The sequence below is a fragment of the Capricornis sumatraensis genome, chromosome 9 (genome assembly GCF_032405125.1).
Source record: "Capricornis sumatraensis isolate serow.1 chromosome 9, serow.2, whole genome shotgun sequence".
Classification (NCBI taxonomy): Eukaryota; Metazoa; Chordata; class Mammalia; order Artiodactyla; family Bovidae; genus Capricornis; species Capricornis sumatraensis.
In genome coordinates this window covers 60,183,292-60,306,207 of record NC_091077.1, presented here as the reverse complement: position 1 = coordinate 60,306,207, position 122,916 = coordinate 60,183,292, and the positions used below count along the sequence as shown (strand labels likewise).

The 122,916-nt window shown below is 45.1% G+C and overlaps 1 protein-coding gene across 1 annotated transcript; it reads right to left on the bottom strand.

The window, feature by feature from the left end:
• Nucleotides 1-18,961: 18,961 nt before the first annotated feature.
• ABLIM3 (actin binding LIM protein family member 3) lies at nucleotides 18,962-106,556 on the bottom strand. The gene is made up of 22 exons (XM_068981118.1): nucleotides 106,391-106,556; nucleotides 91,492-91,675; nucleotides 88,943-89,055; nucleotides 81,890-82,016; nucleotides 77,993-78,086; nucleotides 69,110-69,197; nucleotides 52,703-52,761; nucleotides 50,319-50,390; nucleotides 44,437-44,592; nucleotides 42,902-42,931; nucleotides 42,286-42,415; nucleotides 41,528-41,626; nucleotides 40,149-40,196; nucleotides 38,954-39,088; nucleotides 37,438-37,502; nucleotides 30,518-30,665; nucleotides 29,343-29,372; nucleotides 28,704-28,762; nucleotides 26,919-26,979; nucleotides 26,253-26,260; nucleotides 25,682-25,762; nucleotides 18,962-21,065 (listed from the first exon to the last, which is right to left on the bottom strand). Exons 1-22 carry the CDS (start codon nucleotides 106,554-106,556, stop codon nucleotides 20,952-20,954), a joined length of 2,067 nt encoding a protein of 688 aa, XP_068837219.1. The 3' UTR covers nucleotides 18,962-20,951.
• Nucleotides 106,557-122,916: the final 16,360 nt, after the last annotated feature.

Genomic DNA, 122,916 nt, shown 5'->3' with positions numbered 1-122,916 from the left:
CTTTTCACAAGTCCTTGCGCCCCTCTGTGGAGGGGCTACTGGAGGACCCACATGCCGGTTCACGCTTCCTTTCATGCCCGTGCCCGCGCGCATCCCACCCCTGCCCAGACCAAGGCACTGTTGAGCTCTGCTTGCATTCCGCCAGTGAAGAGAAGCTTACTACCGCACTTCTAGCCGGGTCCATTTTCAGATTGTACAAACTGTTAGAATGTGTTTTTCAACAGTGGAGTAAAAAACCTCTGCCTGCTGCCGCCACCCATTTCGTGTCTTTGGGTTTATCTTCTTCATTAAACATGTCTTTCCTGGGCACCTTCTAGAGCCAGACAGTGGACCAGACACTATGCCAATAATGGTGTAAAAGAGGAGTGAAATAATAAAGATCTTTTAAAAATCACCTAGGAAAAGGAGAGAAAGGATTGCTAAAAGGTGGGCAGTGCCTTGGGACACATTAAACTTTTGAGGTTCCCAGTGTACTGAATCTTGAAGAATGCCAACATGGAGTGTTAAAAATTGTGGAAATGAACACCTTTTTGGGCATACAAGTGCAATGCGATGTTAAGTGTGCTCTTCCTTAAATAATTACAGGATGTAGAGAAATATTGCTATGACCACCAGCAGCGGTGTGGTCAGGAATGGGATTTAAGTTTAAAGGTGTTTGAAGAATGTCACCGTCTTTCATCCTGTTAGTGTGTCTCTGTGAAAGTAGGTCCAAACTGATTATAGACATATGAAATGTCTAAGACCCTTTATAAAGTGAAGTCAAGGCTTAATTCTTCTTCTAAACACTTCTCCTCCTCAAGATAGGACAGATCACAGTTTGAAGTTTTGGCTAGGCCACTCTTTTACGTAGAACATTCTAGCATTGGGACCATCTTGTGCGAAGGCTCAAGGAAGGACCTGGGAAAGAGCATCCTGTCTTTTCCTGGACTGGGAATATTTCCTCCATTGCTTTGATAGGCAAGTTGAAATTAGTTAGCCCTTGCTTCACCAAATTGCACCAGTAGTTTGTTTAATATATGTGGGTGTGAGCCCAGAGGAAATATGGTGTAGTGGAAAAACAATGGAATTGAAGCCTGAAAACTTGTGTTTGAGCTCTTGCTCTGCTACTTAAGAAATGTTTAACTTTAAGCCTATGAAGCTTGCTTGCTCATCTGTGCTATGGGAAAACTCATACTGACCTTGCAAGGTTTCGGGGAGGGCAAATGACATGATGGTACATACCCACTTTGTAAACCATAAATAGCTATAAAAATGTGAGCCATTATTATTTTCCAAGTTCCTCTTTGTTCCTGCCCACTTTTCCAGTTTGAAAAGGTCAGTTTAAATTCTAAAGCAGACAACCAACAATTTATAAGTGAATTAACTTCTAAAAGTTCACTGTTTTAGTTCTGAAACACTTGAAAACAAGGCTATAAATTGTAGTTAAGTTCCCAGTCTAGCTCATTTACTACTTTAAAAAACACAATATTTCATTTGAAGTAAATTTTAAAAATGTATAAAATGCAACTATTGCAGGAACAGATGGAGGGCTTAGAACTTTTAGAAGCTTTAAGAAACTTTTAGACTCTGGAAGTTTATCAGAGAATTGGAACAGGAAAATAAAAGCTAAAGGGAATTTATATGCACCTATGAAATGGTATATAGAATGAGATTAACTGAGCTAGGAAAGATGTAAAATGGGAAATGTGGGCTAGGAAAGATGTAAAAATGGAGTCTAGGAAAAATGTAAAAATGGGAAAACATTGTGCAGTTTTCCTAAGGATTAACAGTAAAGAAGTAGCTGTGAAGATGTAGGGGTTCTGGTTTAATAATTACCCACAGTGCCCACTAGGTGGCACTGTTGACTAAATTGACTACAGCTTGGTTGCTGTTGGGGAACTGAATGAAGTGGGTGAGAAGGCTGTTGGTGGCTTTAGAACAAGGAATAACTACATATTTTTTCTGTACTTTTCCTTTACATAGGCCCATAGACACCATTAAAAACTACCCCTACTTTTGATTAGTCTACTTAGGAATATTTGTTGCATTCTGTGTCAATTTCTTTTGGGAGAACTACTTCCCTGTGGCTCAGATGGTAAAGCGTCTGCCTGCAATGTGGGAGACCCAGGTTCGATCCCTGGGTCGGGAAGATCCCCAGGAGAAGAAAATGGCAACCCACTCCAGTACTCTTGCCTGGAAAATTCCATGGACGGAGGAGCCTGGTGGGCTATAGTCCATGGGGTCGCAAAGAGTTGGACACGACTGAGCGACTTCACTTTCAGTGCTAAGTAGAAATGATCCCCATCCTTTATGAGTTTCCAATCTAGTAGAGGAGGTATATGTGTATAAAATAATTTAATTAAAAATTATTATGTGATAAGTACCAGAGAAAATATAAAGCGCTCTCAGAATTCAGTAAGATGAAGCAGGAATTTCTTACTGATCGTGGAGACAATAGTGGACGATAGACACTTGGGTGAGCCTGTAATGAGGAGATAACATTACAGACAGATCAAACAGGGAGAGCAAAGACATAGAGATAGAAAACGGCAGGATGTGTCTGCAAAGCAGTTTGGCTTGGCCAGATTATAGGGTATCGGGTGGGCGGTACTGGAATGGGGATGGAGGTTGTGGGTGCCTTTGCCTGGTTTTCTCCTCCCCTTCCCCCTTCCCTGTGTGAATGCAATTCTCTGGAAAGGATTTTTAGGATCTGCCTCATATATTCCCGTTTCATATTTGCTGTAGTAAGTATTCCAGGTTTGCCTGGTGCTTGTCTAAAGAAGTCTGTGTGAAGAGTTCTAGCTCTGTTAAAAGATATCAAATTTGGTCCCACTGAACAATTCCAGGAAAAAAGCTTTCAGCTCCCACATGCTCTTAGTCTTGTGAAAACAACTGATACTCCCCATTCTCATTCTTAGCTTATCAGGTGGAACTGGGAAGCCCAAGGAAAGAAAAATTTAGAGGCTAAATGTTCTTTGTCCCAGTGAGAGAAACGTACTTTAGCCTTTTAATCTGTCACTTTGCCCCAGGTCTGCTTCCATCACGGCTACCAAAGCGACCAGTCCATGGTTCTAGTCAGATCCCCCTTAAAAGTATTTGATGGCTTTCCTTTGCTGTCAGTGCAGAGTTCAGATTCCGCATTATAGTATCTGGGGTACGTTCCTCTCTAAGCTCCAGCTGGCCATTCCACAGAGTAGTGATCTCAGGAGACCCTGGGAAAAGTAAAAAAACCCATCAGTTGGGGTTCAGATTTGGATTCTCGAACTGACTCTGTTACTGTGTTACTCTCAGTTCTTCCATTGGGTCATCAGTGTTTAAATTCCTACTTCTCTCTTTACCTCTTCTTGGCCCTCTAGACTGCAAGCACTATGCTAGTGGGTGTTGTGTCTTACTTGTTGCTAGATCCCTACAGCCTAGCAGTGTCTGGAATGTTGGGTGTCAGTGAATAAATGCTCTAGGACTCAGGAGGTTTCCATTAATGCCGGTGTCTTGGGGGGTGATCTCCTTTATCCTCTGAGATTGTTTATTTATTCATAGAGGAAAATGAGATAGCAGTGACGTGTTCTGGGAGCATTGCCTCTCTGCTTCCCTTCCTAGTGCCTGCCACTGTGGACATGCAGCCCAATCCATGGGGCTTCTCATTGGCTCAGGGCCCCACTCCCAAACTCATTTGTGCAGGGTGAGCCCCAGAGCCCCTTGCTTGAGTGTCTGCCCAGTGCTGGTCGCTGGATGAAAACCTCTCTTGTTCCACTCAGCACAATGTCACCATTATAGCCCCTATCCAGGGAAATGACACATGGCTGTTGGTCCACCCTGGGCCCCAGAAAGCAGATAGAGGTCTGAGTGGTGGCTACTGGGGAAGGAGAGTTTCATGGCTGGATGAAAACCTCTTCTTTTGTTGCACTTTCTAGTTTTTGTTCCAAGGCGCCAGGCTCCTACCTGCACCCAGGCCACAGGTTCGGTGTCAGCTGTCACAGAGCCCAGAGCACAGTTGTGTCTGCAGGAAAAGGGGCGTTTGTTCTTATGCCCCAGTGCTGCACATCCCCACCCCTAGGATCCTTCAGGAAAAGAGCACCCTTGGCTCCTTAAGTGAGGCTCACAGGCAGAAGTACCCTCAGGACCAGTCAGGGGAGGTGTGTATGTGAGCTGCCCACCTGGAAAAGCAGAGCACTCTTGTTCCATCTGAATGCCAGGAGCCAGCAACTCAGTGCAGTGTGGCCAGGGGAACATGGGCCTGGAGTGGCCAGCTCTTCAGACTTTTCAGGAAAACCCAGGAATCCAGATTTCAGCTTTTGATTTTAAAATATTGGTAAACAAGTCCAGCTGTTTTAAAACATTGCAGGGGCCAACTAAAATACCCCTGTGGGCTTAAAACTGGCATACAGGAACCCTGAGAAAAACTGTGGGCCTATGAAGACTTCTAGAGAGTCTGTCCAGCTGGGTGCCTCTACCTGGGGGCCAAGGTGATGTCCATCTTTTAACCCTGCAGCAGGGACTAATTCTCATTTGAAAGAGTGCACTGCCTTTCTCCTCTTCATCTCTAGCATGCAGGCTGATGCCAGGGTGCAGAGTGCAAAGTGAATTTCTTAACCCTGGAACTAGAAGAACTTTAGAGCTGAGAGGAGCCCAGGACTTTAGCCAGGCTGGTCCCTTTGTTTGTCCAATGAGGACTGAAGCCAAAAGGGGAAGAAAGCTTGCCTGGAATCACAAAAGATCTCAGAGGCAGAACTGGGGAGTGGTGCCAAGGGCTCTAGACTTCTGTGACATACAGCTGTGAAACCTTGAATGAATTATGTATTAAGGGCTCAGTTTCCTCATCTGTAAAATGAGGATGAAAGTAGTACCCAGAGGATTAAGTGAAGTTTGTAAAGTGCTTAGTGTAAAAGTACAAGTTATTGTAATCAGGGTGCATTTCCTCTGGAAACATTGTCAGATGCTTATGGAAATATTAAGGAACACTGAATTCTCAGCCGCACATCCAGGCTGCCCTCTGCAGGGTCTATGTAAGCCAGACCATTGGAAATGGGGTAAATTCTGCCAGCTTCCTCCTTCCCTGTGGGGACACACCTGATACCCTTGGATACGAAGACTATGGCGCTTTCAGCTCCTGTTACCCACAGAGTCTGAGAAGGGGTAGCAATTTGTAGTTATGTTTTTTAAAATTAAATAGTGCCGTTACTTCGTCAGAAGGACAAACTGTTTTCTCCTGATCCAGGTAGGCAAGACCTGAGTCTTGGGCGCATTTCTTTTGTATGACAATAAAGTCTTTATCCAAAGGAGGGCTTTGGGAGCAAATAGGCCTTTGGTCCAGGTCCTACAAGCACGTTTCATGACTGACTGAGGCACGTTTTGACTCCTCACAAGTGCTTCCTTAGTGAGTCACATGGCCTATCTCTTGCTCCTGCAGGAGCCGATATATGCACTACTGAAACTGGGATCGCGTAATTTCCCTAACCCAGCAAAGCTGATGTGATTAATTCACTCTGGGAGCCAGTGTGTTTGTCACAACTCCTTTGATGGCAAGTGATATAATAACAACTCAAACCAGCTAAAACCAGAAAAGGAATTAATAAATTATTAACTCAAAAGGTAACTCAGGATTTGAAAGGTGAAGCTGGATTTAAGATAAGCTCAGATTCAGGAACACAAAGCAGTTGCTACTTTCTTTCCATCTCCTCACTTCACCCTCCTCTGTTCAGTTTTCGTCTTCACGTGGTGCCTCAGTCTGTGGCAAAGAAGGCCCCAAGGCTTGAGGTCTGCACACCTTTACTGCTGGTAGGAATTCAGGTAAGGGTAAAGCACCTGACCTAAGAGTAAGGGAGATGCTGAGAAACCGCCCCTCACCCCTTGCAGCCAGGTACTGTGCCTGAAGCACATCATTCAGTCCTTACCGTCTAATGAAATAAGTGCTGTTACTCCTGTTTTGAAAGTCTCATTTCATGTGGTGTATTAGTTTGCTATTGTTGTCGTAACAAAATACCACAGACTGGGTGGCTTAAACAATGGAAATGTATTTTCTTCTGGTTCTGGAGGCTGGAAGTCCCCAAGCCAGGTGTCAGCAGTTACTCTCCTCTGAGGCTTCTCGCCTTGGCTTGCAGGTGGTGACCCTCCTGCTGCCTCATCACATGGTCTTTCCTCTGTGCACCTACATTCCTGGCATCTCTCCCTATGGCCTAATCTTCTCTTCTTATAAGGACACCAGTCAGATTGGAATAGGGCCCATCCTCCTGCCTCATTTTGACTTATCACCTCTTTCAAGGCTCTGACTCAAATACAGCCATATTCTAGGGAACTGGGGGTTAGGGCTTCAACATATAAATTTTCGGGGGATACATTTGAGCCCATAACCCTCCAGGTAAATGGGGAGGCTGAGGTTTGTACTCAGGGAGGCTGAGTCTAGCCGCGGTGCTGTCATGCTTCTGCCACAGCTCACAGTGGTGCCCAAGCAGGCAAGTCTTCACAACCCAGCGCAGCAGAGATGGATGGATCCAGTGAAAACCGTAGCAAACAGGAAGTCCTTGGACATGATGTCCTGGGAACAGGCTTGTGGAATACGTGAGTTTTGGCTCCCTGAGGTGGGGTGGGGTTAACTCGGCCCTGCTTGATTGTCAGAGTACTTGTGTTTTCTTTTCTCTGAAGCATCTTCAGATTTTTTTTCCTTTGGTTTTCTAAAGAACAGTCATCATGAAGAGACTGAGGGAATACATGTCTTTCCTCTGCTCTCACTTATGTTGAAGGGAACAATAATTGGCAAAGTGGAATTCAGGCTTGTGGTGAATATGTAAGGTAGGTTTAGATGTGACTCAGGCCAACATCGGAGAAGGCAATGACACCCCACTCCAGTACTCTTGCCTGGAAAATCCCATGGACCGAGGAGCCTGGTGGGCTGCAGTCCATGGGGTCGCTAAGAGTCGAACACGACTGAGTGACTTCACTTTCACCTTTCACTTTCATGCATTGGAGAAGGAAATGGCAACCCACTCCAGTATTCTTGCCTGGAGAATCCCAGGGACGGGGGAGCCTGGCGGGCTGCCGTCAATGGGGTCGCACAGAGTCGGACATGACTGAAGCGACTTAGTAGCAGCAGCAGCAGGCCAACATATTTGGAGAGTTATGAATTGATCTGAATTTGTATTAAAAGCATAAAGTTGGTCTTTATTTGATACTGATAAATAGAAAAGTCAGGAATAAATCAATTGAAAGAAAAGTATCACATAAATAGCATTAAGTAAATATTAATAAATGATGAAAATTGTGGAGGTGGTGTTTGAGTGACTGAAATTTGGGAAACACTAGGACAGCTTCCCCCAAGGAGGAAACACTTTTGGACATGGGCATAGATGTCACCTTAATTTTTTGACCTGATTCATCCGTACATTTGGCCCTCACTTACCTCAAGGACTAACCATGGGCGCGACTGCAAGCCTTTGGTTTTTCTGCCTGTGCTCCTGTGCCAAAAATCACACTGGAGGCCAGGTGAAGAGGCATGTAGATGCTTGGGTGATAGAGGCCAGCCCTAGTCGTCACGGCTTCTGGATTTTATTTATTTAGTCTTGCTTTAGGGCTTCTGAATAGCTTGGCAGTGGCTCGCAGCTCTGTACGTAAAAGCAGATGTTTATCACTGTGTGATCAAGAGTTTTAGCAACTTGACATCTGATGTGGAATGAAGTATTTAAAATTTAATTACACATGGGGCATTAACAGAATTGGCATAACTTTGGAAACTCACTTCATAATTGCTGTGAATTTTAGCAGTACTTTGTTGCCCTTGAATTCCAAGCCCTTCTTCTCCACATTTGGCTCCGTTCAGTGGCCAGCTGCAGCAGCTGACACCGTCCACAGCCGGTCCTCAGGTTTCCGCACCAGGTGCCTCGTGAGGACGAACAGCTCTGGGTGCAGGAGAGCTGGCAGCTTGTCCTGTTCTGCTCAATGCTCAGTGGGTCTGTTTCTGTGGCTGCAAAATGCAGCCATTGCCTTGTCTTTAAGCTCTAACCTTCTGTGATTTCTGTGGCCCCTAGTTTTGAGTTCTGCTTTATTAATGTAAGGTTGCCCTCCAGTGTCCAGAGAAGTCATGTGCACAGGGAAAGGGCTCCCTTCTAGAACTTCAGGAAGTCAGACACAAAATGTTGCCATCCCTGTCCAAAATAGAAAGATGGTTTAAAGCAGCACTTCTCAAACTTCGCTATGTGTGTGAAGCACCCGGCAGTCCGGCGGTCTAATTAAAATATGGGTTTGGATTGAGTAGGTTGGGAGTGGAGCCTGAGATTCTGCACTTGACACAAGCTCCCTGGTGGCCCCACTGGTGTTGGTTGGGGACCACACTTTGAGCAGCTAGACTTAGAACATTTCTCCCTGCTTCTGGTAGGTGCAGCCACAGTGCAAGCCAGACGATCTTCACGTAGCCTGCGTGACTGAGAGGTGTCCTTCCAGGCCCGTTGCATGTTCTGGTCTCTGCCTGCCCTCCAGCTTCCCTTTCTTTGCGTCTCTCCGTTGTATTTTGGTTCTAGATACATCAAGCTCTTAGTCACCTCAGTGCCTTTACATGCCCTGCTCTCTGTGCCTAAAATGCTCCCATCCCCGCTTTTCCCTTGGGCACTTCGTTGTCATCCCTCAGTCAGAGCATGAAGTGAGTTCCTTTCTGCTCCTATTTTCTGGTGCCCTGTTTGTGTCTCCGTGGCAGTTAACCTCATGTGCCATCTCTTTTTCTGTTCACTTGTTTACAGTCTTGTTTCCTCTTTAAGACGAGCTACAGGAGCGCTCACACCTGATTTGCACACAGTTGTGTCCTTAGTGCTCCTGCCTCACAGCAGATGCTCCATAAATAAATACTTTCTGAGTGTGTGTGTAGCCAGGGGGCAAGGAAACATTCTTGAGTTTCCTTTTATACATTTTAGCCACCTGTCTCAAGGGGCTGTGATGGGGGTGATACTTAGAGGAATCATAGAATGAGAAGTCAGGAAAGGAGCTCCTTTTAAGCCACATTTCATCATCATAGATGTCTAAATGTGAAAAAAAGTTTATATCTTAGAATGGATGAAATAAAGTAAGTCTAACGTTAATTTCTTACTTATGTCACAAAACAAACTTCATAGAACTTCTTGTAATGTGCATTGCGATTCTCTGAGGGGAGAGTGACTGTGGTTGAAGCCCTGTGATCGCTTAACCCAGAGGCCATTCCCCGTCTGCCCTGTCTTTCTTCTTTACCAGAGGGCATCAGCCTCCCACTATTGAGTCTGAAATGCAAAAAACAGATACCAGCTGTTTTTGCTACAAGAGCATGGGCCTGTCTTGTAGGTCTGCCAGCAGAACCTGCAGAGAAGCCTACTGAGGACTTCTGGGAAGGTTTGTCTGCTTAAAAGAGACACACAGAGGGAAATTTCTGTCCTGTTTCTCAGTGTGATTGTGGCAGGACATGATGCCTGGCACCACAGCAGCCTCTTCTAAACCTGAGGAATCACACCTGAGGATGATGGAGTGGAGCAATACCAAGAATCTGGGCTCCCAGCAGTATCACTGAGCTGCTGAATTGACTAGCCCTGCACCTGGGACCTCTTTCTAGTTGGCAAGGTAATGTGTTCTCATTGTTAAAGCCACTTTTAAGAAGGTACTTAAAAAAAATACGTATTTATTTATTTAGCTGCATCAGTTCTTAGTTGCGGCATGCAGGATCTTCATTGTATCGTGGGGGGGGGATCTTTCATTGTGGTGCACAGATTCTCTAGTTCTGGGGTGTGGGCTTTCGAGCATGTGGGTTCAGTGCTTGCGGCACTCAGGCTTAGTTGCTCTGAGGCATATGGGATCTTACTTCCCCAATCAGGGATCAAACCTGCATCCCCTGCATTGCAGGGTGGATTCTTAACCACTGGACCATCAGGGACGTCCCTAAGAAGGTACTCTTGCAACTGAAAGCATCCTACCTGATAAGAGTGGTTGACCTGATTTCTTCAGTCAGAGAGGTAGGAATTGGCTCCTGGCACCACCACAGTTATTATGCATCCTCTTTAAAGCTGCTTCCTCCTCTACGAGATGCAGGTAAGAATAATGATACCTCTTGGGTTGTTAACAGAGGCTTAAATGAGATGATGGGTGGAAAGACCTTAGCATAGAACTTGGCACATTTCATCAGCTATACTCCAGTACAAAGTAAAAAGTTTAGTAATAAAAAAGAACTTGGCACACTCTTGGTACTTATTAATGAGGAACTATTACTATGATTATTTTTAAATTGAAGTATAGTTGGTTTACAATATTGTGTTTGGGGTGTATAGCAAAGTTATTCAATTATATATAATATATTATTTTTTATTCAGATTATTTTTCATTATTGGTTATGACAAGGTATTAAAGTTGTTCCCTGTGTCATACAGTAAATCTTTGTTCCTTATCTATTTTATATATAAAATATGTGTCTATTAATCCCAAACTACTAATTTATTTTTCCCCCCAACTCCCTTTCCCTTTTGATAAGCTTGGGTGTTTTTTAAAATTATATTTGTGAGTCTGTTTCTGTTTTATAAATAGATTCATTTGTATTATTTTTTTATATTTCATAATAAGTGATATAATATTTGTCTTTGAGTTACTTCACATGTTGTGATATTCTCTAGGTCCCTCTGTGTTGCTACAGTGGGCAACATTTCATTCTTTTTTGTGACCGAGTAATATTCCATTGTGTTTATGTACCACATCTGTTTTATCCATTCCTCTGCCTGTGGACATTTTGGTTGCCTCGTGTCTCTAACTATTGTAAATGGTGCTGCAGTGAACATTGGGTGCATGTGCTTTTTTTGAATTATGGTTTTCTCTGGATATATGCCCAGGAGTGGGATTGCAGGATCATATGGTAATTCTACATTTAGTTTTTAAGGAACCTCCATACTGTTCTCTATAGTGACTGTGCCAAGTAATACTTGCAGCAACAGTGTAAGAGGGTTCCCTCTTCTCCATGCCCTCTCCAGTGTTTATTACTTATAGATTTTCTGATGATGGCCATTCTGACTGGGGTTAGGTGATACCTCATTGTAGTTTTGACTTGAATTTCTCTACTAATTAGTGATGTTGAACATCTTTTCATGTGTCTCTTGGCCATCTGTCTTTCTTCTTTGGAGAAATGCCTGTTTAGATCTTCTGCCCATTTTTTTGATTGGGTTGTTTTTATGCTGTTAAAGCCTCTTGAGCTGTTTGTAAATTCTGGAGACTAATCCCTTGTTGGTCACACTATTTGCAAATATTTTCTCCCATTCTGTGAGTTGTCTTTTTGTTTTGTTTATGGTTTCCTTTGCTCTGCAAAAGCTTTTGAGTTTAATTAGGTCCCACTTGTTTTTGTTTTTATTTCTATTAGTCTTGGAGATGGATTGAAAAAGATAGTGCTGCAATTTTTGCCAGTGAGTATTTGCCTATGTTTTCCTCTAAGAGTTTTTTGCTGTCCAGTGTTACATTTAGGTCTTCAGTGTACTTTGAGTTTATTTTTTCTGTATGATACTGAAGAGCTTTGTGATTTTTTTTTCCCCCATGGGGCTGTCCAGTTTTCCCAGCACCACTTGTTGAAGAGACTGTCTTTCCTCCATTGTATAGTCTTGCTTCCTTTGTTGTAGATTAATTGACCAGGTATGCATGGTTTATTTTTGGACTTTCTGTCCTGTTCCATTCATTTATATTTCTGTGGGGGTGTTTTGGTACCAGTACCATACTGTTTTGGTTACTATAGCTTTGTAGTATAGTCTGAAGTCCAGGAACCTAATTCCTCCAGCTCTATTTTCCTTTCTCAAGATTGGCTATTCAGGGTCTTTGTGTCTCCAGATAAATTAAAAATTTTTCTAGTTTTGTAAAAAATGCCATTGGTAATTTGATATGGATGACATTGAATCTGAGATTGCCTTGGGTAGTACAGTCATTTTGAAAATATTGATTCTTCCAATCTAAGAGCATGGTGTATCTTTCCATCTGTTTGTGTCCTCTTTGATTTCTGTCATCAGTGTCTTATAGTACAAAGGTCTTTCATTTCCTTAGGTAGATTTATTTCTAGGTATTCTTTTTGAAGTGGTGATAAATGGGATTGTTTCCTTAATTTCTTTCTCATTTTTCATTGCTAGTGTTTCGAAGTGTAACAGATTTCTGTGTATTAATTTTGTAACCTGCAGTTGTACCAAACTCATTGATGAGCTCTTGTAGTTTTCTGGTAACACCATTGGAATTTTCTATGCATAGTATGCCATGTACAAACAGTGACAATTTAACCTCTTTTGCAATTTGAAGTCCTTTTAATTTTTTTCTTCGCTGAATGCTGTGGCTAGGACTTCCAAAACTATGTTGAATAAAAGTGGTAAGAGTGGACATCCTTGTCTTGTTCCTGATCTTAGAGGAAATGCTTACAGCTTTTTGCTGTTGAGTATGATGTTAACTTGGAGAAGGAAATGGCAACCCACTCCAGTGTTCTCGCCTGGAGAATCCCAGGGACGGGGGAGCCTGGTGGGCTGCCGTCGATGGGGTTGCATAGTCGGACACAACTGAAGTGACTTAGCAGCAGCAGCATGATGTTAACTGTAGGTTGTTGTATATGACATATATGTCATATATGTTGTTGTTTATTTGCAAAGTCACATGGAACTCTTTGTGACCCCATGGACTACAGCACTCCAGGCTTCCCTATGCTTTACTGTCTCCCAGAGTTTGCTCCAACTCATGTCCATTGAGTCGGTGATGCCATCCAACCATCTCATCCTCTGTCACCCCCTTCTCCTGCCCTCAATCTTTCCCAGCATCAGGGTCTTTTCCAGTGCATTGGCTCTTCACATCAGGTGACCAAAGTATTGGAGTTTCAGCTTCAGCATCAGTCCTTCCGATGAATATTCAGGGTTGATTTCCATTCCATTTCTATGGTTCCTGTCTAAGGGAGTCTCAAGAGTTTTTCTCCAGCACCACAGTTCAAAAGCATCAATTTTTTGGCACTCACCCTTCTTTATGGTCCACCTCTTATATCTGTACATGACTACTGCAAAAACCATAGGTTGGACTATACAGACTTGGGATCTAACCATAGCTTTGCCCTTATTGGCAGTGATGTCTCTGCTTTTTAATATGCTGTCTAGGTTTATCATAGCTTTTCTTCAAAGGGTCAAGCGTCTTTTAATTTCATGGCTGCAGTCACCATCTGCAGTGATTTTGGAGCCCAAGAAAATAAAATCTCCCACTTTTTCGATTGCTTGCCCATCTATTTGCCATGAAGTGATGGGACGGGATGCCATAATCTTAGTTTTTTGAATGTCGAGTTTTAAACCAGCTTTTCACTCTCCTCTTTCACCTTCATCAAGATGCTCTTTAGTTCCTCTGTGCTTTCCTGCCATTAGGGTGGTATCGTCTACATATCTGAGGTTATTGATATTTCTTCCAGCAATCTTGATTCCAGCTTGTGATTATGTTGTGTTATGTTCCCTCTAAGTCTACTTTCTGGAGAGTTCCTATTATATGTTAAAGGGTTTTTCTGCATCTATTGAGATGATATGATTATTCTTCAAAATTTTTTGAAGTGTATCACACTGATTGATTTGTAGATTGAAAAATCCTTGCATCCCTCGGAGAAATCCCACTGGATCATGGTGTAGGATCCTTTTAATGTATTGTTGGATTTGGCTTGCTATTATTTTGTTGAGGATTTTTGCACCTATGTTCATCAGTGATATTGGCCAGTGATTTTCTTTTTTCATGGTATCTTTGTCTTATTCATTGCTTTTAGCTTAGTGTTTATCTTGGCAATTCAGTTGTCTGGTTTTGATTGGTTCCTCTTTATAGTTTCTAGTTCCTTGTTACAGTAATGTGCATTTCTGTTGATAATCTTTCTTAATTCCTTTAGCATTTTTATTGCCTCCTTCTTGAACTTGGCATCTAGTTGACTGGAGAGGTCTGTTTTATTGTTCTTTCAAGTGATTTTTCCTCTTCTTTTTGTTTGTTTTTGATTAATTAATTTATTTTAATTAGAGGATAATTACTTTGCAATACAGTAATGGCCTCTGCCATACATCAGCATGAATTGGCCATAGGCATCCATGTGACCCCTCCCTCCTGAACCCTCCTCCCACCCTCCTGCCCACCCCATCCCTCCGGGTTGTCGTAGAGCACTGGTTTCGGGTTCCCTGCATCATACATCAAACTCCCACTGGCTATCTGTTTTACATATGGTAATGTATATGTTTTAATGCTATTCTCTCAAATCATCCCACCCCTTTCTTTCTCCCACTGTGTCCAAAAGTCTGTTCTTTGTGTCTCCTTTGCTGCCCTGCACGTAGGATCTTTGGTACTATCTTTGTAGATTCCCTAATATATGTGTTAATATATGATATTTGTCTTTCTCTTTCTGACTTACTTCACTCTGTATAATAGGCTCTAGGTTCATCTACCTCATTAGAACTGACTCAAATCTGTTATAGTTGAGTTGTATTCCATTATGTATATGCACCACGACTTCCTTACTCATTCATCTGCTGGTGGACATCTATGTTGCTTCCATGTCCTGCCAAGTCGCTTCAGTTGTGTCCAACTCTGTGCAACCCCATGGATGGCAGCCCACCAGGCTCCTCCAGCCCTGGGATTCTCCAGGCAAGAATACTGGAGTGGGTTGCCATATGTCCTAGCTATTGTAAATAGTACTGCAGTGAACACTGAAGTACATGTGTCTTTTTCAGTTATGGTTTCCTCAGTGCATATGCCCAGTAGTAGGATTGCTGGGTCATTATGGGAGTTTTATTCTTAGTTTTTAAAGAAATCTCTATACTGTTCTCCATAGTGGTTGTATCAGTTTGCATTCCCACCATCAGTGTAAGAGAGTTCCCTTTCCTAAGCATTTGTTGTTTGTAGACTTTTTGATGATAGCCATTCCAACTGGTGTGAGATGATACCTCATTGTAATTTTGATTTGCATTTCTCTAATAATGAGCAATGTTGAGCATCTTTTCATGTGTTTATTAGCCATCTGTATGTCTTCTTTGGATAAATACCTGTGGAAGTCTTCTGCCCATTTTTTGATTGGGTTGTTTGTTTTTCTGGAATTGAGCTTCATGAGTTGCTTGTATATTTTGGAGATTAATTCTTTGTCAGTTGCTTCACTTGCTGTTATTTTCTCTCATTCTAAGGGTTGTCTTTTTAGCTTGCTTATAGTTTCCTTCATTGTGCAAGAGCTTTTAAATTTATATTATTTTAAATAGGTTCCACTTGTTTATTTTTGTTTTTATTTCCATTCGTGAAGGATCTTGCTGTGATTTATGTCAGTGTTCTGCATATGTTTTCCTCTAAGAGTTCTACAGTTTCTGGTCTTACATTTAGGTCTCTAATCCATTTTGAGTTTATTTTTGTGTGTGGTGTTAGAAGTGTTTTAATTTCATTCTTTTATATGTGGTTAACCAGTTTTCCCAGCACCACTAATTGAAAAGATTGTCTTTTCTCCACTGTATATTTTTGCCTCCTTTGTCAAAGATAAATCTTTGTCAAAAATTTGACCTTGGTCAAATCCACAGGTGTGTGGATTTATCTCCAGACTTTCTATATTGTTCCATTAGGCTGTATTTCTGTTTTTGTGCTGGTGTTAATGACTGTAACTTGGTAGTATAGTCTGAAGTCAGGCAGGTTGATTCCTCTAGTTCCATTCTTCTTTCTCAAGATTGCTTTGGCTATTTGTGGTCTTTTGTGTTTCCATACAAATTGTGAAATTATTTGTTCTAGTTCTGTAAAAAATACTGTTGGTAGTTTGATAGGGATTGCATTGAATGTATAGATTGTTTTGGGTAGTATAGTCATTTTTACCATATTAATTCTTCTAATCCAAGAACATGGTGGATCATTTCATCTCTGTGTTGTCTTTGATTTCTTTCATCAGTGTCTTATAGTTGTCTGCATACAGGTCTTTTGTTTCTTTAGGTACATTTATTCCTAACATGACTGAAGTGAATTAGCAGCAGCGGCAGCATTCCTAAGTATTTTATTCTTTTTGTTGCAATGATGAATGGGATTGATTCCTTAATTTCTTTCTGATTTTTCATTGTTAGTATATAGGAAAGCAAGAGATTTCTGTGTATTACTTTTATATTCTGGGACTTTACTGTATTCATTGATTAGCTCTAGTAATTTTCTAGTGGGATCTTTAGAGTTTTCTATGTAGAGAATCACATCATCTGCAAACAGTGAGTTATACTTCTTTTCCAATCTGGATTCCTTTAATTTCTTATGATTGCCGTGGCTAGACTTCCTAAACTATGTTGAATAATAGTGGTAAGAGTGGGACCCCCTTGTCGTGTTCCTGATTTTAGAGGAAATGCTTTCAGTTTTTCACCATTGAGGATAATGTTTGCTGTGAGTTTGTTATATATGGCCTTTATTATGTTGAGGTATGTTCCTTCTATGCCTACTTTCTAGAGAGTTTTTATTATAAATGAGTATAGAATTTTGTCAAAGGCTTTTTTTGCTTCTTCTAAGATGATCATATGGTTTTTATCTTTCAGTTTGTTAATATGGTATATCACATTGATTGATTTGCATATATTGAAGAATCCTTGCATCCCTTGGATAAAGCTGACTTGATCATAATATATGATCTTTTTAATGTGTTGGACTCTGCTAGAATTTTGTTAAGGATCTTTGCATCTATGTTCATCAGTGACATTAATCTATAATTTTCTTTTTTTGGTGGCATCTTTGTCTGGTTTTGGTATCAGGGTGTTCTTGGCCTCGTAGAATGAATTAGGGAGTTTTCCTTCATCTGCACTTTTCTGGAAGAGTTTGATCAGGATAGGTGTTAGCTCTTCTCTAAACATTTGGTAGAATTCACCTGTGAAGCCATCTAGCCCTTGGCTTTTGTTGAAGATTTTTGGTTACAGTTTCGATTTTTGTGCTTGTGATTGGTCTGTTCATATTTTCTATTTCTTCTTGGTTCAGTTTTGAAAGGTTATACTTTTCTAAGAATTTGTCCATTTCTTCCAAGTTGTCCATTTTATTGGCATGTAGTTGCTCATAGTAGTCTCTTATGATCCTTTGCATTTCTTTGTTGTGACTTCTTTTTCATTTCTAATTTTATTGATTTGAGTCTTCTTTTTTCTTGCTGGGTCTATCTCTTGCTCTTTTAATTGGGAATAGGTTCTCTTTTTAACTTTACTTAAATTTATCTTTGTGAATTTAGGAAAAACAGTTACCTACTGTGGTCTCAAAGGACTTTTAATGTGGAAGTGTCCTTGTGTAGACTGTGTGAGTCCATCATTTTTGGTACGAATGCCAGCCATGTCTTTTTCGGAGTGGAAATTATTCCTTTGATAGTGGGTGTGATTGGTGGTGTGGTAACTAGAGTGTGCACTGCAAAGTGTGGGGAGTCCTCTGCTTAGTTCTGTGGCTGTCACAGCCCTGTTGGGGGTGGAGTCTGCTCTCCTGTTGTTGAAGTAGAAGCTCTGATGATTGGGTTCAGTAAGGCTGCACTGCCAAAGGATATGAATGCTGAAGCAAGTGACAGAGAATCTCTGCACCACCTGTGCAGGTGTCCTTGGTTTTGCCTAGGAGTAGCCCAAGGCCATGTTCCTTTCTCCGTTGTGGTTTTCTGAGACCTAGTGTTAGGCAGGTACTGGGGGCCAGGGCACTGTGGCTGCGGGAATTGAAGTGGTTGTGCTGCCGCTTAGCACCTGGGCTTTCGAGGTGATAGGACCCTCCCAGGGCTTGTCTACCCCAGATATGACTCCCAGCTGTGGTGTGAGGTATGCAGGACTGGAGTGCTCCCACTGGAAAAGGAACAGCTGCGTTCTCCTCTCCAGGGTCTACTGGGGGGGTCGTGTGATTGAGGTTGTGCCACCTCGTGTGTGCACCAGCACGGTCCGGTGATGATGGACTTGCTCCTGGGCCCACTCCTTGGAACGGGAGCCCTGATAACCGGCTCTGACATCAGCCTTGACCCTGTTGTGTGTGGGCTCACAAAGTCTACACCGCTGGAGCTGCTTTCCTCTGTGAGCATGCTGGCAGTGGGGGGTCTTATGGTGGACTGTGCCCTGTGGCAGACACTGACAGTGGAGGCCCAGGCCACACTGCAGGCAATCTCTGCACAGCTGGACTGAGTCCTCTCCCAGGGGCCATCTGCTCAAGGCCAGGTTTCAGCACCTAGCTGCTGTGCATACTAGCAGCCCTGCCCAGATGGCATATTGGGTTGACAATGTGAGGTCATGGTAGCCATCAAGTGCTGGTCCCTCTTTGCCCCGACTGTTAGCAAACCAGCACACACATGGTCCTTGCAAGCAGAGACCAGGCCCCTTCAGCTCCCTGTTCTGGTGGACTTCCCAGCTGGCAAAGGTGGTTTCCAGGGTGAGAGAACCTTTCCTCTTTCATAACTACCCCCCAGGGGTGCTGGCCCCTTCCTGATGCCTTATTTTTCTTTTTTGTCCTACCTGGTTGTATGGAGATCTTTCTTGCAGCTTTGGTTGTATAAGAGGTCTTCTGCCAGTTTTCAGTCGGGTTCCTTTGAGAACTGTTCAACATTTAGATGTATTTTTGATGCATATGTGAAGGGAAGTGAACTTCATGTTCTACTCTTGATCTCCTCTTGTGTTTGTCAGTAACTGCAACACTGATTCAGATGAAGTCAAGTGTAGAGGTGGGGGATTTCTGGCTTACTGAGGATGAGAACTCTGATACCGTGCTTCCCCATCTCTAGATTTACTACCTTTTGGAAATCGTCAGCTCACGTGGGTCTTACCACCATTATTATTATTATTTTTAATCATAGAAGCCTATTCATAATTGCAACAACCTCTGCCATCCTCTAGGACCCTGCATTCTGCAGGAAACAGTTTGGGTAATGCTTACCTGGTCAGACTTTCTTAGCAAAGGAGAAACCGAGACCAAGAGAGGGCTTCTCTCTGATAGTTTTATTTTGAAAAATGTGCATGGTTCAGCCTCTCCCCATGTCACTCATTTCCACTCACATGAGAAATGACCGAAGGACACGAGTCTGGGTTTAAATTATGTGCATTTATGGGAAACAAAGATATTCAACAACAATAACAAAGCCCTTCAATCTCTCCAAGTTCTTAACCAGCGATAATGAGGCAGTTTCAATGATTGTGTCTGGCTGGGGACTTTTCTAAAAGGGTCAGGACAGTTGAAAGACATTGGCCAAAAAGAGAAGATGCAGAAAGGGTGGACATTTTAAATGAGAGTATATTAGACCTCCCTTCTGGCCCTTCATCCTATCACCCTTTCAGGTTACAGTCTCCTCCCTTCAGTCTCCTTCACCTTCCTGAACTTCGCTTAGATGCAGTCTCTTCCAGAAAGCTGTCCTTGGTCTGCACCAGCTGCATCTGCTTTCTTAGTAACGTCCACACACTTTCTCATGCTGTCTCCTATCACTTTCTGCCTCACATCCGTCATGTTTGAGTACATGCCTTATGACACCCATTTTTAGTAGGCATGCCCCTGAGATTGGGCCCCAGGTTGATGATTCTAGTATTCCCATTGCCCTCCCACATTAAGTGCTCAGTATACAGCAGGTGCTCAGCATCAGCAGGTAGGTGCTCAGTGAGGTTTTGTTGAGTTGAAGTCAGTTCTACATTTGCCACAACACATAACCTCTTGAGAGTCATAACTCATTTCCACTTCTTCATCCTTCCTTCGCAGTCTGACTCAAGCCATCTCCAGGAAGGAACAGACCTCACCATCACCAACTCATGGTTGCAGATTTGGGGAGGGGAGGAGAGATGGTTAAGCTTTCATCCCTGTTCCAGAAGGCAAGGAGGCAGGAAAGGCAGCCACTGGGGAAATCAGGATGACCATGAGTGACGTTGGCCAGTGCTCCATTTGGAATCTCATAAGCAGTCATTCTTCAAAAGTTTCCCCCGTGAAGCGTGGCCACCTTTCCAGTGGGAGCCGAGGACTGGTGGGGGTGTGGCTGGGCTGCTCTACCAACCCAGAGACCAGACAACATAGGCCAGGAAGCTTCCTTTAGGACGTGGTCTGTATTACCTTTGGAGGGGTGTGTTAGAGGTTGTCTGTCTAGTTGTTCGGTTGGAGCCGTGGTGGGAACATTAGCCCTGTGGCAAGTTGTCAGGCACATAGATTGTAGTAAGGCTGAAAAATACAGGCTGCAAAAATGGGCCTCTCCTCCTAAGGGGGAGGGTCCGGAAGTTCTGGGAGCAATGAGGGAGGGTCCCCAGGGGTCCTGCAGCCCTGGCACTAACGGCGTCCTGCTGTCTCCTGCTCCCGGCTCCCACTTTCTCCCTCGGGTTCTTCACGTAGGGGCCAGGCACGGGGCCATGGGAAGTAATGATGCAGAAAAGGGAAGTGCTTTTTCTTTTCCTACCATGAGTCATAGACTTGGACTAGAGAGAGGTGAGGATTAAGGATAGAAGGAGGATTGAAGAGGCGAGGCGAGGCCAAGGCCCTATCCATTTGTTTATTTCTGTAACGAATAGATGTGAAACCCACATTTCTAGCTGCATCACCCCCAGACAGCACTGAGGTCCTAATGGTGGGGGGGAGAAAATTCTTCAGGGCTGTCAAAGGTGTTCAGTGACTTGGGGAGAACGCTGTGGATCCACCTTGAGAAGGGCCCCTCTGGGGCCAGTGAAGTGTGAAAACTGCACAGTCAGCATCCTCCCTGGAGGTTGGGGGAAAGAGCCGAGAAGCAGAGAGAAGAGAGACTCCTTCAGGCACCTCTTTTAGGAAAGAGAGTTGGACCTTGGGGGACTCAAGTCAGGACAGATGTTTCAGTATAAAAAGGCTCCCCAGTAAAAGGATGGGAGTCCCCACAAATTCCTTCCCAAACCCCATTGCACTTAAAAAAGAGAAAGTAAGGAGCATAAAAATATCTTGATGATGTGGGCTTGCCTGACGGTACAGAAAAGCAAGTCTCATGGCAGGCAGTGTGTCCCATTACACAAGAGGATTATACCGAGCTTCAGTATAGAGATTTTACATATATCTTTATATAAATGCATATATATTTATAGAGCCTCTGCCTAGAACAGCCGGGCTTGCTTCTTGAGTTCATTCCTCTTCCAGAGGGCCAGCCGGTCAAACTCGGAGATGGTCATGCCAAAGACCTGGTAGAACTCTTCCTGGGACAGATGGCGCTGGAAGAAGAGGGGAGGAGACAGAGGGAACAACGAGGACATGAGAGGCAGGCAGAGGCAGGAGTGGCTCCTGTACGTTTCCTCTGGTTCTGCTGTGCCTGGCACAGTGCCTGACCCACGGAGGGTGTGTGATGAGTATCATCTGTCGAGTGGATGACTGTGAGTGAGTGTTTCCTGGGAGGGACCTCTGTAGTGGATCTGGCTGGAGAGGCTTTCTCTACCCAAGACTCAGGCGGGACTTCCCTAGTGCCTCTCAGTTGGCCTCCCCTTTCTACATCCCTGCCCCATGCACTGTGTCCAGGAGTGTGTATGCATAATGTTACTGCTGTCTACTTTGGACAGAAAAGGAGGCATGTCCAAGATTTTAGGGTGTATTTCCTCTTAGTAATAAGTTTACCAAAAGAATCTGGAAGGTTTTTCCTTAGGTCAGTGAATGAAAAAAAAAATTCCTCTCCCGATTTCTCCATACCATACTCTTTGTTATATGAAAACAAGTATGCCACATAATGAAACATTGTTCTTGTCTTAATGGATTTTTTAACCCCTTTTTGCCTGTCCTTTCTCCTGTCCCTTCTGAGCAGAGTTGAAAGTTGATACAACTTTGATTTCTAAGCTTTGAGTTAGAAATATATGGCACTTAAAATGTGGCAAAATGTAAACAGTTGGTGAAGGATAAATGGATCCTCATTTTGCTATTCTTGAAACTCTTCTGGAGGTCTGAAATTTTATTTTTCAAATAAAATTTGAGGTCTGACATTTTATTTTTTAAATAAAATTTATGATTTTGTTTAAAGAGAGAATTAGATGGCCTATATCCTGCCTGAAAGCTTACTGCATTCACTTGCTCTTGTTACCAGTTATATTAGCTCATCAGGTATTGAAGGAAATTGAATGAGAATTATGTGTACAGCCACATAACAATTAACCAATTCTCTGGCTTGTTGTCACTGTGAATGAATGTTTTTGCCACATTTCCAACACTTTCTTTAGGTAAAGGTAACTTTGATATTTTTGTTAGATATCGTTGGTTATATATCATACTTTTGTTAGAGATCACTGGTTATATATCTCAGTTGAATTTTTGGGTAATTAGTATTTAACCCTACCACCAGTTACCTATATTGCATTTTTATCATGCTTATATGTACGTTCACCCTTTTCTCCTTTAATTCTTCCGACCACTCTGAAAACCAGGAATTATTTCTACCCAACTGAAAAGTGAGAAAAGCAAAAGTCAGAGAATTAAAATGACTTGCCCAGGAGGGAGGGGAGGCCACTAGGTAGGTAGCAGAACTGAGTCTAGGGCTCCTGACTCCAAATGCAGTGTATGCCCACCACCCTCTTGGTCAGTTTCAAAAATACACAAGAGAGAAAACAGCACAATTCACACCCATGCCCCTCACCCAGATTCAGTGACCATCAGAATCTGCCACATTTTCTTCTTTTTCGTCTCATTAAGTGTCTTAACTCTAGATACTGTCACTTCACTCCTACATACAGCAGTTGGCATCTCCAAGCATACTGGGTATTTATTTTCTTACATAACCACAACAACAGCATGGGCAAGAAAAAAATGACAATTCCACAGAATTACCTAATAGTTGTCCATAATAAAATTCCCCCAATGGTCTCAAAAGTATCTTTTTAGAGCTGGTCTATTTGAATAAGGATTCAGGCAGCACCCACATGTCACATTTGGTTGTTAAACTCCTTCAGACCCCACCAGTCTAGACAGTGTCCTTCTTCTTTTGTTCATGCTATTGACTTGCCCAGATCTGTTTTACTTTCACTGAAGTGCTGAAAATATGTGGATATGAGAACATTCTTTCTCTGCCCCTTCCATAGTAAAGCCTGAGGGGAACTGTAATTTAGTCTAATCTGTTCTTTTTCTGTTGTTGGAGAGTGATGGTTACTATTGATTCTCTAGCTGGCTTTCGCCACTGTGTTAAAAAATCTTTAACACAGTATAAAGGAATTAAGCCGAAACCACTCAAGTAGCCACTGTAGGACACACTGAGGAATCTGAGGCTTTCTTCTCTCTATTGAGGGCCACATGGAGTCTCCTTTCTCCTGAGTTTTCAGAGCATTTAATGGCAGCCTGTCCACTTGACATCCATCACAGACTTTAATGCATAAAGACTGTGTGCACGGGCTTTAGAGCCAGGCAGATAGGAGTGTGTGGCCTTGGACACGGCACTTTCGACATCACTGAGCCTCAGTGTCCTCTCGTGACAGTGGCAGCGTGCCAGTACCTGCCCTCATGGATCCTGTGCGGATGACTGAGATGGTGAGGGCCGTGCTCTCGGCACAGTGACTCCCCGGCACTCTCGTTAGTGCAGGGATCTCTTCACGTGTCTGTCGCACAGTGTGGCCTAGTCTCCATCTCTTTTGATTCATCTCCTCCTCGTCCTCTCTCCTGGGCTCACGTGGCCCCGACCACACTCACCTCCTGCTGTCCTCCAACACACCAAGCTCACTCCTGTGTCAGGGCCTTGGCGGTGGCTGTTTCCCTGGCCCAGAATGTGCTTCCTTTCTATAAAAGCATGGTTTATACTTCAAGTGTTTGCTCAGATGTCATGTTTTCAACAAGCTCTACTCAGACCTCCCTATTTAAGCCTGCAACTCACCCCTCCAGCTCCCAATCCACCTCACTCTGCTCTCCTCTTACCCCTTCCCCTCAGCCCTGTTACCTCCCAACACACTATTATTTCCTTATTATTGTATCATTTCCTTATTATTGTATCATTTACTATATGTCTCCTCACATGAGAACACCAGCTCCAAGGGGGCAGGGGTCCTTGGTTTGTTCACTGATAACACTGCAAGCACCTAGAGCAGTGTCTGGTATATATAATAGGTTTGAAGAAATATTTATTGTGCGAATAAGTATACTTTGAGCTCCCTGAGGACAGAGGGGTCTCCTTCTTCAGTGCCCACCCTGAACTGCTGCTGCAGGGTCTCTAGCCCAGGAGTCTCAGCTCAGGCTACATATCAGACATCCCTGGGAACCTCTGAAGAACACTGATGCCTGAGCTCCTTCCCCACACTGCGATTTAATTGGACTTGGGTGGGACCCTGTACTAGTATTTTTAAAAAGCTCCTCAAGGGATTCTTAGAGAAGGTTGTGTTTTCCTGGGTGTCTAGGAGCAGAGCAGTTGGTCATCCAGGATGAACCACGCTTGTGAACATTTTCATCCCTAAATGCTGGCTCCTCTGAGCTGCTGAGGGAGCTGTCCCCGTCAGCACCGGCAGACACTTACATGGGGAGAATCACCAGCTTCTTGTCCCCGCTACCCCAGCCTGCTAGAGCTGGAAGGACTCACAGAGCCTCCTGGCTGCCCACACCCCCCTCCTATGGCTTCAACCCTCTACTCTGGGCAGATTCCTTAGCTGTCAGGTCAGGGGTGTCCCAAGAAGTGCTGAGCCTCCTCTCTTACAAGCCTGCATTCAATTCCACAGACAACTCCTGACCCTTCTCCTAGTCCAGGCCCTGTGGTAGATGACAGTGTGTCAGACAGAGGAGATGGATGGCTTGATGAGCTGATGCAAAGGAGAAAGGTACTGGGTCTGTGCTCTGGACACAGGGCTGGAGGAGGCTGGAAGAGAAGGTGAGTGACACACCCTGAGGAAAGCTTTGGGGAGGCTCTGGGGCACAGGCGTCACTAGAATGGAGCCCTGAGGAGTGAAGGGGCTGCTGAGATGGAAAGGGTGTTCCAGGGAGAGGCAGGGAGGGAAGGGGCAGGGGGTACTTCTGGAGTCGGTGTAAGCAGGGACTGGAACTCCACGCCCAGTGGACTGGACGGCTCGAGAGCCCAAGGCCATGCTCAGGCCTCTTCTGTTCTATATCGCTCACTGTTGCTCCTCCCTCCTTGTCCACCTGGACCCGCCCGCCCCAAGTCCATCCAGTTCCTCCCTCTCCCTGGAGGCCTGTGTCAGCACAGCCAGCCTTGTGGTCTTCAAGTAACAGCACAGAAGCTCTGGAGAGCTTTCTACTCAGCACACTGCTGGATCCCATGTCAAGGGCTCCGTGCGTACTGCCTCATGTATGTCACTTGGCAACCTGAGGGAAGCATGACAATCACCCCTTCTTACAGAGAAGAAAGCCAAGGTTTGGAGAGGGGCTAGTTTGTCACGTGGCCAAGCTGTCCACCTAGGGATGGTAACATCAGGGTTGGAACCTAGGGAGTCCTGCCCGAGACTTGCTTATATGATGTTTACCCTCTGCAGAGAACTGTCCCCATCCTTTCCCACTGCAGGCACTGGTTTTCTATACAATCCTGTGTAATGCCAGTGCTGTGTTTTATCTTAGCACACAGGCTGCAGGCCCTTGAAAGGCAGGAACCAGATTCAGCTCTCCTCTTACGTCTGCAAAAGTATCAGCCCAGTTTGGAGACACGCTATAGCTGTGCATTACAGATGCTAACTGAATCAAGAGGCTGCACAGAACAGCAAGGAACAGCCTGGGCTAAGGAAACCAGGTAGGAGTCTCTGCTTTTTCAACCAGCTGTGTGACCCCTATGTCATTCATTCTGTCTGTCCCTCCCGAGCTGGGTTAGACCAGTCAATTTCTGCAAGCACTTCAAGCCCAGAGGCTCCTGCTCAGTTTCTGTACCTACCTCTAAGCGTGTCCGGTCCACATCCTTGGGCAGTCGGTTTCTCCCTCTTGTGGTCACCAGTAGCAGCTCATAAGGGTAGATCTGAGGAGAGAGGAGGGGGTGTTTGTAGGCTGGGTGAGGGTGGTGGCTGTGATCCCTCTTCTATCCAGGAAGGGCCAGAGATGATCAAGTCTGGAGGAAGCACTGGTGCATCCTCTTTGGGGTTTCCTGGCAGCCTCAAGGCGCTGTCTCCCAAAGGCAAGGCCCCAGAGTCCTCGGATACTGCCAGGGATGAGCGTGGTGTGGGAGCAGAAGGGTTCCTGCATGTGAATGTCTCATATCTGTGATTGGCAAGCCTCCAGGAAGGTCTCTGAGGCCTGAGGGAACTGTCTGGTTTCAGGAGGCAAGAGATGTAGGGCAGGATTCAGGGAAAGTGCCCAAGGAGGGACCGGAAATGCTAGTCCTGAGAGGACCCTTGGGGTTATTTGTCGATGTTCCCTTCCCTGCATAGACAGTGCTGTCATCTTCCCGCTCGTCCCCAGTGTAGCAACTTGCAGGGTCCCAGAGACCCCCAGGGTCTATGTATCTTTACCTTGTACTCTGCAGAGAGAAAAGAGACACACAAAAAGTAGAAACCATCAGTCTTTGCTTTGCATCCCTACACTGGCTTCTGGTATAGAGACCCTGTCCTTATTGAATTCATCCCAAATCAAGGCTGGTTTGAATACAATGGAGAAAGGGGTTGGGCTGATCCAGGGACAGGTTTTTAGAGATATTTAGAATAGAAATAAGAAGAGCCTGGGGGCCATGAAACACATGGGTGAAGTCCTTCATCTTCCAGGGGGATTCCTCCAGGGTTTGATGTGGACCTGCCTGAGCCTGCTTATTGGAGCCAGATGAGGCTGGTGGAAGAGCATCACAGCGTGACGCTCATGGAATTTTTTCTGGGAACAATGTGTCTGGCTCTGAGTGTTTCCCTCCTCCCGGGGACTGGCAGGGAACTCCAGCTCAGCAGTACTGGGAGAAAAGCAAGCACTCTGTGATGGCTCTGGGAATCCAGATGGGACAAATGGCCTGGAGATCACCCAAGGCCAGGGACCTGAGAGGATGAGGGAGGAGCGGGGGAAAAGGGAGGGAATGGGAAATGAAAGGGAACTCGGGGTCTAGATAGAGCCCAGGGTGGGGCCATAATCGTTTGTCAAATGGGCAGTTGTGAGCGGTGCATTATAACGAAGTCCCAGGAGAGGCCCACACTCACCTCGCATGCCCCAGTTGACGGCGTTCATGCTGTCGTAGTGGAATAGGTCTGCGCTGGGTGTCTGCAGGGGAGATAGAAGCAGGGCTGGCCTGAGGTGGGCTCACCTCTGCCTCACTCAAGTCCTCACCCATCTCCAGAAAGTGCACTGGAGCTGGTGGGACTTGGCGCTGCCTCAGAAGCCTCAGTCTCAAGTTGGGATGATTTAATTTGCTGCCGTGTGCCTAGGCCTGGCACATAGTAGGCACCCGTAAATAGTCATATACTGGTGAACTGCAGCATATACTTTCTCTCATTACTCAAGTATCATTTTTTCTATGAGACCTACCCTGACAACTCTATCTAAAATTATAAGTCGCCCCTTCCTCAGCTTGCCACCCTTCTTGTCCTGCTCAGCTTTCCCCTTTTTTCCCACAGCACTCACTACCCTCTGCTGCTGCTGCTGCTAAGTCGCTTCAGTCGCGTCCGACTGGCGACGTAGTGTGTATAAGGTGGTTTGTATACTACGTGCTACTGCTTGCTTTCTCTTTCTCCCTACAAGAATACAAGCTCCAAGGGGCAGGGGGTTTTGTTTGATTTGGTCACTGGTATTCCAAGCACCCAGAGCAATGCCTGGCATACATCAATGGCTTTCAGTATAAACATCTGTTCACGAACAAATGTCCAGGCCCTGGGCGTGTTGAGGACAGGGTCTGTCTGTCCCCTGCTTGGGAGAGGGGATGGTATTAACACCAGCCATCACTCTCCCATGGAGCTCTATCCCTTTTGTGTGCTTAACCCTAAAATCATCTCTTACACAGTTAAGTCTCCCACTTCTGTCCTTTGCAGTCTCTTCTCTACACAAGGAGGAGCCCATTAGAAATCTGAGTTGGATGGTGCGGCACACTCGCGGAAACCTCCTGAGTCTTTACCAGCGCTGGGCCCTAATGACACCTGTCTGGCTTCATCTCCACGCTCCCTCCATCCCAGCCTCGTGTCCTCTCCACCGAGGGACTCTGACATGGTGCTTGCCTCTATTTGGGTGGCTCTTCCTCATCTTGGACAGGTGAGGTCGTCCTTCCCTGCACTCAGGCCTTTGTTTAAATTCACCGCTCCTCTGACCTTCTCCAAATACACGTGACTGCTGACTTCAAGTCACACATGCACTTACAGGTCACCTGTCTCTCCAGCTAGAATGTGAGCTCCATAGGAGCAGCAAGTATGTTCACCGTAGGACCCCCAGCATCCTGAACAGTGCCGGCCCTCGGTAGGTGTCAGTAATGAATGTCTGTCTTAATGTCCCTTCCCTCCCCCCGTCCCTTGTCTAGTCACAGAGCCTCTCCTTTTGCCAACAAGCCATTTTCATTCCCTTTCAGTCCTTAAACCAACTCAGCTTCCATGAAAGTTTTACGCTGTAGGATATCTAAGAGTTCGGACGGCTCCAGGCCACAGCAGGTGAGTCAGCTGGCCTGAGCTCGAATCCTGGCTCAGCACTTTCTAGGAATGAGAGCTCAAGCAGGTCACTGCACCTGTCTGTACCTCCATTTCTTCATCCACAAAATAGGTTATTAAGAATAGTAACTACCTTGCAGGGTTATAACAAGTGAGTGCTTGTACAGTGCTCAGCGTGGAGTAATTGTGCCATGAACACTAGGGGCTCCCAGCCCTCCCGTGGGGGCTCTTTTGTCAATGCACCTCTAGCCCTAAAGCCTCTGTCTAGGTTTCACCTGTTTGTCATCACCAACGAGCGGATGCAGGAATTGTGAACTGCTTGGGGATAATGTCCTCAGTGCATCCTCTCTTACTTACCCTGTGCAGCCCGTTTCTTCTGTAGGCAGGCAGGGAGGCAGATTTAGAGATGAGGGGATCTGAAAAGGAGCCAAGACAATTACCAGAAGTCCCAAGCCAGGGTTTCCTCTCCCTGAGGTCATCTGGGCAAATGGCCAGGGTTACTCCCCACTTTCATAGGAAGGGGCATGGACAGGGGCTGCCAGCTCCTTCCACTGCTCTCCAGGCTTACAACTGACCATCTCACCCTGGCAGAATTCAAGGCCACCCCGAAGTACCCACTCACAGAGTCCTTTGGCCTTAACTGCTCACATTTACACTCCTATGATGGACCCATGTGTCCTGGCCACAGGGTGGTTCTGAACATAGGCCCTGGGATTGGAGTCGAGCTCAGAACTCAGACAGGCAGGCTCCCACATGGGTGGAAGATGTGTATGCTCGCTCTTTCTCTCTGGGAGCTGTTGGGCACGGCAGCCCTGGTTCCAGAACCAAAGATTAAGGCCCACCATCTGACAAACACACGGGGTGGACTATGTCAGATGAGGACTGTGCTGGAACATCCATGCTGTATACTCTTCACTGCTCAGGGGGCCCTGCAGCTGACTCGGCTCTGGCCCTCACGCAACATGATGGTCTGAAGGTAGCGTGGGCAGAACATACCGCTGTCGGCCAGGTAGTGGGACCGAGGGGCTGCAAGAGAGAGAAGTTGGAGACCAGTTGAATGACAGAAACAGCTCTCATTCCTGGGCCACCCTGGCCGGCGGGGCGGAGGGCGTCTTCAGTGCCTCCTCCCACCGGTCAGCTTCTAACTGCTGCACCTGCAGCAGGTCCTCCCTCCTCAGGCCAGCCCAGAGCAGGCACTGTGTGATATTCGCTGCACACATGCCATTGAATGGAGCTAAATTTTGACCAGCACTGATACAATGCAGAGCCCAGAGCCAGGGGTTGAAAACAGTGCCCCTCAGTGGTCAAACAGGGAGACAGCTCATCAGTTCATCATTAATAGATGCCCAGCTTCAGATTAGTAAACCATGCTTATCTGTAAGATAGGGAAGGACAGTGTCTCCTTTATAGGGTTCTTGTGAAAGATATAGGGCACCATACAGTAAATATCAGCACGGTGTCTGACAGATACAAACCCTCAATAAAACTGGCTTTATCATCATCACTACCACAGTCATCTTCGATCTCACCTGGAATCAGGTGCAGTACATACAGCAAAGAGGGGAAAAAGCTTATGGCCTGAGTCTCTCTGTGTTGGGTCTGACTTTGGGCAAGGGGTCTCTCGTCTATGAAGTGGGTGGTAATAATCCCTCTACATTCTGGGTCTTTGTGAGGACCAGGGCTATAGTGTATCTGCAAATGCCCAGCACACTGGATTATAATTGGTACCTTTGTTTATCCATCAGATATTGAGCTGAGACAGGACTTCCTGGCAGGACTGAATCCCACAGGGCTAAGCAAGAGATGAGGCAGGCAGAGTCGTGTGTGGGTCCAGGAACAGGGAGGAGCCTCTCAGGGCAGAATGCTTGAACCAAGCCTCTGATTGTATACTGCCAGTGATGGAAGGCTCAACTACCTCAACAGTCAGCCCTGTTTATCTTCAGACTATTAGAAGAGTTTTTTCTTTCTTTACATGGCACCTGACTGGAAGTCACAGCTTCAGATTGACCCAAAGAGGCAGAAGTGCCTCCTCAGGTCAGAGCATGGTCTTTAGCCTGTATTCTAGACCCTGGTGAGGCTGTGTAGGAGGTTAGAGTCACTTAGGGAAGAACTGATGGGAAAGAAAGTGCCCCCTCCCACCCCAACCCAGCAGGCTCTGGGGCAGTGCTTACAGCCATTTAGGGACACATCATAGCCAGCTGTGTGCAGGGCCTCCCGGCTGCTGGTGGAGCTCCGGGGCGGGGTCCAGGGGTCTGCATAGGAACTGGACCTGGCCTTCATCTCTTCCTTCAGAATTAGTCTGCCGATTCCACTCTGGAGCTGGGGGTGGGAGAGGAGGAAGATGAAGTTAGAAGGAAACAAAGAACACTGGGCTGAAACAGGCCTGGGGAGGGCTGAGGGACCAGACTCTAGAGTGAACCTCTCACATTTTTTGCCTTCCCCGACGTGTCTCTCTACCTTCGTAGCATCCATGTTTTCTTTAGGGGGACTTCATTTCTCTACTTCATAAGTAGTCCTGTGGTCAGGTCGGGGGGCCCTGGTGGTGGGCACAGAAATAAGGCCTGGCCAACAACAGCATTAACCCTGTCCACAGTGATTGGTTCAGCGATGGACAGATGGCGCTAGCTAGGCCAGGGAGAGCCTTCCTGGGACTCTTGGGAGTTGCTGGCACCCAATTTTTAAAAAACAGACATTTTTTTTTGGGGGGGGGGTGAAAGTCACAAAACATAAAATTAACCATTTTAAAGTGTCCACAGAATACAGTGAGTGGCATTTAGTACATTGCTGAAACTGTGTAGCCACAACCTCCACCTATTTTCACATCATTTTTATCATTTTACCCCCTAAGAAGACCCTCTACTCATTAAATGATCACTCTCTTTTTCCCCCTTTCCTTCTAGGCCTTGATAATCACCAGTCTCGGTTCTGTCTCTGTGGATTTACCCCTTCCGGATATTCCATATACATGGAATCGTACAGTATGTGGGCTTTTGTGTCCGGCTTCTTTCTCTAAGCGTAGTGTTTGCAGGGCTCATATACATTGTCCCATGTATCAGCACTTCATTCTTTTTGTAGCTGATACTCTGTCATATGGATATGCCACATTTTGTTTATTCATTCGCAAGCTCATGAACATTTGGGCTGCTTCCACCTCTTGGTTATTGTGAGTGGTACTGCCATGAACTGCGTGTATGTTACTGAGTACCGGTTTTTAGTTCTTCTGGGTATATACCTAGGAATGGAATTGATGGGTCTGTGAACAAAGAACACCTCCTGCCACATCAATAAACAAAGGATGTTGCAGCCGTCAAACCAACCTCTGCAGCCACCCCCGCCCCCAATGGTGCACCCTGAGGGGATTCAGAGTGGAGTAAAACAGGATACTGGCCCTAGATAGCTAAGGTGCGTGTCAGATGAATCATTTCAGTGAGCCCAGACTCTTGCATCTTACCATACAAAGAAAAGGGCTAAATTCATTAACTTGAGATGTTTGTTTTTCCCTTAATTATAATCTTTTGATGTTTGACTATTTTTTGTCTTGTTTTACAGAAACTCCTTTATCTCCTGGTTCCTCCCTTACCTCTTCAGAACTGTGCCTCAGAGATTTCTGAGAGCTTAGGTCCTTAGTGTCTGCTGAATAAAACATAATTCTCAATTTTTCAGTTGCATATATATATATATTTTTTGTCAACAGTTTTGGCAGCCACAAAGGGACCCAGAGCAGACTTTTCTCCTCTGCCTGAACTCTAAAGGCTCCAGAGCCTAGGTACCAGCAGAGATTCTTGGGCCTGTCTGCCTCCTCAGAGTCCAGATGAATTTGGGTGAATCTCTCCTGTTATTGGGCTTCCCTTGTGGCTCAGCTGCTAAAGAATCCACCTGCAATGCAGGAGACATGGGTTCGATCCCTGGGTTGGGAAGATGCCTTGGAGAATTCCATGAAGTGTATAGTCCATGGGGTCGCAAAGAGTTGGACATGACTGAGTGACTTTCACTTCACTCTTCTATTATTGGCTGATGATCCTAAGTTTTATTCAGTGGTGTTAAACTCCTCACTGGAAGAGAGATAGGTTATCCTTGAAACTTAGTTTCAAGAAGAGGTACCTGGGTTATCTGTCTGAAGACACTGTGAAGACTTTTTGCCCAGTTTAGACACTGAGTGGGTTATCCTCAGTTGAAATACTGAGGAGACTTGGCTCAGTTGTAAGACCCTGAGTAAGGTTGGACAGAGTAATTATATAGACTGGCTTGCCGTTTTTCCTTGAATTGGATGCTTAGAGTTCGTCAAAATAAAAGTGAAGATATCTCAAGAAAGCTTTCAGCTCAGAAGGAACATCACCTCCTGGCTGGCAATGGCTTTCTCAGGAAACCAAGGAACTTGTGGGAGTGATAGAGGCAAGTCTTCACACCGTGCAGTTGTACCTATCAGGGTAACTCACTCTTTTTACTTAGAACTTGCTTTCCATGGACATGCAAAAGAGCTGACCACTCCATACTCCAAGCACCCACAGTGGTCTCAGGCTCCTGAAGGGAGAAACCAAAACATAGGGCTAAAAGGATTCCAGGCTAAAATCTAGAGAAGTTAAGCTCACATCAGCACATTGGCTCATCACGAGCCATCACTAGTGATTTTATTTTGACAAACTGACCTTGGAATGGGGAATAAAGCTTTCAAAAAAAAAAAGAATAAGGATCGACAGGTTGCCAGCCTCTAAGACCCGAGCCAGATTTCTGCATGTATGAAACTTAATATTTACAAGTACTTACTTCATTAGGAACTGAAGGAACTCTTGTCCTGAAAATGACTAAGGCAGGGGGTGGGGGTGGAGAGGGCCTCTTCTATTGAGTACACAGTTAAATTAGAGAAAACCGTCTTGATAGAACATCTTTACGGAATTCTGACCTTAAAGAAACAAAAGCCCTTCTAGGGAGAACCTGCATTTCTGTCCCTGTGTCTTTGAGATGTAAGTATTCTACCTGATTTTCTTAGGCATTTTGTGTATGTGTCATCAGTGTGGGCCATATTCACATTTCTTATTTTTAGAAACTTGCAGGACAAAGACAGTTGCTTTTAATTATCAAAAATGGTCTGCTGGCTAAATGATATTAAGTCTTTTTCACAAAGAGCAAGGCCATAGTAATCTGAGCAAGCAAATTTAACTTATTCCAACTGTTATTTATAAACTAGTAAGTTTATATTGTAATACCTGATTTATAACTAAGTTTTTAAGGTGAAACTAATGTAAATATACATATACATTACACGAGGTGTCTCTATCTCCAGAAACACTGTCAAAATTTAATTTATAAAAGAATTCTATTTAATTAGCTTAAAAGTAAGTGCTTACAAATTAAATACTTTGATGCTTTTGAACTGTGGTGTTGGAGAAGACTCTTGAGAGTCCCTTGGACTGCAAGGAGATCCAACCAGTCCATTCTAAAGGAGATCAGCCCTGGGTGTTCTTTGGAAGGAATGATGCTAAAGCTGAAACTCCAGTACTTTGGCCACCTCATGCAAAGAGTTGACTCATTGGAAAAGACTCTGATGCTGGGAGGGATTGGGGGCAGGAGGAAAAGGGGACGACAGAAGATGAGCTGGCTGGATGGCATCACCAATTTGATGGACGTGAGTTTGAGTGAACTCCGGGAGTTGGTGATGGACAGGGAGGCCTGGGGTGCTGCAATTCATGGGGTCACAAAGAGTTGGACACAACTGAGCAACTGAACTGAACTGAACTGAAACAAAATGAAACTGGCCAGAATGAATTTCACGTTCATCTAGGAAATATTCAATATTAAATTAATACCTGGTATTAAAGCTAACTTAAGCTTGCTGGTTTAATTAAGACAGACATCTCTTTTATCAGGCTTTACTGAAGGTCAGTTAGTTCATGTTATTTCTGTTGCAGCGTTTGTCAGCAAAAAAAATTGGTATAATGATATTTTTGCAAGTTATAAAAATAAAGGTAAATGAGATTAAAGTTTTCAGGTGAACCCTTCAGGAATAATTATGATTTGGTTTTTTAACTGCTTTTGAACTGTGTTATTGGAGAAGACTCTTGAGAATCCCTTGGACTGCAAGGAGATCCAACCAGTCCATCCTAAAGGAAATCATTGGAAGGACTGATGCTGAAGCTGAAACTCCAATATTTTGGCCACCTGATGCAAAGAACTGACTCCTTGGAAAAGACGCTGATGCTGGGAAAGATTGAAGGCAGGAGGTGATGGGGACGACAGAGGATGAGATGATTGGATGGCATCACCAGCTCAATAGACATGAGTTTGAGTAAGCTCTGGGAGTTGGTGATGGACAGGAAGCCTGGCGTGCTGTAGCCCATTGGGTTGCAAAGAGTAGGACACGACTGAGCGACTGAACTGATGATTTGGGTGTATTGATCTAAAATAGTTTCTGCAGATTTTTGGTAACTGAAAACTTCAGAGTTTTTCCTATTAATTTTAAAATTGTTCTTTCATATTGGAGGTGACTTACCAGGCTGTGCTAGTTTCAGGTGTATAGACAAATGATTCAATTATACATGTAAATATATCCATTTTTCAGATTCTTTTTCCATAAAGGTTATTATAGAATATTGAGTTCCCCGTGCTATACAGTAGGTCAAAAGGACAAAACATTTCAAAAACAAATACAAATCACTTACAGAAAAAGAATCTCACACAACCTGTCAAAAGCAGTATTGCAAGAAAACTTTGTTCTCTTAACAGAGAGAGGAACCAAACCCAGTCTTGTGCCAGCCTACTTCTAATAGTAATATGCAGTTACCTGTGTTTGTTTTTGAAATTGTTACTTTGGTGACAACTGGTCAAGTAAGTATTGTTTCACAGTGATCTATGATCCTGTTTGGCCAAGTGTTTTGAAACCTTTGTGATATTTTTGACAAATGTCCCAAATAAGAAATTCTAACTGAAGTTATTTTATCCCTAGCTAACTCTGGGATGCTTCAAAGAAATTCTGAGGCATCTCAGAAATTGGTATTTATTTAGTATGTTATTAATAAATCAGGGGTCTCCATCCTCTGGGCCATGGACTGGTACCTTCTGTCAGATCAGTGGTGGCCAGATTAGACATAAAGTGCATAATAAATGTAATGTACTTTAATCATCCTGAAACCATCCCCCTGGTCCGTGGAAAAATTATCTTCCATAGAACAGTCCCTGGTACCAAAGGTTGGGGACTGCTGTGTTAAATTACTTGAGAAGCACTGTCAAGGTTATATTGTATGGGTAAATATCATTAATATAGATATTCCAAAATGTATATGGAATTCCTGAAAATCTGATACGTCCTACTATAAAGTTATAAGCCATAATTCTAGTTATCTTAAAATGTTCTATATCACAAATATCCAAGTATCTTGTCAGTTATAATATGTCAGATCTTTAACCTTGCCATTTTAAGTCTTGTTGTTTACAGACAATCACTGTTTTACTCTGACACTTCTATAAAATGAAAATCTTAAAAAAGATTCATTAAAAATGACTTTCGATAAGCATAAGTTTCTGATAACTTTTAGATCATACTCCTGAACTGGGTAAGAAATTTAAAAACGAATGGAAAACCTAACAACTTCATCTAGATTAACAGGAATTAATTACATGAGACTGAATGAATTGATAAATATGATTGATAACTTTATGACTTTCTGATGTATACTGATTTTTAATTTCTGTTTTTCAGAAAAACTTTCCTCTTACACTATGACCTACAGCAAGTTGGTAAAGTATACCTTTGTAAACAAAGATGAAACATTTACCTTTGTTTCTCTACCTGATCCTTCCAGAATTTGGCTTTTCCAGCTGGATTCCCTGTGGACTTGATGACTTGTTTTGATCAGGTTACAACTAGTTATACTAATGACTCTCTTAGTTTGTTCTGTCTTGTTGTTTTCAAATTATTTATACTTTGTGCCTCTCTCTGCTGCACTATCAGTTTATTAATGTTACCAGCTGTATTGCTATATTCTGTTTTATAAGATTGTTATCTCTTACATTACCAACATGTAATCAAGCCTCCAACAAATTTAATGTTATCTCAAGGCAGTTGATCATGTCCATAACTCTACATACAATAATTGTAATAGTGCAACTCTAGATATGGGAAGAAGGGGCAAGGGAAAACATCTCCTGGATCATAACAGACTAGCAAGACACATGGCCCAGAGACTTTTAGATTATCAGTAGGGCCTAATCCAAGAAAAATCAGCACATTCAGCGGCCTGTCAACAGAATCTTTGCCTGATCTAGGAATGCACCTTCCTGGCACCAAGGGACAAAATCGGTCATGCAGTGCCTCCAAAATTGGTCACATTTATTACCAAGAGGAAGCGCTGTGAGCAAAGAATGTCACCTGCCATATCAATAAACAAAGGATGTTGCTGCCACCAACCTCTGTGGCTCCTCTCAGTGATATACCCTGAGGGTATTCAGGATGGAGAACAGGATACCGACCTTAGTGCAATTTAGACAGGTGCAAATTAAGGAATGATTTCAGTGAAGCCCAGGCCCTTGCATCTTCCCATACATAGAAAAGGGCTAAATTCATTACCTGGAAATGTCTGTTTTTTCTTTAGTCTAGTCAGCAGCAATCTTCTGATGTTCAACTTCCTGATTTTTTTTTTTTTTTTTGCAAAACCTATATATCCTGGCTCCTCCCTTACCTCTTTGGAACACTATCTCAGAGCTATCTGAGAGGCTGAATCCTGGGCTTAGGTCCTCAGTATATCTGCTGAATAAAACATGATTCTTACCTTTTAGGTGGTGTGTGTGTGTTTTCCGTCAACAGTTCCTGTTGTAATTCTACACGGTAACTTGGTGAGGGCCACAGACTCCCTCAGCAGCCGCACCACCTTCCATTCCCACCAGCGACATATAAGTCACTGGTGCCCACTGACCACCTGACGGCAGGAATAGCCTACAGCTAATCCTACTGGCTGACTTTTCTGTTATGCCAAGTTTTGCATTTCTTTCTTTTTCTTTTTTTTATCATAGTTTGAGTTTGGTTTCTGTCCCTCACAAATGAGAAAACCCTCAGTAACATGCCCCGGCAGCACCCCATTCAGTGGTGTGGCCTGCTCACCTTGTGCATACTGCGGTCGAAGTCGTCCTCCTCTCCTCCGGATGAGAATCTCCTGGCTCGGGGCACTGCCGGGAAAGACAGCTAGGGTCAGCCCCTGCCCTGGGGAGAGGGCGTGGGCGGCAGTACAGCCTTCACAGGGGGTCTCTGCTTGGTGCTACCACTTTCTAGATGGGCGACCCCTCACAAGTGCACTTTGGTGAGCTGCCTTTACCGTGGGCCTCCCTGTACTGAGACACCCAGTGTCCCTTCCCATTCTTAGGCTAGAAAGCACCAGCAAAGCTAACAGCCCAGAGCTAATAAGCCACGATGTTAGGACTCTTGCTGACATTAGCAGGAAAGGTGTTCTCTCTGCCAAGGGCAGGGGGTCAGCCTGGACTCACCAGAGCTCATCCTGGCGTGAGGACAGTCAGCCTGAGGCTGCAGCCACCCAGCCCTGAGGACTGCTCAGGTCCTGGTGGTTCCCACCCACCTCTAGATCCAGCTGTACCCCAGAAACTTCCAGTCACCTGACCCAGGAAATCCTTGTTTCGCCTCAAGCCATTTGGAGATTTTAAAAAATATTGTTTCTCCTTTTTCTGTGATTGAAATAGTCTCATCTAAGAGTCCCCTCTGAACACTATCTCCTGTGGACACTGCCCACTCCTCCACTCTGGGATACAACTGGGCTTGTGTTGTAATTCTTTTCCAAATGGAGAATTCTTTGAAGGTAGGGCAGGGTCCCCTCTGAGCTCCCATGAAACTTTGCTCAGAATGGACATTCATTACTAAAGGTACATGCTGAAGCAAAGTGGCACTTAATGACAGCTCCTTCCCATACTTGAAAGGAACACCATCTGGCGGGCTGGCACCTTGAGGACCATTAAGACCCCCCCACCAGGTGCCTACGAGAATCTTCCAATGCCCACAGTCCTCTCTTTTCCATTTTCCAAACCATTTCCCACCTACAGCCAAAGTGGTCTCTTAGAAACATAAATCTGATCATGCCACCACTTTTAACAACTTCCTACTATTTTGGATAAAGATCAAAATCTTCAAGGCCCTGTGGTATCTGGCCTCTCACCCCCACCCCTGCCCTTCCCTCTCTGAGCTCAAGGTTAAGCTGACAGCCTTTCCTTTGCTCCAGGAGAGCCCAGCCTCTGATCTTGCATCTTTGCAGCTGTGTTTCTACACCCTGTAGGCTGACCTGCTCCTCACCCGTCCTGTGGCAGCCGAGGCTCTGCATTTAAGAAGCTTCTGTCATCTTCCAGGCTGCATGGCACGCCCCTGCCATCAGCTCTCTACCTGCTGTACCTCACCACCCTCTCCAGCTGGGGCCTATGTCTTGTCTACAAGGGCGAGGACCTGCTCTAGGTTGCTTTCCAGTGTCTCCTGAAGGCCCATGACTGCCCTCAGTACATGTTTGCTGAGTAAATGCATTATTGTGTGAAGGAATGGCGACTGTCTGTCCTAGCCCTCTGAGTCCCTGGCGTGGGTGACAGGGCTCTGGTCCTGGCTCCCTTGTGGAGGGGGGTGGTACCTTTGGGGGACCCGTGGTAGGTCCAGTACTCAGACTCCGTCGCGTAGTAGGGGTCTGGCGAGTAGGCTGGACTGTATTTCGAGGCCTGGCTGATGTCTTCACTTGTTTTGCTCTTGGTTGCTGTCGACAAATCACCTGCAAAGGACCCGGAGAAAGAGCTTCATGGAGGCCGACGTCCTAGGAAGAGTGTCCTAGACACACTGTCCCTTTTCACTGGGCTCCAGCCCAGGGGAGGGAAGCCACATCCAGGCAAGGGTCTGGGACGTGGCTGTTCCAAGCACTTGTGAAAGTGCTTGGAAAAGCACTGAGGTCAAGCCTCTCATTTCACAGTTGGGAATCTGAACACCTGGTGGGGAGGGCCTTGCTCAGACCACACAGTGAGTGGGACCGGAACTGGATCAGAATGAACATGTCTCAACAGTGGTTCCCACTCTGAGCACAGGCAGGATCCCACTCCGAGCGCAGGTAGGAGTCATGAATGAAGCGGGTTACAGTGCAGAGTTGTGTAGGCTACAAGCTTAGTATTCCTAATTAAGAAAGTTTAGGGCAGGGGAGGGGTCAGGGTATCTGACTGGTAAATAAATTTGGGTGCAGGTGGTCCACAGGCCATTCTGTAAGAAACACTAAATGGATGAACAAATGAATGAAGGCACCCTCAGCCCCTTCCTCATCCACACCCCGTCTACAGGCCTCCAGGTATGTACTCCCAGGACACGGTGACAGAGAGCAGCTTAGAGCAGTGGTTCCCAAGCTGGGCTGGACATTAGAATCACCTGGAGAAACTTACAAATACACAACTTGGATTAAGTCCGGGGTGGGGCCCAGGAACCTGTATGCATCCCATGGGATTCTCACGGACCGCCAAGTTTGAGGACAAATGCCTGGGAGCGTCACTCTCCCAGGGCCACCTGCATTTGACAAGGGTTACTCTGACCATGGACCTTAGGACACCACCCATCAGGGATAGGTGGGAGTGGGGGGCGGTGAGGTGGTGGGGAAGAACATAGGGGATACAGGCCTTCCTTGCCCTTTTGAAATGACACCCCCCTTCCAAGGTCACCATGAGTGAGCGGCCGACACGGACTGAGTTGCATCCTTGTCAGCGTCCCTCTCAGTGGCCCTGCCGAGCCACCTGCACAGGTTATTAACTGCCCCTCCCCTTGCCTGGCCGAGCCCTCTCCGCCCCTGACCATACCATGCCGCTTGTAGATCGGGGGTTTCCGGTAGATGTTACTTTCTCCAGCTGCCAGACAGACCAGGGAGGGACAGTGGAAAGGAGAGAGAAAGACAGGAGAACAGGATACAGCAGTTGGTCAGTCAGTCCCAGAAGAGAGGTGCTTAGCAACTTCTCCTGAGGCTTTTCCCACCCCTCCCCGTGGACTTCCTCTTCTAAAGCTGAGCCTCCAACTTCATCCCATCTGGTTCCAGGAAAGATGAGGGGAAACGGGGTGGATGGATTCAAACGGGGCTGAGGCAGGGGCTTGGGCTGGAATGGTGGGCATGCAGGTAAAGGCAGGCTTGTGCTCAGCAAGACTCCATGCGGGAAGGTGGCCCCGCCTCCACTCAGCGGCCATGCTTCATTCCGCATGGACGTCCCCAGAATCTTCTCGCCATGGTTCCGCACTCTCGCCACCCCCACCCTCCACCCAAATAAACCAGATGAGAACTTTCTGGGGCAACTGAGAATGGTGTAGAAGAAACGGCAGGACCAACTTCTGGGAAAAAGTGAGTGGGCAGTGAAAACCTGGGCTCAGAGTTGGGAGACCGGGGCCTAGGCCTGGCTCTGCTGAACTTAGGGTAAGACCTTTTCATGGGCCCCCACCCTCTGCCTTCCTCTACCTTCCCATCACCTTCCCTCATGCTCACCACCTCCAGCTGCTCTGGCCTGCTGCAGGCAGTGTTTTAGGGCCTTTGGACTGGCTGTTTCCTCCACCCAGGATGTTTAACCCTGCGATAGCTTTGGCTTCAATGTCACCTCCTCCAAGAAGCCCTTCCTGACTACCTCATCTAGTCCAGCCTCCTCCATCCGTCACTTTACCACAGTGCCCTGTTTTTATTATGTTTAGCATTCATCTCCTGAAATTATACTTTTACTTATTTGTTTACTTATTTATTAGCTCTCTTCCCACATTAGAACTTAAAACACCCCGAAGGCAGGGAGTGGGCTGGTTTGAGCACAGCTGCACCTTCGGGATCCAGAACAGGGCTGGCTGTCTGAAAGGAACAACTCAGCCTCCAGGAAGCTAAGTCCCGGTCCTGAGGTCACGAGCTTATAAGCAGCAGAATTAAGGATCCAGTCCCAAGAGTTCTGGTGCAAAAGCCCATGATGTGGTTACTGCCACGTCCCATCACAGCCCTCAGTCCTTCTAGGCACTTCCCTGGACTGCTTCCTGGTGGTCCTGATCAAAGTTGGTTCTGTCTTGTGGATGGGCTAAGGTTAGTGGGTGTGTTGGAGCTGGAGGCGGGCTAGTGCAGGTGACTGGTTAGGGAGGGTCCCCAGCACGCATTTCTCCTCGGTGCCGGTGACCCCACAGAGCATGCACCCATGCCGGGAATTCCAGGCTGGCAGCCTACCTGGGATGTGAAAGTGCTTGGGAGCCTGGTAAGAGGTTGGAGTGGAGGACCTCACATCTAACTGGCTATGGTATGGAGAGCTCCGGCCACTCTCGGGCCCTGGAGCGCGCAGGCAGTGGTCCCCAGAGAGAACAGAGGCACAGAGAAAACAGGCATTAATGCAGCGGCGGCAGTGACGGCAGCAGCAAGGTGGCGACGGCGGGATGCGGGGGTGCTGTGCTCTCATGCACGTGTCGGCAGAAACAGGCTTGGCCCCGCTGTCCTGCTTCACCCCCAAGTCAGATTTTGTGGGTTGTGAGAACCAACAGCACTGAGCGTCTTTGCCCCTCTTAGCGCCCCACCTGGGCCACTCCCTTAATCACTCTGCCCACTTCATCCCTAACCACTGAATGGCCCTTGGTTGAGCCAGGCCACTCTGGTCCTCTGGTCCTACCCTCTGGATGGGGCAGGACAAACGATGGAGACGCAGGCGTCTTCTCTCAGCCAGGGCAGCTGGGTGGTCTGCCACTTCCCCTGCCCCCAACCCCAGCAGCACACCACCCACCTCCTGCGGCATCTCAGTGCCACGTATCCCTCCTCTTCCCCTGCCAGGGGCATTGGCGGGGACTTGGCGAGGCCTGGGTGCCACAGGCCTCCTGGGAACCATGCTGAGATGGAGATGTCCCATGGAACCCCATGCTGTCTCCACAGCTGGGGACGTAAACCACGGTGCTGTCCCTTGGCTTTTCCTGTCCCTTTGGGGGCTTCCCCTTCCTTACCGGAGCGGTAGTAGTGATGAGGTGAGCGGGAGAAGGTGGGGGACATGCCCTGCCGGCTGTAGGTGGGGGAGTCGATGTATCCTGGGCTGGAGGCCCGTCTCTGCCGGAGGTCCAGGTTCTCATAGATGTCCTGAAGGGGAGGAAGCAGGGCCATGAACAAGACCCACATTCGGGGGGCCTGGAGCCAAGGGTCCGGCAGGCAGCAGGGAGAGTGACGTGACTCTGGGATCCCCGGGGGCTGAAGCACGGTGCTGCCCTCCTGAATACAGACGCCCCCTCCCTGGGTGACGTGTAGCCCAAGAGGCTGCAGTGGCTTCTCAGGGCCTTCGCCTGCTCCCACACACCCTTGAATGCAACCCATAGGTCAAGTCCCAGGGATCCTGACCGAGGATCACAAAAGCGTCAGGGAGGCCATCCCTGGAAGGAAGGTTCTCCCCGCCATCTCTGCCCTTTAAGTCACTGCCACTTCCTCTGGGTCATGCTCTTAACTCTCCCCATCTCTGCTCAGGTTGTGGGAGCACCTTTGGAGGCTGTGCAAGAGCTAAATCAGGAGTCTGCTTGGTCAGCATAAAAAGATACGATTCTAGAAAAGGTCTCCCGGAACCAGCTTAATTACCTGGGAGTAGGGAGATAAGGTTCCCAGCGACTTGGAGGCGAAGTGTGAAGGCAGCCATGGAAGGAGCGAAAGGAGAGAGGAGGGTGAGAGGGAGGGACAGAGAGTGGTTACACGGAGCAGAGAGAGGCCTGCAGCTGCCCTGCAGCCCCCCACCCTGGGTAACACTTCACCTGCCAGGATGTCAGCGGTGCTCATGGGTGGGAGGGAACCTGAGATCACATCCCCGAGAGGGGACGAGGGGGCTCAGGGCCCCTCAGGAAAGGATCGGTAGGGTCTTCCCTGGGACCCCAGCTTCCCCACTGCAAGCTCAGAGCCAGTCCATGGCCCTTCCCTGTCCCTCTATCAGTTCACACCCCCTCTGTGGTTCAGAGGACAGGGCCCAGGGCAGGGGTCCCAAATGCAGGGCCAAGCAAGAGCCAGGCTGGTGCCATCAAGGCAGGAGTTGGGCTGGTGGGCAGGGAGCAGGAAGCCGGGGATGGAAGGCCCGCAGAGGGGATGCCACTCAGCTCCAGGGCACCCAGGCCAACCCCAGCCTAACACAGCTTCTTATTTCCAAGACAAGACAGAAGAACAGACACCTATGTGAACTCTCCTAATGCCTGAATGTTGATAACTAATTTACATTTTAAAGACACTCTGTGAGTGAAACAAAACAAATCTGGCGCTGGCCTGTGGCCCCCTGTTTGCCATCTCTGGCTTCAGGAGACTCAGCCTCGACCAAATGCTTGGTTTCCTTTTACTGGTCCATTTCAGAGGCCAGAACTCAGAAAATCTTAGCTCTTAAATCTGGGCTCTTAAACCAAATGAAACCTCATCCTCCTTAGAGAGGAAGGGGTCAGCAGTGAAGTGGGGACAAGGCCAGGGCCCCTTCTAAAGTGCCAGATGGTCTCAGCGCAGGGGCCTGGGATGGGTTGGACACCTCCTGGGATGTCTGCTGCCAGAATCTCTGGTAGCAGGACCACTGCCTGCCTCAGAGAATGGTTTCTCTTGTCCAGCAGCCATTTAGTTATTTCAAAACCCTTCTGATGCTGCCTTTTTATAAGAGTGTCTCTTGTCCTGAGCACAGGCCAGGGGCAACACCCAGAGAACCTACCTAACCAGGGTTTATAAACTTAACTGGCCTCTGAGCCTGGCTGGTGATGAGAACTAGAGGCTGTGTATAAAACCTCTCCACGGTAGGAGGAAAAACAGCTCAAGCAATAAGTGGTCACAGGTTCTTGGCTTTAATGTTGGGGTTCTCAGGGTGTAGTGGGGATCAGAGAGAATTGGGGAGCTGGTGTCTTGACTACAGAGGGTGCTGCTCCCCATCTCCAGGTGGTGGAAATACTGGGGTTGTGTTGCCAGCTCTGATTTTTCAAGAAAAGCCAGATTTTGGATGAAATGGCTTGATTTTTAAGTGTTGACTATAAAAACCAGTTTGAAAGAGTCTGGGGGCCACCGCTATGGAGGCCTCAGTCTCTGTGATCGAGGGGCCTGGGGACCCCGTGGGCTCTCCTCTCCTCCACCGGCCCCAGAGAGAGGGCGAGACCCCATACCTCTCCATAGCCACACCTCTCCAGCATCTCGTCGGACGTGTATCTGGAATGAGGCTCGTAGGAAATGAGGTCAGGGCGTTGTACCTCGTAGATTGACTTAACCTTGGGGAGAGCTGCCAGGTCTTTGTAATTAAGGATCTCATTATCCACTTTAGCCTGAGGAAGAGGGAAATGGAGAGGAAAGAAGCAGAAAGATAAGCGGGAAAGGAGAGTGGAAATAAAAGCCAGGCACAGAGGGAATAAGCCTCTTCAGTTAAGATGGCAGACTCAGAAAATGTGAAAATAAGACAGGTTATTCATTCCACCCGGGCTGACGGTGAACACACATGTGTGCTATCCTGTGCTGTACAGGAATGACCTTTTCTAAATGTTAGGTCACTTCTGTGAAAGAAGGGCCAACATTGTTCCTATTTTTTAGAATTAAAAAAATGTTTAAACTTGTATGGAAACACAAAAGACCCTGAATAACCAAAACAATCCTAAGAAGGAAAAACAAACCTGGAGGAATCAGGCTTCTGACTTCAGACTATACTACAAAGCTACAGTAATCAAAACAGTTTGGTACTGGCACAAAAACAGAAATATATCAATGGAACAGGACAGAAATGCCAGAAATAAACCCATGTACCAATGGTCAATTAATCTACCACAAAAGAGGCAAGAATATACTATGGAGAAAAAGTCTCTTCAATGAGTGGTGTTGGGAAAACTGGACATCTACATGTATAAGAATGAAATCAAACACTCATTAACATCATATATTGCTGTTGCTGTTTAGTCACTAAGTCCAACTCTTTGTGACCCCAAGGAGTGTAGCCCACCAGGCTCCTCTATCCATGGGATTTCCTAGGTAAGGAAGTCCCATGAGTTGCCATTTCCTTCTCGCGGGGGTCTTCCTGATCCAGGGATCAAAACTGTGCCTTCTGCATTGGCAGGCGGATTCTTTATCACTGAGCACCAGGGAAGCCCAACATCATACATAAACTCAAAATGGACTAAAAACCTAAATTTGAGACCAGATAATATAAAACTCTTAGAGGAAAACAGGCAAAATACTCTTTGGCATAAAGCATAGCAATATCTTTTTGGATCTACCTCATAGAGTAATGAAAATAAGAGCAAAAATAAACAAATGGAATCTAATTAAACTTAAAAATTTTTGCACAGCAAACGGAAATCAAACAAAACGATAACCCACAGAATGGGAGAAAATATTTGCAAATGAAGTGACCAATAAGGGATTAATCTCCAAAATACATGAACAGCTCCTATAGCTGAATATCCAGGAAAACAAAACAAACAATTCAATCAAAAAATAGGCAAGAAATCTAAGTAGACATTTCTCCAAAGAAGACATACAGATGGCCAGGAGGCACATGAGAAGGTGCTCAACATCGCCAATTATGAAAGATGCAAAAAAAAAAAAAAAACTACAATGAGATATCACCGCACACCAGTCGAGTAGCCATCACCAAAAAGTTTACAGCCAGTCATTTCTGCAGAGAGTGTGGAGAAAAGGGAACCCTCCTACATGGTTGGTGGGAATATAAATTGGTATAACCACTACAGAGAATAGTACAGAAAGAGAGTTACCATATGATCCAGCAATCTCATTCCTGAGCATATATCCACAGAAAACCGTACTTCAAAAAGATACATGCAGCCCAATGTTCACTGCAGCACCATTTACAATAGTCAAGACATGGAGGCAACCTAAGCGTCCATCAACAGAGGAAGGGACACTCACACAGCAGAATCTCAGCCCTAGGAAGAGGGAAATAATACCATTTACAGCAACATGAATGAGCCTGGAGACTGTCATACTAAGCGAAATAAGTCAGACAGAGAAAGACAAATACCACATGATATCACTTATATGTGGAATCTAAAAAAAGGATACAAATGAACACAACAGACTCACAGACTTCGAAAGCAGAAGTGTCAAGGTGGAGGGGAGGGATAGACTGCGAGTTCGGGACTGACAGATACTCACTAGTATATACGGAATGAATAGCCCACAGGGACCTACTGTATAGCACAGGGAACTCTACTCAATATTCTGTAACGGAAAAAGAATCTGAAAAAGAATGGATATGCATATATGTACAGCTGAGTAGCTCTGTTGTACACCTGAAACTCACACAATATTGTAAATCAACTATTCTCCAATATAACATAAAAATTAAATATTATTCCTATTTTCCAGATGAGGAAATTAATTATAGCCCCAAAGACCCTCTAACTTGCACTACTTAGCCAGTAGGGCTGAATCCAGCCTTCCAAGCCCACACAGTGAGGGGATCCTTGAAGAAGATGCTGAAGATGTAAAGACGGAATTAATCATGACAGTAAACACCCGTGAACATGTGATGACCATTTATAATAAGCCAGACTGCATCCTAAGTCCCTTCTATGGATTAACTGAGTTAATAGAACCCCCAGCTCTAATAGTACATACTAATATTACCCTCATTTTTGCATAAGGAAACAGGCACAGAGAAATCAACGAACTCGCCCAAGGTGACATAGCTAATAAGTAGCAGTACTAGAATTCAAGCCCAGGCAGTCTAGCCTGGGAGCCTGCCCCTCCACTGGCCTCTCCTGGCTCCCCGGGACGGTGAGGTTGCTGCACTCAAGAGAGCTGCTCCTCGCACTGAACTGAAGCGAGCCTCTATCGACCACCTGACTTCGCCTGAATGCAGCCCTCTGGAAGAGCAAGGGTCGAGGGACAGCTTCCCCTGCTGGGGACAGCGCCCGTCTCATGGCGCCTGGAGCCGTGTCCTTTCTGTGTCTGTGTCCTCCAGCCATTCCCTGTTTCTGGTCCCAGTTTCCACTGTGGTCAATCAGAGTCTGTCTCCCGAAACCACTGTGGCTTACAAGGTCCCTAGGTGAGGTAGATTAAGAGAGAATCCAGGGAGACTATTATTCTATAATATTCTCCCAGTACCTGGGTGGCGGAAGTCTCAAGAGTCAAGACTGCCATAGAGACAGCAACTTTCATAAAGACCTTAGGACTGTTGATATTTTAAACACTTCCCAAGGCCCTTCCACTCCTCCATCCCCATCCCATCGCGCTGCTGTCTGGGCACTGTGCTGTTCACTGTCTGCTCAGCTGAGACCCACAGCCCACTCCCCTGACCCTGCTCTGAGGTCCCATGGACTGTGTTACAGGCGCTCTGGTTGTCAGCTGGGTTTGGTCAACAGGGGACGCCCGCAGGCTGACACTGAGTGGAGAGAGGGGCTGTGTCTATGTCTCCCCTGCATGGCCCTGCCCGCCCTTAGTGGCCTTGACTCCTGCTCTGCCACAGCTCCAGCCTGGCCAGTCCTTCCCTTCAGGCCTGGGGTGGCAACACCCTTCGCCACAGTAGGTCTCATGGGTGCCCTGGTCCTACCCATGCTTTTGTACATGCTCCCTTCACACTCACACCCCTTGAACCATGCCATCTTATTTCTGCTAGACCCTGCCCAGGTCAGATGCCCATGTCTGAACCAATCTGGGGGTTTGTGGGTAAGAGAACCTTATCAGGAGACTCCACTTGCTGAATTAACTGCTGCCTTTTGTCCTGGGATGCTAGATCTTGACCTTGAGAGCTCTTGGTATCTTACAGACTTGTCAATATCAGAGGCATCCTAACATAATTAGCAGGAAGGAGGGAAGAAAGAGAACACATTGGGCTGGGGATGATTCTAGCAGTCAGTGGGGAGTGGAACACAGTTTGAAAGAACCTGCCCCTCCAGGTTCATGGATCATCCTAATACCAAACCTCCATACTTATGAACACGAAGCCAATACTTGATCTTTCTGCCTATTACGAAGTGCCCCAGAAATGGCTGAGTGGATTCTTCCTTGAATTTGGAAACTGTGCTTGCAATGGTCTGACTTAAAACAAGGCTCACATGACAAGGGCAGTCCCTTCCCAGAGCAGCTGGAGGTGAGGGCAGGGGAGTACAGGAAGGGAGACACACAGGCCGGTGCTGGGCTGCCAGGGGCGACTGGTCTCCGCGGAGAAGTCCCCATTTGGAGGACGCCATGGTGGGTGCCCCCAGCTCCTGCTGTTCATCTGGAGTGGGGCTGCTTCTCCAAGGGGCAGCTCTATGAACTCGGAACTCCAGGGTGAACGTCATCAGGGCCTAACTTACATCACAAAGTTCAGGGGCTCCCCAGGGAGGGGACGGCCAGGGGCCAGTGGCATTCTGTGTCCCTGTGTGTGTCTGAGCTCCCATATCCTGGTAACACTCTTCTAGAGACATGCTCATTTTTGTCAGTGACCTTCTCACCCTGTAAGCCCTGAAACTAAGCTCATTAATCCTACTTTGGTCTGACCCCATTCACAGCACCAGGGGGACTATTAGCTCTCTTGTTCTGGACTGGAATCTCCAATGAGGACAGCCTGTGATCAAAGTCACTTGTCTTTTGCGGGAGCCATATGGCTATATTGACCCATATTGAAGTTGCAGTCAGTGGTAACTCCTGTCTCTTTTTCATTTGAAAAGAGAACGAAAGGAGAGGAAATAGTCTCGTCAATGGACGTTATCCAGGGATCAAGGAGGAAACAATGGGGGTCTGGAGTGAAATGATGATGAAGCAATGGTGGGCTGCTGGCTGTCTCTAGAGCTTCTTATGAGGAGTGGGTTTCCTGCTCTAGACCACTTCCCTCATTTCTGGTCTTCGTGGCTCTTTGACCTGAGGAAGGCTGCAGGGCTCTGGAATCTGGGGGCTACTGACTGAGATCCACTCTGGCTCGGCCCACCCCCACCTTTGTGACCTCACTTCCATTTACTTCTCAGGCCTGAGCTAACTGTTTCTTCCTCAGGAGTCTTCTTCCAAATGATCCTAGGCTGTCAGGTCCCTCTGTTCAGCTGCAGCATCAGCAGAGCACCCCGCACATTTTCTTATGAGCACTTATTAGAGTGCCATCTGATTATCTGTGGAATTATGGGGTCAGTGTTACGAGGACAGGCAGCAGGTGAATGCAGTTCACCAGAGCCCAGCACTTAGGCCAGAGGGGACACTGAGTACCTATCTGCTTAATGAATGAATGAATACATTACACATCCAAGGGGCCTGTGAGGTCACCTAACTCAACTCTTTCCTTTCTGCCACATCCCTGCAAATGAGAGGCGTCTCTGTGTTCGAAGCCTCTGGAGCTGGGAACTCAGACTCAGGCGTGCAGTTTACTCCACCCTTGGACTCCTCACATGATCAGAAAGCTCTTTATGTTTGCAGAGCCTTTACAGCCATGTTTCCACATTCCTATGGCTTCTCCCTCCTGTCTGCCTCTTTACCACACACCATCATCTCCACAACATCCCACCCAAGACCTACTCTGAATACCACTGTGATCCAAGTTTTCTTCCTGCCCTGGTCCCAATGAGTCTTGGGAAAGAGGCATGTCACACTGGTTTCAGAGCTCCTTGTGAACGGAATGTGATCCCTGTAACTATTACGAGGCTGCGGGCTCCACAAGGGCAGGGCGCGTGTTGCCCCTGGGCCCTGCTGCATCCTCAGGACCCAGCACAGAGCCTGGCACAGGACAGGCACACACGAGGTACCAGATGGGTGGAAACCTGACTGCCAACTTCGCCTGTCTTCAGAGACTCTTTGGGGCTTCCCCGGCGACTCAGCAGTAAAGAATCTGCCTGCAATGTAGGAGACGGTGGGTTTGATCCTTGGGTCAGGAAGATCCCCTGGAGGAGGGCATGACAACCCACTCCAGTATTCTTGCCTGAAGAATTTCATGGACAGAGGAACCTGGCGGGCTACAGTCCATGGGGTCACAAAGAGTTGGACATGACTTAGTGATTGAGCATGCATGCAGAAACTCTTTAGTTACTAGGCCCCGGGGAAGAAAACGGGTTAGTGGCTGCAAAGTGATACATACGCAGATGACTCGGTTGGGTGACCCGATGCTAGAGCCAGGGGGTGAGATGGAAGTTTCAGATGTCCGCCGATGCTGTGGGAGAGAGGAAGGCAGAGGGTGAGAGGCTGCGCCTGCCGCTTGGTGGGGCGGGGAGATGGGGTACAGTTCTTTGGGACACATTAGTAACACTGCTAAAAGCACTCTCTAGCTCTTTCTGTACTACCTCTTCATAGTCTGCCTTTTAAATCAATGTCTGACTGGATGAAAGTGGGAATGCACAGGACTTTACGCGGTTGGACAGAATTTGTTTTTCAAGTATTTTTAACTGGCCTGTTAGATAGTAGTGAGAGTCGCTCAGTTGTGTCCGACTCTTTGCGATCCCATGGACTGGAGCCCACCAGGCTCCTCTGTTTATGGAATTCTCCAGGCAAGAAAAATCTACTCATAAAAACTTGTCATTTTGGCTTATCCTAGTCAATAATGTATTTACTTTAAATGGATAAAACTGGTTAGCCTCATTCTTTAGCAGTTTGTTTATACAGAATAGAAAGGTAGGTTAAATGCTGCGTAATTTGCACAATATGCTGATTCTTTTTATAGTGTACCCTTGGCAAAATGACATCAACCTAAGTGAGAAACTTAAAAAATCTTTCTCTGAACAATGGCAATGATGGCTTAATGGCTCCCTTAACAGAAAAGCACTGTGTTCATCTTTGGTATGCTTAAGAGAGTGGTAGCAAGCGCGGTTAAATAGTAAACAAATTGGAAATCAAGGTTCACTATGTGATTTTAGGCATCTCGAGTTCCTGATCTGTGCAATGAGGGGCTTGTCTTAAGGACTGCTACATCCCCTTCAGGATCTCTCATCCTACAAGGTAAAGCCACTAGAGAAGCCTGTAAAGCATTCTAAGTTGGGCCCCACGGCACCGCTTCCCAAACGGAGATCACGGACTACTGTGTCTCTGGGGAGATGAATTTAGGAAAAAATTTGATAATACTGAGTCATAGAGTGAGAGAATAAAATGTAAAATTCTATTTCAATCCTCTTGGTTAGATTAAGGAAGAGATCTTAATTTGGTCCTAATACATTTCAATAACAATTGCTAATTCTATTCCCCAACTCTCTCCCCCACCTTTCTTTTTTAGAAAAAAGAAAGTACAGGCAACATGATTAGCTAAAATTTCTAGAGTTAGTCTTCTAAAATATTTCATTTTCAATGAATTTATTTTAGGGTTGCCTTCTATTTATAGAAAGCAAAATACTGATTTTCCACTGGGTGATACAAAGTCTCATTTTAAAATAAGTTTGATTAACTAAAAAGGAGTAAGTGATTTCAACAAAAAAAGAAGTACATGATGATATAAATGGTACACAGATACAGCAAAAAGCATCACGTTTATAGACAGGTAACTGAAATTTGAGAAGTGCCAACAAAGAGAAGGAAATTGTGGAAGAAAAGGACAAATATGTCTTCTTACACCTTAAAAAGGAGAGGCCTTGGAAGAAATTGGGGAAAAAACTCACAGCTCAAAAAAATTTGCATCAATAACCAGCTCTTTCACAAATGGAACAGATGAGATGGCAAAGGGTATAGTTTAACCAGCTGGTCAGAAACTGTACACATGTGTTTTGAGTTGAGATTCCAGCAGGTAACTTTCATAGCGTCCCAAAAGCCGAGTTAATACGGGGGACCAGGGTGGAGAGACACCTTAGAGGTCATCGGGGGCCCCCAACACACACCCCAGGGCTCCCCTCCACAGCATCAAGGACTTGGGAGCCGTGCCCCACCCCTCCTGCAGTCCTAGGATCAAGAACCCAGATTCATGGGCCTTCCTGGTACAGTCATTCAGAGGGACACAGGACCTCAGCTGCTCCAGCATGTGTCTGGGGAGGCCGGCTGTGCTCCTGTCTGGCTGCACGACTTGGGGACAGTCATCACCCTCTTTAAGGCCCTGGTTTTCTCACAAGCAAAGATAAAATTCTTTACCCATCTGCCCTGCGGTGTTAAATCAGAGGGTGGCTGTGAAGACGCTTTGCAAACTGTCAGCTTCTGTGACAATTTTAACCACTATTATTAATGAATGACCTTAGGCTGGGGAAAAACCATGACATCTGTGCCTCATAGAGGCCACCATCCTGGCGAGTAATGAGAAGGGTGTAGCCTTGCCCCCAAAACATGAAAAACTCATATTCATACAGTGCTTTACAGTTTTCAAAGTGCTCTCACATCCAATGTCTCAATCCCTTCAAAACCTCCATGGGGTGGATGTTACTGTTAAGGAAATCCAAGAATACAGGCACACGTTTGAAAGCGTGCACACTAAGGCGCGATTCTCTAGCAAAGCGCACTGCCTCCAACCTGGGACTAGAAGTCTGGTTTGGTATCATTACCACCTTTGCTTACCTTTAACTTCTTCTCTGCCCGGGCTGCCTGCTTGCAGATGGGGTGCCAGACCTCAGAACCTAAGGGACCAGGAAAATAATAAAAATTTCAGACCTTTCACACCCACCAGAATCCTGGGTTTCTCCCCATGCCCACCTCCATTTACTCCCCTGTCAGCACATGTGCCTGACAGCAGCCAGGAGGACCTCCTGGTTTTCCTGGATCTCAGCTGCAACATCGCTCCAGCCACCCACACACTCTCTGCCTGTCCACACCCTGCCCTTCCCCAAGGTCCACATCTCATATGACATCCTGTGAACCTCTTACCTGGCAGCTGTGAGTGACTTGGCTCTCCTCTGTGATCCATCATTCTTTGTATCATTTCCAGCACATATGGCCTTAAAACATAGTAGCTTGTGGATTTATCACCCCAACTAAATTAAGAGATCCTTGTGGGTGGGAGCTGAGCTTGCTTCCTTACTGGGTCTCCCACAGCATCCAGCATGGGGCTCTGCTCTCAGCAGGGGCTCTGTACATGTTTGTGGGGTGATGAGATGAGTGGACGATTGGCAGTGAGTGACACAGAGCAGGTGGTCAATAAATATTTGTCGAATGAATGAATGACAGTGGAGGTGAAATAAAGGGACAGCCCGTATGAACTCCAGCCTTCCTCTCTCATCAGAGACTTAGGACAGTCTACCAGAGCTATCACGTTCAAGGGGAGGAGGTGTCATGAAGCATATTCTGCTCCAGAGCACAGTCTTGACCTGCTAAATCCTAAGAGACTTCAGACTCCTCAAATTTAGTATATTCGGCCGCCCATGTTTTCTTGTGTGTGGGGGGGTCCAGTTGGCCAGGCCCCAACCGGACAGGCCTATTTGGAAAGGCATGAGCAACAGGTGGCCAGTCACGTGTTGAGAAGAAGCCCCAAATATCACACATTCCCCAAAGAAAGGACAGGTGTCTTGGATTAGAAGGAAAAATAGGAACATGTTATCCCTCTGGTGCCACTGTTCCTGTAATCAACCCTAAAAGGAAAGGAGCCAGCAAATGGCTAGATTCCTGAGCTCCCAGATGGCATTTGTTTGTCTGACTTTGTTTTTAGAATATCTTTTCCATTACAGTTTGTTGCCTGGAACCACTAGGGCTGGATACTAAGTAAGTGACAGCGGGTAGTGTAAGGTTGAACAGTGAGGTGGAGACAGGAGGGGCCCAAAGTTAGCAGCCCTTCTGGGCTCTGCTCCGTCCCAGTTTCTTCATCTGAGTAACAGTGAGGTGGGCTTTGGAGGGCCTGAGACGTTATTTTCATCTCAAAAATTTGAATGCCAGGGCCAGTTTTGTCACTTGAGGGACAGGGATCTGATTCTTGTTTGCTGATGTTTGCAGGTGTTTGCTTGCTGACGCTAATTGGTTCTGCATGAGTGTATTTCCTCCCAGTGAAAAGTGCAATGGCTCTTGGAACCCAGTAGGGGGACTCTGGGTCTGCAGCTAGAGCCAGCAATCTTAGGGTGTGTCCACTACCAAGTGATGGGTGGGGACCCCAGCTTTGGGAATAATTAGAGAGAGCATTTCCAGGTCCTCTCTGAGTTGCCTCTGAATCTACCAGCAGTTGTTTATTGCAGTGGCTCTGGCAGGAAGCACATGTTACAGGTCATTGTAGGAAATGGATGAGGGGGACACAGATGTCTCAGAAGGTCATGAGATTAAGTGAGAGAGACACAGGGAAGGTAAAGGGTCAGACGGAGGTTCTCATGGGGGGAAGTGAGGCACAGAGGGAACAGGTCAGACTAGATGATCTCTCCAGGCCACAGACATATCTGTTCTGAAATAAGGCCGAGCCACAACTGGCTTCAGTATTCTCCATACAGGAAAGCAGATTTTCATAAGTAGTGTGTGTGTGTGAAGGGGGAGGGAGGGGTCAAAAGGAAGAAATAAACTGTAAGTAAATAGTTATAATCTTTAAAAATTAAAAAAAAATAGAAATTTTTAAAAATCAGAAGTTTGGGTTTTGGCAGTATATCATTTAAATTAAAGAGGGAAGGGGGACTTCCCTGGTGGTCCAGGGAGACTCTGTGCTCCTAATGTAGGGGCCCGGGTTTGATTCCTGGTCAGGGAACTAAATACCACATGCCGCAACCAAGACTGGGCACAGCCACACAAACAAATTTATAATATATATATATATATATATAATATAAATAAAGAGAAGGGATTTGTTGTAGTGGCAAACTTAGATAAATGAAGGTAAGAAAAGATGATTTGTTCATAAAGACCTCTGTGAGATTATGGTCTGCATATGTCATCAGTCAATAGCTTTCTTCCTAAAATAGTACCTGATGCAGATGAATGAATGACTGGTTGGAGCCTATCTTTGTATTTTTTTAAAAAAGAGAGACAGACTGATATGTACCCACAGGATACTGGTGACCAGGATGGGGAGGAGCCCCAAAATTAGGCCTTAAAGCAGGGTCTTCTCCATGGAGAAGACGTAACAGAAAGGAGGAAAGGACTTTTGAATATTTCAATGCCTCTCCAGGGGAAGAGAGATTAACTTGCTCAGTGAGTCTTACAAAGCAGAACAAGGATTAAGGGCAGGGGAGTGGGAGGTACAAGGTACTGGGTATAAGACAGGATCAAGGTTGTATTGTACAACACAGGGAATATAGACAATATTTCATAACAACTGTAAATGGAAAATAGCCTTTCAAAATCGCATAAAAATGAATTAAAAGACTTTCAAAAATTGAAAAAAAAAGTATTAAGGGCAGAAGTTTCAGGGAAGGAAAATTTAACCTTTAAAGACTGAATGGGTTCACTCAGAGAGTGAGCCTCCCGTTCCTGGCAATATTCAAGCACACATTGGGTGTATAGTTGCTCAGCAGGGACATTTTTGAGGAGACACATCATGTAGTAGTTACCCTAATAGATGTTTATTATCTCTCCAAACCCTTAGAGTTCAGGATCTGAGCCACAGTCAGCTCCCAGTCTTGTTTTCGTTGACTGTATAGAGCTTCTCCATCTTTGGCTGCAAAGAATATAATCAATCTGATATCGGTGTTGACCATCTGGTGATGTCCATGTGTAGAGTCTTTTCCTGTGTTGTTGGAAGAGGGTGTTTGCTATGACCAGTGCATTTTCTTGGCAAAACTCTATTAGTCTTTGCCCTGCTTCATTCCGCATTCCAAGGCCAAATTTGCCTGTTACTCCAGGTGTTTCTTGACTTCCTACTTTTGCATTCCAGTCCCCTATAATGAAAAGGACATCTTTTTTGAGTGTTAGTTTTAAAGATCTTGTGGGTCTTCATAAAACCATTCAACTTCAGCTTCTTCAGCGTTACTGGTTGGGGCATAGACTTGGATAACTGTGGTATTGAATGGTTTGCCTTGGAGACAAACAGAGATCATTCTGTCATTTTTGAGATTGCATCCAAGTACTGCATTTCGGACTCTTTTGTTGACCATGATGGCTACTCCATTTCTTCTGAGGGATTCCTACCCGCAGTAGTAGATATAATGGTCATCTGAGTTAAATTCACCCATTCCAGTCCATTTCAGTTCGCTGATTCCTAGAATGTCGACGTTCACCCTTGCCATCTCCTGTTTGACCACTTCCAATTTGCCTTGATTCATGGACCTGACATTCCAGGTTCCTATGCAATATTGCCCTTTACAGCATCGGATCTTGCTTCTATCACCAGTCACATCCACAACTGGGTATTGTTTTTGCTTTGGCTCCATCCGTTCATTCTTTCTGGAGTTATTTCTCTACTGATCTCCAGGAGCATACTGGGCACCTAATGACCTGGGGAGTTCCTCTTTTGGTATCCTATCATTTTGCCTTTTCCTACTGTTCATGGGGTTCTCAAGGCAAGAATACTGAAGTGGCTTGCCATTCCCTTCTCCAAAAACCGCTAGACCATTCAGGTATGACCTAAATCAAATCCCTTATGATTATACAGTGGAAGTGAGAAATAGATTTAAGGGTCTAGATCTGATAGATAGAGTGCCTGATGAACTATGGAATGAGGTTCGTGACATTGTACAGGAGACAGGGATCAAGACCATCCCCATGGAAAAGAAATGCAAAAAAGCAAAATGGCTCTCTGGGGAGGCCTTACAAATAGCTGTGAAAAGAAGAGAGGCGAAAAGCAAAGGAGAAAAGGAAAGATATAAGCATCTGAATGCAGAGTTCCAAAGAATAGCAAGAAGAGATAAGAAAGCCTTCTTCAGCGATCAATGTAAAGAAATAGAGGAAAACAACAGAATGGGAAAGACTAGAGATCTCTTCAGGAAAATTAGAGATACCAAGGGAACATTTCATGCAAAGATGGGCTCGATAAAGGACAGAAATGGTCTGGACCTAACAGAAGCAGAAGAGATTAAGAAGAGGTGGCAAGAATACACGGAAGAACTGTACAAAAAAGATCTTCACGACTCAGATAATCATGATGAGGTGATCACTAATCTAGAGGCAGACATCTTGGAATGTGAAGTCAAGTGGGCCTTAGAAAGCATCACTACGAACAAAGCTAGTGGAGGTGATGGAATTCCAGTTGAGCTGTTTCAGATCCTGAAAGATGATGCTGTGAAAGTGCTGCAGTCAATATGCCAGCAAGTTTGGAAAATTCAGCAGTGGCCACAGGACTGGAAAAGGTCAGCTTTCATCCCAATCCCAAAGAAAGGCAATGCAAAAGAATGCTCAATCTACTGCACAGTTGCACTCATCTCACATGCTAGTAAAGTAATGCTCAAAATTCTTCAAGCCAGATTTCAGCAATACGTGAACCGTGAACTCCCTGATGTTCAAGCTGGTTTTAGAAAAGGCAGAGGAACCAGAGATCAAATTGCCAACATCCACTGGATCATGGAAAAAGCAAGAGTTCCAGAAAAACATCTATTTCTGCTTTATTGACTATGCCAAAGCCTTTGACTGTGTGGATCACAATAAACTGTGGAAAATTCTGAAAGAGATGGGAATACCAGACCACCTGACCTGCCTCTTGAGAAACCTGTATGCAGGTCAGGAAGCAACAGTTAGAACTGGACATAGAACAACAGACTGGTTCCAAATAGGAAAAGGAGTACGTCAAGGCTGTGTATTGTCACCCTGCTTATTTAACTTATATGCAGAGTACATCATGAGAAACACTGGACTGGAAGAAACACAAGCTGGAATCAAGATTGCTGGGAGAAATATCAATAACCTCAGATATGCAGATGACACCACCCTTATGGCAGAAAGTGAAGAGGAACTAAAAAGCCTCTTGGTGAAAGTGAAAGAGGAGAGTGAAAAAGTTGGCTTAAAGCTCAACATTCAGAAAACAAAGATCATGGCATCCGGTCCCATCACTTCATGGGAAATAGATGGGGAAACAGTAGAAACAGCGTCAGACTTTATTTTTTTGGGCTCCAAAATCACTGCAGATGGTGACTGCAGCCATGAAATTAAAAGACGCTTACTCCTTGGAAGAAAAGTTATGACCAACCTAGATAGTATATTCAGAAGCAGAAACATTACTTTGCTGACTAAGGTCCGTCTAGTCAAGGCTATGGTTTTTCCTGTGGTTATGTATGGATGTGAGAGTTGGACTGTGAAGAAGGCTGAGTGCCAAAGAATTGATGCGTTTGAACTGTGGTGTTGGAGAAGACTCTTGAGGGTCCCTTGGACTGCAAGGAGATCCAACCAGTCCATTCTGAGGGAGATCAGCCCTGGGATTTCTTTGGAAGGAATGATGCTAAAGCCGAAGCTCCAGTACTTTGGCCACCTCATGTGAAGAGTTGACTCATTGGAAAAGACTCTGATGCTGGGAGAGATTGGGGGCAGGAGGAGAAGGGGACAACTGAGGATGAGATGGCTGGATGGCATCAGGGACTCGATGGACGTGAGTCTGAGTGAACTCCGGGAGATGGTGATGGACAGGGAGGCCTTGGCGTGCTGCGATTCATGGGGTCGCAAAGAGTCAGACACGACTGAGCGACTGAACTGAACTGAACTGAAACCCTTAGAGATTCTGCTTCCAATTTAACAGGCACCTCTGTACAGAAAAAAAAAAAAAAATTTGCCCCATTCAACAATCTGGACCAGAATGTAGGTTCTGCAAGGAGCAGGATTCACATTTGTTTTATCTACAGACAAACCTGACGGGACCACAGATTCTTAATAAATACTGGATGAATGAAGAAACAAAAGAAACACGATACTCGATTTTAGGCAGTTGAATTCTCTGAAGTGGACTCAGAGATTTGGACAACTGGTATAGTCTAAACTCTGATATGACAGCTACAATTCCAGATTGAGTGTCTGTAAGATTTAGCAGATTAGGGCTTGTTAAAATGGGACCTGTGGACCACCTGCCCAGCAGCCTGGTGAAATGCAGCATCCCGACCACTCCCGCCCCACCCCCAAGAGTTCCTGAAGTCAATTTTCTAGAGGGGGGCCTGGCAATCTGCGGTTTTAACAAGCTCCCTAGGTGATTTTTGATTCTAAATTAGAGAACCACAAGGCTAACTACCAGTTAATACTTCAAATCTGTTACCCTGGAATGTCACGGGGTAAAGAAACCAATGTGACACGACAGAGCTCCTCACCTGCAAGACTTCCACACTGTTAGTTAGACTAGTGATTTCACGACTCACTCTCCCATCCTCTGAGACTATCACCCACAATTCCAGATTCTGCAAATGTTATGGAAGTGAAAGATTAGCTATTTATGATTCAGCTGACTCAGAGTCAGACATCTAAATCTCTAAAACCGTCCCTCAGCTGAGCGTTAAGGCTGTTCTGAGTCCCAAGTAGAGTCAGCATTCAGTTTTACCTGTCTGACTGGTTACAACATACCTCACCCCTGTAACATTTTGGCTTATTCAAGGTTTGGGGACCCACCCCCATCTCTGCCAGACCTGTAAATTCCATGCGCCAACATCTTTCTTTCTTTTTTTTTTGCATGAGTGGAGATTTATGAAACCCAGAGCTGGAGCTGGCGCCACAGTCTTCCGGAAGCCCAGCCAGGCTTATAGATGCAGCCGGGACTGAAACTGGCCCACCTGAAGGTTCTGTTTGGCAAACACAGTGTTTTTATTTCAAAGTATTTTTGCGTATGAATGTTCTTAAACCCTGCAGGAGGCCAGGGACCCTCCCTGCTGTCTGCCTCCCTGCCCTTCTTACTCATTTAAGCAGGCATTTGAGATTTCAGCCCCTGATCCCAGCCAGACTGTTAGGTTTCTTCTCTGGACTTCTCTGGATTATAACAAGTGAGGTTTCTGAGTTCCACCTTTATGTTAGAAGCACTGTTTCTGTGAAACAGCCTTGCTAGGACGTTGGAAAGGCTCTTTTAAAATCCCCACTCAGATAAACAAGTGTGGCATGTCCATAAAATGGAATATTATTCAACTGTAAAAAGGAAGGAGACACTGATGCATGGTACAATGTGGCTGAACCTGGAAAACATTATAATAAGTGGAAGAAGCCAGACACAAAAGGCCACATCTATATGAAATACCCCAAATATGCCATCCAAAGACAGAAAGCAAATTGGTGGCTGCCAGGGGCTCAGAGGAGGGGAAATTTTTTTTTTTTAATTTTAATTTTTACTTTATTTTACTTTACAATACTGTATTGGTTTTGCCATACATTGACATGAATCCAGCACGGGTGTATATGTGTTCCCAAACATGAACCCCCCTCCCACCTCCCTCCCCATAACATCTCTCTGGGTCATCACCGTGCACCAGCCCCAAGCATGCTGTATCCTGCGTCGGACATAGACTGGTGATTCGATTCTTATATGATAGTATACATGTTACAATGCCATTTTCCCAAATCATCCCACCCTCTAGAGGAGGGGAAATAGGGAGCAACTGCTTAATGGCTGTGGCTTTCTTTTTGGGGTGATGACAGTGTTTTGGAACTAGACTGAAGCAGTGGTTGCACAGCATTGTGAATGCCCCAAAAGCCACTAAGGGGTTCACTCTAAAATGGGTAATTTTATGTATGTGAATACCACCTCAATTTAAAAATATTCCCCACCCCCACCACTAGGGGACGCTTCTGCAGACCAAAGACACTGTTCACTCATTACTAAGGGTTCTAGTCTTAGCAAGAGAACAGTGAGTCAGCCTTTCTGTTGAATTTGACATGTAGTAATAACAATTGAGTGAGTGAGTGAAAGTTCCTCAGTCGTGTTGGACTCTTTGTGACTCTTTGCCACTGTAGCGCACCAGGCTCCTCTCTGTGGGATTTTCCAGGCAAGAATACTGGAGTGGGTTGCCCTTCCTTTCTCCAGAGGATCTTCCCGACCCAGGGGTCGAACCCAGGTCTCCCGCACTGCAGGCGGACTCTCGACCGTCTGAGCCACCAGGGAAGCCCAGTAACAACAGTATCATCATTATAATCTTGGCCACTGGGAAATCTTCACCATATACGAGGCAGTTTATACATTATTTAATGTAATATTCCTCAAAGGTTCAATCCTGGTTATGACACCTGCTAGTTTCTTTGCCTAGAGCAGGTCAGTGACCGCTCCGTGCCTCAGCTTCCCCATCTAGAACAGAGAGATGGTTATAGTGCCCGCCCTGTACATCTGCTATATGGATTAACGCGGTAATACGTATAGAGCACTGAGAACCATGTCCGCCAAGAGCAGGCACGATGTAAGTGTCAGTTGTTGCCGCTCTTATTTTTTGTCAAACCCCGCTGGCCAGGATCTAGTTAGGGTGAGGGGAAGGGAGTAATGGGGAGACCTGCATGGGGTGGGTGGTGTTTACTCTCCTCCTCCCAGAGCTGGGGCCTGGCTGGGCGAGGGGCATGCAGCAAGCAGAGGGTGGTTGGGCAGGTGCAGTCACTGAGCCGGAGCCTGGCTTGGCAGCCAGCACACTTTCTGGAAGGCTGGGCTGGTGCCCAGGGATGAGGGCACTGCGGAGAAGTGGAAAAGACCAGTTTGCCTGGACCTGACATGATCAAGTAGGCCTGAAGCTTATTGAAAAGTTTGAAGGAGGAAAGTGCTTGGCCACCATGATGCTGGTTACCACAGAGGAGAGCAGGCAGCACAAGGCAAAGAGAATGGGCAGCCTGGAGGCGCCTAGTAATTCACAGGGTGCTAACAATAGTAATAGCCCTGTAATTCAAGTGTATTGAGTGCTTCGTCAATGTCAGGTGCTAAGTAGTCTTATTATTCTTATTGTCACAAATAGTATTTAGAGACTGCCTGTGCCAGACTTTATGTTAAATACTTTACAATAATAGTGACTGAGTAAAAAATAATAATGATCACTAACACGCGCTGAGCCCTATGCTAGATATTGATAATGATGATGATATTAACAGCAGCCAGCATTTATTAGTCATGGCTCAGGGGAATGGCCCTTTTGATGTGACTGGGTGTTTACCACGAGCTTGGGCTGGTGGGCTGGTGGTGGCAGGTTTGATGGGAAGGCTTTTCTGTGCATTTGGTCATTTAATCCTCACCAGAGCCTGGTAAGATAGGGCCTGTGGTTATCAGTGTTTCAAGACGGGGAAACTGGAGTTTGGGGAGCTTAGATGTCTTCCCTGCTCACCTATTGCTGCCTCCCCGCCAGCGTCCACACGCGCCCAGAGTTAGGCTTCTTGGCATCACTTTGGGGCTTCTCTGCTGAACTGGGCAGGAGATGCTGCCTCGCTGCTCCCACGGTGCCCAGGAGCTGGCCACACCTCCTTCCCCTGACAGGGAGGCAGTCAGCCTAGATCTGCACACAAAAGGAGCAGGGAGAAGACCCACCTGCTGCCCCCCGTGCGCCCCTCAACCCAGCTGGGCTGCTCCTGGACACTCCCAAGTTTTGTGAGCTCATCAGTCCCTTTTTACCTGATGGCATTCGAGTTGAGTTCCTGCCACCTAAGGAGTCCACACCAATAAAACATCTCATTGAGCTAAAACCTGAGTATCTGACAAGTTCTTGACTTCCCCAGCAGGCAATTTGTTTCCTAGAAAATAGAGGAAGCAACCAGGGAAATTGCTACTCTAGACCTAATTCTGACCAACATGGACAAATTGGCTGGTGAAGTTGATGTGACATGTAACTGGTGAGGAAATGGCCATGTTTTCTGGAGTTTGTGGTGCAAGGAGCAAGTCGGAAACAGACTCTACATGTACAAGTCTTAAACTACCATGCTAAAATATTTTCTATATGATTCAAGATGTTTGGTAACCCTAAACATCTAAAAAAAATTACAGCTCATCAAAAATTAAAATGTACTCTATTTAAAATGAAATATGCTTCGAAGACTCAGACTTGAGGAAATATCAATTTAGTACAGTTAGGCTATGTTTGAAGAGTCTAAAATTATGTAGCAGGATTGGGGAAACATAAGATTTAAAGTTTTTAAGCATGACTCCTACAACCTAAGCTGTCAGTAGAGAGATTCGATTTAAAATAACACTGCTAAACTACTAAATTATAGCAACCAATGTTTCATTAGTGCTTTTTAAAGTGTGGTTTGATGAGATGTGGAGATGATGACAGAGGGCTGGTGTTCCACCAGCCATCATGATGGGCAGCCGTCTCTTGAACAATCTATGAGCTCAGGGCACCTCTTATGAGGTACTTGTCAGGGGGAAATGAGGCCTCAGCTAAATATCAAAGGCTTCTCCAGCTGAGCCAGAAAGACACACCTCCTCGTACCAGGACCTTATATCATCTAAACTGGAAAAAAAAAAAAGTTATCTGAAATAGAGTCAGTTTTCCAAGAGAAGTGTATGGTGTAATTACCAAAGCGTTCAGGGCTCTGTTTGGGATTTGCATTAAAACAGAACTAAAGCTTTTTTCACTTTACTTTGAGCCATAAACAGCTCTGAAAAGTTGATAAAAGCCACACCCTATCCTTAGACAAACCCAACCATAAGCAAACTCCGGCAAGCAATGTCAGGGGGTTTATTGAATTCAGAAGGCCAACTGTGAACCACAGGTTAAGAATTCTGATAATAAGTGGAAAAAAAATGCCTCTAACAAAGCAAGACAGGCTAGCTAACCTTGGCTCAGAGATGTAACTTTTCTAAACTTTCTTGTTCTCTGAATGGAAGATATGAATGGCTTTCAGTTCACAGGGTTTTAAGGATAAAATGAGATACTGTATTTAAAACTCAGAAAAGTGCTAGGCACACAGTAAGTGCTCAGCAAATATCACCTGATGGCATTTATTCTTATTATTATTAGGACTTATGATTTGTTACAGTATTTTTCCTTAGCAGCAAGATTTGTCCTAGGATTCTGTAAGAGATTTCCTGCCTGGTGTGCTTTAATATACAAATGATAGCAGAGACCTATTTTAAAACATACAGCTGAAATCCTGTGTTTCTAGTGTTATTCTCTGTCTCCGGTCCTCAGAAAAGGAAAGCATTTAGTGTAGACAGAAGGAGAGAAAAAGGCCCATTTTTCCTTTTTCTGGGGCACGGGCACAAGAATAAGAGCAAAATCTATCTCCCGAGCCACATTTTGGGTTTAGAAAAACTCCCACTGATTTAGCAACTGTATGCAACTTTTGTGATATTTGTATAAGTTTTGCCCATAACCCACAGCATTTTGGCAAAAATTTGCTGGACAAAACCGGTGACCTAATTTCTTGGTGAAGCCCAAATGAAGGGTTTGGACAACAAACAGATTAGAAACCTGGCATCTTTACAAAAAGACTTAAAAGATGAATGCACAACAGAACATGAATCAAATGAAAGAAAACTTGCTCTTGTCTCCTGGGGCCCCGGAAGTTCTTATCCAGACAGATGTCAGACCTCTCCCAATTAGAGCCCATCAGAAAGCCATCACACAGTAATTAGAACACAAACAAACTGACCCAAATGTCCTCCTGAGTAACATAGTTGCCAGTAACATAGTGTGTCCTGCCATGGGGGACGGCAAGACTGGGTTTATAAGCTTTGCAGGCTTCCTAACCCACCCTCTTATGTGCACACTGTTCTATGGGGCACTTAGCGTCCTCACATCCACCCTGCCCTTTAATATTCTGGAGGCCCTCACTTGCTCTCTGTGCAGGGGGTAGGTGGGCCTGCCTCGGTTTCTCTACCACATAAAGCTTCCTCCCTTTGGGCCTTTGCACCTGCTGTTCTCTCTGCCTCCACACTCTTCCCTCCCCTCTGCACCCTCCCACCTCCTACTCAACATCAAGATCGGGGCTTGAACGTTCCCTTCAGCAGCACAGCTTCACCAGACCTCCCAGACTAGATGAGGAGCCTTATAACATACTCCAGTTATTTCCAAGCTTCCCCGACAGTCTTATCACAGCTTGTCCCTGAATGTTTGCACTTCTGTTTGATTAAGTCAGTCTCCCGCTCCTGACAGTAAACTCCACCACCGAAGCCAGCACCCTGCCTCGTTCATCTCTGGGCACCCAGCACATAACAGAGAGCCTGGCACAAGCATGACCTCAGCGTGAATGTTTGAATGAAAGACAGTGACAGCTTCCTCATTTTACAGGTGAAGGAAGAGACCTCAGACAAGGAAGGTAGTCTCAAGGTCACAGCTCCTTAGCGGAAGTGCTGGTGCCTGGACTCAGGAGTCTTCTGAACTGGTCCCCACCACTCCTGCGCTGCCTGGGTGGACAGCGTTCTTGCCGTTTCTGGGAAAGATCACTTTGAGTCTTGGTACCCTGCCCAGGGAGGGTGTCCAAGGCTATCACAAGCCCAGTTCCCAGTGGAAGCAGAAGCCCCTGGTGGCTGCCACCTCTGAGACGCCCATAACCCAAGTCAGCAGGACTCCAGCAGTAGATGGCCCGGGACCCCCTCATTCTAGGATCACTCAGCATCCCTCGAGGCGGGTCCCTGAATGCCCTGTAATTACTCCCACTCTCCCAGGAGCCAGGGAAGCAGGGAAGGGGATAATTAAGGAGGAGGGTGACAAAGCCTTCTTTATCACCAAGAATGTCTCCACCTCCTGGAGACATTTGTGCACTCTCTCTCCTGATCACAAAGCTACTCACTTCATCACTTAACTCTTCAAGCAATCTGTGAAGTTCTGGTCTAAAGCAGGGCTTGGAAGATACTGGAACAAGAGGATGTAAGCTCCAAGAGGGCAGGACACTTGCTTACGGCCACACCTCCGGTTGTTAGAACAGCACTGGATACAAAGGCGGCGCATCTGCTGCAGGAGGGGACTGAGAGCTTCCCGCACGTCCGGACCTTGGTGGTGGTGGTTTAGTCCTTAAGTCATGTTCAGCTCTTGCGACCCCATGCACTGTAGTCTGCCAGGCTCCTCTGTCCATTGTTTCTCCCAGGCAAGAATACTGGAGTGGGTTGCCATTTCCTTCTCCAGGGGATCTTCCTGACCCAACGATCGAACCCACATCTCCTGTGTTGGCAGACAGATTCTTTACCATTGAGCCACCAGGGAAATCCAGGGATCTTACTATACGCTATATTATAGTGACTGTTACGACCTCCTTTTACAGTCTAGGAAATAGGGCTTAGAGTTTTAAAGAAGTCAAAAACTTACTAAACAGCGGAGCCAGGATTCAAAGCACCAAATGGGCAAATATCAGCATTGGGAATTCAGACAGGAAGGGAGAGATCTTAATTTCCAGTGATATGAACATGAGGACAGTTTCAACATTAGCAAAGGGCTTCACCAGAGAAGGGTGAGAGGAATTTGTTGTTGTACAGTTGCTAAGTCGTGTCCAGCTCTTTGTGACCCCTTAGACTGTAGCATGCCAGGCTTCCCTGTCCTTCACTATCTCCTAGAGTGATCAAACTCATGCCCATTGAGTCAGTGATACCATCCAACCACCTCATCCTCTGGGGAGGGGAATACATGCAGGAAACTTTCAAACCAAGTGCCAAGTCTAGATTCTCAGGGCTCATGAAGATCCCATGCAGTGTGCACTCACAGGGGCTTCCCATCACATAACACAGGGTACTGCAGTAGGAGCCACTTAGGGACCCAGGCACTGAGGGACCGGTGCTTCTGGAAAGAGGGAGCCTAGTCCCTGCAGGGACCTGAGTAGCTGTCAGGGCCTGGGTCTCAGGAGGAAAGATGGGGAGAGCTCTGGGGTGGAAGTCATAAGGCCAGGTTCCCCACCTTTGCGCCTGTATCCTCAAGTTCTCATGCGGATCTCTTCTTCTTTCTGGGGCTCACTTTTCCCTTCTATACAATGAGGATTGTTACTTCACAGTCTAGAGTGACTTCTGGGGTCTATTCACCTCTAACACCCATATGATTGTCCATACAAGTCAGTGGTTGTAGAGTCAAGGCATCTTAGAGACGGTCCCCTTGCCCAGTCCAGCACAGGAAACCATGTTTTAGCTTTCCTAGCAGATGGTATGAGATTCTGCTGAATAGCTCCGGGCTAGTGGTTCTCAACCCAGGTTGATCATGCCTCCTGGGGCAATGTCTGAGATATTTTTGGTTGTCACAACAAGAAGATGTACATTATGCATTTAGTGGGCAGAGGCCAGGGACGCTACTGAACATCCTGAAATACACAGGGCAGTCTCCACACCAAAGAATGATCTGGCCCCATATGTCAACAGCGCTGAGGTTTAGAAACCAGCTCTAGGCAAAAGGGATTCATTACATCTTGAGGCAACTCCTGGCATGGGCATGTGTGGCTTGGACAAGCTTGAGAGGAAGCTATGCTCCTTGTAATAGCCTTTCTGACCTTCCATTTGCCTTGCGAGGAAACCAGGAGGAAGGTGTCTCCCAAAGAAATGCCCTCTCCAAGATGACTATTCAAACATCTGCAGATAGCTAGCACAGAAATTCAGCCAACAGTGATCAGCAGTCAAGTGAGCACACAGGGGTCAATGCCAGGGCTGAGGGGCCAGTGTCAGAGGCAAGGTTCTCAGGGAGGTGGCCAATGGCTCAATGCAGGCTGGAGGGGACCAGGTGCAAACAGAAGGCTCACGGGGTTCGGGGTGGGGGACTAGTGAGCTTGGGTGGGGGTTGGGGACATCTGGGGGGCTTGAGAAGTGGGCAATGCCTATAACTTGGCCTACAATGGTAGGAGTTCTGTGAGTGAAGAGTGGCTACTTGGAGGCACCAGGACCATGAGATCATTCGAGGGTGAATACCATCCCTGCCAGAAGGCCCAGCCTAGCCTGTCCTGTGGAGAAGGCAATGGCACCCCACTCCAGTACTCTTGCCTGGAGAATCCCAGGGACGGGGAAGCCTGGTGGGCTGCTGTCTATGGGGTTGCACAGAGTCAGACACGACTGAAGCGACTTCGCAGCAGCAGCAGCAGCCTGCCCTGCCCTCCTCTCTCACCTCCTGTTGCACCCGGCCACACTGGCTCCTCTTGGCCTCCCACACTTGCCACTTCTTTACCCCCGCTCCCTCACCCCCACTGCCAACCAAGAGGCCGGCAGATTCTACACCCTTAGGTTGGCTAATTTCATCCCTCCCCTCTTTGCCCAGTTAACAGCCACTCCTCTTGGAACCCTGACCCCTCACCAGGGACCCTCCCAGCCACCCCTCCCCACCCCAACATGTGCTCTCACAGTTCACACTCCTTCCCTCCATTCAGCTCATCACAGCTGACAGTTATCTGTGTGGCTACTGACCATGGTCCACCTGCCCCGCAGACATCAGAGCCACGGGTATAGGGTTGGAACTCACTGTGGACCCTTCAGAGTCTGCTGGTAGGTATCTGAGAGTTTTTGAATGGATGAAGGAATGGTTGCCAGTTGGCTCTGGCAAGCTGAAGTGTTGAGTTTGTTCAAGGCAGATGGAGTCCTCACTGAGAGTGTCTTAAATACTAGGCTGAAGTGTTTGCATCTAACTAGTGGGCCCAGAGGTCTCCCAAAGACCCCTCAACAGGGCTCTGCTGAGAACACTGATGCCTGAGAAGGATGGACTGGGCAGAGGAAGGAGGACTGAGCAGTGCCTGGAGACTAATTAGGAGGCTGGAGCAGGACTCCTGGGGCCAGGGGGCTGGACCCTGGGAAGTGGCAGAGGAAAAGCAGCTCTGATTGGCTTTTTGGTGACTCTTGGTTCCCTCGCATTCATTTTGCTCCTTCCTGACAGGGGCGACCAGGCAGTGGCTGGGTGTGATGCTCTGAGATGTGGAGGGAGGGGTGGGAGAGGGAGGAGGCGGTAGGCGCTGTGACGGTGCAGACACTCTGCAACCCCGTCATCCTCCTGTTCTCTGACCCCTTGGCCTGAAGGAGCTCAGCCTCCCACCTCGAGGCGGAGCCAGGAGAGTCTGCTCAAGAGAGAACTGCCAGGGAAGCGGGCCAGCCGAGCAGCGGGGGGAGGCGCACAGGGACGGAAGGCAGATTACATGTCACTTCACATTAGCCACACCGGCAACTTTCCTGAACCACCCAGAGAGGGGCGAATTAATCACAGAGTTGAGGGCAAGCCAACAGCACAGACAGCACCCGGACGGAAGGAGGCTCTCTCTCCTTTCCAGTCATAAGCGGAGAGGAATGCCTCCCCGAGGGTCAGATTTGCTTACCTGTAAGGTACATCTCCTCCCCCTCGGTGAACATCTGGTGGCAGCGCACACATCTGGCACAGGTGGGGTGGTAGTGCTTCCCTCCCGCCTGCGGGAATAAAAGGTGAAAGAGGAGGTCAGCGCCGTGGCCGCCGTCCAGCAGGGCAGGCCGAGTCTGAACGCTTCCTGACTCACTAGTGTCAATGGCATCTTCATGGCCCTAAGGCTGGCTGGGATCTACCCAAGGGAGTCCCCCAGAACAATCTAAACATTTGCCAGAAGCTTGGTGATTCCATACCACGGGCATCTGAAAGCTTTCAGTGGACCTGCCTGGACACCATCACATCTATTCCAGCAACGGAAGGGCCATTTGGAGGCCTCTGCTCCTACCGCCTTACTTCCTGATGAGAAAACAGTCTTGCTTTGAGGACATCTCAGCATTTCCCCAACAATGGGCCCTTACTGCCAGTGGTTCAAGACATGTTTTAAAGGGATCCTCAGGTTTAATAAAACTGAATTCATGGGGGAAAAAAAAAGAAAGAGAGAGAGAAATTTCCTTTTTCAATCCTCTATCTATCCTTTTGAGTTTTTTCCAGGAGAAAATATCAGTTTGGTCCAGAGGATAACATCTATCCAAACCTTACTGATCTACCTTTTAAGGCATGAGAATAGGTAAGAGTCTTGAAGCCTCCACTAGAACACCATCTTTTAGTTACTGGCAACACGGCAAGTGACCCTGGTTTTCCTGTTGTTACACAAGTTTTCTTATTTGCAAGAGAGCCAACTTGAAGATAAGATAAAGCATTAGGTAAGAATGAATACATGAGGCTCATAGGCATGGCTAAAATGGTGAGAAGGCACAGGACAGACACATTTTTGGGGCTCACTGGACAAATGAGACCCACAAAGCCAGGACCTGTGGGGAAGTCTCTGACCCCCAGGCCAGTCCCATAACTACTGTGCTTGGGAGCCTCTGCCCCAGTCTGGCGTTGATAAGCTCCCTTCCTTATTCCCACTTTGTTTCCCTACACATTGTTTCAAGTGAAAATGGAAATGATCTGAAGCTGAGAACTCCTTTCTAGGTGGAAGAGAGCGCCTTGGAAAAGGTTGTGACTCAAGGTCCCACTGGAAGCCAGTAGCCATGTGGGAGCTGCTCCCTGGAGGGCACACAGTCCTGACACCACAGCCTAACCGAGGGCCCTTCCCTGGTGGCTCAAGAACTGCTGTGTGGAGGAGCTTCAGGGAGCAATGGGGTGGAAGGTGGGCTCATTTTGAAGGTATATGTTTCAGGTTAGGGCAAAGTTTTTTGGGGGGATATGTTGTTGCTGATGTTCAGTCCCTAAGTCGTGTCCGACTCTGCAACCCCACGGACTGCAGCCTGCCAGGCCACCCAGCCCCTCACTATCTTCTGGAGTTCACTCAAGTGCATGTCCATTGAGGCAGCGATGCCATCCAACCAACTCATCCTCCCTTTTGGGGGGATATGCTTGGGGGAAATTGATGGATACTGGAGTATATTAAAGGACCCCTCCCCAGCCATCACTTGGTCTGATGCTAATAGGTTCCTTCCAATTCAAACATTGTAGGGACTTCTGGCCATCATTGGTTAAGGCTTTGCCTTCCAGTGTAAGGGAGGGGGTGGGTGTGGGTTTGAGTTCCCTGCCTGGTCAGGGAGCCAAGATTTCACAGCCAAAAAGCCAAAATATAAGAGCAGAAGCAATACTGTAACAAATTCAATAAAGACTTTAAAAATGGCCCACATCAAAAATATCTTAAAAATATTGTATTATAATTGCATAATGCTGAAGGCTTATCCCCAAATCTTGTGTGTGTGTTGGGTGGGGGGTAGTTGGGCATGGGTTTATCTATTTGGGAGATACTTGATTTATTCTAAAAATTAAGCAAATGTATGGAAAGGGCAGGCTTTTAAAAAAAGAAAAAAAAATCCCAAATCCCTTTTATTTTTTGGAGTCTTGGCTGTTTGCATGGCTCCCACTAATGAGAGAAGGTCCTTATCGTCACCAAAGCAAACTGTGTTCAGACTCTGGAAGGACCTGTTATTTTCCCAAGCTGAGATGTTGTGGGACTGACTCTCCCATACCATGACAGGGATAATTGCTTTAATTAGTAGTCTCTTCCTACTTTGTGTCTCTTTATCATTTCAATTATAGATCTGTTTCCAGAATGGCAACAGTGGGTTGGCAAAACTGAAGCTGGCATCTTCCTAAATGTCACACCCCAGCACCCTGCTCTAGCCGAAAGAGGCTCTGTGCACATCTCAGAAACTCTGCCAAGGATGACACGGAAGCCACCTGAGGAAGCAGGAGGGAGGCCACATAGTTGCTGGTGCCAGCACAAGGGGAACTAGTCAGGGGGAAGAGATGAGACATTCTGTTAAAGCCAAAGTCCAGAACACAGTGTTCAGGACAAAGAATCAGTAGCTGGAAAATGGTCCCCCTTGGCGAGGACTGAGAACCACAAGCAATGTGAGGCAGGCAGCATAGGACCCCAGGGCTGTGATTCTCCCCAGCAAGGACACAGACCAGCAAGAAAGGAGTGTGGGTGGCGCTCACCACGCTGAGTTCCGTCACTGAGGAAGGGATTGTGGGGTGCCCTGAGGTGGGAAAGGGACATGGAATTTAATTAAGTGCCTACTGTGTACCCAGAAACATACCAGGGCCCATAGCAGGAGGCTGTTGCTTTGGTCTGGCCAACAGTCTTCCTCCTTCCTCCAGAAACAGCATCAAGCTTTTCCTGGGTGGGAATAACTACCCATTCCCCATGTCAATCCATGTGGTTATTCCAACGCTATGGTCACAGTGACTGGTTTGGAGACAGGCCTGAGGTTCTCCAGTGAGAGCCAGTCCCAGGATGCTTGCTGAGCTATTAGGAAAGAGAAAGCTCTCCTTCCACTGGAAATGCTGGCTGACAGGATGGAAGCCTAGAGTGACTGGTGTCCGATTTCCCCATCATGCAGGAGAGAGAATAAAGCCAACCCAGAAGAAAGTTGCACCAAGAGGGCAAGATATTCAAACACATTTGTGTGAGTGCTGGGTTCAGCTGTGCCCGAAGCAAGGACTACTCCTGGGTTTTTCACTATGGGAGGTGATAAATTTCCTTTTTGGTCTGAAGTATTTCTGAGTATAGTTTCTGTACTTGCAACCAAGAGAGTCCTGACTAGCTATAAAGGAAAACACACTCCTGTGTTTGTCCCTTACTCTCAGACTACTACCACACTCAATACTTCTGACACCAGATGTGTGGGTGATTTTCCTCTCCCACACCAAGCAATTCTCTGTGACACCAGCTGAGTGTCCTGTAATTTAATTGATTCTGATACTCTACCTGGACAGAGTGTGAGACCCCACAGGTTAAGGGCTCAGGCCTGTCTCCCCCATATCACTGTTCCCCAACCCCAAGATAGGTAACAGTCATTAGGTCCCAGGTTGCCACCTATTTCTGACTGACCAGCATTAAACTGGGGTCCCCAGGACCCCCATCTAGGTTTATTAATTTGCTGGAATGGCTCACAGAACTCAAGAAACAGTTATGGTTACTGGTTTGTTATAGAATGATAGAGATGAACATTCGGACAGAAGAGGTTCAAGGTATATGGGGAGGGGCATGGGGCATCCATGCCCTATCGCTGTGTACCACTCTCCCAGAACCTCGGGTGTTTACCCACCTGGACACTCTCTGAACCCTGTACTCGCGGGATATTCACAGAGGCTTCCTTGCATCAACAGGATCCATCATTAACTCAAGTTCTAGGCCCTCTCCCCTTCCCAGAGGATGGGAGTCGGGGCTGAATGTTTCAAGCTTCTAATGATGGCTTGATCTTTCTGGTGACTGGCCCCCACCCATGAGTCACCTCATTAGAACAAAAGATGCTCCCGTCGCTCAGAAATTTCTGAGGGGTTTAGGAGTTCTATGTTCAGGAACTGAGGTCAAAAACCAAATGTTAGAACAAAACATGCTCCTGATGTTCTTATCACTTAGGAAATTACAAGGGTTTTAGGAGCTCTGTGCCAGGAACCAGGGGCAGAAACTATTATATATATTTTCCATGATTTCACACTGGCCTATCTACTAGGAGTTAAATAACAGTAATATCCTCCATTGATAGGTAAAGACTCAAAGAAAGTGACTTGCTTGGTTTCATGGCTAGAAGAGATAAAACTCGAATTCGAGTCTGTTTAACTCCAACTGTGTATTTTCTCGACATCCCACTGTGTCAATGGCCCTGGAGAACTGAGAGCTGTGGGCATTGGTATGGAATACAGGAGGCTGGAGTCCTAGGTATCAGCTCTGTCTTTACCAGAAATACAGCATATGACTTTGGAAAGAACCACATGTCTCAGGGCTCACTTTTCTCATCTGTAAAAGCAAGGAGGGTGAACTAGTTGGCTGTTAAAAGTCTCTTCCAGATCTAAGAAAAAAAAAAAAATCAATGCATCCAAGATGCTAATGGAGCCTCATACAAATGGAATCAATGGAAACCCAGTCACAAGAGCTGCCCAAGAAGAGGGGGCTCCAACAATGCTGAATGACAGTAACACGTGGGGGAAAGACAGGTGCTGACATGATTTCAGAGCAGCCTGGAAATGCTGGGACAAATTCCTGTCTGAGGCTCTGGCCCTGTGTGTAACTGAAGTCTCTCCCTTCTGGAAAGAAAAGTCTGCTTTTATGATTTCTCAATGACATATGCCAATGACATATGGATGTGTCTGGTGGTGAAAGTAAAGTCTGATGCTGTAAAGAAAAACACTGCATAGGAACCTGGAATGTTAGATCCATGATCAAGGTACACTGGAAGTGGCCAAACAGGAGGTGGCAAGAGTGAACATTGACATTTTAGCAATCAGTGAACTAAAACGGACTGGAATGGACAAATTTAATCCAGATGACCATTGAATCTACTACTGTGGACAAGAACCCCTTAAAAGGATTGGAGTAGCCCTCACAGTCAACGAAAGAGTCCAAAATGCAGCACTTGGGTGCAATCTCAAAAATGACAGAATGATCTCTGTTTGTTTCCAAGGCAAACCATTCAATATTACAGTAATCCAAGTCTATGCTCCAGCCACTAATGCCAAAGAAGCTGAAGTTGACAATTCTATGACGACCTACAAGACCTTCTAGAACTAACACCAAAAAAAGAGATGTCCTTTTCATCTTAGGGGACTGCAAGGCAAAAGTAGGTAGTTAAGAGATACCTGGAGTAATAGGCAAGTTTGGCCTTGGAGTACAAAATAAAGCAGGGCAAAGGCTAACAGAGTTTTGCTAAGAGAACGCACTGGTCATATGCAAACATCCTCTTCCAACAACACAAGAGACAACTCTACACATAGACATTACCAGATGGTCAATACCAAAATCAGACTGTTTATATTCTCTGCAGCCAAAGATGGAGACACTCTATACAGGCAGCAAAAAACAAGACCAGGAGCTGACTGCAGCTCAGATCATGAACTCCTTATTGCAAAATTCAGACTTAAATTGAAGAAAATAGGGAAAACCACTAGGCCATTCAACTATGACCTGAATCAAATCCCTTATGATTATATAGTAGAACTGACAAATAGATTCCAAGGGGTGAGATCTGATAGACTGGCTGAAGCACTATTGATGGAGGTTCGTAACATTGTATAGGAGGGTGTAATCAAAACCAGCCCCAAGAAAAAGAAATGCAAAAACGCAAAATGGTTGTCCGAGGAGGGCTTACAAATAGCTGAGAAAGGAAGAGAAATGAAAGGCAAAGGAGAAAAGGAAAGATATAAGCATCTGAATACAGAGTTCCAAAGAATAGCAAGGAGAGATAAGAAAGCCTTCCTAAGTGAACAATGCAAAGAAATAGAGGAAAACAATAGAATGGGAAAGACTAGAGATCTCTTCAAGAAAATTAGAGATACCAAGGGAACATTTCATGCAAAGATGGGCTCAATAAAGGACAGAAACAGTATGGACCTAACAGAAGCAGAAGATACTAAGAAGAGGTGGCAAGAATACACAGAAGAACTATGCAAAAAAGATCTTCATGACTCAGATAACCACGATGGTGTGATCATTCACCTAGAGCCAGACATCCTGGAGAGCAAAGTCAAGTGGGCCTTAGGAAGCATCACTACAAACAAAGCTAGTGGAGGTAATGGAATTCCAGTTGAGCTATTTCAAATCCTAAAAGATGATGCTGTTAAAGATGCTGGGAAAGACTGAAGGCAGGAGGAGAAGGGGATGACAGAGGATGAGATGTATGGATGGCATCACTGACTCAGTGGACATGGGTTGGAACAGCTCTGGGAGATGGTAAAGGACAGGGGAGTCTGGCATGCTGCAGTCCATGGGGTCGCAGAGTTGGATACGACTGAAAGTCTGAATGACAACAGGCCACTGACCCCACTACTTGCGGGTGCCCCTGCCCACAATTCTGCAGACCTGACAAGTGGTTCTCCTGAACGTGACCGTGTCCCACACGCCACAGCTTTTTCTCAGCCTGCATATCACTAACTGCTCTTGCAGAATCTGCCCAACACTCTGATTTACTTTCCATCTTTTCTGGAGTTCTGTCCTCTCAGCACCCCTCCCCAATCTCACCCAGTCCTGCATCCCTTAGCGCTTCTCATCTTTTTCTGACTTCTCAGTCTCCTTCTGCACTCCTGCGAGCTGCCACTCCCCATGTTACCTTCAGCCCTCTTCTCTCTCTCTAAGAAATCCTGATGACTCCCAGGGTGCTGACTATTATTCAGATCTTAGCATTTTGGAGACTGTTCCCTCCAGGCCTGAGCTTTGTCCCTGACCTCTGGTCCACATTCTCACTGTCCTCTTGAGAATTTCCTGGAATTTCAACCATACTCCTTCCCAAAGGGAATTCATGTGTTTCTGCTCAGATCAGTCTTTCCCTGCCATCTGCACTTCTGCAATGGCAATACCAGACTTCCTCTCACCTGGGCTTGACACTTGGGTTCAACCTTTGGCCTCTTCTCCCCTGATGGCTGCATCTAAAGTGGCCCCATGGTTGCAAAGCTACTGGAATTCAACTTCCATAATGTAGACAGGCTGGTTAACCCTGCCACTGGCATGGTACCTCCTGAGGTCTTCTTCTGGGTCTCCTGCTTCCAGTTTCCTTCCTTTAAATTTAGCCTGTGGACATCATGCTATTCTCCAGGTGCAGCTCGAAGCAGGTCACTTCTGCTTGGCCGTTCCCCAACCGCCTGCTGTCCTGTGAATTACAGACGCCTAGCCCTGGTATCAGGCCTCAGAAATCTGGGCGCAAATCCTCCATGTACTTCTGTTTCATGCTTTTTCTCCACATTGCACTCCTACTGCTCCTTAGAAATGCCTGATGGCTTATCCACTCTGTGCATTTATCTTAGTCTCTGATTCCCTATAGTCTCTTAATGGAAATCTTACAATGTTGCTCTTTGGTTTAAAATTCTCCAATGAATTTCTACTGCACTTGCTATAAAACATACACTCCTAAACAGGCCTACAAAACTTGATATGATATGCCCTTTATGATCTACTCCATCTTCCTCTAGCCCGATTTACAGAACTCAGCCACACTGGCCTCCCTCTGTTCCCTGAAAGGGTCAAGCTCGTTCCTCCTCTAGCCCTTCACAGGGCAGCTTCCTTCTCACCCTCAGGGCTCAACTACAGTGCATCTCCTCAGAGTCCCTTCCTGGCTGCTACACTTTCTCCTGAGCTGAGGCTGTAGGATCCTTCTCAACACACTGCTGACTCCAGGCAACCTTGGTCTCCCGGCCAGATTTGTCAGAATTAGTGTTCTGTTGTCCCTCGGCCACTGTCAGATGAGAAAATGTGGGCCTAGAAAGACAAAGATATTCACCCCAAAATCTGAGCATGAGTAAGCAATTGAGTCAATATTAGCCCCAATTATTTGTACTCTTAGGCTACTGTTTTTTCATGTTTTGAGATCTGAACAAAATATGTACTTTAGTTAATAATCTTTTTAACCAACAATATTTCTTTATAGTCTCAGAACTGGATTAGGAGTTTCAAGCCTCATTCAAGTTATTTTAATCACTAAGATAATAAATTTTCTAGACTTCTAGCTGTGATGAAACTATATCAAAATTTTGAGTGACTATAAATTAGAAAGCTTTTGTATACATATATATAAATAGAATGTATAATATAATGTATATTTTTCAGAAAACTTTAGAATTTTTGCCTAGCAAAAGAATTTATGACATTTTGATTCTACTTGTTTGACTTGGTATGAGTAGAATGCTAGGCCACTGTTTTTAATTTGCACCAAACTCTTTCCTGCTTCTGACTCCTCAAGGTGGGTGGTCCCAAGGCATAGGAAGCCAGCTGCCTGGGCCCAGAGTGTGGGAGGGAAGGCCAGAAAGGCCAGTGAATGGGCGCTCAGGGAGGGGCTCAGCAAGGGTGCTGCAGGTTGTCTGTCACTGGCAGAGCGAGCTGTGCATCAGAAGCAGAGGAAAGTTGTTGCCATGGTGATGGACCAGCCAAAGAAGGGCTTAGGGAGCAGGCTGCTAGATAAGCTCGTTCATAAATCAGCACATTACTGAATGCTCAAAAAAATAAAGGCTCTATCCTTCAGGCTGGGCAAAGAAGAAAATCATAATTATCACTCCCCAGTAATCTATCTGGGTCTGAATCCAGAGAAACAACTGATATTTCCAACACAACATTTTTTGAACAAGGAGTAATTTTGTCCAGCTTCTTCTCATTTGGGGGGTACCTACAGAAGCAAGGTTATCTGCTCAAGGTCATGTAGCAAGCTAAGCTGAGGCAGAGAAAGCAGGGGAAGTAGAGGCTAAGGAAAAAGGGGTGTGGGGTGACTTTTCCCTTCTCCAGGGATGACTGTGGAGTCACAGGCCACCTGCTCAATCATCTTCACAGTTACTTGTACCCACTCACCTCCAAGACCCTGCCGCTGATGTATCGGTCACAAGTCTCGCACTTAATGCCAAACTGGGAGTGGTAGTCAGACTCGCAGTACGGAACGCCATCCCTGCAGAGGAAATCCACACAGGAAGAGGAAATTAGGGGGGTCCGCGGGGGTGTCACGTGGAACTTCCCAGACCCAAAGATAACTGTGACTGGACCAAGATTAGAAGCACTCAGGTAGCTGTTCAAAGTGCAAAAACTGCCCAGACACCCCTCAGATCTACAGGATCAGACAGTCCCTGGGGTGAGCGGGCTGGGGGATCTGCATCTTGACAAATTCCCCACGCATGCCTGGAAAGTACTGTTTGCTGCTGGCTGCGAGGGTCCCTCACTCTTCTTCCTTGCTCTCTCCTCAGATTTTCCAGACCTACTCTCTTCCCTTTACCCTAAAGGACTCTTTTAAAAGGTCATTTAAAAAATAAAGCTTCCATTTAGAACAGGTAGTATCTGCATTTGGCACACTGCAAAGGCACAGGGGGGAAAGTCTGTACCCTCCTCAGTCTCTCCCAGTGTCCCTTCCAGGAGGTCATCAATGTGATCAATTTTTTTTGCATATTCTTAAGGGTTCCTTTTCTAACAAAACACTGGTAGAAAACGAATCATATGACTGTGCTCCTAAATCAGTAGAAAACAGGAACCCTTGCCTCCCCAGTCATCTCCTAAGTGCTCCATTCTTGCCCAGTGCTTATAACTTACTGGGCAGTAATAAGATGATTGTTAGTTATTCTTACACTATCCCCTACTACAGTAGCCACTGATATTTACTGCTTGGTATGTGTTGGGCTCTCTGATGGTATTTTACATAGGTTATTTCATTTAATACTTGCAGCAGTCCTATGAGGTAGGAATTAGATGTCTTCCTATTGTGTGGATGAGAAAACCCAACTCAAATGATCTAGTGCTGGTTCAAATCCACATGGTCTGGTTTCTCAGCAGGCTGTCATGAGACTTAAAGGATGTGGCTCCAGGGTGTCCCAGGGCTCAGCACAGCCTCTGTCCTGGGAGATCCCCATGATGGCTGACAGGTGTCCCCAAAGGACGTCTGGGTTCAGCTTTCAAGGGCCAATGTCGAGATGACTGGGGGCATCAAAGCACTCAGCCCAGCTTGGTCCTGGCCTAGCTCTAAGGCCCAGATCTGATGACATCTCTCTGAGGTGCCGATGACATCTTCTGTATGGGACAGAACTCACACGCAGAGAGGCCTTGGACCAGGCACATCCATGCTGCTGCCCTGCAGGTACTGCTAGGATCCCACCCTGGGCAGCAGGGCCGTCAGTGCTTCCTGAAGGAGAGGCAACATTGAGGACTGGTGCTTAGCAAAGCCACGAGGTGACACTGTTGTTTGTGGGTCCATGAGACAAGCCTCCCTCACCCTCAACCCTTTCACACTGGGGGGTGGGAGAGTAACCCTGCAGGGGGATAAAGTCATTTGTCAGGAGGTGGGTGCAATGAACCAGCAAAATTTGGTTATAAATGCCAACACCTCCTGATTTGGGCCCAGGGAATCTGCATCTTCACAAGCTCCCCACGCATGCCTGGGAAGCACTGTCTGCGCTGGGTGAGGTCTTTGGGAATTTGACATACATGATTCTAAAAAAAGGCAGAGTGTAAAAATTAATATTTATTGGGTATTGTTTAGGTACAAAGCACAGATCTCTGAACCCTATGAGGGTTCTTCTTTTTAGCCCTGTTTCTATAAATGAAGAAACTGAGACTCGGAGAAGTTGAGTCTCTTGCTGAGGTCAAGTGGGCTGGGCTTCTAACCTGGGCATCAATACCAGACCCGGCACTGCTAAGTACCTTCCACTCTGCTGGCAGATGGATGAAGAGCCCAGAGCCCAGCTGCAGAGGCCTAAGGCGTGGTGGGTAACCTGGGTTGGACCTGCTCATAGGGAGCTCTGAGCAAACTTTTACTCCCCCAGAGAATGTGGACTTGAACTCACAGACTCAAGGACTCCTGGCCGGCATCTCACCAAAGGAACACCTTACTTGGCAGGCACAGAGGTGCATGCCAAACTCCCACTAACATGCATTCAAAGTGCTCGGGCTGTGACCTCAACTCACCTCTGCAGCCTTGGACTTCACCTGTGTGCACGCCCAAGTTCCAGCAAACAGGATGGATGTGGCCAGCAACTCCCTGCCCTTGCCCAGGCTGGGCATTCTGGCTACAAGCTCTCCTTCTTTGCATTTTCAAATCTTAGACCCCTTTTCAACATCCAGCCCAAATATAACCGTCTTCCATAAAGCTCTCACATATTCCAGATACCACTTCTGCTAGTTAGAAGTGAACAGTCACAGCCACAGCCTGTGGCTTAGACCTCTGACACAGACAAGGGTTGTTTGGCTAGTACCTACCTCCCTTTTTGACAGCAGCAGTACTTTGCCTGAGTTCTGGGAACCACCCCTTCACACTCACAGTTACAAAGGGCTGCTCTCTGACTCAAGGGTTTAGATCCTTCTGGCCAGTGATTGGTCAGGGATGAGCATGTGACCCAATGGAGGCCAAATCAGAGGCAGCTGTGGGACTTTTGCTGGAGTTTTTAGGAAACAGGCCTTTCTCTCTCTTTGCCAGGTTTATGAAGCTGCTAGAAACAAAGCTTGGAGTTGTTGGTAATCATCTTTGCTACCAATTGGGGAGGTCCTGCTTGAAAATGAACCAGACACAGAGGAAGGCAGAGCTGGGAGAGACAAGAAAGACTGGGGAGAGGGTGGGGCTTCTGAAGGGCTAATGACAGCTTTAAGCCTCTGGATTCAGCCATGCCAAAAGCCAGAATGCCACTGGCCTTCCCATTTCTGTGAGTCAATAAATTCCCATTTTTGCATTCAAGGGAGTTTGAGTTGGGTTTTCTGTCACTTCTGATTGGAAAGGTCTTAAAGAACAGAACTTCTCTTGAGCTCTGAATCACATTGTATCCCCTGAAGTCATCATATTTTATGCAGATAGCCTCTCTCTCTTATTTCTTGACAGCAGAACCATCCATGCTACAACTTTAATGCTCACTACATCCTAGCATCGGATCAAAGAGTGATACTAGAAAATGTCTGGATCATAGTGTAAAACGTTCTGAGGGCTAGTGGCCCTAATTTTTTTTTTAGGTACTTGAGAATGTAAATATGGTTATAAGGGCCTGGCACAAGGGGCCTTGTCTAGTGCTCAGTGTTGGGGCTAGGCCATTTCTCCTGACAACTGTGTGTCCATCATCTCTTAACGCATTTCATTCAACAACTGTATTATCGTCTTTGGGTCAGGCATTGTGCTACAGGCTGCAGTGAATTAAACAAACTCCCACCCTGATGAGGACAGACACGAAATATAATCACTGTGGCAATAATTTCCTGAGACTCAGTTTCTACAGCTTTTCAAATAGGGGTTAACACCTCATGGGGGTAGTCATGGGGCTTAATGTGATAATTTGTATAGAGCAGTTATTACATTCCTTGTCCATACTAAAAGCTCAATAAATGATAATTAATATTATTATCCTTATTAAAAAGGTAACATGGTTAAATATACAATCGCAAATGGTCTTGACCTACCCGAAGGAAGCCAATAGGGCCGATGAGGGCCACTGGGAGGGCCAATGTGGAGGGCCTGTAAGAGGTGGTATGAAGCCAGTTCTGAGGGGAGGGTATGGGACCTCAGACCAGAGGACGGGGAGGAGCAACATGCTCAGAACAGAGGAGAGCATCTGAGGACAGAGGAAGCACCGAGTGAGAGCCCAAGGCGAGGGGTGCCGTTTGCGGCTGCAGTGTGGCAGCCGGACAGAAATGGAGGGAGATGCTGCTGGTGACTCAGGCCAAGGGCCATGTGGGGCCAGGCCTGGGGGCATGCAGAGGTCAGGCAGGCGGGGCAGGGGAGAGACCTACTTGCTGATGTACTCCCCAGTGAGGATGACGCTGCAGGTCTGGCATTTGAAGCAGCTGACGTGCCACTGCTTGTCCAGCGCCAGGAGCGACTGGCCATGCTTGATCTCCTCCTTGCACCCAGCGCAGTCTGCAAAGACGAGAGGACCCGATGAGCAAAGCACCTCGGGCCCTGGGACCCTTGCTGTCGTCTCGCGCCCAAGTCTAGGCAACCCCTCCTGAATGCTGGCTTTTCTGTAACTGCTCCCACCTAGGTACTGGCACCAGTTGAGACTATGCCAGGTAAGCAAAAGGCCAAAGGCCCCCTGGCCTCTTGACAAGGGGTCCTGGTGTGAGGGAGAAAGGCCTCATAGGGCTCCTCCAGAAAGTTCCTTGCTAGGCATCCTGACCGTAATTCATCCAGAGCAGACCCAGAACTGCTCCTAGCCTGTTCTCAAGTTGCTAACAAAGCTCACACAACTCTCTGTGACCTGGGGACCTGAAGCATCAGTGTCACCTGGGAAATTGCTAAGGTGTAGAAATGTGGGCCCCATCCAGATCAACTGAATTTTTATTTTTAACTATTTTATTTTTATTGAAATAAACTTGATTTACAATGTTGTATTCATTTCAGGTAACAGCAAAGTGATTCAGTTACACACACACACACACACGTAATATATTCTTTGTCAGTTTCTTTTCTATTATAGCTTGTTACAGGGATTAAATATAGTTCCCTGTGCTATACAGTAGGTCTTGTTGCTAATCTATTTTACATGTAGTAGAGTGTATCTTTTAATCCCCAAACCCTAATGTATCTTTCTCTTTCTCCTTTGTTAACCATAAGTTTTTCCATGCCTATGAGTCTGTTTCTGTTTTGTAAATCATTTGTATTGTTTTTTTAGGTTCCACATATAAGTGGTAGCATATGATATCTGTCATTCTCTGACTTATTTCACTTACTGTGATAATCTCCAGGTCCATTCTTATTGCTGCAAGTAGCCTTATTTCATTCTTTTTTATGGCTGAGTAATATTCCATTGTATATATACACCACATCTTCTTTATCCATTATCTGTTGATGGACATTTAGGTTGCTTGCATGTCTTGGCTACTGTGAATAGTGCTACAATGAACACTGGGGGGCATGTATCTTTTTAAATTAGAGTTTTCTCCAGGTAAATGCCCAGGGGTGGAATTCCTGGATCATACGATAACTCTATCTTTAGTTTTTTTGAGGAACCTCCATATTGATCTTCGTAGTGGCTGTATCAATTTACATTCCCACCAACAGTGAAGGAGAGTTCCCTTTTCTCCATAGCCTCTCTGGCATTTGTTATTTGCAGATGTTTTCATGACAGCCATTCTGACCGATGTGAAGCAACACCTCATTATAGTTTTGATTTGCATTTCTCTAAAATGCAAAAAATTTGAGCAACTTTTCATGTGCCTGTTGGCCATCTGTATGTTTTCTTTGGAGAAATTCCCATTTAGTTCTTTTACCTGTGTTTTTGACTGGGTTATTTTTTTCACATTGAGCTGCATGAGCTGTTTTATATATTTCGGAAATCGAGCCCTTGTCACTGAATTTTATCAAGATCTCCAAGCACAGCAGAGCTTGAGAATCCCTGCTCCAAGCTTAGGTTCTACTTTTTCTCACCTTTAGGCTCATATGCTCAATGGTTTGTGATTTGTGTGCTTTTGGTTAAGCCTATTCTCTTGCCTAGCACCATGCTCAGCACACAGTAAAAACTTAGAGTAGATCTTCTGAATGAGCAGCCCTCCTAGCACCCATGCACACCTCCTCCCTTATGTGACTACAAACCAAACATCTGCCTCCCTAAGCAGTGAGGATTAAAGAGTCTGATGAGATTGTTCCAGAGCAGAAAGGCACCCTTGTTCTCCGTTTCCATCACCCTGGACCATGCACTGAGGCCAACAGAATGTAGAGGGGGCCAGAGGCTGCCTGTTGCTCAACAATGTCTAGGGAGGGGCAGGAAATGGAGGCAGGGTCCGAGGTACTTGGGAGATGCTGGGAATTCAGGCTTAGCTGGCCGGATGTCCCACTCTGGAGGAGGAAAGGGTCAAGGGGCAATGTTTACCAGAGCACAGGCCTCCTTCTTGGCACCAAAGGCAAATGCACACTTGGGAGCAGTAGAGGAGGAGAGAGACACACAGCAAGATGGGAGAGGCTGGCTGAAGCTCTCTCATCCAGCTGGAAGCCAGTCCTGGAGAAGAGATGAGGCATCTGTGTCTCTAGGAAGGGGGTGTGTCCAGCACGCTGTGGAAAGTCTGGGCCCTGACGAAGTGTGTGTATGAGTCAGCTCCCATAGTCCATGCCTCTTGGCTACACAGCACCTTTCTAATGTCTCTTAGCGCAAGCTGGGGGCAAGAAGGTCTCCCATTGCAAAATGCTTCAAGTCCCAGGTCTTCAAATGGGGGCTGGTAGAACAGATTTAGGATTTCTTTCCTTTCCTTTTTGTTTTTGTCTCCTGGAATAAGTCAACTTCCACTCCATCCCAATCATCACAGTCTTCAGAATGTCATTGTTTAGAGGTCAGTACCCCCTCTTCTTTTATAGATAGATGGCCTCTGAAGTGACTTGTCCATGCTCTGTATAGGAAAACCCAAGGGCTCGGGCATCTAGTCCAGCTTTCTAGGCCACAGGTGCTGAATTTGTGTCTCTGTGGGCTTTCTTGATAGGGTTAAAAGATTCCACAGAGGCTCAGAGTTCACATCAAAGTCCTACCCAGCACAGTAATCCTCAGCATTCTCAACAGGTGGGCTGCTGCTGCTGCTAAGTCGCTTCAGTCGTGTCCGACTCTGTGTGACCACATAGACGGCAGCCCACCAGGCTCCCCTGTCCCTGGGATTCTCCAGGCAAGAACACTGGAGTGGGTTGCCATTTCCTTCTCCAATGCATGAAAACAGGTGGGCATCTTCCTCTAAATCACTGCCTCCTGGGGTGAGCAGCTCACCCCCTGTTGCCTCTGGACCAGTAAGATTGTCATGATGGCTTTTTTTTATATGAAGCTGAGGCCTGAATTCTTGTGACACCCCCTATTTTAAGCAACCAAGGATTATCTACCTCTTACTCTAAATGTGTTTCTTCAAATCTTTTATGATAACTACAGTTTCTCTCTTCTCCTTTATCTCCCACACTTCACTTTTCCTTGCTTGACGTGGTCTGAGCAAATTCACTTGTGGATTCCATGGAGATAGAGAAGTTACTGGTTAACACCACCATTGTCTATCTTTTCAATAAACCTTACTCAAAGAGTTGTATCCTTTTGTGGTCACAAAAGAGATGAGTTCCATCTCTTTAAGTTGCAGTGACATATCTGATATAAATTGGCATCTTGAATTAAAATTTAGGAGATGGTACAGTATAGTGGTTAGAGGTTGAGCTGAGAGGTTAGAGTGAGTGGAGAGAGGCTGGCCAAGGGGAGAATCCCAGCTCCCCAGCTGACTAGGTGTACAACTGTTCAGGTCCAGCTTCCTCATCCAAACATGACTGGTATGAAGATGAATTGAAGTGAGGCCTGGAAGGACTTTGCACAGGGCCGGGCATGTATGTACCCAATAAGTGGTTATTATCATTATTATACCACATTCTCATGGTTTTTAACTCATACTCTGTGCATTATCCAATCTCTGATATGAGGTCAGAAGCAGTATCTCTGATGTAGGGAAGGCCTGCTAATTCCTCCTGAGAATTCTGGCACACCTATTCCATTTTTTCCCCCCATATTATATTGTTCATCCTCCACTCAACTGGCTTCAGATGAAGGATCTTTACCAGGATCTTTTTCCCCCCCTCTTCTTCCAACTTTTACTTATGACCAACATTGGAGCTTCAGGCACTGCATCCGGGAGCCCATGGACCTGGTGTAATAAGCAAGGTCAGGACACACCCTGCCCCAAGCTGGATTCTGCACAGCCAGCTGTCCACTCCATTCCTCATACGTTCTTTATTCCAAAATTACCACCTTCAGCTGGCAATAAGCACGATGCACCTGCTCCTCCTAAATCCCTCTGTTTACTGGAATCTCTGAAGACCCCAGACAGTTATTTTTAGCCTTTTCTGACTGTGTCATTCATTACAGCAAAAATAGGTGGGTGTGTGAGTCATAGCAAGCTCCCCACCTTGTTTTAGGCAACTAATCCAGAAAGACAGGACCCTTCCTATTAGCAAGTCATGTCTCTAGTATAGGGTGTTAAGGGAGTAGGCGCCAAAGCCAGACTTGCCTAGGCTCACACTCTGGTTCCATTACCATTATCTGAGTGACCTGTGACACTCTTAGAGTATCTGGTTTCTTATCTAAAAACCACTGCTCGTCTCCCTCCTAAAGTGGTAATGATTAAATGAGACGTTTAGAAAACTTAGTGCAGTACTGACAATAGTAATGGCCAGTCAATGCTAGCAGCCATGATGGCAGTAGTTTTGGTGGTGATGGTACTACTGCTGCTGATTCTCTGCAGTGAGGTCTGCGCAGTGCCCGGCACTAGGAACAGTCCATGTCAGCAAAGGTGACGTGTTGGTGATGGTGCTGGTGGAGGTAATGGTATTCAGTGTGACGCTGGTGACTGTGGGGATGGCAGTGCTGGTGGTGCGAGTGGTACTTATGGTGGTGATGACAATGGTGCTGGTGGAGGTGGTGGTGATGCTTCCGCCCCTGATTCTTCTCAGCGAGGTCTGTGCAGGGCCTGGCACTAGGGATAGTCAGTCAGTGTTAGCAGTGGTGATGGTACGTTGGTGATCATGATAGTGGTGGTGATGGCACTGGTGTTGGTGGAGGTGGTGATGTTGCTTCCACCCCTGATTCTTCTCAGCGAGGTCTGTGAAGAAACAGTTTTCCTGCCTGTGATAAGTAACATGATTCCCATCTCTTGACAGTTCCCAAGTATTCTTCTTGATCTCTTCTGAGTAGATACAGATGCTGCTTTTCCATAATGTCTTGACATTCCAGGAATGAAAATTCACACTCCTCTGGCTCAAACATACAGCAAGTCTTTCGTCCTTCATTTTCCTTTTCCGAGCTATGTTCATCATCTTAGCACTCTTTTGAATCTTGTTTTAGTTTCCTCCATCCCTGGGGGACTTGGAAGCCCTTTCAACCTCCCCTCGAGTCAGGAGACTACTTTGTGTTTGCAGCATGGACAATGACCACCTTTGGGGAAAGAACATTTCTCTGAAACATGTGCCCCATAGATCCACACACTGATGTCTAGATTCGTGAGTAGCAAGATGAGCCATGATCCTAGGCATTCCCCTGGAGACTGCCCACATGCTCACTGTTCTTCTGTACTGACTCTTCCTTCCCTTCTTCCACCTCCTGATCTGAAGAATTATGGTGGAGACGTTTAGCAGCCTCTCCTCGTGGACATGCTCCCATGCAGGCCTCCCACACGCAGCTGAGGAAATCTCCCACCTGCCTTAGATCCCCAAGGCACACAGTAACACAAAACACAAGCTGAGCGAAATAACAGCAGATTAAGGAATTTATTCTCAGTTCTCCTCTGGCATATTTTCTAGATTAGACCGCCAAGCCAACAAACCCCTCACTTTATATATAGAGAGCAGTTTACACACTATGATGTATGTTAGTCTGATTGCCGAATACGGATACATTTGCTTTCCACTGTGGGTAAACTGAGCCACAGGGAGGCTGCATGACAGGTATGCATCACACAGAAGGAACACAGCCTCCTGACTCCAGCTGGCTTCTCTGTGGCCTCACACGTGGTCTCACTGGGGTCCAGGTACCTGAGCAACATCAGCCATGGTCCTGTGGTCCTGCATCCCAGCATTCCAGACTTTCTGTCATTCTGGATGATGCTTTCAAGCAGTTATGAAGGATAATAGTGTGTGCACTCAGCCTTAGCCACCTCGAGATGGAAACCTGCTCAGAGCAGCAAATTTTCTTGATCCCCACCAAGACACTGAAGGAAGGTCTGGGAACAGGTCTGAATCAACTGAAAGGAGGGAAGGATGATGCAGGGAGCCCCCCTCAACAGGCTCCCTTGCTATTGGAGCCTCCAGGAGCTGAGTCCTGCTGACTTGGGGGAGGTGGTTCTGTGCTCACCCTCTTCGAGTGGACACAGCCCCAGCATGCTGACTCTGCTGGTGCCGTGGCTGACGGCCCCCACATGGTGCAGTGATGCAGCCCAGGACGCTAATGGGCTTTCATTGATTCTGCCAACAAAGCCAGTGAGAATGTCATGTAACATGAAAGAATGCTGGAGCCTAACCTGGCTTACGAGACCCTGGGTGTGTGGGTGGGCACGTGCAGTGAGGGGTCCGAGAAGGGCGTCTTGCAACAGTGATTTAGATATCTTACAGCTAGACAAGCTGGAATGGAACGGACATTCCACAAATCAGAATGACTGTTCTAAAGTACACCTCCGATCCTCAGCTCCCCTCCATGCCCCAATCTGTGTTTTAGTGATAGAACATGGCCTTTATGAGTAGTTCTCAGTTTTAGGAGCAGCGAATGAATCATTCAGGAAGCTTCTTACGATCATATATTTCTAGGTCCCATTCTTACAAGTCCAAAGTGGGCCTAGAAATCTGTATTTTTGCCAGTTTTGCAGTGAAGCTAATGCTGCAGGCCACAGGACACACCCTAAGAGACACTAAGCACAGCCCTTGTGGCTTTCTCCCATATTCCATCTTTTGCTAAGATATGTCTGCATATAGTTTTTGTGGAATTTGTAAGAATTGAGAGCCACTGGTGGAAAACACCTGATCGGCTTTGTTGGGGTGCTCCAGGCAGCATGGACCAGAGGGGAGATAAGGAGGCCCACTCACCCCAGGAGAACCACCCAAGCGGCTGAAACACGGCCCAGGCTATCCCTGTTTACTGTTGGACAGTCTGTTTTCCCTGCCTTTGTATGTCGGGAAGCTCATGAGTCTGGGCTGTCTGCCAACTGGGTCACACTTCAGGAGTCCTCCAGGGTGGGAACTGCCCCCACTTCCCTCCAGGCTGCAGAAGGGAAGTGGTTAATGAAACTGGGACAGGGGGGCCCTGGGAGAGGTGCTTGCAGATGGGGAGGCACCCGGCGGGGAGGACTCACGGCTTGGTCCGCGGATCTTGATGGGCTTACTGCTGGTCATGGACTGGGAGCACGTCTGACACAAGCATTCCTTTCCACTGAAGGTCACCTTGTCTCCAATGGGGAAAGGCTTCCTGTGAGGAGGAAGAAGAAGAAATTCAACACCTCCTCTCCAGAGGGCTCTGTGTCTATAGGTGACTTGACAACAAGTGCTTGAAGATCTCTGGTAGCACATACAGAGAACCAGCTGCATTCATGGGCTGTTCCCAGGGCAGAGCTAAACCACTCAATCAGGATCGGGACTGGAAGGAGATCCAGATGGGCCATTTACATGATTTTTAAACACTGGGCAAATCACAACACTTATTTGAGCTTGCATTTCTCTTCTATACAACGATGGTGGTGGTGGCTTAGTCACAAAGTCATGTCCGACTCTTGTGACCCCATGGACTATAGCCTTGCAGGCTCCTCTGTCCATGGAATTCTCCAGGCAAGAATACTGGAGTGGGTTTCCATTTCCTTCTATACAATAAAGAGGCTAAAAACTCGTCCCAGGGGTGCTTCCTCCTGGAAGGATGTCTTCCCAACTTGACTGATCCCTGTAAGTCAGGAAGAACTCAATCTAATTTGCCTAAACGTCTTCCTTTTACTCCCCAGGACATCCATAGAGAACCTCTTCCTCTGCTCACCTGCCTTTGAACAGTTGGGAGTTCCGCAGCTCAGGAATCTCAAGCTTGTCCTGTCCTGCCTCCCTAACTAAACATAAACTGTTTAGAACCCTCAGCACAGCCAATCCCCTCATGCAGCAGCTCTTGCTCATGTGGTCTAGAATGGCTGTTAGCATGGGTTCTCAGCACACGGCCCCAAGTCTGCTGTGGTTCTACAGCCCTTACATTAGCAACGTGAACAATGGCGGGAGTGCTGGGGAGGGGGAGCTGTGCTCTTGTCACAGCCCAGGCACTCACTGCTGGTAAAAGGACGTGGGTCATGACCTTGAGAAGACACCATCTCCATGCGGCTTCACAAAACCTCCACTTTATGCTATATTGACCCTACTGTGCAAACTTCCAATGGTTCTGGCATTCTAGGACCTAAGGGCTAGGGTTTTAAGGGCTGGATGAAAGAATAAATGCCACTGGATGATATTTTCTTAGGTACTGTGTCATTAGTCTCAATCAAAAACCCCAAGTGGTTAATTACTCTAGCTGGTAACAAAGAGGTGGTTATTTTATGAGAAGAATAATTAATCTATAGATTACTTTCCCTACTAAAAAGTACATACATATACTCCAATAGTCCTTTACTTTGACTTAGAGCAGTCCATTAAATGTTAAAATATTGGTGGACAGGGTTGAGGTTTTCTTTATTTTTTGTCTCCTTAATATGGTATTTGGTATACAGTGGGTCCTTAAGGTACATTTGCTAAGTTAACAAGTGATGAGGATGCTTGGGGTGGGGAGGAGGCAGATGGTGAGCTTTCCATCAACTGTCAAAGGTCTTGAGAATGGAGAGAGTAACATGGAAACATATACTCTACCATATATAAAATAGATAGCCAGTGGGAATTTGCTGTATGACTCAGGGAACTCAAACCAGGGCTCTGTAACAACCTAGAGGGATGGGATGGGGTGGGAGGTGGGAAGGAGGTTCAAGAGTTGGGGGACATAGGTATACCTATGGCTGATTCATGTTGATGTATGGCAGAAACCAACACAATATTGTAAAGTATTTTTTTTTTTTTAAACAGATAGGCAGATTGCCACTGTGGATATTCTATAATATTGGGTATCTTGGTCCCTTTTCTTTTTTTTTTAATTTTAAAATCTTTAATTCTTACATGTGTTCCCAAACATGAACCCCCCTCCCACCTCCCTTCCCATAACATCTCTGTGGGTCATCCCCACGCACCAGCCCCAAGCATGCTGTATCCTGCGTCAGTAAAGTATTATCCTTCAATTAAAAATAAATTGTAAAGTCTTGAAAAGGTGGATGATGAACATTATGATAAAGAAAAGAATAATAAAATCAGACACAATTTGGTACCAGTCACTGAACAGTTTCTGCAAGTGCCATCTCATTTATTTTTCTGAAAACCTAATGAAGTTGGACTGGTTTTGATGCCCATTTTACCAATGAAGCTGAGGCTTACAGAGGTGGGGTCACCTGCCAGGGTCGTGGAGGAAGGCTATAAATAGACATCCCAGGATCACATGTGGCTGAGGATGTGAGTGCCTGAGCCAGACTCGTGGATTCCACACTGAGTCTTGAGAGGCCATGGCACTCAGTGGTTCCTTTGGGGCCTTTTGATGGGAAATAGGAGACTTGAGTGTAGGGGCTCAGATCTTTACTCTGCCTTCATCTTGGGACAAACTAGTGTTTTGTATTAGACCACATCTAACAGACAGGATTCAGCTGCTAAATGTTCAAAACCATTTGCTTGTCAAGTCCTTCCACTCCTGAGATTCCAGGAATGAGAGTGTTCACCCCGAGATCTGCCTGGGAAAGGCCATTTCTCCCCTTCCCCAGGGACCTAGGGAGAGGGTCCCAGCCCTTGCTAGTCACCCACTCACTTGCACAAGCTGCACACGAAGCACTTGGGGTGGTAGGTGCGGCCCAGCGCGGAGATGACCTCGCCCGTGATGAAGTCCCGGCAGCTGTCGCAGCGGGTGCCGTAGAGTTGCTGGTAGTCCTGGGTGCAGATGTACTCCTGGTTCTTAAAGAAGAAGCCCGACTGGGCTAGGCCACAGCCACACACTTGAGAAAACAAGGAGGGGAATAAAGGCAGGTGAGTTCAAGGAAGGGTCTGCGAGCAGGAGGTTCTTGCTGGGGATGAGGCCGGAGGATGACTCAGTTACAAGCAACCAGAGAATGGTGACACATGGGAACTCACGGCCTCTAGGGCCAGTGCTTCTTAAAGGATTGTCTGAAGATGACTTGCATCAGAATCACCTGGCGAACTTCTGGAGATGCAGCTGCGGGGACCTGAATCAGACTCTCTGGGGTTGCAGAGCCTAGGCACCTGCATTTTTAGCACAACTCCCTGGCTGACCCTGATGCGCATTGCTGCTGCTGCTGCTGCTAAGTCGCTTCAGTCGTGTCCGACTCTGTGTGACCCCATAGACGGCAGCCCACCAGGCTCCCCCATCCCTGGGATTCTCTAGGCAAGAACACTGGAGTGGGTTGCGCACTGACACCAGCCATGTTGTACAATCCTCTTAAGATATAGGCTGTGCGGCTCACACAATGCAACACAGCTAGGGATACCATGATTTAATAAAAGAATCATTCAGTTAAAAATTTCCTGAGCATTTCCTATGTGCACGAGTCTGTGCTAGATGAAGACAACTTAGAATGTCAATGGGATATATGATTTGAAGATTATAATCTGTCCACATCATAGTTTATAAGTCTTTTGGGATATCCTGGTGGACAAGATGAAGTAAGGTAGGAGGGATAATAGAAGAGCACGTGGACATAATTATAGGTGTCTGAACTGAATCATGGGGGACCCTCTCCCCCAAAGGACTTAAAAATGTGGGAAATGAGATTTCCCTCTGAGAGTTATGAAATCAACACATAATGGGAAGAGCAGAAAGAGGCTGTTTCCTTCAAGATATCGAATGACTCTCAGGGCCACCAGAACTGCTGAGTATATTGACCCAGTTAAAACAAGGATGGGTCAGCCAGGAAGGGACCAGTCAGCAACAGAGGAAAGCAGCTGGAGAGCTCTTTCAAATCCCCCTTGTTCAGAGTTTGCATTCTCCAAGTGACTGTCTGACAGTTTGACTTTCTACATAGGTTGCCTTTGGGAAGAAGCAGCTGGTCAGGGCAATGTGAACTGATACAACAGAGAGTTACAGCTCTTGTTTATGGTAATAAACAGGCACTTAGCTTTAATACATCGGTTTCCCAAAAATGTAGTTAGCCTGACTCAAGCTTTATCAAGTGTGATCCGTGGTGGGGATCCTTGCACAAGCCTCTAAGTGCAAGGACCTGGCCTGGACTGGGTGACATCACCCCAGTAAATACCCTCTCATCTTTAACAGGCAAAGTTGTTTTCCAAAAGCAGCTTGGTTAAAGGTAGGAGGGACTTCCAGGTGAATGTCAGAAGTATTTCACAAGTGTTTATTTACTCTGCAGGCCAGAGGTAGGATTAAAGGGCCAAGTTGAGGTAGCAGGGCAGCTTCAAAGTGAATTCACATGTCACAGCACCAGGGAAAACAGTCTAGGTCAGTGACAGAATCTACTCTGGAAGTCTGACCACCTGGTCTCTGGTCTTGTCACTGCCACTAACTCTCTGGGTGACAATGACCTTGGCCGTCTGTAATCTGGGGCCTCTGTTCACTGCTATGCAAAAAGCAGAAACTGGACAAAAAATGACCTGAGATTTTCTTCTGATATTGACATCCTGTGAGTCTAGAAGAAGGGGAGCTTTCTTCAGGGCTGACTATGTGCCTAAACATTTAAAACTCTGTATGAGGTACAGCTGGAGGTCCATAGAGACCAGCCCTGTAGGGCTGACGAGTGGAGGCGGTGGTGGTGGAGGTAGCAAGTGGGGAAGGGTCCGTCTTTCATCAGGCTTCATCTTTCATCAGCATTCATGAAAACTCATCACATCAAACAACGCCTGGTCTGGAGGGCAGGCAAGGCCAGAGAACAGGCTGTTCTGGGTGTGCAGGTGGCAGATCGATTGATGGCTGTGGAATTAGTTAGGTCATGGCCTACGACCTCACTGGAAAGAGCTCCTGTTTTTTCCCTTCTTTTCTCTTCTTTGTGTCCCCGGCCAATTCTACTCCCAGAGCCACCTCTCCCAGTGGAGAAAACCAGGAGGCCATACAAAAACTCGGAACAATCAGTTCCTTCATTTCCCCCAAGGAGCTGAAGGAGGAAGTTTTTGGTAGAAAGGATGTAAGAGTTGATAAGAATTCCAGGGTTCCTGGAAATACAGTGGGGAACACGAGGTGGAAGGTAGGCTGGACTAGCTTGACAGATGTGTTCGAGCCTGAGCAGAGGTCTTCATTCAAATAACAGGAAAGGCCATGGGAAGGGTCTGCAGTATGGAAGTGACATGGAATTAATATATCCAGGGCAGTCATTTTGTGAATCAAAAAGTAAGTCTTATAATTAAAAGAAAGATCATACAGTCTGACAATGGGACAGAACATGAGAACTCAGAACTGCTTCAAGAAAATAAAGAATGAAAGCTCACTATAAATAAAATGCCTAGAAGAGGCTTTACACCCAGTCTTACTGTGTTTCAGTGGAAAATGTACTATTTTGAGGGTCACTGGACCTTCCTCCATATTTCTATTCTAGCATTCAGGTGCTGTGTGACTTTGAAAAAGTGACTTCACCTCTCTGGAGTTCAGCTGCCTCATTTGTAAAATGAGGGAGCCATGTGGTAACTGAGGACACATCCAGGTCTAAGAGTCTAGGATTCTGTCATATAATTCTGTTGATTTTCAACTTTTCAAATGAGACAGTTTTACGGACTTTCAAAGTGTTAGAAGGTCCCCTGAGGGGAATTTCATTCATTATTTTAAACATTTAAATTGTGAAATATACATACAGAAAATGTAATAAATATACTACACTGTATACTGTACACTGTAAAGAAGAAACATAAAATACGCCCCCAGGTATCCATTACTGAATTTATGAAACAATATTACCAGCACCTTGGAATCCTGTTCATCACCCTAAGAAGGCCTCCTTTCCACACTCCTATCCCGAATCATGAGTTTATCAATCTCTTTGCTTTTCTTTACAGTTTTACTACCTTTGAGGTATCCACAAACAATATATTGTTTAGTTTTGCCTGTTTATGAATTTTATACAGATAGAATCATATTGCATTAACTCTTCTGTGTAATTTACTGCTTCATTTTCTCAGTGTTATGCTTTTGAAATTCATTCATGTCGATGCACCTAATTGTGGTTCCTTTGTTTTGCTGTGCGTATTGAACTGTGTGACTATATCACAACTGATCTATTCAAACTGTCCTAGATACAACTTCTTTACAAATATCAATACATGATTTACAGATTCTATCTTTCATTCTATGTGTTTACCTTTTACATTCCTGATGATCTATTTTGAAACAAAAAGGTTTAAAATTTTGATGATGTTTAATTTATTTTTCCCCAGTTGCTTTCTTTGTTATCATGTCCAAGAAGGCTTTGCCTTCTAATGTCACGAATATTTGCTTCTATATTTTGTTTGAACAGTTTTGTAGTTTTAGCTCTTACCTTTAGATTTTTGACTCACTTTGACTTAATTTTTGTGTATGGTGTGAAGAAGACTGCAATTTCATTTTTTTTTTGTGTGTACATATGTTCAGTTTTTCTAGCATCAATTGTTGAAGACTATTATTTCCCTATTGAATTATTTTGGTTGTCTTGATAATATTCAGCTGGCCATAACTATAAGACTGTATTTTTAAAAATTAATTAATTAATTTTGGGCTGTGCTAGGTCTTCACTGCTGCTTTCTCTACTTGCGATGAGCAGGGTCTACTCTCTGGGTGCAGTGTGTAGAGGTCTCACTGCAGCAGCTTCTCTTGTGGAGCATAGGCTCCAAGGCATGAGGGCCTCAGTAGTTGCAAGACATGGGCTCTGGAGCACTGGCTATTATAGAGCACTATTGAACAACTGGGCTCTAGAGTATGGGCCCAGTGGCTCCACGGCTTGTGGGATCTTCCCAGATCAGGGATCGAACCCATTTCTCCTGCACTGGCAGACCGATTCTTTACCACCAAGGAAGCCCAAGGCTTTATCTTTGCCTCTCATTTCTACTCTATTGATCTCTATGTCTATCATTGTACCACACTGTTGTGTTTATTGTAGCTTTGCAGTAAGCTTTTAAAGTGGGAAATTTGAGTCTTCCAACTTTGTTCTTCCTTTTAAAGATTATTTTGGTTATTCTATGTCTCTAATTTCACATACATTTTAGAATTAGTTTGACAATTTCTGCAAAAACGCCAGTGGGGATTTTCATAGGGATTACATGTGCTATGAACTGAATAGTGTCCTCCCCTAGATTTGTATGTTGAAGCCCCAAGCCACAACATGATAGTATTTAGATAGGTGGACTTCAGGAGATAATTAGGTTTAGATGAGGCCATAGGATGGGACCTTCATTATGGGATTAGTGCCCTCATTAGAAGAGACACCAGCAAACTTGCTCATTCTCTTTCTCATTCTCATCTTCCCTCCTTCCCTCCCTCCCTCCCAGAAAATGTGAGGACACAGTGAGAACGGACCTGTCAGCAAGACAGGAAGGGAGCTTTCCATAACCTGACTATGCTGACACCATGACCTTGGACTTGCAACCTCCAGAATTGTGAGAAAATACATTACTGCTGTTTATGTCACCCAATCTTTATTTTGCCACGGCAGCCTGAGCTGACTAAGACAGCACTAAGTTCATAGACTGACCTGAGAATATTGCCTTCAAAACAAGATTTCTGATCCATGAACATGGTATATTTTTTCACTTATTCTTTAATATTTTATAGCTTTCAAAGTATAAATTTTATGCCTTCAATAAATTTATTCTTATGTATTTTATTTGATACTATTGTAAAGGGAATTGTTTTCTCAATTTTATTTTCAGATTGTTCATTCTAAGTATATAGAAATACAACTAATTCTGGTAAACTGATCTTGTAACTTGAAATCTGATCAACTAGTTACTTCTAATAGTTTTTTAGTGCATTCCTTAGGATTTGTTATACACAAGATCATGACATGGGCAAATAGAGATATTCTTACTTCATTTTCAATCTGGGTGTCTTTTATTTCATTTTCTTGCCTAACTGACCTACCATGAACTTGCAGTACAACATTAAACAGAAGTGGTAAGAGCAGACTTTTTTTCTTATTAATATTTTTGATCTCAAAGGGAAGCAGTCAGTCAGTCTTTCACTATAAGGATGATGTTAGCTGTTGATTTGCCTTTGTTCTTGAAAGATAGTTTTGCTGAATACATAAATTTTTAGGTACTTCTTTCAATACATAAAGATATTATTTCACTGCTTTCAGATTTCCTTGTTGCTACTAAAAGTTTAGCTGTCAGCTTATTTACCATTCATATGCAGATGTCCTGGCTCTTCTCTCTGGCTACTTTTAAGATGGTTTTTTTTGGGGGGTGGGCGGGGGGTGGGGGGAGGTGATCTGCAGTTTCACTATGATGTGTGTAGGTAGATTTCTTTTATATTTTCCTACTGGGATTTATTAAGTTTCCTAGATTCAAGGATTTGTGTCTTTCAACAGTTCTACATAATTCAAAGATGCTATCTCTTCAAATATTGTCCTCCTACTCATGTTCTCTATTATATCTGTAGAACTCTGATTAGATACATGTCAAACTCTCTCACTATATTCTCCATGTATAAACTTCTCTTTTATTTTTATCACTTTCTTGTATTTCTGGGCTATACATATATACTGCTCTCTTTACTGAATCTTAAAGTTTATTGTCTTTTCAACAACATCTGATCTGCTAATTAATCCATACGCTGAGTTTTAAATTTTAAATACTATACATTTTTATGTCTAAAATGTATATTGTTTCTTTTTCAAATCTGTTGTTGTTATAACGTATTGTCTCTTGTTCATTGTTTTTGCTGGCTTCTCTTACTTGTTTAAATGTATTGAAAGTACTTATTATACAATGTCAGAAAACTTCAATCTATAAAGTCTCCAAGGTTCCCATTCTAATCATTCTGCTGGCTTTCTCTCATTATGATTTGTGTATTTTTTTACTGGAGTTATTCATTATGATAATAATGTTATCTGTAGAAACTCTTTGAGATCTAGAATAAACCTGACCTTTGCCAAGTGTGGGATCACTTTTAAATTGTTTCACTTTTAAAAATGCCAAATGTATAGCATGAAAATAGAATGTAAATCCATATAAAGAGTGGGTACGGTTAGACATTTTGTTACAAGTTTCGCTGTCTTATACCCAGTGCCTAAGTTGGTACAGGAAAGTTTCAGTGCTGTTTCCTTTTCTGGTTTACTTCTCATCCATCCATACATTGGGAATAATCTTTAGTAGGAGGAAATTTAGTTTTACTCAGAGGTCTCCTGTTAGAATCCTATGTTGGTCAGGCTCTAGGCTTTGACTTCTATTCTCTATGATCCATGTAACCATCAAGGTAAAAGCTCAAGGTCTTCAAGATTTAGCGTAAAACATGAGGATTGAATCTGGCATTAGCAGTCACATCAGGATTTCTGCTTTTATTTTATTTTTTACCTCTGCAGATTCCTTCCTTTCACGTCAGCACAGCTGTGCATTTTAAAAGGGTTCTAAAAGAAATTCATAGAAATTTAGGGTTATTTAAATTTGGAAAACTCAGCAGTGGCCACAGGACTGGAAAAGGTCAGTTTTCATTCCAATCCCAAAGAAAGGCAATGCAAAAGAATGCTCAAACTACTGCACAATTGCACTCATCTCACATGCTAGTAAAGTAATGCTCAAAATTCTCCAAGCCAGACTTCAGCTATATGTGAACCGTGAACTTCCTGATGTTCAAGCTGGTTTTAGAAAAGGCAGAGGAACCAGAGATCAAATTGCCAACATCCGCTGGATCATGGAAAAAGCAAGAGAGTTCCAGAAAAACATCTATTTCTGCTTTATTGACTATGCCAAAGCCTTTGACTGTGTGGATCACAATAAACTGTGGAAAATTCTGAAAGAGATGGGAATACCAGACCACCTGACCTGCCTCTTGAGAAACCTGTATGCAGGTCAGGAAGCAACAGTTAGAAGTGGACATGGAACAACAGACTGGTTCCAAATAGGAAAAGGAGTACGTCAAGGCTGTATATTGCCACCCTGCTTATTTAACTTCTATGCAGAGTACATCATGAGAAACGCTGGACTGGAAGAAACACAAGGTGGAATCAAGATTGGCGGGAGAAATATCAATAACCTCAGATATGCAGATGACACCACCCTTACGGCAGAAAGTGAAGAGGAACTAAAAAGCCTCTTGATGAAAGTGAAAGTGGAGAGTAAAAAAGTTGGCTTGGAGCTCAACATTCAGAAAATGAAGATCATGGCATCCGGTCCCATCACTTCATGGGAAATAGATGGGGAAACAGTGGAAACAGTGTCAGACTATTTTTTGGGCTCCAAAATCACTGCAGATGGTAATTGCAGCCATGAAATTAAAAGATGCTTACTCCTTGGAAGAAAAGTTATAACCAACCTAGATAGCATATTCAAAAGCAGAGACATTACTTTGCCGACTAAGGTCCATCTAGTCAAGGCTATGGTTTTTCCATTGGTCATGTACGGATGTGAGAGTTGGACTGTGAAGAAGGCTGAGTGCTGAAGAATTGATGCGTTTGAACTGTGGTGTTGGAGAAGACTCTTGAGAGTCCCTTGGACTGCAGGGAGATCCAAAGAGTCCATTCTAAAGGAGATCAGCCCTGGGATTTCTTTGGAAGGAATGATGCTAAAGCTGAAGCTCCAGTACTTTGGCCACCTCATGCGAAAAGTTGACTCATTGGAAAAGACCCTGATGCTGGAAGGGATTGGGGGCAGGAGGAGAAGGGGATGACAGAGGATGAGATGGCTGGATGGCATCACGGACTCGATGGACGTGAGTCTGAGTGAACTCCGGGAGCTGGTGATGGACAGGGAGGCCTGGCGTGCTGCAATTCATGGGGTAGCAAAGAGTCGGACACGACTGAGTGACTGAACTGAACTGAGAAAACTAATCCTTATACCATTTACTACTGGAAACAAAAATACTCTCCAAGTAAAGCTGACATTGAAAATATTCAGAAAAATGATAAATTTTTTGGTCTTAAAATCTCCCTTAAAAGATTTTCTATTATCTCCCTATGGTAGACTGTCAAAATGGCCAAATTCTTCATTTCTCTGTATTCACATCATTGAAATCTCATGTTGCAGCTCCTCCCACAAAAGTCAAAGTTTATTTCTCTACGATCTTGAATCTGGGTTGGCCATTTGACTTGTTTTGGTCAATGGGACATTAACAAGTATAACACAAGGTGAGGCGCAAAATGGTCTTGCTTACTAAAGCCTGCTCTTTTGTCGCATTTGGAACTCAAAGACTACCATGCAAATGAGTCCAAGCCAGTCTGCTGGAGGATGAGAAGCCATATGGAGGTACTCAGGTCAACAGCCTGCCAACCACTGCCAGCTGACCCATCATATCATTATAATCAGGTGAGGAGAGATAAGCAGAGCCAAGTCAGATTGGAATAACTGCCCAGCGAACCCAGAGAAACATGAGCTAAATAAAAGATTGTTTTAAACTATTAAATTTCGGCTTAAAGCAAAAGGAGAAACACAATCTCTTAAGAATATAACTGTAGATTCATAGCTCAAACCTCCTTATAACAATTTTATTGTCACTACTCTTTGTCCTGTCTCAGTTTCTGGGGATGTAAAAATGGTCACACAGCAAGATACTCTCTCAGGTCAACTAGTACTAAAGGGGTTTGCCAATTCTCAATATAAAATACAAACCACATAGAACTTTGCCAAGATGGAGTAGAAGGACAAGAGCTCACCTTCTCATGAAAATACCAAGATCACAACTAACTGTTGAACAACTACCAACAAAAAACCATTGGAACCTATCAAAAAAGATACCCTATATCCAAAGAAAAGAAGAAGTCACATCAGGATGGTAGGAGAGGAACAATCATGATCAAATCAAACCCCACAGTCCCTGGGTGGGTGAATCACAAACTGAAAAACAATTATATCACAGAGTTTCTCTCACAGAAGTGAAAGTTCTGAGCCCCACATCAGGATCCCTAGCCTGGAGGTCTGGCATCAGGAAGAGGAGCTCACAGAGCATCTTTTTTTTTTTTTCTTTTTTTTCCAAATCATCAGTTTAATTTCATGAACTAGTCACATGTGACACATTGCCAGACATCATTACAATTTTTAGCAAATTACACTGAACCACACTTTTTTTTCTAGATGACCATTAAAAAAATTTTTTATTTTATATGTAGATAGAGTTAACATCTATCCTTCTGAAACTCTTCAATATACCACACTAACAAACTGGAGAGTAAAAACCTTATGATTACCTAGTAGCTGCAGAAAAATCTTTTGATAAAATTCAACACTCATTTGTGATAAAAACTCTCCAGAAAGTGGGCATGGGGTAGCCTCCCTCAGCACAGTAAAGGCCATATATGGCAAATGTACAATTAACATCATATTCAACAGTGAGAAGCTGAAGGCACTTCCTCTAAGACCAGGACTAAGACAAGGATGTCAGCTGGTCACCTTGATTCAATACAGTTTCGGAAGTCCTAGCCATGGCAATCAGAGAAGAAAAAGAAGTAAAAAGAATCCAGATTGGAAAAGAAGAAATAAAACTGTCACTGTTGCAGATGACATGATACTATACACAGAAAATCCTAAAGATGCTACCAGAAAGCTATCAATACTATAGCTCATCAGTGAATTTGGTCAAGTTTTAGGATACAAAATTAATATGCAGAAATATGCATTCTTATACATTAACAATGAAAGATCAGAAAGAGAAATTAAAGAAATAATTCAATTTACCATCACATCAAAAAGAATAAAATACCAAGAAATATACCTACCTCAGGGGACAGAAGAACTGCTTTTTGAAAGCTGTAAGAAGCTGAGGAAAAAAATCAAAGATGACACAAACAGATGGAAAGATATACCATATTCTTGGATTGGAAGAATCAATATTGTCAAAATGACTATACTACCCAAGGCAACCTACAGATTCAAGGCAATCCCTACTGAATTACCAATGACGTTGTTCACAGAACTAGAAGAGAAAAATCTTAAAACTTGTATGGAGACACAAAAGACTCCTAATAGCCAAAGCAATCTTAAGAAAGAAAAATGGAACTGAAAGAATCAGGCTCTGTGACTTCAGACTACATTACAAAGTTACAGTCACCAAGAGAGTATGGTACTGGCACAAAAATAGAAATACAGATAAATGGAACAGGATAAAAAACCAGAAATAAACCCATGCAGCTATGGTCAGTTAACTTATGACAAATTGACTATACAATATTGGAAAGACAATCTCTTTAACAAATGGTACTGTGAAAACTGGACAGCTACATTTAAAAAGTGAAATTAGATCATTCTTTAACACAATACACAAAAATAAGCTCAAAATGGATGAGAGACTTAAATGTGAGACTGGACACTATAAAACTTTTAGAGGAAAATATAGGCAGAACATTCTGACATGAATCATAGCACTATCTTTTCCAATCCATCTCCCAGAATAATGGAAATAAAAACCAAAATAAACAAATGGAACCTACTTAAACTCAAAAGTTTTTGTAGAGCAAAGGAAGACCACAAACAAAACAAAAAGACAACTCACAGATTGGGAGAAAATGTTTGCAAATGATGTGGCTGACAAAGCATTAGCCTCTAAAATTTACAAATAGCTCATGATGCATAACAGCATCAAAACAAACAACTCAACCAAAAAATGGGCAGAAGACCTAAATAGACATTTCTCCAAAGAAGACATACAGATGGTCAAGAGGCACATGAAAAGATGTTCAACATGTCTAATTAGAGAAATGCAAATCAAAACTACAATATGATATCACCTTACACCAGTCAGAATGGCCATCATCAAAAAAAAAAAAAATCCACAGACAATAAATGCTAGAGAGTGTGTGGAGAGAAAGGAGCCCTGCTACACTGTTGGTGGGAATGTAAATTGGGACAGTCATCATGGAGAACAGAATGGAATTTTTTAGCTTTGTTTTTTCCTTAAAAAACTAAAAATAGAGCTACCATATGACTCTGAAATCCCACTCCCAGGCATATATCCAGAGCAAAACGTGATCCGAAAGGATACATGCACCCCAGTGTTCATCGCAGTGCTGTTTACAATAGCCAAGACATGGATGCAACCTAAATGTCCATCAACAGGGGCATGGATTAAGAAGATCTGGTACATATGTATAATGGAAATCACTTAACCATTAAAAAGAATGAAATAATGCCATTTATGGCAACATGGATGGACCTAGAGATCGTCATAGTGAGTGAAGTGAGTCAGACAGAGAGGGAGAAATATTATATGACATCTCTTATATGTGGAATCTAAAACGAAATGATACAAATGAACTTACTTACAAAACAGGAGGAGAACCAGACTTGGAAAATGAACTTATAGCTGCCAGGGGGAGGGATGGGGGAAGGGATAGTTGGAGAGTTCTGGATGGACATATGTACACTGCTATGTTTAAAATAGATAGCTGACAAGTGTAGTGACCTAGATGGGAGGTGAGTTTGGGCGAGAATGGCTACATGTGTATGTATGATTGGGTCCTTTCGCTATTCACTTACAATTGTCACAACATTATTTGTTAATGGACTATACCCCGATACAAAATAAACAGTTTTTTTTTAAAAAGGAAGCAAGGAAAAAAATATTGTCAAATGACTACACTACCCAAGGTAATCTACAGATTCAATGCAATCCCTATTAAATCACCAATGGCATTTTCCACAGAACTAGAACAAAAAGATTTAAAATTTGTATGGAAACACAAAAGACACCAGAGAGCTAAAGCAATCTTGAGAAAGAAAAATGGAGTTGGAGGAATCAGGCTCAGACTTCAGACTATACTATAAAGCTATAGTCATAAAAACAATATAGTGCTGGCACAAAATCAGAAATAAAGATCAGTAGAACAGGGTAGAATGTCCAGAGATAAACCCATGTACCTATGGTCACCTAATCTAAGAAAAAGGAGGCAAAAATTTACAATGGATAAAAGATAGTCTCTTCAAAAAATGTTGCTTGGAAAACTGGACAGCTACATGTAAAAGAATGAAATTAGAATAGTCCCTAACACCATACACAAAAATAAACTCAAAATGGATTAAAGACCTAAATGTAATGTTGGGTACTATAAAACTCTTAGAGGAAAACATAGGCAGAACACTTTCTGTCATAAATTGCAGTAATATCTTTTTCAATCCACCTCCTAATGAAAATAAGAACAAAAATACACAAATGAGACCTAATTAAACATAAAAGCTTTTGAGCAGCAAAGGAAGCCATAAGCAAAATGAAAAGACAATGCTCAGAATAGGAGAAAATATTTGCAAATGAAGCAACGAATAAGTGATTATTCTCAAAAATACACAAACAGCTCATGTAGCCCAATATCAAAAAAACAATCAAATAAAAAAATATGGGTGGAAGAGCTAAACAGACATTTCTCCAACAGCACTAATTATCACAGAAGTGCAAATCTAAACTATAATGAGGTATCACCTCATACTGGTTAGAATTGCCATTATCAAAAAATCTACAAGCAATAAATACTGGGGAGGGTGTGGAGAAAAGGGAACCCACTACTCTGTTGGTTGGAATGTAAATTAGTGTAGCCACTGTGGAAAACAATATGGAGGTTTCTTTAAAAAATTAAAAATAGAACTACTCTATGATCCAGCAACCCCAATCTTGGGCATATATCCAGAGGAAACTATAATTCAAAAAGATACATGTGCCCCAATGTTCCCTGCAGCGCTATTTACAATAGCCAGGATTGGAAGCAACCTAAATATCCATTAACAGAGGAAACAAAAAAGAAGTGGTAATAGATACAGTAGACTATTACTCAGCCGCTAAAAAGGAGCAGATAATGCCGTTTGTAGCAACATGGATGGACCTGAAGATTATCATACTAAGTGAAGTAAGTCAGGCAGAGAAAGACAAATGTCATATAGTACCACTTCCACGCAGAATCTAAAAAAATAATACAAATGCACTTTTTTATAAAACTGAAACAGACTCACAGCCTTAGAAAACAAACTCATGGTTACCAGAGGGGAAAGGTTGGGGGACGGGGATGAATTTGGAATTGACATATACACATTATTTTGAGTTCGGAATTGACATATACACACTACTATATTTAAAATAGATGACCAACAAGGACCTACTGTATATCACAGGGAACTCTACCCTATACTCTATTACAATCTAAATGGGAAAAGGCTTTGAAAAAGAAGATATATATATAACCGAAGTACTTTGCTTACACTTGAACCTAATAAAACATTGTAAATCAACTATACTCCAATACAAACTAAAAATTAAAAAAGGAAACCATATAATTAAAATATATTCCATATAAGCTTCCATAGATAAATTAGGCACTATGTAGATGAGATTTATTAGCTCAGTGAAGAGTCCAGTTAGATCCTGGGGAAAGAAATCTGGGACTTTACTTGATGGCAGAGGAAGTCAATCTCAGATGCACGAGGCTGAGGTTAGTAGCAGGTACTAAAATGAAAAGATCTGGTGGTTTCAGCTGACCTTAAATTCAATATATATCAGTGGTGTGAAGCGGTTCCACAGGAAGTTAATTTAGTATTAGTCACATTGAAGAAATGTAGTCCCTGCTGTATTTGGCAGACCTTGAGAAATGTGGTCTGTTATGAGCTTTATGCTTTAGGAATGATAGTGACAAACTGGAAAGAATCAGGGAGGAAGACTCTAGGATGATTACACAAGTTGGAATCAGTTCAGATGAAGCCCAGTTTAAGGACCTGCAATATAATTGGGTGTGGGAGAGACCTGACTACAGGCATTGTAGGGCAGCCACGGGGAAAAGCAATCACAAAGAGCTCATAAAACCCCATGAAGACAAATCTAAAGCCAGCAAGGGGAAGTTACGGCTTAGAGGTCAAACGTGCTCTAAACCCAAAGGACAATCCAATATCAGAATGGCTTCTCTGTGGAACAAGAAGCCTGGAAGAGAAGTTCAGGAAGTGGAGGCTGGAGTGGCGTTAGTCAGGGACACGGGGGAGGGAGGGTGGCCTGGTTTGAGAGGGCCCACAAGGCTCCTTCAGCCCAGTTCCTGCCATAGTGAGCCTTCTTTGGGAATGCTTAGCTCGCTTGAGCAAAGGTTTAATAAATTATCCATGGGTAAGCTGTCACAATTAGAGGTTACCCAGCATCCGTCTGCTCCCAAATTACAAAACTTACTGAAGTTAAGATGTATCTTCTCCCTTGTTAAACCTAACCGCTGAGGACTCTCACCCTATCTCAGAGCCATGCCAAATTTTAGCCATGACAGTTTTGCCCTTTCATTGGCTCTCAAATTGATTTATAGGCACAAACCAGGAGTCTTCTCAAATGTGTAAAGTAAGCTTGCAGGATTGCCATTTTCCTTCTGGGTCAGCACTTCCACTCCAGGGTCTCCAGGCTCCCTCTCCCACCTTGTATCCCACCACACCCCTTACTCTACCCTCTGTCTCATGCCACGCTGCTGAAGAGAGAATTCTTATAACCAGCTTAAGGAGGATCTTTTTCGGCCTTTGTAGGTATCTTAACTGCCTATGTTTGTTTGTTCTGCCTGCCCTGTGGCATGTCCTGGGGTGAGAGTATGGCCAGGAATCTGAGAAGGGAGTTGGGAGACTGTGCCTCTTACCTTGACAGGTGAAGCATCTGATGTGGAAGTGGTTATTGTGGACACGAACCACCTCCCCTTTGCAGGTGTCTCCACATCGGTAGCACTGGATGACATTGGAGCTGCCCCGGGGACTGTAAGGATTCTGCTGATATGGAACTGTAGAAAGAAACAAAGAGGTCACCATCCAGAAGGCTCTTTTTCTTTAAAAAGTCTGCCATAACACACGATTATAATATTAACTGGCAGAAAAAGCAGAAAGGGTGAGCATGATTAGCAAAATACCTTTAATACATCATTAGGCTGAGTATGCCAAGCTAAGACATCTTTAAAAGGTGAGTGGTATTAAGACAAGAGTTTATAAATCTACTTAAGCAGGCAGAGACTCCTGAGTGAACATAACCTTTTCTTGCAATAATAGAGCCCAAATTCACAAATGAAAAATAAAAGAGGAAGTAGAGTATGGCAAGACAAATGATCCGGAAATACTGTTTCTTGGGAGATCTCTGGATCACTACCAAGCCCCAAAGGGAATTCAGGTCTTGCCATTGACTCATGGGTCTTGAGGAAAGGGGTGGCTGACTGCCTCCAACTAGCCTTTCTGTTGACAAGTTCCAGCTCCTCTCTGCCTCTCAGTTTACATGTCTATGAAATGAGGATGCTCAATAGCGGCTGACTTTCTGAAAAAAAGGCACTCGAGTTGGAAGGAGGTTGATGACGTGACTTACCTTACAACTGCCTTTGAATAGCACTTTCCATAACATTGAGAACACTGTCAAATGTGTGTGGTTGGGGGAAAGAGCTGGTGGAGACTATAAAGGGGCTGAAGTCACTGGGATGACAGTGCTATGGTCAGCATTTGACGATACTGTAACCTACACTTGCCTTTTGCTTAGACTTTCTCATAGCTTCTTTTCTAGATTTTCTTTCCCTGGAATATACTTTGCATGACCGTTCTATAAACTGGTCATCTAGTATTTTATAATAGTAGGTGCCTGTCTAGAAGTTTCAGGGTCAGAAGGGATATTAATAGCTGTCTGGTCCAACCTCTATATATAAACTGTTGAGACAACCTTGGCAGTGAGGAACCCAATCTTCTCTTTTGGAGGAAGCCCCTAGGGGTCCTGGGGAGAGAATCACTCAATTCCTCAGTTCTTACTCAAGGCTGAAGTAATTGTCCACAAATTTATGCTCATATCCTATTAGGAGAAGGCCCACTCTTGTCCTAATTATAAGGATGACTGGAGGGGAATTGGTGTCCATCATTTAGACATGTAGACTTTCTGGTTAAACTCTGAATAAGCATAAGTTAAAACTGTACTCAAATTTTTAACTGCCAAGGAACCTAAAGAACACCTAGATCAAGGGTTCTTGACCTAGTGTGGTAACTGTTATGTCTGTTTATTGAAATTTGAGTCTTTTATTCTTGGCACATGGAGGACTACACACAGTGTCTTGCTTGACAATGAAATGTGAATGAAAATTGTGTGTCACTTCCAATTGGAAGCCCTAGGAGCCAGTATGGGATCTGCCATATTGCCTTTTCCATAGCCCAGCGACCAGTGATATCCCAGATGGTGTACAGGACGCATCAGCTTGGATTGCTGATGGAGAAGTCCTGCAGCAGAACTCTAAGCTGACCCAGGATGAACGTCGATCATGAGCAAGGAGGAATTTTTGTCATCATAGCCTCTAAGGCTTTTTTTTTTTTAAACTACAGCATACCCTGATACACCTGATAACTAATATTTCTAATGAAACATGAAATTTTGTGTTATACACATTATACTATAGTTTTCTTCAGATTCTCAAAGATGATCTCCACAACTGATCTCATGTTCCTTACACCTTTTGAAGATAAGGAACAGAAATGCCGGACTTTCAATTACCTCCCACATCTTGAACCATAAGTGCACTGAAGGGCAAAAAGCTGGTGGATTACCCCTGAAATTGCTAATACTGACAACTTTTATCTGAGGTGGGAGAATAATATCTTTCCTACAGTCTTTTTCTCAAGAAGTTCATGCCCTTTATTTAACATTTCTTCCTCCTGTCTTAAATTTAAGACAAAAAGTTAAATGAGTTATCTAGTTAACTAAATCATTAATTAACTCAGAAAATGAGTTAATACATGTAAAGCATTACAAAAGTTCATAAAGTATTCCACAAATATATTTCAGGGCTCCACTGGTATCTTGACCATCACATCCTCCCCAGAGCTCAGAGCAATCCTTTCCCACTCCCAAAAGATCCACAAACATTCTCCTTGGTCTTATTATTATTATTTTGCTTCTTTTTCTAATTCCTGCTCAGTGTCCCCTGAAAAATATTTCATTCTCCCATCTCCCCCAAATTTGTGAGAAAAATATAGATTCTGTTTATATGAGCAATGTAATGATCTACTATTGCTGAGGGAAATAAAACTGTGAGTCTGAAAATAAAATAAGAAAAATAGTATAATCACCACCATCAATGATGAGAGCTCTTGAAAGGATCAAAAATCACTCCAGAATCATTACACAAATTTCATCTACCTCTTCTCTGTTGTTTTAAATTTTTTATCTATTTTTTTCATAGTCAACAAAAGAGTCCAAAATGTAGTACTTGGGTGCAATCTCAAAAATGACACAATGATCTAGGTTTGTTTCCAAGGCAAACCATTCAATATTACAGTAATCCAAATCTATGCCCCAACCACTAATGCTGGAGAAGATGAACTTCAATGGTTTTATGAAGACCTATAAGACCTTCTAGAACTAACACCAAAAAAGATGTCCTTTTCATCATCAGTTCAGTTCAGTTGCTTAGTCGTGTCTGACTCTTTGTGACCCCATGGATTGAAGCACGCCAGGCTTCCCTGTCCTTCACCAACTCCTGGAGCCTACTCAAACTCATGTCCATTGACTTGGTGATGCCATCCAACCATTTCATCCTCTGTCGTCCCCTTCTCCTCCCGCCTTCACTCTTTCCCAGCATCAGGGTCTTTTCCAATGAGTTGGTTCTTCGCATCAGGTGGCCAAAGTATTGGAGTTTCAGCTTCAGCATCAGTCCTTCCAATGAATATAGAGGACTGATTTTCTTTAGGATGGACTGGTTGGATCTCCTTGCAGTCTAAGGGACTCTCAAGAGTCTTCTCCAACACCACAGTTCAGAAGCATCAGTTTTTCAGCAGTCAGCCTTTCTTAGGGTCCAACTCTCACATCCATACATGACTACTTGAGAAACCATAGCTTTGACTAGACAGATCTTTGTTGGCAAAGTAATATCTCTGTTTTTTAATAGGCTGTCTAGGTTGGTCAGCTTTTCTTCCAAGGAGCAAGCATCTCTTAATTTCATGGCTGCAGTCACCATTTGCAGTGATTTTGGAGCCCCCCAAAATAAAATCTCTCACTGTTTCCATTGTTTCCCCATCTATTTGCCATCAAGCGATGGGACTGGATGCCATGATCTTTTCATCACAGGGGACTGGAATGAAAAAGTAGGTAGTTCAGAGTTAAGCTGGAGTAATAGGCAAATTTGACTTTGGAGTACAAAATGAAGCAGGGCAAAGGCTAACAGAGTTTTACCAAGAGAATACACCAGTTACAGCAAACACCCTCTTCCAACAACACAAGAGATGACTCTACATATGGACATCACCGGATGGTCAATACTGAAATCAGGTTGATTATATTCTTTGTAACAGAAGATGGAGAAGCTCAATACAGTCAGCAAAAACAAGACTGGAAGCTGACTGTGACTCAAATCATGAGCTCCTTATTGAAAAATTCAGACTTAAATTAAGGAAAGTAGGGAAAACCACCAGCCCATTCAGGTATGAGCTAAATCAAATCCCTTATGATTGTACAGTGGAAGTGACAAATAGATTCAAGGGATTAGATCTGATAGACAGAGTGCCTGAAGAACTACGGATGGAGGTTCATGACATTGTACAGGAGACAGGGATCAAGACTATTCCCAAGAAAAAGAAATGCAAAAAGGAAAAATGGTTGTCTAAGGAGGCCTTACAAATAGCTGTGAAAAGAAGTGAAAGGCAAGGGAGAAAAGGAAGGATATACACATCTGAATGCAGAGTTCCAAAGAATAGGAAGCAGAGATAAGAAAATCTTCTTAAGAGAGCAATGGAAAGAAATAGAGGAAAACAATAGAAAGGGTAAGACTAGAGATCTCATCAAGAAACTTAGAGATACCAAGGGAACATTTCATGGAAAGATGGGCACAATAAAGGACAGAAACGGTATGGACCTAACAGAAGCAGAAGATATTAAGAAGAGGTGGTAAGAATACCAGGAGAAGTGTACAAAAAAGGTCTTAATGACTTAGATAACCAAGATGGTGTGATCATTCACAAAGAGCTAGACATCCTGGAGTGAGAAGTCATGTGAGCCTTAGGAAGCATCACTATGAACAAAGCTAGTGGAGGTGATGGAATCAGCTGAGCTATTTCAAATCCTAAAAGATGACGCTGTTGAAGTGCTACACTCAATATGAAAGCAAATTTGGAAAACTCAGCTGTTACCACAGGACTGGAAAAGGTCAGTTTTCATTCCAGTCCCAAAGAAGCAATGCCAAAGAATGTTCAGACTACCACACAATTCTGCTCATTCCACATGATAGCAAGGTAATGCTCAATGTCCTTTAAGCTAGGATTCAACAATATGTGAACTGAGAATTTCCAGATGTACTAGGTGTATTTAGAAAACGCAGAGGAATCAGAAATCAAATTGTAAACATCTGTTGGATCATAGAAAAAGCAGGGAATTCCAGAAAAACATCTACTTCTGTTTCATTGACTATGCTAAAGCCTTTCTGTGGATCACAACAAATTGTGGAAAATTCTTCGAGATGGGACTACCACTTTACCTGCCTCCTGAGAAACCTGTATGTAACTCAGGAAGCAACACTTAGAACTGGACATGGAACAATGGACTTGTTCAAATTGGGAAAGGAGTATGTCAAGGCTGCATACTGTCACCCTGCTTATTTAACTCATATGCAGAGTACATCATGAGAAATGCTGGGCTGGATGAAGACTGCGGGAGAAATATCAATAACCTCAGATATGCAGATGACACCACCCTTATGGCAGAAAGTGAAGAGGAACTAAAAAAAAAAAAAAGCCTCCTGATGAAGGTGAAAGAGGAGAGTAAAAAAACTGGCTTAAAACTCAACATTCAAAAAACAAAGATCATGACATCTGGTCCCAGCACTTCATGGCTAATAGATGGGGAAACAATGGAAACAGTGACAGACTTTATTTTCTTGGGCTCCAAATCACTTTGGACAGTGACTGCAGTTATGAAATTAAAAGGTGCTTGCTCCTTGGAAGAAAAGCTACAACAGACCTGCTGCTGCTGCTGCTAAGTCGCTTCAGTCGTGTCCGACTCTGTGGGACCTCATAGACGGCAGCCCACCAGGCTCCCCCTGTCCCTGGGATTCTCCAGGCAAGAACACTGGAGTGGGCCGCCATCTCCTTCTCTAATGCACGAAAGTGAAAAGTGAAAGCGAAGTCGCTCAGTCCCGCCCGACTCCTAGCGACCCCACGGACTGCAGCCTACCAGGCTCCTCCGTCCATGGGGTTCCCCAGGCAAGAGCACTGGAGTGGGGTGCCATCGCCCTCTCCGACGACGGACCTAGACAGTGTTTTAAAAAGCAGAAACAAAGGTCTGCCTAGTCAAAGCTATGGTTTTTCCAGTAGTCATGTTTGGATGTGAGAGTTGAACCATAAAGAAGGCTGAGTGCCGAAAAATTGATGCTTTCAAACTGTGGTGTTGGAGAAGACTCTTTAGAGTCCCTTGAACTGCATGGAGATGAAGCCAGTCAATCCTAAAGGAAATCAACCTCGAATATTCATTGGAAGGACTGATGCTGAAGCTGAAGCTCCAATACTTTGGCCACGAGATATGAAGAGCTGACTCATTGGAAAAGACCCCGATACTGGGAAAGATTGAGGGCAGGAGAAGAGGGCAACAGAAGATGAGATAGTTGGATGACATCATCGACTCTATGGATATGAGTTTGAGCAAACTCTGGGAGATAGACAGGGAAGCCTGGTGTACTATAGTCTATGGGTTTGCAAAGAGCTGGACACAACTACGTGACTGAACAACAGCACTTATTTATTTATTACTTTTGGTCTTTTGGCTGCCACACTGAGCAGCATGCAGGATGATTCCTGAACCAGGATTGAACCTGGGCCTCCATAGGAAAAGCAACCTCTGTTTCCAGGGGGATGTGAATCCTAACCCCGGCCACCAGGGAATTCTCTCATCTACCTCTTCTAACTGATCTCCACGTATTTCTCAAGAGCCAGGTTACAAAATCAATTAATTTTTTGTGATTTGATTTTCTAGGAAGATTGTTTAGTGATCCTGGTTTTCAGGCAAAACTCAATCTTTGAATCATTCAGATAAAAGCCATAAAATCAAGAGGTGATAGATTGGAGGTCACATGCTATAACTAAAGATCCTGCATGCCCCAACTAAGATCAAAGATCCCATGTTGCAACTAAGACCTGGAACAGACAAATAAATAAATATTAAAAAAAAATTAATACATGGATCATTGGTTCAAGTTCTTCCAGACTGCTGATGTAAGCCGTGACTATAAATGGGCAGTGGATGTGTAAGATCTGAGCTTACAGACCTTTTCTTATTCAGACAGTGCCAGTAGGAACTGTGGGGGTCAAGGGAAGTGCCACTGAGATATGCCATGTCTGCTCTTGCCTTGGAAGCCACCTCATTTCCAGTAAGATTTTGCTGTGCTCTTGGCTAAGTCAGCAACTTAATCTAATCTTATTCTGTGAGTGTATGGGGGGTGGGAGTGGGGTTGTCATTTCTTCCTTCCAATCTGTTAACACCCTCTGAAACTCTAAAATTTTATTGTTGATTTTCTGCTGGCTATTATTTCCATTAAGTTTTATTTCAGAAAGTACTAAAATTCAGTCATGTGATTTATAACATTTATCTTACAGGCCAATAACTTTTGAATTCCAAATTGACTTATACATGAAGTTTTGAGCTGCTTCATGCTAGGAACTGCTTATCTTTTAAAGCAACATTGGAGAGCAGGACGTTAGCTCTTCAAAGCCTCAAAGGACATTAGCTCTTCTCACTTGTTAAATAATCCATGAAGTTAACAAGTTTAGACATATGGGTCATATGATATATTTCTAAAAGGCAGGAACCTCTAGCTTCCGTTTTATGCTATTTGGATACACTTTGTTATCCAGGAGAGACATTTCCAATTACTGGTTCTTAAGCAGTGATGTCCAATAGAATTTTCTGAGCTATGAAAATGTTCTATATCTACACTGTCCAATGTAATAATTGCTAGCCATATGTGGCTGTTGGGCACTTAAAATGTGGCTACTGTGACTGTGGTACTGAATTTTTAATTTTGTTAATTTTAATTAATATAAATTTACATTGAAATAGCCTCATGTGACCAATGGTCACCAAATTGGACATTTTAGCAGCCTTATAGTTTCACAAATGGAACACCAGGCATTAAGAATGAAGAAAAAGAAATTAAACTTGGTTGAATCCTGTTTGTACAAAAATTACATGTACAAATTAATTTAGGAATACCACCTCAGACTTAAAGTATTCCTTTATATCCCTGAAGAGCTTTAAAGTTGTATTTAAAAAATTATTTGCCATAAGAACCAGTTACATGCAGATTCACCCATTCTGGATTTGATCTGGATACAACAGGTTCTGAGAAGAGAAATAAATACTGATTTTTTAAAAGCACATTTTCTTCAGGCACTGTAAGACTTAATCTTAAGAATAGTTAAGATTAAGATTGTTCCAAAATTAAGAACAATCTTAATCTTTCCAAGAATGAAAAAAAGATAATCAGTTGTCAATGGCTGTCAGAATAATTTTTTAAGAAAGAATTTCAGCTGATCAGTACCTATGAGATTAAAATTTAAGGTTCTATATGCTTACCAAATCTTTAGTGTTCTGTGAGAAAATACATCTTAATTCCACAACTAAATTTGTGAGTAAAGCTCTTTCCCAAATGCTACCAAGGAAGTTTAAAACTGCTGGAGCTAAACAGCATAGTGGAAAGGGAGGGGTGACTGCCCTCAGAAGTTAAAACAGGAGCACAACAGTTGAACACAGCAGGAGACAAATTTCAGTATCCGGTTCCCCCTCCTGGCTCTTCCTCTCTCCCTGTCATTCCTGAGCTCGTGTTTCCCTCTCTAATAGGTACTGCTAGGGGTAACCGGGGTTCCAATTCATTCCCTTTCTGCGGTCACCTAGTTTTCTACAGGATTGCAAAATCTTGCAACTTTTCTGGCTTCAATTCCCTCCTTAGTTGTCAAGAAGATTGGACAAAATGATTTAAAATATCTCTTCCAATCAAAAACTGCTTCTGTCTCTGTGTGTTCTTTTCTCTGCCTCTCTCTTTCCCTCCACCTTTTCTTTTCTCCTCTAACTGGTCCCACTTTTAAACTAGACTGTGCTGCCTGTGATCAGATTTATTAGTCTCTCTTAAAAGCAGATAATGGCATGATTCTTCTTTCATAAACAACACTGCTGCTGCTGCTAAGTCGCTTCAGTCGTGTCCGACTCTGTGGGACCTCATAGACGGCAGCCCACCAGGCTCCCTCATCCCTGGGATTCTCCAGGCAAGAACACTGGAGTGGGTTGCCATTTCCTTCTCCAATGTATGAAAGTGAAAAGTGAAGTAAAGTTGCTCAGTTGTGTCCGACTCTTCGCAACCCCATGGACTGCAGCCTACCAGGCTCCTCCATCCATGGGATTCTCCAGGCAAGAGTACTGGAGTGGGTCGCCATTGCCTTCTCCATAAACAACACAACAAAAGTCAAATTTTCTCTCTACTGATGTGGCACTGGCACAGATTTTTTTCCTCTCCTGAGGGTCACTTGATTTTGTAGGTAAAAGTGTTCCCACATTCTAACTGAGTCACATTTAAAATAATCTTTAAAAGATATTATACAAGCACCTATGTAATGCTGGGGTATAATTAAAAGAGTGACAAAACTGACATGGAGATAGTATAACAACTGTGAATAACTGGCTGGAGGTGTAATAAAAACAGTAGAGCTTCTGTCTGAACAGCGAAACATCAAGCAGAGAATCAACTGGTTCAGCAGTGAGCTCTCCGTAGCCCAGGGCTGCAGAAAACAATCGAGTGCAGCAGCTGGCACACGCTGCCCAGCTCCCAAAGTACCCTTAGTGTGCTAACAGGTATTCGCTAAAGACCCAGGAGGAGACTCAAGTGAGGATCCAGGCATTTCACAGGTAGAAAGCGATCTGCCTGGGTCTGGATCTAAGAGTTGTCTGGTAGTTCAGACAACTGAACTACCTTCGGTTTGATTTTGGAGTTGAATCAGAACGCATGCACCAACCCTGTTTCCTCTAGTAAGACCAGAGAGACGCAGGTTCTCTGTGTGGCAAGGGGTGCTAAGAAGCTAGAGGCACAGAAGTTAAGAGTGTGGATGCTAGAGTCAGGAAGGCTGCATTTATGGCCCAGTCCTGCCACTCACTCACTGTGTGAACTTGGCCAAATCATGTGACACTGCTCTCAGTCTGCTCATCTCTAAAGTGGGAATAACTCTGGTCATTTGTGAGTATTAAATTACCTAAATGATATGCAGATGCTTAGTACACTGGCTGGCATGTCACTTGGGCTCCGTAAGGTGGAAGCAATAATTAATATTAAAGAATCCTCAGGGCTTTCCTGGTGGTCCAGTGGTTGGGAATCTGCCTTGAAACGTAGGGGACACCAGTTCTATCCCTGGTCCAGGAGAATCCCACATGCCTCGGAGCAACTAAGCCTGGGCATGACAACTGAGCCAGTACTCTAGAGCCCGTGAGCCACAGCTACTGAAGCCTGGAGCCTGTGCTCCACAACAAGAAAAGCCACTGCAATGAGAAGCCTGCACAGAGCAACAAAGATCCACCACAACCAAAAAATAAAACAAATAAATAAATAGACCTTTAAAAAACACAAAAAAGAATCCTTAAAGTCATGTACCCCAACTGCTATTCAATGCAGGGGTTCTTTCTAAATCACTAGCCCTACCAGCTTGCCACTGAGCTTTGCTTGAGCATTATTAAATCTGTTTTTGGACCAGTCCAGCTTGGGCAAAAGTTTTCGGGTTTTCCCTCCCTGCTGACTGTCAAGAGAAAAGCCCTTGGCTGCAGCCCATTCCACTGTAAGCACCTCCTTTTACCTCCCCAATCTACAAGTTTTCTCTGTTTATAGGTTTCTTTGAGCTGCAGAGGTGGGTAGCTGACATGCTTTTGATATATCCTGCAGTGGAATGTGTGAACTGGGTGTTTCCTGTAGTGGGAATGAGAGGTTATGATCTATGCTGTCCTGGGGTGGTGTATTTTGGGCACATCTGCTGTTTCCAAGGGGATGTGTTAGCGTGCTTGTCCTCTGTGCATGCTTCGAGTAAGTGAGTAATTTGTTTCCTTAAAACTCCGATAGGGAGACTATGAGAGCTGCTTTTGGTAACCCCTTAGGGTCAAGCATATGTCATCTGATTGTGTCATTAATATCTCTGTTCCTCCCACGAATACCTGGAACCAGACTCTAAGCGCTGAGGTTTAATATTACAACAGGTGGGCTGGGGGTTAGTGTTCCAAGATGCAGAAGCATCTTGGAGGGAGTTTGGAATGGAAGGTATGCATGAAGAAAATGGAGGGGTAAATAAGTAAGGATAATAACAGATAATATTTAGAGAGTGGTTACTCCAATAGGAACTGTTGCAATTTACATGTCATCTCACAGGGTTTTCCATAATTCTGGAAGAGCTATTATTATCTTTATTTTACAAAGATATTATCTCTATTCTACATATTTTATTATCTTTATTTTACAAATGAGGAAACAGAGGCCCAGAGAGCTGAGGTCAGTTGTCCAAGGTCATACAGTTAGTAAATGGTAGAGGTAGGATTTGAACCCAGGCAGTCTGACTCAAGAACCTGTGTTCTCACTACTGAGCCCTACTGCCTGCCATGCAAAAGAGCCAATGGCAGCTCCCTCTAGGGAGAAAGCAGCTTTGGGAGAGGTAAAAAGGCACCTAATTTCTTTCCCTCAATAGCAACCATCCATTACTTAGCTAAATATTTATATGTGTGTGTGTGTGTGTGTGTGTGTGTGTGTGTGTGTGTGTATGTCTACATATGTGTATATGTGTATTTGGGCTTTCCTGGTGGCTCAGACGTTAAAGAATCTTCCTGCAATGCAGGAGACCCAGGTTTGATCCCTGGGTTGGGAAGATCCTCTGGAGAAGGGAATAGCTACCCACTCCAGTATTCTTGCCTGGGAAATCCCATGAACAGAGGAGCCTAGAGGGCTACAGTGGATGGGGACACAATTGAGTGACTAACACTTTCACTTTTTTCATATGTGTATTTATGCATATATAATGGCCTATGGATTTTACAAAGATTTAAGAATAATGATGGCGGGTACTAGAGTGCAGATCAGGAAACCAGGAAGAGTCATCTTGAGTTTCTGGCAGATGCTGAGGAAGCTGTGATTGCTGTCCCCAGGCCAGGGGGTGTCAGCCTCGAGCAGCTTCCCTGGGGTGGGCAGGTACAGCCTGACAGGTGTGCGTTGCGGGTGCCCTGGGACAGGCAGGCTCTGCAGGTGCCAGCAGCTGTGCAGAACAGAGGCAGGCACCCTCTGGGAGTCTCACAGATGGCCTCAGCCTGGCCACAATTTCCGGAATCAGCAGGTCAGTAAAACAGTCTGTCATCCCAAGACAATATTGTAAAACCTTTGCTGCAACGGAAAGTCCTCCAGAGCCTCCCTCTGCCAGGCTCCTCAGCAGGTACTGTGGTCACAGAGTGAAGCTGGCAACACAGTTCATGCCGCTTTCTCCAGCAACATGTTGTCAGGACATGTGTCAGAACCACATGCTCTTGGCCAGACAGACTGCTCTTGCCTGACAGCCAGCGGCCACGCTACAGCGACAGCAGAGAGGATCTGGGCTAGATCCGAACAGCCTTCCCCAGGGCGAGCATCACGGGCCAAGAGGCTGGAGCTGCAGTCCATGAAGAGATGGATGGATAGATTTCTCACTTGTGAGTGAAGCTAACTCAATAAAATGAGAACGGCACACTGGTTATTCATTTGCAAATTTAGAAAGTCGGCTCAGGTATAATGCCATAGAGTTAACTTTTTACTTTTTTAAATCCCAAACTGTGTACTTTCAATTGAAGTTTAAAGATTTAAAAACAAACAAACCAAACTCAATTCTTCCTTATAACCAACTTGGTTCCTATTTCAAGACAAGCAGAAGCTAAGTTTGGGTTGGTGTGCCCCTCTGCCCCCGTGCTCACTCCCCTCCCCTCATCTTGTTCACTGGGGCTGTGTCCCTGCCTTGGCTCAGAGGGCAGGTAGCACACAGCCTCTTTCTAAGGACTCAATGAGATCTGTGTATTCTCTTCTTTCCCTGAGATCTTCCTCCCCAGTTCTGGGCCAGGGAATCAAGTTTGTTAGCTGTAGGGTAAAGGAGCCCTTTTTCCCCTCCCTAATTCATGGTTTCTTCAGAATATTTAGCTTTGTAATAACCCTTCCTGTTCTAAGGGCACAGACGTCTGAGATTCAAAAGCCAGGAAGCGACCCTTTTGTCTCTGCCTTGCTGTCCATCCAGTCCCTGAGGCAGTGCTCTCCCTGAATGAAGGGAAGGCTCAGGAAGGTTGGGAGGGGGAAATACCAGTTAATGTTTCAAAAATATCGTCTTGCCACACGTGGTCATGGGGTTTTATGAATATAATATACAGAGCTGTGTAAGAAGGACTGAGGAACAGACAAGCTTTGATGGAGAAAGGGGAAAAGTCCCAGCCTTGGTGGTTTTCCCACTTTGGAGTGGCTCCTGTCAATTAACACCAATTCTCTTGTCACCGCTGACTCTGTCCTCAATACCTTGACCAAGCCCCCAGTCAGGGATGCTGAGGAGCTGTGAAAATAGCTAACAACAGCTAACATGAATTAGGCAAAAAATCACTATGTGGCAGCCCTTGTGCGTCACACCTACCATCTCATTTAATTTTCACAGCCACTCCATGAGACAGACACTATATGATCTATCTTATATTTTATATATGGGGAATCTGAGGCACAGAGAGGTCAATTCATCTGCCTGAAGCAGTACACGGGAGCGTTAGGGTGCAGATAGGCATCAGGAGGACTAGGAGATGCTCCGTTTTCTCTCCTCTCCTCGGGGCATCCCTAGCAGGGTCTCCTCTGCGCAGCAAGACTCTCCTGAGAGAAATAAGGGGATCTGCCAGGCACCCCCAACAGGGAGAACGGTACTGCCCTGTACTGTGGCCTTGTGGTACCCTTTCCTTATCTGAAAAATAGTATTTGGGTTTCGTCTGGGGCCCTGGAAACCATGTTGGAAATAGAGGAACTTCAGGAAGCCAGCAATTGTCTTTGACTTGGAGTGACTCAGTCCCTTGGCCTCTGGGCCAGAGGTTTAAATACTTATACAGTGTTTACTTCCCGAGACTCTGGCAGGCCATCAAGCTCTGATAGGTTACAGGGAAACCCAAGGAATAGCAGCTGTCACCTGGGTTCCCCTTTATTTCAGATTTTTAGTATCACAGCAGAGAGCACAGAGAAAACATCTACATGTCTGGAGGTTTCTCTCCCCAACCCCTGACTTTAAGCTATGAACCCTTTATTGAAATGATGAGATGGCCACTAGGCTATATTGATTCTATTCCAAAACATGCTTGGAATGTAAACACACGATGACCTGGTGGCCATTCAGGGAAATCCCCCACACCAGGTCTGCCTGGCTTTGGATGTGGCTCCCAGACGAGGTTTACTTGTGAGGCCTGGTGCTGGTTTTTCAGTCCTTCCAGATCACCATGGTTCCTACCTCTTCCTTTTGCCTCACCTCTGGTCAGCTTCTCTTCTACGCTGCCACGTGCTTGAAGGCCCAGGTGTGACTCCTGCCTAGGGCTCCAGAGGTGCTGTGACTGCCTGTGGGTAGGGCCTAGAGAGCCATCTGCTTAGAATCCCCAGTCTCCCCAGCGTAGCCCCCAGGGCACTTCTTGCCACATCTCATCACATTCCCAGCTTCACAGATACCGACTTGAGGCTCAGAGAAGGGAGGAACTTGCTCAGGGCCCCCACCATGCTGGCCATACCAGGACCAGCAGGAAAACGCCTTGTTTCAGATCAGGGACAGTTTGCAGGGCAGGTCAAAATGAGGTATAGATGACATAGGTCAGGGAATACTCAAAGGCAGCCCATGCAGCTTCAATTCTGAAAAGACACAGGTCTCCCAGAGACCAGAGACCTCCTCTTTGGTACCTAAGGTGCTTGTCCCATTGCTCAAAGCTCCACAGGCCCCCCTTGTTGGCCTCTGCAGTCATCTACTCACTGGAAGCTCCTCCAGCATGATCACCACCAGAGGGGCTCCACTTACAGAAACCGGACCTGCTGGCCAGGCCCTCTCCTCCTTTCCCAGGGCTGAGAGGATGGTGTACCGCCATTCCACTACATGCCATCTCCTTCCCTCCCTCTCTTCCTTTCTTCTCTTCCTCCTTTTCCTTCCTTCCTTCTTCTTCCTCCCTTCTCTCTCTTCCTCCCTCTCTCCTTTTCTCTTTCTCTTTCTATCCCTCTCTCCTCCTAAGGTTTTTCTTAATATCTGGAGCTTCCCTGTCAGAGGGAACCAATCCCTTCTAGTCTTTACTCTGCCATTAACTCTTGGTGAGGTCTCAGGCAGGGGCTCCCCAATTCTGGGTCACTGTTTTCCCATCTATAAAGTTAAAGGGTTGCATTTTTCATCTCTCAGTTTCCTTTCAGATCCAGTAGTCTATGCCTATTAACACAGATGCAACACAAAACATCTTCAGGGGCCGGGCATGTAAAGTCAGTGAAACACCATCCAAGGGGTTCAACTGGAGACACTGGGCCACCAGAAGGGGAAGAAGCTACGGGGCCCCAGTGGATTATTGTTATACAAAAACAAATCAAGGTCCCAAAGAGGGCTGTCTGTGGGAGCTGGATTCTGCCTGTGGGCCACCCCAAATGTAGGATTTTGGATCCTTGCATCCAGATGGATAGATGACCACAAAGTCACTTCCAATTACCATCGAGAGAAGTTACATGCCCACTACATGCCTGAAGGATCTAGAGGAATAGAACATTCCTGAAATGAGGTCTTGCAGAGCCCCAGGCTGGATAAGGGAGCACCATGCAAGCATGTCACTCTCAAGGTCTTGATGACATTACTTAGGGACAAACAGAGGTTTTCAAACATTTTTTGACCATGATCCACTGGAAGAAATTAACTCTAAAAAGTGACCGAGTACACAAACATGGGACATAAATGTCTCACAAACAAAGCTAATTCTTAGTATATGTAATATGTACTAATATTTTCCTTTTTCTTTTCCCTCCATTTTAATACTTTATGCCATTTCATTAAAAATTTTTGTTTGTAACCCAATAATATGTACATGATCAGAAGTGAAAAGAATGATAAAGATTATTCTTAGGTTTGTGGGGTCTAATATGGTAGCCATTTATTTTATGTGACTATTCAAACTAAAATTAATTACAATTTAAAGAATTTTAAAATTCATTTCCTCAGTCACACTTGACACATTTCAAGTACTCAATAGCCACATGTGGCCAGTGGCAACTATACTGGATAATACAGGGAAAAAAAGTTTTCATCATATGTTCTATTAGATATCCCTAACCTAAATCTCTTGATGAAAGTGAAAGAGGAGAGTGAAAAAGCTGGCTTAAAGCTCAACATTCAGAAAACTAAGATCATTGCATCTGGTCCCATCACCTCATGGCAAATAGATGGGGAAACAGTGGAAACAGTGGCTGACTTTATTTTCTTGGGCTCCAAAATCACTGCAGATGGTGATCGCAGCCATGAAATTAAAAGACGCTTACTCCTTGGAAGGAAAGTTATGACCAACCTAGACAGCATATTCAAAAGCAGAGACATTACTTTGCTGACAAAGGTCCGTCTAGTCAAGGCTATGGTTTTTCCAGTAGTCATGTATGGAAGTGAGATTTGGACTATAAGGAAAGCTGAGCCCTGAAGAATTGATGCTTTTGAACTGTGGTGTTGGAGAAGACTCTTGAGAGTCCCTTGGACTGCAAGGAGATCCAACCAGTCCATCCTAAAGGAGATCAGTCCTGGGTGTTCATTGGAAGGACTGATGCTGCAGCTGAAACTCCAATACTTTGGCCACCTCTTGCGAAGACTTGACTCATTGGAAAGAACCCTGATGCTGGGAGGGATTGGGGGCAGGAGGAGAAGGGGACGACAGAGGATGAGATGGCTGGATGGCATCACCGACTCGATGGATATTAGTTTGAGTGAACTCCAGGAGTTGGTGATGGACAGGGAGGCCTGGCGTGCTGCAATTCATGGGGTCACAAAGAGTCGGACATGACTGAACTAAACTGAACTGAATCTAAATCTCACAGTCTGGCCCAATGAAGAAACCAAGGCCAGGGTCCTTCAAAGAAATAAATCCGAAGCTGCGGATATATGGGTTGGCATCAAGTGGACA

Coding starts and splice junctions, on each gene's coding strand:
- ABLIM3 (XM_068981118.1), bottom strand. CDS start 106,556: ATGGTGACCTCTTTGTTTCTTTCTACAGTTCCATATCAGCAGAATCCT. Junction 69,198..77,992: donor TCAGCGGCAGGGTCTTGGAG/GTGAGTGGGTAC, acceptor TTATTCCCGCAG/GCGGGAGGGAAGCACTACCA. Junction 37,503..38,953: donor CTACCACGGGTCCCCCAAAG/GTACCACCCCCC, acceptor CTTTCCCGGCAG/TGCCCCGAGCCAGGAGATTC.